We start from the raw sequence: 144179 nt of genomic DNA on the forward strand, positions 1-144179 counted from the left end.
AACCCAATATAAACGTTTATGCATGGTTACTCATATCTAAATATATGTATTTTTCATTTGTGTGTAACAAGCTAAGACCATCTAACGGTGGAGATTAATTGCTTAATTTCTAAGCAGACTTAGCTTGAATTTTAAATCAGGAGTTCATCTAACGGTGAATATTGAATGCTTTGTTACTAAGCTATCTTAACTTTGATCGTAAGCAACCCTGATTTGAAAGGCTATACAAGGGAGAACTCTAGCAACTGGAAAACTCCCGAAACTTCCATGTGTCCTAGTTGCAAACTAGAGTTGATTCTCCTTTAACCTAGGTTTTCCAAAACCATTATTAGGTTAACGACTTGAAGACTTATTTGGGATTCGTGAAGCCAGATCCAACTATTTTATCTGTAGTTGCGTATTCTGATCTTACTTGTTCTATCATATTGAGTTTTATCTTCTCTAAGATTTACTCGAGATTTATCTTAGATAGGTAAGATATAAAAAGTAATCACAACAGTTCTTCGTCTCAGAATCTTGTGATTCTGAAATAACTTCTTCTGTTAATCAGTTAGATTATTGGGAGGTGACTAATATTTTTAGGCTTCTCTTCGAGAGTATAAGACCGGATTATTAGTTGGTTCCTGTTCACCTTGATCTTTGTATCAAAAGACGCAACAAACAGAATAAAGGATAGACATATCTGTGGGAGACAAATTTGTTTATAAGTCTTCGACTTTGGGTCGTAGCAACTCTTAGTTGTGGGTGAGATCAACTAAGGGAATCAAGTGTGCAAAATCCGGTGTGGTTCTAGAGGCGTAATGAACGCGATTGTACCTTAATTGGTGTGAGACTTGGTTAGGGATCAACTACATTCCAGTTCGAAGTTAACTTGTAGTAGGCTAAAGTCTGTAGCGGCTTAATACAATGTGGTGTTCAAATTCGGACTAGGTCCCGGGGGTTTTATGCATTTGCGGTTTCCTCGTTAACAAAATTTTCGGTGTCTGTGTTATTTCTTTTCCTCGTTATATTTGTTTATATAAGGTTGTGCGTAGTTCAATCAGTTGATAAATCCAACCTTGATTGTTGGATAGAACTTGATTGACACTTGGGCATTGGTCTTTGGTACCGTCTAAGTTCTTCTCGTATCAATCAGTCTCACGGACTTCTATCTAGTTGATTTACTGATTGTATTGAGAAAGAGATAAAGCTCTTTGATATATTTCTTGATTGAGTCTCACTTTTAAGTTGGTGTTCTCGGAGTTATATTGGAGTTTAGTCCATACGTATTGTCGAACGAAATATTGGGTGTGGTTGTTATACCCACGCTTTTTCAGTTGCTGTTATTGAACAGTGAAGGAGAATGTGGTCAGATGATTCTGGCTCAGTTTTGCCGCGGGGACAGAGGTTGGAATTGGTGAGGTTGATGCGGTGAAGGATATAGAAGGTAGGTAGACCCTCATTGATAGCTTTCCACAAAAAAAACTGAATTTTCGGTAGGCACGCAAGATCTATAAGGACTTGGTGGTTGGAAGGGGGTTGAGGTGAGAGTGGTTATCTGGTTGTAAAGGCATTTGTATCCGGTGGCGGTGGTGTGTTTTCTAGACTTTGAATGTTGCCATATGATTTTTTCTGGGGTGTTGATGTTTATGATGTGTTGGACTGCAGCATGAGGGAGGTTACTTAGCTGGTCGTGTCTCCAGTTGTGAGAGATAAGGTCAATGATATCAGTGACTAAGGATTTTAAATTGTGAATCGAAGATTCATGGTTGATTATTAAATCGTAACATGTATGTCTAAAGTAATATTGAATCAAACAAGGTGGTCTTAATATCTTTTTTATCTTTGATGTAAGACTAGTATAAATATAAAATATGTTGAAAGTTAACAGCAACAACTGAGCTGGTACAGCTGTAGAGGGTTCACCCAACGACTTGCACCACCCAGGTTCAAGTCTCACAGCCTTTAAATTTTTTGAAAACATCAAATTAATTTTTCTAGTATTTTTCAAAATATTTAATTAACAATTTTAGTTTGACTTGGTTAGACTCGTGGTCAAAATTTCAAAGATCTATTGTTAGTTTGACTTGGTCAAAAAAGTCAAACTCGCAGTCAAATAATCGATTTTGGAGAGAACCGATCCACAGGAACGATTTAAAGCGAATTCAAAATTTTCGAACCGAATCGTACGAGTCAACTCGTGACTCGTACGATTTTAAAAACCATGTTAGTGATTATGTGGATAAGGTCGTAAAGAGAAGAATCAAGATTGTCAAATCGTGGTATCCAGTTAGCTTGGATAGGAGTTGTCAAACCGTTTACAATTTGACGAAAAACAAGTTGTTAGAAGGAGGGTATAAGGGAAGCCAGTTGTTTCCATTACGGACTAGAGGTGGATAGGATGGGAGTGGTTCCGTAGAGGATCCGTTGATGGTGGAGATATTTCTCATTATAAAGGCTTGAACATATGGATTAAGGTTGATCATGTAGATTCCAAATTCTTTTCATGAATAAGGCTTTATTGTGATTACTGTTTTTCTTTATTACAAGCCCCCCTCTACGATCTGCTTGGTTAGTTTGTCCCATCTTATAGGATGAAGTTTTTTAACAGATGAATGGTGGCCCCATAAAAAATTCCTTGCGATTCTATCTGTTTGTTTGTGCACATGGATGATGAGAACTTATGTTTGCATAAAACAAACGTAGAAACAAGACAAGTTTTAATAAGTACTAACCTCCATGCTGGAATAAGACATTTAGCCATCTATCCTTTTACTTTACGTTCCAGTCGGAGCAAAGGTGCGAAGATATGGTCAGATGATTTCCTTTTATCTTTAATTTTAGCAAAATTTGCCCATTCCTGGTCAATATTTTTCTTCAAAAGCTTCGAAAGTTACTATCATCGAGGTTTTCATTATTTTTTTCTCTTTCTTCCTCCTTTTCTCCTCCCTTCTCAAAAAAAAACTTAAGAATTGTTTCATCTTTCTTGCTCAGATTTGGTCTTTTTAGACCAGATTTGAGCAAAGATTTCTTTTTCTTTTATAGTTTTAGGTAATAGTTATCGAATAAGATGTATCTACATCTTTTTTTGTGTCTTTCGACATGTTTCTTCGCCGTTTTGGGGCGATTTTTCTTCGTCGTTGTGGGGCGAGTTCTTCAATCTTTGATGGCTGGTTCGTGGCTCAAAAACATCAACGGTTCAACACTCCTTCCTTTCAGGAGCATCTCTTATCATAGAAGAATACAATCAAATCAAATGGTCGGAATTATTTCCGGATTATACCATCATCTTTCCCTTCTACATAATCAAAAATTGGCTATCTCTTCAGTTTATCGTTTTTTCTCTTCGTGATCTCCTTGTAGTTGATATCCTTATTTGTATTAGGGTTTTGATTATCTTGATGTTTTTTTTTTTTGATATTTTTGTTAATCTTGTAAGCAAACATGTAATCACTATTTTGATTTGAATGAATTAAAATTTGTTGACCAAAAAAAAAAACAAAGTCATGGAGGTTTTCAAAAGTTAGCATTATTGTCGAGGTTTAGCAAAGCTTTGTTGGGGCATCCCCCCGCTCATCTTCTTTATTTGAAAAATCCTGCGACTATCTAGCAAAACCCTAATTTAAATCCTTCGTTCCTTGGCGTCAAAACCCTTTGTTACAAATAGTTCTGAGGATTGTATCGTGTCGTACAATACAATGATTCGTAGATCATCGACCAAGAAAACTGGGACAACAAATCCTTCAGCTTCTGCTGATCTCTCCCGAACGGGTAATCAGTCGCCCTATTTTCTTAGACTAGTTTTATTCACATCAATTCTGTAGCGAAAATTCCAGTTTGGCGGCTCTTTGATACATTGTACTTGTTAGTAAGTTTCTCTCTGATGTATATCCGCTTTTGGGCTGTGACTGATCGTGACAGTGAATCATTTAGGATTTTAGGTTTTCGTTACATGCCGCTTTTAGTATGGTCAGGGTTAGGTTGATATGACACTGTCTCATCCCAATTCTTTCAAATTTGGAGATGTTTAATCATGTGCTTAGAGTTGGTTTATTGGTCGTTTTTGTAGAACAGAAAGATCTCCATAAAATTTTAAACGTACAGGTAGTTTTTAGAGTTGCAAATGCTAAGGACGCCAATGGCACAATTAGCCATGTGCCAGTATATGTGTATTTTTACCCTCTACAATGACACTTCGAGTAAGCAGTATAATATAAGCCATCTCAGTCGTTTCTGTAGACACCTTTCAAAATTTATAATCCCGGCTCACTATGTTGATAAATACTATTTGTTATACTCTGTACAATTTCATGATATGACATGTACATGCAAACAATTGAACAACTGATGTATTTGGAGAGTGATCTCTTCGTTATGATCAATATCAAATCTTCTATCATCACATGGTATATAAACCAAGCACATTAATTTCATGCACGGGGCACTGGCACAGTCTCTTGTATATTACGTGCATTATAAGTTGGAAGTCGGTAATACTTTAAGCGGCTTCATGTTGATTACAGTGATTCAATTGTGTATGTTTTCAGCTCCAGGCAAAGCGGTTACCAAGGAGTTGGAACGAATTGGCCAATTATTTAACTCATATGCAAATAGGGCCACAAACATGATCGAGTAAGTGGTTTCTGCCTTTAATCTGATGTTATTAATGGCTTCATGATTGAATTTTTTGAGGTTTGATACTTATTGATCTTCACTAGATCTCTCTTATTCATGAATTCAGGAAATATATTTTAGTTCCTCTCTTACCCTGACAATAAAAGCTACTTTGCTAAGTTACAATATTTGTGTTGGTATGTTGGATATGCATGGATTTTTTTTTATTTTTTTTTGACGAAAACGATTATTATATAAAGTGGAACTATAAAAGCTTCCCAATTGAAAAGAAGGATATGCATGGGAGTTGCTGTATAAGGATGCGTTAAATGAGTGTCATGCAATCAAGTTGGTTTCGTGCTTCTTTTATCAGTCAAGATTGTATGTACTACTAAGGTTTTCTTAGAGCAAAAAATAGGGAATTGCTGTGTGAGGAAAATGAATTACTAAGCGTTTTACCTTATTTGATGACTAAATATCTGTGTAGTAAGATAGTAGAATCCGGAATTCAAAATCAGGACCTCAGTACCGCCTCTCTATCTTTTGGTGTAGCCAGTTGGTTATCCTACCACGAGAATAATAGATTTTGGCCTAGTATCACGCACTGTATCTGAAGCACATAATTGCCCGTCACCCGCAGAGGAAGTTACATTGGATATGACCTTTAGAGGACGGATACTTGTAGTGCGGGTGGGTAATTGTCATTTGTCATGCATGATGGGTTAAACTTTAGAGTACCTCCTCTGAGGATGACCCCATTCGGGATCTGTAGTCAGATATAGAGGATGCAGATTCTAAAAGCCTACTCAAGTGTAACCAAATAGGATTGGGTTCTATGATGCTGACTCTTGTATCATTCGGGACCTCCGGGTCACTACCAGGTGTTCTCGGAGGCCTTGGTGTAAAGTAACCATCGTTTGTAGAAGTTGCAGTGTATCCCCTTCTAATCACCCAATTGGAGTGTTGACTGTCAATACCCCTCTATATGAAGTAGAAAATTCCTAAATATTTTTTGCTAACTATGTGAAGTGACTCCAATATTTGATAGGGATAACGAGGCTTTGCTCCCTTTGTCAATATTAACTAGGGTCACATGTCAAATTACATTTTATTGACATTATGCAATTAGTTAAGTGTTCCTAAGTCTGCTAAAAGGCATTTCAATATATTTTGCAATTTTTAGGAACACAAATTGCTTACCTATAGAGGCTCACATTGTAATTGCACTGATGGAATACTTATCATAACCTTTACCCCGACACATACATCTTTCCGAAACCCTTTTACTTCAGGTAGTTCATCTCATGAAGTTTTATTCTATTGATTCTTAAATCCAGGTTATGATCTGAATGACACCTTGTGACGAAGGTTTTTCTTCTTATAGTGGATGAGATGTAGAAACCAAAGAGCTCTAAGCAACAGTAATTTAATTGAAAGCACTTGAAAGAAGTTTTGCCATCAAAGACACAAACCTGTCAGCCAATGGAGTTGAACCACTATGAATGTCGTTATAGTTGTCAAAACTGCTACATTTCTCACTATACGCTTCGCGGTGGATTAGGGAGTGTCGCAAGAAGCAATTCACAAAAATGACATTCTTTTTTTTTTCTTTTTCATTTTCTCTTCCATGGCACATCAGTTATAGAACTAGTGGATGATTTTTGGTTAACAAAACAGTAAGAAGAAGTTCGGGGTATGTAGAGGAAATGGTTTCGCAAACTGTAGAAAATAAAATTCCATTAACTTTCTTCATGATTATGATAGGTGAACTAGGGGTAAGTGAACATCCTCTAACAATACGACACTAATCAAATACCGATAACTATAGGCTAGGGTATAAATAAATTGTTATATGTTTTTGACGTTATGAATCCATAAAATTTCTCTTGGTTTTATTTGATGTTACAGATCTTAACAAGTTTTATTTTCTTATTGTGGAAGTAATATGTTTAGAGTCCATGGATCTGTTGTTTGCATGTGTCCTGTACTTGGTTTCCTTCAATTTCGATGCCCTTCAACTTGGTGCTTTATCTTGATTTACGTTAATAAATTAGATATTTAGGGGTCTTCCGTTATGAAGCCATGATAAAAACATCCATAAATTTCCTGTTCGTGGAAATGAAATTTCACACTGATTTCTTTTGGTTGACCAGGCCAGAAGGAATTGAGGCGCTTTGTTCAGATTTGGGAGTGGATCATACTGATGTTAGGATACTGATGCTTGCGTGGTAAACTGTAGAAACATTATCTAAAATAAAGTTCAGTCATTTATAATTCTTAAACTCGGAGTTCGATCTGATAGGCTGTTTTTGCCAGGAAGATGAAATCTGAAAAGCAGGGATATTTCACTCTGGTATGAACATCTCAATACTATCATGTCTAAACTTAATTTTATAATTACGTGTGTAGAATTAATTGTTTTACTTCAGGAAGTAAGTTTAGTCTTACATATTTTCTAAAAATTTGTTTCTTGCCCGTAGATGTACGAACATATACGCTAGCAGGAAATGTAGTTTGCTTAAAGGTGTTTTTTGGTTTTTATGTCATTTTGCATACTGGGTTATGGTTCAAGTAATATTTCTTTCGCTAATATCTAGTTGTTTAGGCATTCGGTTGAGTTGGTGTTTACTGGCATGTGAGAACTGCAATCGACTGTACTCTTAAAGTGAGGGGCTTTCAGTTTCCATTCATGCATGAACTTTTACTAATCCTATTTTTTACAGGATGAATGGCGGGTTGGCCTCAAATCATTACATGCGGATACGATAGCCAAACTAAAAAAAGCACTCGCGGGTCTGGTGAACGAGGTTACCTTTTAATTTCAACTTTAATATGACATGGTGTAAAAGACTGGATTCCTCGTGGCAACGTTATCTGGTGCTGACTCTTTTCTTTTTCTTTAAAGGTCAGGAAACCATCCAATTTTTTGGATTTCTATTCGTATGCCTTTCGATACTGCTTAACAGGTATGTATGGTTCCAGATGTCCCTTAACACTCTTTAGTCTCGACCTCTCCCATACTTATGCCATTGCTGTCGCCCTTTTCAATTTTTCTATTAATGGTTGCAGAGGAGAAGCAAAAGAGTATCGATACAGAAAGCATCTGTGAATTGTTGGATCTCGTCTTAGGTTCTCAATTTTCTCCCCAAGTTAGTTCACTTGTTGAGTACCTTAAGGTAATTAGCATTTTTTTTAATTAGAAATCTGAGATTTCAAACTGACATCTCTTTTTGTTTCTTACCCATATAAACCTGGGTCTTCTTTAGTCAGAGCAATTACATTTTGAGTTTTTATGCACAATACTATTTTGACTCCGCTTTCCATGAGTTTTGGCAGTGTCAAAATGATTATAAGGTTATAAACATGGACCAGTGGATGGGCTTTTTTCGATTTTGCAACGAGGTATGGCTGTTTTTGCTTTTTCTGATGTATTTCTTGCTTTGCCTAGAAGAAACAACAGAGTGAAAGAAAAATGCCTTTTCCTCGTATAAATTGTGGTACAATGCTGTAAAAGAAGCAACTTTTACATACAAACTGGTTTCACTATCAAGTCATTGCATGCTTTCAATGCACGAGTCCCCCAAGAATTATATGGGACCAAGTCACCAAAACTCTTTAATGTAGCAGATAACCAGTTTTTAATTTCGCTAGAAAGGCCTACCTGCTTTTAACAGATAAAGAGTACTCATCGAAGAGCTTTTATTTAGAAATGTGTTACACATGCAGACCTCAGTTGGGGACTCCCACCTAGATATTCTCTCGGGTACAAGGGATCCCTGTAGAAGATAACACAGGGATCTATAACACAGCCCCTTCCTACCTCTATGCTGTATGATTGAACCCACGGCCCAAAGAAATTTAATTTTGTTAGTGTGGTGAAAACCACAAATTGGCCTGCGCAATGATCACGCACATAGTTGGCACATAGCCATATAACATTTATAAGATGCATGTCAATAAAGTAAATGGAAGCACGGCTGCAGCCTGCATGCCTGCTGGTTCAGTAGCGGTTACGTCTCCACAAATTATGTTTTGTTATTTTTTCTTTATTTTTTTTTCCTCATCTGGGTTATAGCTGTAGAATATGTTGCATATTTTTAACTTTTGTATTATTTAACAGATAAGCTTTCCAGACCTGAAGAACTATGACCCAGACCTTGCTTGGCCCTTGATCCTGGATAATTTTGTTGACTGGATGAAAGTGCGGAAAAGGTAGCTGGTTTTCAACTTCTTTGGTGTGGCTATGCGTTGCCAAATATGATTGGTTTGGTAATTCGAAAGGTATTTTTCTGATGTCATTATTATATAGACTTGGTAGCGGTACTCTCTCTCTCAAAATGAAAATCTCCCTTACTTCCATTTTGTTTTCATGTTTGATCTATGTGCAGCTGGGCTAGTGGAACTTCATTCCTGCATTTCATACAAGGCACTGTTAGTGTCACAACTGTTCTTATACAGCAAAACCTGCACTTCAGTTATTTTGTCTTTGATTTATATGCTTGCAGCTTGCGGTTCCTAGGAACTGTCTTCACAGGCATTTAGCAGTTTTCTGTAAGGCCGGGCACTGTGTTACTATTTTGTACTAGAATATTGATAATAGTTAAAACTGTTAACCTTTTAAGATCACGTTCCATAAAATAGTCATGCTTCCGGAAAATCGCTTTCCAACCCTCTACAATCACCGAGCAAACAGGGAAGCCAGTAATCAAAAAATAATATTGGAAGTTTGGTAACCAGTTGGATGCAAAAGTCGAGCTTTGAAATTTGGAATCTGACAGTCTGCAGAATTTGCATGTAGTTTCAAGCTTTGGATATTGGTTGCACAATTTGCATGTAGTCAGCTCCACATAATGTTGACTAATGGAATCTGAAAGTCGAACTGCCTTTCTGCTATTTTTAGCAATTCAGGCAAGATATAAGAAAGTTCATGGAATACTGTCCCAATCATGTGGGGCAGATAATAGAGCACCACCAATGATGGGAAAGTTAAAGTTTGATCCAAAATAGAAAATCCGGGGAAATTAAACAAAATGATCGATCCTCCATTGGAACATGACAAAGATTAGACGAAGATGGGTTACAAGAAACGAAAGGAAGTTGATTTAAAAGCTGAACACATGGACAGCAAAGCGGAGCATGTAAGAAACCCTGAAAGAGAGAGAAGCAAAGGTAATTAGTTCAAAATAGCAGTCAGTGTCCAGGCTCCAACAGTTGCCATATTATTATACAAGGAGATGTCATAGTAATACATAAAAAATGAAACGAGGAAAACTACTAACCTCTCCTCAAAACCTTTTGCGCTTAGGTGCCGATTTCAATTGCTTCAATATATACGCAATTACCTCCTTTAACGTGGCTTTCCTCCCTTCTTTAAAATTCCAAAGCTCTGGTACAATGTACCGCCCACTGGGGTTGTATTCCATAAGTTCCTTCAAGGCTGTTGTGACGGCCTCATAAACCTCGTTACCATATTCTCTCCGAAGATCTTTCAACCTTTCATCGTTTTCATCTATTACTTCCTACATCATGTATACCTTTGTATTTATAAACGTCTCCTAGAGTGATTTATAGGGAGAAACTACTGCTATTTTCTCTAAATGAAATACTATTAGAGGATCGCATGAATGAATTTAGATACCTCGAGTAATATTTCATTTCGTAATGTGTGGGTGTACCTTTGAAGCCTTATATCCATGAAGCCCCACAGGGGTGATAAATAAGTAGGCATAACCATAAGATCGACGAAGAAAACAAAGATAACTTACTCGGGACTCTCCATCTTCAACAATGACTTTAAATGGATGCCAATCTGGTTTCTTAACATACTCTTGCCATATGATGCTTAATTGAGCAGCTCTGAGAGATGCTTCTACATTTGAAAATCTTTCCTTGCACGCATTTAAAAATGGCTTGTCAGTAATTTCTCCCATTCTCTTGATACCAATCGTGGTACGACTACTCAACATGTCCGTTAAACCCTGGTGAGAAAACATAAATCTCTGATCACTTAATCTGAATTCTTGAAGTTTGAACCTAATTGCACGATACTAGTGTAAACTAAATGATGAGTACTAAGTGTTGAAGTTAAATATCATTAGGATGAGAAAGTACTTACACATATTAATTCTTTGCGAGCTTCTTGTAGCTCATCATTACTCTGACGCTCTTTGACAATAAGGGTTTGGTTTAATGATTGCACATCGTTCATTTCATCCATTTTGTCATCCAATTCTCTCGCCATCTCTAGTATCTTCTGCTTAACAGCTACATCATCTTCTCCGCCCATGTGCTTTAACACCTGTATCTTCCCTTTCAGCTCCTCGATTTCCATCTCTACCTTCTGCTTTGCATCCAGTTGCTTCTCTAGTTGAAGAATTTTATTCAAGGCTTCCTCCTTTTCTCTCTGTTTATTCACTCACAGTTCCAATCAAAATCATAAATTAGAAAAAAAAACTTTAGTTCATGAAAGCAATGTTAATTTTGCTAAGGCACGTACGCTAGGAGCAACTATGCCAACAAATACAGAGAAAAAGTAGCAGACCTTTTGATCTTCAATCAGCCGCAACACATTTTCATCAGCTTTCTGCTGCTCCAGAGATGCCATATGAAGAGAATTATTTTTCACGTCATTCTGAGAGTCACAAAAAAAAAAAATTAATATGCAGAACTGGAAATAATGATATATCCATTACTGCTGTACAAATCAAGGCTCTCCTCAAAACATTAGAAGTGGCTACACCTACACGGTCATGATTTCCATGACCTTGCTTAACAGTTTCTGCTGATTGAAACGCAGGAGACCAAACACTAGGGTTGAGGCATGAATAGCAGGGTTCTAACTTGCATTCATATAGATTGTTCAAGGATTTCTGAGGTTAGGATGGCAAGGGAAACAGTACTAAGCATATTTCTTTGCAAAAAATTATTGCCTATACTATACTCATCCAAATCAAGCCGCATGGAACTCAAGCTACTGAATCATAAAGAAATTGAACCCCCCTTTTTTAATGAAATTGAGACATTCGGAGTTTTCGGCTTTTTTAATCATCAGAGATATCAAAATCCTTCTCCAATGAAATTGAAACATATTCAGAGAGCTCTGTTTTTCAGTTAAGTGAACTGAAGTCTGACTCATAAAAAACTGATTCCAAATGAATATTGCTCAGCCAAACAACTGAGTCTAAGATGATTGTTCAGCTCGAAGGATCTTCTAGATGAGTCAGATTCAGAAGCCTCAAACAAGAACAAACATTTCAGTTGATAAAGTGTATTACCTTACTCATCTCCTCATCAAGCTTTCTTCTCTCAAGCTCAGTTAAAGCTTCTTGTTTGTTCAGTTCTTTTGAACGTAGCTCAAGCTGTTTTCTCTGGGAGTCCAGATCATCTTTCAGCTTGTCATTCTCCCAGAGAACCCTTCTAGTATGTTCTCTTGCTGTCCGCTGAAGTTTTCTCATTTCTGGTGAAGAAACAAGGTCCACGTGTCACAAATCAAATCATGCATATAGATAATAATATAAGGGTGAAAATCGTTCACTATCACTGGTAGAGATCAACTTCAACGACAGTCAGCTTGTTTCACTGTTCAAACATGAAAATTCTAGCCCAAAGAGATTCTAGCTAAAACTAAACAGTGCCTGAAGCGGCCTGGAAATGTAACCCCCATCAGTGGTAGACATTTTAGATTCAGACTGTGGGTAAGGATGTTCCCCATAATTTAGGAAGGAACATATATGGAAATGGTTTTATGGCCTACCAGTAATTTTGTGCACCTGGTCTTGTAAGACATCTATGAAAATGTCGTCTGACTTGTGGTCAAGAGCATCCCCATAATAACAGCCAGTCTAATACATCTAACCTGACTGGATACTAGGTATTACAACCTAGTAGAAGATCATGAAACTACAGAAGGGCTGAATTATACACGAAGATATATGTAGAAAAGGACAAGATTGCAAACCTTCAATGTAAGCGTGCTGGAGTCTGTCCTTATCTTCCATCATCCTAGTGAGTGATCTACTTGACTCATTGTATTTAGCTTCCATGTTGTTCAGATCTTCATTTTTGACATCAATTTGGTCGGTTAGGTCCGCTACAATGTTATCTTTTTCTTGTCTAGCTTCTTCCACAATATCAGAGATAGTTTTCAAGGCTCCTTTCCTACGCAGATGATCCCCAATTGGTCCTTTGGACTCATAATCATCTGCACGAGCACACCAACCATAAACACTTGTAACAGAATGTGTCCCACATTCCTTCCAGCCTCTTTTACCATGCCGACTAGCTTCAAAAGCTTTCTCAAATGCCATGGCATCCTTGAAGCCTGTCCAGTCTTTTTTGAAATCTATTATGGCATATCCATTATTGTCTCCTTGATTCCGCATAGTGTGAACTTTTAGAGGCTTATACTTGGAGAAGTCCTTAAATAGTGATGCATTTTCATCTTCTTGTTTGGCAGAAAGATTAACAAGTATGCCAGTCCAGGGCCAAACAAACAGATCATCTTGCTCAGGAGGGTTACAAACAGTTTCTGGCTGCACCGCAGGTTTCGTAGGTTCTGAGGACGCATCAGCCAGATCTGATTCCAAATATTTTGCCAAGGCTAGGTGGTTTACCTTTTGCATTGCGCTTCTATTGGCTGAACCTTTACCAACTCCGGAGGCATGTTGTAGTAAGTCCTTGTAGCGGTAATCCTGTTTCTTTTTACCCTTACAAAAAGGGCATCTGAACATGTCATTAGGGTAACATACTCTGTGTTTTCCTGCTTTTATTTCTTGATATGGTTTCTCTACGTAGTCATTGATCTCAGAATCACTTATATCTGATTCTTCCTCAGAACTATGATCCATTTGTGACCTGGACAAATAAACAAATAAGCCCTTAAACTCTTTGTTCTTCCAAGAAAATACTAAATAAATGAAAAGTTAAAAACTAAGAGCACAAGGGTATAACCTAATTCAGAAGAGTAATATTGCATTTACTGCTAAAACGAGAGTGGTATAGAATAAAATTAAGATTATACTAATAAATCAATCTGTAACTAAACAAGAAAAAAATTATATTTATTTTTGAATTATTTTCAATTGGTAATTACTGTTTAAATAGGCATCCTAAAACCCTAAAGTTCCACCATTTCATTCCTGAATTTTACATGCACCAACGGATCAAGCCACAAAAAAATAATTAGAAGAAAAAAAAAAGAGGCAATCATCAGTTCAAAAGCTCCCAAACAACAATAGAAGATCCAAGCATATATATATATATTTAAAATCAAAAGGGTTAGCCCAAATTTACAGATACTAATCCATCAAAAGAGAAAGGATCAGAGAGCAACCTTAATAATGAGGCTTCTTCTTCTTCAGCAGTGATTAGATGAGAGAAGAAGAGAGAGAGAGAGAGAGAGAGAGAGAGAGAGAGAGAGGGCTCACTTATGGGGTTTCTTCAAAGATTTTTAAAACCAAAGCCGTACGTTGGCCGACATAAGGGAGTAGTCTGGTAGTACATGAATTAATTGTCACAGTAAAATCCCCTTTCCCTTTAGTGAATTTAAATTGCTTTGTTATAGGGTACATCAATAATTAATGTCACGAAATCTTTACTTATTTTATTTTATTTTATTTTTGAAGGAAACATATCATTAATTATATTAATCCTTAGAAAAGTTGAGGTGTTGCATAATACAATCAAGTGGCTCTTCATGATACCACCATCTATTTAAAGAGTTTGAATTTGCGTATTGAACTAAGTCATGCGTAATTGAGTTTGCGTCTCTAGGAACAGAAACAAAACTAATGTCACTAAATTCCTTGACGCGGTCAAAAATTGATAAAACCGTAGAACGAAGGCTCCACGGTATTGTATTCGTATTCCCTGTAATTGCTTTTGGAATTTCATCAGCATCACCTTCCACAATTACTCTAGAAAGTTGTAGCCTTTTTGCTAGTTGCATTCCAAAGCCATAAGCCTTTGCTTCCGCCACTGCTGCTGAAAAAGTGTCAAAACATATGGCACCACTACCCATATGAGATCCATTTGAGTCTATTGCCACTGCTGCCACCGCACCCTTTCCATTATTGAAATCAACATCTACATTTATCTTCACAAACGATATAGGAGGTGCTTCCTAGACTGTAACCGTACTATTAGTCACTCCCATACTCGAGCAGTAATTCAACGCGTGATGAAGATCAAAGCTCTTGAAATCTTCCAGAGATTTTTGAATGCAGACATCAACCATAGCCTGAGTGTTGTTGAATATTAGATTGTTTCTTGTTTTCCAGATGTTCCACACAAAACAGGATCCCAAGTTTAACATAATTCCTTTGTCTTGATAAGAAATCCAGTGCTGAATAGTTTGCATGACATTTTCTCCCTGAATCTCAATAAGAATTGGACTCGCCTGAAAAACTGTTAAAGCAAACTGACATTTAAACAAAAGTTGAAAACCAGTTTCTTCCACCATATTACAAAGAGGACAAATTTTCTGATTCTGATGATTAGAACTCTTTATATTTGTGTAGACCGCAAGACCTTCATGTAGTGCCTTCCAAATAAAGTTCTGGATTTTAGGTTGAACCTTTAATTTCTTCCAAAAACTTTTCCATGGAAATTCTGCCACCATAGAATTCATAGGGATATTGTCAGACAATAACTTGTAACTAGACTTGGTACTAAATTTTCCAGAAGGAGTTTTTAACCAAATTAAAGTGTCTTGGACTTCCACATCTTGAGGTATATACATACTTGAAATTATATCCACCTGATCTTGAGGAAATATTTCCGTTAATAATTCCATATCCCAAGTTTTTTCACCCTGTAAAAAGAGATTTGAAATCCAAGTTACCTGAAGGTTGCAACTCTGCCGTTTTGTTGGCCTAAATCCAGGGATATTAAGAACCCAAAGATCTTTCCAAATATTAATGGAGTCACCAGATCCTATAAACCAACAATAATTATTTCGGATATTATCTCTGACTTCTAGCATGTCCTTCCAAGTATTTGTGTCTCCCGGCATCGGCTGACAATCCCAGAAAGAAGTATGATGTAAGTATTTTGAATGAAAGAGTTCCACCTAAGTTGAATCTTGTTCAGTTAGGAATCTCCATACAAGTTTTATAACAAGTGATTGATTCAACAGTTCCATATTCCGAATACCCAAACCTCCATCCTCCTTTGATTTCATAGCTTTTTCCCATTTGAAGAAATGATGTTTTCTTGTGTGTAAATCATGACCCCAGTAAAAATCCCTCTGTGTCTGTGTTAATTTTTTTGTAACACCTTTTGGTAGAATACAAGTTCCCATTAAGAAATTTGGAATAGTAGATAAAACAGTTTTGGACAAAACTGTTCTCCCCACCTGATTAACAAACAAAGATCTCCATCCCGATAATTTTGCATCATACTTTGAATTCAGAGGTTCAAAAGTATCGATATTACGATCAGATTTTAACAGATATGTTCCCAGATATTTTTCTTCAATTTGCATCTCATTAACACCTAGTTTTTGAATCGTCATGTATCTGTATGGCACCGTACATCCCTTACTGAAATGAACTGAAGACTTTGAGAAGTTAATAACTTGACCAGAGAAAGAAGAATAAGTATCAATGATAAGTTTTAGTTGATCCACATTCTCCTCTGAATTTTCCCCAAAAAAGAATAAGTCATCAGCAAACATTAAATGACTTATAATTGGTGACTGGAAATTAATCCTATAACAATTATAGAGACTTGTACTTTCGAACTTCTCCATAACAAGTGATAATCCCTGAGAACTGATGATAAACAAAGAGGGTGATAGAGGACAACCCTGACGTAATCCTCTACCACTCGCGAAATTTCCATAAGGAGCACCATGTAACAGTATGGAGAAAGATGAAGAAGTAACACAGTTCATTATCAAATTATGAGTTTGATCATGAATTCCTATTTGATGCAACATATAATCCAAAAAAGACCATGGAATCCTATCATACGCCTTTGACATATCCACCTTTAAAGCAAAGAATCCTTGTTTTGCTTTTGATTTATTCATTGAATGAAAAATCTCTTTAGCAATTACAATATTATCAGTAATTTGCATGTTCTTCACAAAAGCATTCTGAGACCAAGAGATAAATAAACCTAGATACGGGATGATCCTAGTAGCTAGAATTTTAGCCACAATCTTATATAGCACGTTACATAATGCTATTGGTCTATATTCTATAGCCAAAACTGGATTTTTGACTTTTGGAATAAGACATAAATGGGTATGATTTATCTTACTTGGTATATTGCCAGAGATGAAAATTTGTTGAATACATTTTGTAGTATCTTCACCAATGATAGGCCAACAATTTTTGTAAAACACCACTGGATAACCATCCGGTCCTGGAGAGCCGTAAGAGTTCATCTTTCGTACCACATTCCATATTTCCTCACCCGATGGAGTATCAGAAATCGAAGAATTTACTTCCGGATCCATAATATATGAAGAATGTTTCATATTTGAAGGAATATTGGTGTTAGTATATTCTTGAAACAGGGTTTTGAAGAAGGTAATCAATTCCTCTGATATATCTGTTGGAGTTGTTAGCCATTGTTGAGAAGAATTTTGTATACAAGAAGTGTTGTTCTTTTTTCTTCTCTGTTGTACCGATAGGTGAAATTGTTTTGTGTTTATATCACCATTCTTTAACCACATTTGCTTCATTCTTTGCTCCCAATATGTTGCTTCCATCAAAATAAATTCATTAAGTTGTTCAAAAATTATCTTTTCTTTTTGAATGGAGGCTGGAGAAGGAATTAAACTTTGTAGTTGCAGCAATGTTTTCTTCAATCTTCTTATTTTGTTCTTTATACAACCAATTTTTTCTTTGCTCCAATTTTTGAGAAATCTATCTAGACATCCCAGTTTAGTCACCAAATCATCTGAGAGATTTATATTCCAATTTTCCAATACAACTTTAAGAAAATCAGGATGGGCACACCAGTAAGCTTCCAATCTATAAGAAGGAGGGTTCCTTTGAATATTTCTTCTTGTATTTAAGATTATCGGAGAGTGATCACTTGAAAGTCTTGGCAAATGCAAGACATCAGCGTTTTCAAATAACAAACACCAATCTGGAGAAGCAAGAACTCTGTCGAGTCTTTGTCTAATGAGATTTTGAAATTGCCTACCATTACTCCATGTATATGCCGGTCTAGAGTATCCCAAGTCTAGTAAATGATTTTCATGAATAAAACCATTAAAATTAGATATGGTACTGTTTAATGATTGATCCCCTCCATGTTTTTCTCTTAAGGATGAAACAACATTAAAATCTCCTATGTAACATTTTGGACCAGCTACATATTGTGAATAAATGGATAAACTCTGCCAGAATTGAGCTCTATCTGGTCTTTGTGGTGGACCATAGACTGAAAACGGGTTCCATGAAGGATATGGACCAGATTGCTTAACTTGAAGATGAATGAGATTATTAGAAAAAGATATAACTTCCGCATCAATATCTTCTTTCCAGAGCAACCATAATCCACCACTACGCCCAACCACAGGAACAATACAATGATTTGAGTAGCCTAAACGACGAATGAGAGGAAGAGAAGTTGTTTCAGACAATTTTGTTTCTGACAAGAAAACTATATCCGGGTTTGAGCTCCTCAGGAAAGATTTTAATGTTTGAACTGTTGGGTCATTCCCTAACCCCCAACAATTCCAGGCAAAAACTAACATGGATCATGCAGCCTATTAGGACTAGCCGCCACCTCCCATTGATCATCTGAATCCTCCTCGATTCTTGCAGCCATCTCTGATTGTAATCCTCCAGAATTGATGCATGATTCATCCTGCATTCGTTTAGCGCCACTAGTATTTCTGAAGGAAGCTGATTTCGAAACAGAGGCAAAGCGAAAATCCCTATCCAACGATTTCCGTTCACTCCCCCTGGCAGTCTTGGTTGGTTGTTGGGGATTCCATAAAATCCGTCCACTGTGACTATCCTGTGAATTTCGGTTTGCCCTGGATATAAGTTGATGAAGATTCTCATTGACTGACTTATTAGATACCTCTGTTGTAGAAGATTTTAGCTTCTTTGCAACAAATTGAAATGAATCTGAAACTTGAAGAGTCTGAGATCTATTGAAGTTGTAGTGAGTAGACAACTGTTGCTGTTCAAAAAGAATAGATTTTCCGCTAACAAGTTCTGAATTCAGTTGTTGAAGAGATGGTATTGAATCAGTTATTGTAGAAGAGTTTTCTAAGAATGTAGCAGTTGGATAAGTATTCTGAACGGTTGTATTGGTAACCTCCATATTCTTATTTCCCAAACACGTCTTAACTGATGATAACTGCACATCCAAGTTAACTGATTTTTCTTTAGTAAACCTGAAGATGATGTGGTTGCATTGTTGTCATAATCAAATGACATGGCATGATGATTCATCATCCCTGAAAACTGTGTGGAACTTGTTCTTCTGGGATTTTGGATGTCACCATGATTTTCTTCATGAAAATCCGATGTCTGAAATTCTTCCAAGCCATTAATGTAACCTTTCGTGTTAGCATCTAACGACCGATGGTATTTGGAATGATAAGTTCATACGCCTTTTCATGTAGTTCTGGTGGGAACTCATTATGGATCTTGTCCTTGAATTGACAAACTTTAGGACACATCTTCATTAAATGACCAATGATGCCACAAAAAACACAGAATCGTGGTAATCTTTCATATCTTATTTCAGCCTTTATTTCATGTATAACAGATATAGGAAAAGAGATTGAATCTCTTAAAGGTTGTTTTACGTTTATAGGTAAACGCACTCTTGCAAACTTTCCCCAGTTCCTCGATTCTTTGGATGTAATGGTTCTATGACTTCCTGCCAATCTAATTAATTGTTGAATGAAGTTTTTGTCAATATAATTGACAGGTAACCCATGAAGTTGTGCCCAGAATTCAACTTTATCAAATAGATATTGGCGTGGCAATTTGTTTAGTTCACATCTTTCAAGCGCAAGAAGATCATCACGAACTACCCATGGAGAACATTCCATAATAAACTCCGAATCAGAATGAGATTCAAACCTAATAAGATAGGTTTTTGCAGTAAATTCTGAAACAAAGAATTTTTGGCTACAACATTTCCATGTTTTGTGGAGTACTTCTCTGACATTAGATATAAAGAAAGATCTGGGGGAAATTATGAGTAAGACTAGGCAGTTTTGGTATTCATTCGAGAGGTTTGGAAGGGGAGATTCAATACGAATTGTTTTTGAATGATTATCATTATTGAGTAAATCTGCAAATTGACTGATCATGTCCATTGCAGAACAGGGGAGATTAGGAAGTGCCATTTATGTATAACTTTGTTGAAGAAGAAATTGCCAAAGGCTTAAACTTTGAAAGTCACGAAATCTTTATTGTTGTATACATCTCTAAATAGTATTGTTCAGTTACAACACCAACAACAGTCTATTGTTCTGCTTTTGAGATCCACAAGACTTCTTTTAGAGCAAGGGCTATGGAATGCGTGTGAAAAACACTCATTCAATGCCATAATGAATGAGGGACTGGGTGAATGAGGAGTTTTCTAACCATGGGAAACTAAAAAAACAAACTAAGCGTCTGATTTTCAGCCGCTTGGAGAGAAAAAATCTCTCCAATCGGCTCAAGATGTGCCTCCCGGGTATATATTCAATTTTTTTTATTAATAAAATCTCTGCGGGACCCAATAAAAGAGTTTAAACTAAATTAAAAATACTAAAAAAATATGTTTGAGAGGCTAAACATCTGCCGCTTGGAGAATTTTTTTCCCAAGAGGCTAAACATCAGCCGCTTAGTCTCCCCTTTCGCCACTCACTCGTTCCAATGAGTGTATGAGTGATTACTGGTGAATGAAAGAGTATTCTCACTTCATAGTAGCACCTAATTTGAGCAAATCCAGTGATACTCAGTCGTATTGAATGAGAATACTCACTTCATAGCCCTTGCTCTTACAAAACAACTTTTGATGTTTTACTTTGTTTCTATTCTATGTGGAGTTGTATCATACCAACCTCTCTGCATACCTATATTTAACTTTTTTCCTCGAGGTAAGTGTTGTAGTTCACGAGCTGAGTACAAGGTCAGATTTTTTACGTCCAAGACAAAGACATTTGACTTGTAATGAGTGATAAAAATTATTATCAAAAATGAGCGAGGCCCTTTCCTCACTCTTTCTTACACTTTTTGGTCCCGAGTCGGAGGCTTAAAAGATTTCGAGCTTTTTTTTTTTTAACAACTAGAAAGGAGGCACAGACCATTACATAGAGGCATTGTTTTTTTTTGCCCATTTAGAAAGCTCATGAGCCACATAATTACAAACACGCGGTTGAAAACTAAAAATACAGACTACTAGTTTAGAAGAAAAAAACCGAATGTCTTTAAAGTAGGGCTGTCAATGGGTACCCATTACCCGGAAAAACTTGGGTCCGGTTCCGGCTCCTAAAGTTGGACCCATTAGCAACTTAGGACCCGACGGATAATTACCCGATTTGACCCGAATCTAAACGGGTCCAAACAGGTAATACCCGTTGGGTACCCGTTTATTCATATTTTTATTCATGTTTTTGCTAGTTTTAGCTTTGATATTTTACTCGTTTTAATTTTTTCTCTTACATTTAATCTTTATTTAGTACATTAATAAGAAATAATAATAAATTTTTATAAAAGTTATTTAAATCCAAGCCAAAAAGAGAAAAAAATTAAGTTTTTGAGGTTTTTTTAATAATTTTCTTAAGACCCAATGGGTACCCGGAACCCAAGGGTACCCGGGTATTTAAATGGGTCTGGTTCTGGGTCCACAAGTTTAGGAACCGGACGCGGAACCGTTAGGACCCGGACCCGATCTTTATAAGTAGGGTCCGGGTCCGGGTCTAGTGATACCCGGGAGGATCCGGACCCGTTGACACCCCTACTTTAAAGATGGCATCCGTACGAGAGTCTCCATCAAATGAGCCATCTGAAAATTGATCAATAAGAGTCTTTGCGTCACTTTCAACGATGATACGAGTTAACTTCTGATCCAAGGCTTTCTTGAGGACTGCCCAAATAGCTCTGGCTTCAGCTTCTTCAGCAGACTTTACTTCAAAAACCAGGGAGGCACAAAAAGAAGATTTGCTTGAGAAATTCTTCATCACATATCCTGCACCATTAGCTCCGGTAATATCATCATAAGCACCATCAGTGTTACAATTTATCCATCCAAAGGAGAGGGCATCCAATTATCGCATTGATTAACAGGACTGGAGGGAGAAACAGTAAAGCAGGGTTTCCTAGTGAAAAACATAGCTCTAGATCTTTCTAAGAGTGCTACATGAGTTTCTTTCAGGTATTGGAAAATGAAGTTATTCCTACTAGTCCAGAGAGACCACATGATAGTAACAAAAAGACACTGCACCTCATCAAGAAGTCTAGACACAGGGCAGTTAACCAAAACATTAACCAGTCGATGAAAGACTTATTTTGAAAAAACTGAGTGTTGATACAAAAATCAGAGAGAAACCAGACACCACTAACAAAGGGACAAAGGACCAAAGCACTCATTATGGATTCTTAAGGATCATTACACCTAGCACAATCAACACTATGCATAGGCATTCTAGTATGTAAAACAGTTCTAGCAGGAAGAGCATTTCTAGCAGCTCTCCATGTAAAGACTTGGATTCTGTAGGGAACCCTAATTTCCCAAATACGCATCCAAAGATTTTTACAGGGGGAGGGCCTAAGTCCCATGTAAGGAGATTTTAAAGAAAACTTGTCATTCTTTGAAAGATCCCAAGCCCTCCTGTCAGGAGTGTATAACTGACTTAAGGGAATAGTGATAATCTTCTTAACAGAAGCATTATCAAAATGTGTGTTTAATCTAGACAAATCCCAAGTTCTGGTATAAGGATCAATGAAATAAGAGACTTTAATATTATGGTCAGGTGGGACTAAAGGGTTGGGTGTGGCAGTACCCAAAGTAGGGATCCATTTGTCACACCTGGGGTCAATGAAATGACCATCCCCAACAATCCAGGAAATGAAAGGCTTAATGAGTTTTTTGATAGCATGCAAACACTTCCATGTCCAAGAGCATTACTAGTGCACTTGGCACTCAAGAAGAAATCAGTTCTAGAAAAGTATTTGGCTTTAAGAACAGTGGCTAGCACACAATTTGGATCTTCTAGAATTCTCCAAGCATTTCTAGCCAGCATAGTTAGGTTATTTAACTCATCCTTTCTAAATCTCAAACCACCTTCAGCCTTCGGGGAGCATAGAATGTCTCACCCTAGCAGATGCAGTTTCCTATCTTTAGGGTCTAAAGTCTCTCCCCACCAGAATTTACAAAGATGAGAATCTATTTGTTTATAGAGATGTTTTGGGATGAGGAAAGCTCTCATTTGAAAAAGGGGATGGCTTGACCAATGTGTTTGATAAAAGTAGTTCTAGCAGCTTGGGACAAGAGCTTATGTAGCCAGATAGAGATTCTGGCATCTACGGCTTGGAGAATACCCATATGGGTTTGAATTTTTGAAGCTTGAAACACAGTAGGAGTGCCAAGATATTTTTCTCCTAAATCCCTGTTCTTAATCTCTAGAATATTAGCCAGTTGAGCTTTCCTGTGTTCAGGAACTCTTCTACTAAATAAACTACCAGACTTATCAAAATTGATTTCTTGGCCAGAGGCCAAACAATATTTTTGGAGATAGTCTTTGATTATTTGAAAGTTTTGAACAGTAGCTTTAGAAAACAAAAGGGAATCATCAGCAAATAACAAATGTGTCATCTCTGGAGCATCTTTACACACTTTGATACCTTTCAAAATTCCTTTCTTTAGAAGGCTGTTGATAAGCACGTATGTGCTACAATTTTACACCCATATTTACACTAGCTAGGTCTCGTTTATTGGCTAATAATACTGTTTTAAGTCATTTATAGGAATTACAAGTATAATTTGTTCACCCGGAGAATAATGGCTAAATGAGGAGCTAAATGACGTTTGCGACAACATAGCTCCAAGGCACCACCTAAATCATCTGAAGGCCAGAGAGGTCAATGTACCGGAACAAAGAAATTATTTTCTTTAACGTGTGTGTGTGCTGCACAAGGGAATACAGATGAGATGTGGCCTACTCTATTACCACAAACACATTCTTCTTTCTACCAAACCAAAAGACATTTTCTTCTCAAAGCTATGGCTGCCAACGAACGGAGACACCAGATCTGGAAGCAGAGTTCTTTAGGGGGTTTTGTTTATCAACTGAAATTGAGAGATTTGTCTCGACAAATCAAGCAGTGGTAGAAGAGATGAGGTTAACAGCTGCGGTTCTCTATTGTATCTTGATTAGTTGAGGCAGTGGTGGTCAATTCTACAACAGCAACATCAATTGAAATTAGGTCATCATATGGATCAGTTTCGGGGGCAATTTGTGGCTGGTATTAGGGTCTTCAATCAACCCAGACACAACAATTCTTTTATTTGCAGTTCAATTGCTCTTAATGAGTGCAGGCACTCTTGGTTTTTGTACAACAGCAATTGATTATTAACGGTGGAAATCAATGAAGGCAACAAATGGATTTTAGGGGTTCGTACTCGGACTGAAATTGGGTATCTTTTGCGAGCTCGATTTGTGGTGTTTTAATTCAAGCCAATCATTTCATTTGTTTCCCAACAGCAGCGATTGAATCTGGGGCTTCTCATGTGGGTATGCAACAGGAATTGGAGTTACAGCAGCAACGAACACAGATTTTTGGGGGTTTCCGTTGTAATCTGAATGGGTGATTGAGCGACAGAATTTGGGGGTTAAGTGATTCAAGTTTGGGTCTTTATGGATGTTCAAACGGAGGATGAGATTGTAGTCTGTTGTGATGTTTATGGTAGTCGTGTATGTATGGAAGAAGCATGGAATTTCAGATGCCATGTGGGTGCTATAAAGAAGTGGAGTTTGATGTACGGAGTGAGCAGAAATGGAATTTGTGTTTAGTTGTTGATATTACTCGGAGAAGAAATGGAAGCTGAAGTTAGATTGAGAAGATAATTTGGGTGTTTGGTTGGGCTAATTACAGTTTGTGGTATCTCTACTACTCGCAATGGGTTCTGTTTGTTGGATTTGGGAAGTAGTGGCCAGATTTGATGAAGGCCCGAGTTTGGTCAGAATCAGAATTGGTGCCCGGTCAGTTGAGGAAGAGATAAAACTATTCCCCCAATCCAGGAAGGGTTTGAATCAGTCATTAGAGATGGGTGTGCTGTGTACCCGATGGAGAGATGAATAAGGCAGGAAAACAGGGTTGAATCCGGAAGTCAGAGAATAAGTCACAATTGTTGTGTATAAAGGAGGACAACAATCAACCGATAAGGGTACGATTGAATACTGCAATCTGAATTTTCTTTTGCTTTCTATTTAATTCAGTTCTTTTTAGTTCTCTTGTGTGTTAGAGTTTTTGGTTGAATACTTTTAATGGCTATCTACACAACAGTGAGAAGCTAAACCCCTCTCTGCCTAGACAAGAGGGGAAGCTTAATGGGTTCTAGTATTCTTTACAGTGATCATAAATGAATTTCATGTTTTAGTCCATTTCTTGGTCTCTGTTTGATTGCATTTTTGTGTTGATGATGTCTACAAACTTCTTAGATTCATTGTGATTTCCGGATACATTGAATGCTAGGGAATCCCTGTGACATTTCTCAATTGAGCTTTATTTTAGAAACATAATCAATCAGTCATGATATGGTATTTGTTTTAGTTACTTTAAAATCCCAATTTGCTATATCTTCCGGGTAGAACGAATCATTATTCAGTTCTGTTCGAGTTATAATTTGATCACATAATACTTGAATACATTAGGTGGAACCTCAAAGTCGTGGTAGATACAACAATCACTTATTCCTTTCTTTTACAAATATTGTTCTCTGCTTTCTCAATTACCAATCAAAATCATATTATTGCTTTGCTAAACAATTCTTCTAAGCACCAACAATCTTTGTGTTTCGAAAACGACTATATTACACATCTTTATCTTTGACACTCTGAAAAGTGTGATAAACTGTCAATGTAAGAAGAAAAAGCTTCAGAACAGATGATATAAAGATAGGGGCATAGTGGATCCCCATGTCTCAAACCTCTTTCAGGTTGAAAAAACCCAGTAGGGCTACCATTGAGGAGGACACAATAGGAAACTGTAGAAACACACTAGTTTATAAGTTTAATCCAGTGGTTAGAGAGACCCATTCTAGTCAAGACACTTTCAAGAAAAGACCATTCTAACTTATCATAGGCTTTGGACATATCAAGTTTAATGGCAGCAATGCCTTCAACTTTGTCATTATGATTGACATCAAATATAGCCTCATTAGCTAGCTGAATATTATCAGAAAGACTCCTCTTAGGAATGAAGGCACTTTGATTTTGGGAAATTATGTTATTCATGAAAGGTTTGAGTCTATTAGCAAGAGTTTTTGAAAGAATTTTGTAAATGAAATTGCAGAGCCCTATAGGTCTGTATTGGGACACAATTTCAACAAGAGGAACTTTAGGTATAAGAGCAATATTGGTATGATTAAAGACTTTCACAATATGCCTTGTTCAAAAGTAGGTTTGAGTCATGTCAATGATAGCCTCTCCTACAATATCCCAGTGTTTCTGGTAGAACCGGCATGTAAAACCATCAGGGCCAGGAGCCTCCCCCACCCCCATTTGAAAAACTACATTCTTGATTTCCTCAGAAATAAGAGGAAAATTTAAAAGGGAATTATCCTCATCAGAAAATTTAATAGGGAGATCAATAAGAATCTCATCCTTAAATTGCTGAGGGTGACAGGAGTACAGGTTTTTGAAATAATTAATAAAGGAAGTTCCAATACTATCTCTATCAGTTAGAATAGTGTTTGAGGAATCCTTAATCCAACTAATGACATTTCTTTTCCTCCTAAAGAGGGTTACTCTATAGAAATAGGGTGAATTCCTGTCACCTTCGATGAGCCAAACCTCTCTAGATTTATCCTTCCAATAAAGTTCCTCTAAGTTATAAAGATATTCCAATCTAGCTTTGAGTCTAGAAGTAGTGCTAGAATCTGTTGGGTTAGAAATTTGCACCTCAACCAAATTTTTCCTAATGATAGATATATTAGTTTGAATATTACCAAAAGAAGATTTATTCCAATCCCTAAGACCTCTCTTGGTACTTAAAAGCTTAGCTTTTAGTTTATAGGCAAGAGATCCTACAACATTAACAGCCCAAGAGTTGGCAATGATATCTCTACAGGTAGGATCTTCAATCCACATAACCATGAAGTGGAAAGGTCTAGGCATACAAACATCCTCATAATTGAAACCTATATGCATAGGGCAGTGGTCAGAAGAGTCTCCAGGTAGATTGTTTACACAAAGATTAGGGCATAAATCCTCAGCAGACTGGTTTATAAGGCATCTATCTAATCTTTCAAGAATAAGGTCAGGACCCTGTTGCATATTATACCAAGTAAACCTGGGACCAGAAAAACCAAAATCATGTAAATTAAAAACGGAACAAAAGTTTCTAAGATTTGAGAAATCAGAATCATCAACCTCTAGATCACCATTCTTATCCTCAGTTCCTAAAAGAGCATTAAAATCACCTAGAAAGAAAACTGGTTCATCTAAAGGAGCATTAGACAATTGACATTGTTGTTCCCAAAAGGCATGCCTCAAACTACTATTAGGTTCACCATACATAAAATGGATGTGATAAGTTTTGTAATGAATAATGTTTGTAGATGTGACATAGATGCCCCTCATGCTTGAGGATATAATGTTAAGTTGAATTTCCTTCTTTCAGGCCAAGACTAGACCTCCACTTCTTCCAATATTAGAAACATTAAAGTTACAAGGGAAACCCATGTTTTTTAGTTTCCTAACCGCCATATCTTTGTTCATTTTGGTTTCCGATAGGAAAATGATATCAGGATTCACATTTATACATAGCAAACTAAGCTCCTTATTAGTTGTTTTCTTACCCAAACCTTTAATGTTCAAAGCTAGCATATTGACGTTATTGACAGGAAAATGATTTATAGGGATATCAGAGTTAATGGAAGCATTTAAAGGGGGTAAAGGGGTTGAGTTTACCTGAGTGGTGGAATCAGACCCACTACCAAGAGGGGCACTGGTAGAATCACCACTTTGAGAAGTATCTTGGGAAGAATTGAGATTAAAAGTAGCAAAATTGTGATGAGAATTATTGTGGACACCATTGTTGTTTGGGAAGTATCAGCAGGTACATTATAGCTTCAATAGGAATCAATCAAAGGCTTGGTGTTGAGAGAGGAATTGGAGAGATTGATGGCAGGTAAATCCCCCAATTTGGTGATTGGGGGGGGGGGGGGGGGGGGCAAAGTTGAGCATATCCAGGTTCAGTATTATCCCGCTCTTCAGGGATAACAACAATGCTAGATACAGTAGAATAGTTTTGCTTTATATGTTTTCTCAGATCAGCTCTGGGGTTAATCTTCCTTTTGAGATTTGATAGAGCATCAAGCTCAGCAGAGATTAGAGTTCTTCTTGTGATAATTGGTGATTGGTTTGGGACAACAGCAGTTTTGAATCTTCTTGAAGAGTTAGAAGTTCGAATTGGACCATTTAAAATCGATTCAGAGCCAGGAATAGAAGCTTCAACAGTAACATTCTAAGTGGTGACTTGTTTGAAAATAATAGGTAACCCATTGTTTTGCTGAGTCGAGTTTTGCTGAATCGGACCAACATCGAAAATCTTCAATGTTGTGGATCTGTTGACAAAAGGACCCATCTGAAGCATATTTGATAAACCCTTTTGAGCAGTTTTTTCAATATTCTGGACATTATCTTTAGCTTTTCCTTTGTTGCATATAGGTGAAATGGTAGAATCGACTTGAGTATCTGGTACAATCTCAGTTTGTTACATAATAGCATCAGTAACTGCATTAGAAGTAGGAACATGTTGTTTGTTTACTGGTGATGGTGTCATCATGAGCCTTGAGACCTCAGGAAGAGTATATTTGCTGTTAGAAGAAGAAGCTTCCTAGCTTTCTGTTTCAATTTCCAGGCAGGAAAGTTACCATCTTTATGATCAAGAACACGACATGAAGAGCAGAAGTATTTTGAAACTTTTATGTATCTTCATTCTATAAGAAAAAGTTGAGTTCTTCCACTAGTAAACAGCGGGATGCCTATTGGTAAAGCTTTCTGAACAGGAATTCTGACACAAATTTTAACATTCTTCTTTAAAGTATGATTTCCATAAGGGTCTTGAGCTTCAATGAGTTCTCCCATCTTGAATGTAAGTTTCTGAAGATCCTTAAATTAAGTACATTCCTTTGGAATATTGCATAGGATAAACCACATGAGTTCTTCAGTGAATGAGAGTTGATAATTATTTGCTGGCCAACCTTCCGGTGGAACAACCTTTAGTACCATTAGATACCCATAGACAAACCAATGCCTCTGTTAGTTAATTCTGTTAAAATCATCTTCAGCTAAGAACCGAATGAGAACTTTGTTGCATAATCAACTAAAAGTTGTAACAGTAGGTGATTGAGCGAGAGGCCATTGATTACAGATGTAGTAGCGAATTGAAGAAGTAGGAACAAGGGTTTCGCAGCATAAATAACCCATCATACACCATTTCCAGTTGTTATCAGACTCAGATAGAATGACAGTTTTATCAATGAAAACTGGTTCATAAAGTATAGATGGTAGAGTTAGTTTCTCAGCCATTTGAGCAGAAAGGTTTTAATTTCTTGACTTATAGTTTGAGAGTTATCTGGAAATATAGACTGGATGTGTATGAAGAGAGATTGATTGGGGTGGGAAGACAAATAAAGAATATAATATGAATCTATTCTTGGTACTGTCCTGATAGAGTTCACAGACTATAAGGATGAAGAGATGACAATAGGTTTTTATTTTTTTATGGTTTTGAACCTTAAAAAGGGAATGAGAAATCTGTTGAATAAGGTTTGACAATTTTTCAGGTGGAAAATGGTGTAAGGTAGTTGTTGTTGTGCTACTGTTTCTTTTTTGGAGGTAGAGCTTATCATACGAGTTGTCCCTATCTTTCCCATTTTTTATGTGTAACGACAGAGATGGTGGATTTGAGTTCACGTGAGTTGGATGACAAGAAAACAAAGCGAAAGCAAAGCCAATGATCCATTGTGACCTTTTCTGGGATACATGTATATGGTACGTAAGCATGATGAGGTTAAGAGTTGGTGAATCATAAATGGTTTTTGTGTTTTTTTAGATAGACATAGGAATGATGGTATAAACTGCCAAGAGTAATAATGGTATTAACATGACAAAATGGGTGGTGAGGGTTGAAGTAGTAGAAATGGTGGGAAATGATATGTGGTGGTTTATGGTTCTGACTGATGGTATACATCTTGGCAATGAGGCTAGGCTTGATGGTTAAATTGGTTTTGGAGATAACCCATCTGGCAGACATACCCCAAACCTCAATGGTATTTCACTTCACGACCTGATTCAATTTGGTTGAGAGAAGATTTCGCTGAAGATTTTTGGTATTTTGTTATCTCCATCTTCTTCTTTTTGATTTTCTTTATATTTGTTTTTTTTTAATGTTTCGATTTTGATCAAGAACGTCTAGTTTTTTAGATTCAACAACATTGTTTTTCAATTCAGTAAGTTAACATTCTAGTGGAGTTCTGATTTGATGAAAAACAAGTATTTTTTAGATTCAAGAGTATTGTGTTTCAATTCAGTAAGTTAAGATATACTAGAGAATCAATTGTCGATATAGTTAGCTATTGAGTTCAGAAATATCTCATTTGTTGAGAACAATCATAATCATAATCGATTAATCTTTAATCAGGTCTTGAAGAAATTTCTGGCATTAGATTTAAATCATGTACTAGTTATAATTTCAATTTCTTTTGTGATACTAGTTTCATCACATGTATTTATTTCGTGCAGATACTATGCACTCATTTAAAAAATCTCCAGAGCTAACTTTTTTTTTGTGTTTGCCAGAGAAGAATGCGAGTGTTAATGTTACAACAATTGTTCACTTTCGTAATTAAGAAGTTTTGCATATTGTCACATCATCATCTACAATTAATGAGCTAAAGTTGATTGGTAGTTCTCGATGGATTTATCTTTGTAATTCAGACTTATACAACGAGGAAATTTAAGTGTGTTTGCACATTGATTTTTAGCTTCAGTCAATGATTTGTTACTATATTTAATAACATCAACACTTTTGACTTGTCGATTGAATTTTTCGGGGAGACTTCTTCTTTAGTACTATCAACAGAATATGATGGTGATATAGTAGACGACTTGGCTGAAGATAACATCACTTCTTTTATTCATGATGGAGCGCAAGTTTCTCGCTCACCGTGGTTAAAGGAGTGAGAGAATGTTCTTGGTGATGTTGGCCAACAGTTTGTAGAAGGAGTAGATGTAGTTCTTGCAGTAGTAGATAAGGATTCCATATTCCCCGGCTATCCATATGCAATCATAAAGAGTGCTCCTTACCATTACATTATTAAGGTAATTCTGGCATGCAGGTAGTATGCACGCGTTTTCCCGTGCAGGCAATATGTATAATTTTTTTTGTTCCTACACATTTTAAGGCTTTTTTTAATGTTATTTCATTTATTTTATTTTTTTAAGTGTGCTTCGTTCTCCACAACAACATGTAAGTGGAGATTTCATGATTCAATGGTCGATGGTAATCTAAATCTTTTTTAATATAAACTATTTTCACAAGGAGCACACATGTGGAGTTGTATTGCTGATTCTCGCAAATTTAAATGCAAGCGTAAGTTTGTATAAGGTGTCATTATGGACGATGAAGAAAAAGGCTTATGATATTAAATATATTTTTGAATTAGATTATGGAATATAGTTAACTTACCATCAAGCTTATTCGGGTCTTGAGTATGGAAAGCAAGTTTTGTGGGGAGACTTTCTATGGTATGTAGATGCCGTAATAGTGGTAATGAAGTTTTTCTTGGAGTTGATGACGTTTCCAAGAAGTTTGAGAGTTTTTTTTATAGGTGCTCTACTGGTATCTCTTATAAATATGTTTTTTGTTCATTTTTTCGTTATATATACCCGTGAAGTTATTATGTACAATGTTTTTATGAAAGTCATTGGTTATTATGTACATTGTTATAATATTCATATAGTTTTCTTTTTGTAATTTTTTGTACTTTTTCTATTGTACTTATTTGCATGAATTTTTCATATAGCTTTTGGTATAATTTCACGATCGGATAAACCAAATTGGATATGTTTTTTAGAGAAATTTAATAAAATTCTCGATGTTGATAGAACTATAATTTTTATAAGAGATTGAGGTAAACATTTAATACATGTTGTCCCAGAAGTTTTTCCAAGCAACCATCATTCCTAATGTTATTTTCATATAAAGAAAAACATTCATGTATACAAAAATTATAAGAAACATAAGGCTACAATGAGTATGTTCAAGTATACCTACTATGCTCTCATTCCTCAAGGTTTCGTTAGTGCTGTGAAATCCGTGAAGCTATACAACTTGAATAAGATGATTATTTGGCTCAATGGAATACCTCGTGAGAATTGGGCGATATATGCATTTCTTGGAATGCGTTATGGTCAAAAGAGTTCTAGTGTTGCTGAATCTTTTATTAGTTGGATAAAAAATGACAAAGGTCTGCAATCTTATTTAGTGGACCAAATTCGGGTTCGCCTTATGGAATTAATGTATAAAAGGAAGAAAGAATATCAAAGTTGGGAATCACGGATTACACCAAGAGTGGAACACCATCTTAAGACCATTAAGGATGTTGGGAGAAGCTATAGGGCTAAACAAGCATGGGATGGTTCGTTTGAGGTGTATATGCTAGTTCCTCCCAAGAAGCACAGTGGAGTTGTATGTTTTCAATTGTACTTGTCGAAGATGGAATGTAAACTGATTTCCATGTTCTCATGCTGATGCATTCTAAGAGTTTTTCTAATACATTTTTGGGTTTTTTTCTTCAGATTTATGTTAAATTTTCTTATATGCGGACAAATTTTTTTTTACAAGCTGGTGGGAATGCTGATATATATATATATTTGTCTTCTCTTTTTTTGAATGTTACTTACTGATGAGTTCTTTTTGTTTTTGTTGGTATGGTATGCATATTGTATACGATTACATTGATCCTGCTTTTACAGCTTAATGTTATCATAATGCTTACTCACATCCAATCGTCCTTATTCCTGATGTCGAGAAACTGGATAAAGTTGATGAAAACACTAAGGTTGCCCCTCCATTATTGTTAAACTACTTGGAAGTCCCAATAAAAAGAGGTATACACCTCATTCTGAGAAGCTAAGGAAGAAACATATGTGTAATAACTGTAGAAAGCCAACTTTTCAGAATTATAGTGAAATGACGAGGGTCACAAGTACACCACAATATTTTCGATATCAACATATGCAAGATACACCTTGTGTAATCTAATACAGACAAGAACTGTCAAGGAGATTACTTAAACAATACACTTGGTGTATAGAATAGGTTTGAAACCGAACCAAACTATGGGATCAAAAGTATCTGATTAACATACTGTGTTATTACTTTAATTATAACTATAGCGATGATTATAACGCAGAAAATAAAGTAAAGACACACAACAAGATTTTTTTAACAAGGAAAACATGCAAGGAAGAAAAACTCCTGGACCTACTCCAATTTTAAATACGCTAATAATTAAGCCGTTATACAACGACTACTAAAACTTTGTATAGTTGAGACCGAGTAAACTAACTCCAAATTACTCAATTTCTTCTGTATATATGCGCCTACAACCAATATAGTCCATGCACGTGAATCCTAAGATAAACTCCACTATCTTATGTAGCTTCACCTTCTGTGAAAACTTCAAGTACCCAACTCCTTTAGATCGTATTTTAGAACAACAAAGGACTAATATGTTTCAGTGACCGCTCTATCAAGCTCAAGAAATAAGTCAGAGATATAGTTGAGTACAAAGGTTCTTCCTTTTAATCAAAATAAACTCCTTTGTATCAGTTAGATCAACTAAGATCAAGATTACCGAAATATCAATCTTAGGTCATAAACTATCAAAGTAGATTTCAAAGAGGAATACACAAAGATAAATCGTCGATCTACACTACAAGATTGAAAAGTTTATACGAAATAATCAAGCTTGTCAGATCCCGTTCAATCAAGCGTGTACGAAGTTATCACAAAGACAGAATAAGAAAAAGAAATCCTCTAGTCTTCAATCTTCAGTCTTCAAAGTACCTGCACAAACAACTTGATTCCACTAATGATCGATCACACACATAACGAAGTCTGTTAACAATGGATGATCAAAAGTCTTATCTTCAGATGTAGATGCAGTAAAGCAGATTTGAAATTGTTGGTCCTTGAACTAGTTTGATTGGTCTTATATCATAATAAGGGTCATAAAATAAACAAACTAGATCTAAAAAGGTACTACACACCGTTAGTCAATAAAATCAATAACCGAAAACTAAATAACAATAGGATCTAGTTTCCCAACAACGGTACTACTAGAAGCTTCTTGATCTCAAAGAAGTCTTTAAACGAAGTGCACGTAATATATTTCTCCTAATTAGGATACCCCCCCTCTCCGATGAGTATTACGAGAATACTACTAGTGGGATTCCACATAAATAGTTAGTTCAATATGTTCCGGGATAAGTTTGTAAGAGTTAGAAGTGGAAGAAGAACAAGAGGTTCCAATCGTAGAAGAACCACTAGTTGAAGAATAAGAAGCAATGGGTGATGCAAATCGTACACTCAAGCACTTAGCTTCTCACAAGTTGGATACACAACAATGGTGTATTCAAACAAACTCTACTTTCGAGATCAAGTCGGGGTTGCTTAGAGAATAACCAAAGTTCCATGGCATGGTGAATGAAGACCCAAACAAGCATCTTATGGACTTCCACACCATTGTCACGGCCATGCTTCCAGCGGATACTGATGCGAAAGGTGCAATGTTGAAAGTTTTCCGATTCTTTTTGGCGGATAGTGCTAAGGATTGGTTGTATTATTTGCCTTCCGGAAGTGTCACAACATGGAATGGGTTGAAGAAACTATTTTTAGAGAGATATTTTCCAGCATCAAAGGCTACAAAAATTCGCAAGGAGATTTGCGGGATGAAGCAAAATGTGGGAGAATCATTATATGAATGTTGGGAACGATACAAGAGATTGGTGGCAAGCTGTCCTCACCACCAATTTAGTGATGCAATGATAATCCAACACTTCTATGAAGGACTCCAAACAAGTGATAGGAATCTTCTTGACGCTGCGGGTGGTGGTGCACTAGTGAACAAAATGGTGGCACAAGCTAGAGAGTTGATTGAGAACATGGCAGCGAACTCGCAACAATTCTTGAGTCGTGGTTCGGATGTGCTTCTTAGGAGAGTAAATGAAGTGAGAGAGGTCGAAGAACTTCGTCAACAAATGGGTAACATGACAGCAATGATGCAACAAGTTGCAGCCGCGGTGATACCAAAGTCTCTTCAAGGGTATGAAGACCCCAATGAACAAGCTAATGCTGTCTTTCCAAATCAACAGAGACGGTAGGATCCCTACTCCAACACTTACAATCCGGGATGGAGAGATCACCCCAGTTTTAGCTATGCCAACAAGCAAGGAGTGGTTCGGCAACCTAGTTTCAACCGTCCAAGTGGATTTCAACCACAACAACAACAATTTTAGCAACAACAATTTCCACAACAACAATAACAACCTCAAAATCAGGGGTCAAATATGGAAGAGTTGCTGAAATCTTTTATGCAAAGAACGGAGAGTACAGTTAAGGAGTTGCAAACTCAAGTTGGTTCTATGGCTATTGAGTTGAATCAGTTGAAGGCACAAAATGGTGGGAAACTCCCTTCTCAACGTATCAACCCAAAAGAGGGTGTCAATGCAATTACGTTGAGAAGTGGTACACAACTTGTGCAACCCGAAGTTACTGATTCAGGCAAGGTGTATGGTAAGTATTTTCTCAGAATATGTTGAAAACATAATCGAAGTCTTCATGGATGACTTTAGTGTCTTTGGGGATTCATTTGACCTTTGCTTGCACAATTTATCATTAATCCTTGAACGATGTGTTGAAACAAACCTTGTGCTGAATTGGGAGAAGTGCCATTTCATGGTAACTCATGGCATAATTTTAGGACGTATAATATCTTCTAAAGGCTTGGAATTCAATAAATCTAAGATTGACCTTATTCGTGCTCTAAACCCTCCCACTACGGTGAAGGAGATACGCTCTTTTCTTGGTCATGGAGGTTTTTATCGTAGATTCATCAAGGAATTTTCCAAGATAGCATCACCACTTTGCAATTTATTGCAAAAAGATGTGGTTTTTAACTTTGATGATAAGTGTGTGGTGGCATTCAATCGTTTGAAAGAACTTTTGATTTCAGCCCCTATCATTAAACCACCGGATTGGAGCAAGCCTTTTGAGCTCATGTGTGATGAAAGTGATTATGCGGTTGGTGCGGTGCTTGGGCAGCGTGTGGGGAAGATACCTCATGCCATTTATTATGCTTTTAGGACACTCAATGAAGCCCAACAAAACTACACAACCACTGAAAAATAGTTGTTAGCCATTGTTTTTGCTTTAGAAAAGTTTCGCTCTTATCTAATTGGTACAAAAGTTGTTGTCTTTTCTGATCATGCAGCACTTAGGTACTTGCTAATGAAGAAAGAGGCGAAACCGAGGCTCATACGATGGATTTTTCTCTTGCAAGAATTTGATATAGAGATTAAAGACAAGAAAGGAATTGAGAACACCGTTGCGGATCACTTGAGCCGTCTTGCTGTGGACAAGGAAGTTATACCATTGCGTGAAAGTTTTCCGATGAGCTACTATTCTGAATTGCCTTTGGAGAACCATGGTACGCTGATATTGTTAATTACTTAGTGTCTAAACAAATCCCAAAGAACTTTTCTCATGCTGAGAGGGACAAACTTAAGAAGTTAGGAAACTAATACATATGGGATGATCCATATTTATGGAAACATTGTAGTGACCAAGTAATAAAAAGGTGCGTTCCCGAATCAGAATTTAATTATATCTTGTCTTTTTGCCATTCATATGCTTGTGGAGGACACTTTGGGAGCAAGAGAACCGCTCTCAAGGTACTAGAATGTGGTTTCTTTTGGACAACTTTGTTTAAGGATGCACATGCATTTGGTATCACATGTGATAGGTGCCAAAGAACAGGCAATCTAGGTTCTCGAAATCAAATGCCACAAACTATTATTCAATTTGTTGAGGTTTTTGATGTATGGGGAATTGATTTTATGGGCCCTTTTGTCAATTCTAGTGGGAATTATTATATCTTGCTTGCTGTGGATTATGTCTCGAAATGGGTGGAAGCTAAGGCCACCCCAACTAATGATTCTAAAGTTGTTTCAGATTTTGTGCAAACAAATATATTCGCAAGATTTGGTATTCCAAGGGCTATAATTAGCGATGGAGGTTCGCACTTCAAAAACAGGTTCTTGCAAAACTTGTTAAGGAAGTACAATGTGTCGTATAGGATTGCAACACCCTACCATCCACAAACAAATGTACAAGCCGAGGTTTCTAACCGGGAGGTGAAATCCATTCTTGAGAAGACGGTGAATCCAACAAGGAAAGATTGGAGTATGCGACTTAATGATGCTTTGTGGGCGTATAGAACCACATACAAGACACCTATTAGGATGTCTACCTTTAGGCTTGTGTATGGTAAACCTTGTCACTTACCCGTGGAAATTGAGCATAAGGCTTTTTTTGCTATTAAGCAATGCAATATGGAGTTGGATGGTGCTGGAAAGCAAAGGAAGTTGCAACTCCAAGAGTTAGAGGAGATTCGCAATGATGCATTTGAAAGTTCACGGATTTACAAGGAAAATACTAAAGCATTTCATGATAGTATGATTACAAAGAAACAATTTTGCATTGGGCAGAAAGTGCTTTTGTTTAATTCTCGTTTGCAACTATTTCCGGGTAAATTAAGGTCACGTTGGATTGGACCTTTTATTGTGACTAATGTGTTTTCTCATGGTGCAGTGGAAATTCGTAGTTTAGCTACATGAAATGAGCTTAAAGTGAATGGGGACCGGGTCAAACCATATTATGAGAACTTCTCTTCGGAAGTCGTGGAAGGAGTTAACCTTGTGGAAGTACTCCCTCTGGAGGAGCCTTAGCAAGCAAGGAGATAGTCGGGCTGACGACTTTAAACCAAGCGCTAAGTGGGAGGGAACCCACCGGTTTTGTATCTTTATCTTTTTATTTTTAAGCATTTTATCTTTGTTTTTGCATATTACTTGCGGAATTTCCCACCTTGAACTTTACTTTGAATTCTACATTGAGGACAATGTAAAGCTTAAGTGTGGGAGAGCATCTATATGTTTGTATAGTTAGTTGATTTGATGCCTTTAGTGAAGAAATTAAAAAAAAAAAAAAAGATGATAAACTCCAAAGTCTAGCAACTTGTGCCTTACACTAATGGAAACATCGTAGTTGTAGGAGTTGAGGAACCCATTAGTAGAGTCTATTCATATGAAAATGAACAAAATATAAGAATAAATAACATGTTAGTTGTCACCATATATCGGAGTCGTCACCATATCACGTTCTATTTTTTTCCATATTTATCTATTATTTCTTTAAGTGAATTGGTGGGGCACGAACATCGCATTGTTATCACTGCTAGGATGAAATAGAGTGATTGAGTTACTACAAAAAAAAAAAGAGACCGACCAATTGACAAAAAGGAATAAATATGACACTTGGATAAAGAAATATGTGTGTGTTCTCCCTGTCTTCGTTGCCTAAGCAAGCGTGGAGTGCAGGATCCAAGAGAACTATCATGTAATCTGCTGACAAGAAACATGCGCTTGGATCCACAGGATCCAATCATGATGTCATTAAAAAAAATTGAAAAAAGGAAAAGAAAAGAAAAAAATATTATTATTGTGTTGAATAAAATCAATCACTGGTTCCGTTGTATACGCCAGTGAATTGATTTAGAACTAAGTTTTTCGACCGCTGGTTCCCTTGTATATGCCAGCTGTGTTGATATTAGTATTCGGACCAGTAGCTCAATCCAATAGGATTTTTAGGTTTGTTTTGGCAGTGACCTTCAGACAGATATGGGAAGCACCGTTCACCTTAGTCAACAGTCCGCCACCATCTACTTTCTATATCCATCTTCTTAATCTTTTCATGTGATTGTGGTTGATTCGATTCCGAGTATTGTGATTGTGTTAACTTTCTGATAAAGCTTTACTACCAATTTATGAATTGAATTTGAAAGTGGGTACTTCCTCCTGTAATCATTGATAATATGCCAAGTACAAAATGTTTAATGTCATTCATAGACTTTTCACAGGTAGTTGGAATTTGGAAGAAAAGGTTTTGTAGGTACACCTCTTGTAAACCTTCACGAGACTTTAACTCGTCCACTAGGGACACCTAGGGGTTTAAAGGCTTGTTATTTATGCTAAGAGTAATCGTTGCCTCGACGAGACAGAGTTGTTTATATGTTTTATAATTATTTTGTTTGATTTGCTCGAGGACTAGCAAAGTCTAAGTGTGGGGGAATTTGATAGGTGTCTAAAACACCTTAATATTTATCTATTGTTTATGCTTTCTTTGCTAAGTTTTCTTGTAAATTATGTATCTTATGTTTGTTTTTGAGTATTTAGGTACTTTGGAGTCATTTGGAACAAAAGAAGGGGAGACGTCGCTTAAAAGGCAAAAAGCTGCAAATGTTGTTGGAGGCGGATTATTTCTCATTATTTGCTTTTATTTCTTCATCACTGTCTGAAAAGTATGTCGGCTTTAGTGATGCAATTTCTTTCTGAAAAACATGACGACTTTAGTGATGAATAGACACTGAAGAGGAGAAGTGAATATGAGAAGTAAAAGACGACTATTGTTGGTGAAAGAATTCGAAGAAGAGCAAAAGAGACATTTCTCACATGCAGATACTATTGGAAGCACAATGGAGCAAAATGAGTTGTCATTCTTTGGTGGCACGTATCAACACTTAGGGTGCCTAGAGTCATCTGGGTACCCCCTTAGCCAATTCACCTGAGTGGTTGTATCATGTCAGCTTCTCTTACCCTAAAAATCAGAGAAGAGTTTATCTTCTCGTTATTTCCCACTCTACCTGAAACCGAGAAAAAATGGTTGCTCCGTATTTCAGAGAGATCGAGAAATTTGAGCTGTGGAAGATGAGATCGAGATGCTGTTTGATGTTGGCTAAAGAATCAATTGAGAGGAAACTGATTTCAGTTTGAAGAAAATATAGGGTTAATTAACACAGAGAAAGTGGTTTGATTTGTATCTGAGAAGGAGAAATTAAGACTAAGATGATGGTATGTGATGTTCAGTGGAGTCGACGGGTTTTAGAAGATGCAGGCATGAATTAAAGCTGGTGATGTCAACAATTAAGTGGTGATACATGTCGAGATTGATATGGATTGAATGCGTAGAAGAATTGGGATTGGTAGTGTTGCTGATTATGGTGAGACAGACGAGAGACTGGCTTGAGATTGACCAAGGGCAAAAGGGAAATGATGCACGATCATTGTGCAACACTGAGAATGGCATGTGCAAGATTGCAACAGCCTTGGCCTAGACTCTACCAGTTAGCTCATTCAGCCAAGTTAGATGTTGACTCGGTGTTTGACCCGAGTTAACTCAGTTGACCTGAGGTTTGACCGGTGACCTGGTGGACTTTGCCGGTCACCTGAACTTCTCTTCCAGCCAACTTCCGGCGGCGGGCCCAGTTTTTCGGCGATATATTTTTGGGATAATTTCTACATGGGTTTTTCTCACATATGGGCTTGGTGGATTTTTATCTAATGGACTTTGAAGACTAGACCTAATTTTGGAACAAGAGAAGCTATAAAAGAGAAGACTTCTACAACTTTTGGGGGGGACGTATTCTACTTGGAGCTATGGAGAGAGTCGCTTTTGTTTACGCTACTAGGATTTGCTTTGCTTTCATTTTTTTCTTTATTTGATTATTGATTATGATGAACTCCGTAGCCATGAGTAGCTAAATCTTATATTATTGGTTAAGGATGTAGTCCTATATCTACAACTTGTGCTTGATTAATGCATTAGTTTTCTCTCTTGATTATCGTTCAAATCTCTATTGTTTAATAATCACATGATTGATGTATTGTGATAGGACTTAGATGTTTGGTTAGTTAAGTGGCCAATTAATTGAACTTGCATCCTTGTCCATAACTATTTTAGGGTTTTTCATCAAACGATAACCCCGGATACAAGAGCATGATATGATTACGGTTTGTAGTGATACACTCTTGTAATCATATGTATAGTTTGACCTTTGTCCGAATTGTCATGCGCAATGTATGACAATTGCATTGATTAGCCTATTTCCAAAACTTAATGTTCCCGGGAATTGAACTTAATTAGCGCAAGGCGTTAGGTTTTCTTTAGGTAGAATTCACATACGCCGCTCTAAATTGTATGTTGATGAACTTAGGAAATTAATAGATTATCTTGATCTCTTGATTCTCTAGGCTTTTGATAATAAAAGAGATTAAATTGCAATTCTAATCATGAATGCAAGCACTTGTTTAAGATAGAAGATGAATTCCTTGACCAATATCTTTCTCTCATTGATTACATTCTACTATTACTTTGCTTTTAATTTAATTCATATTGCTTTATAAAATCATAAATCCCCCCAATTGGTTACTTAGGAAATTGAATACTTAATAGCTACAATCGCCTCTATGTGAAAACGAACTCTTTCTTATCATATACTTTAGGAAAGTGAATTTATTTTTGATCCATACGACAACGATCATTGCGCAACTTGCATAAGTATGAAATGAAATAAAATAAAATGTTTGAGAATTTTATAAAACATATTTGATACTTCGAATAACTTGTCTTGATATCAAATATGATCTTTTGAGTAGTGAACTAGCCGATGTTGTCTTCACGAAAAATTGTCTGAATTTTTATCCTTTATATTGTGTAAAACGTTTTGGATTTAGATCCTTTGTTCATTAATTTTTTCAAATAAAAAAATGGATATATTATTTTGAAATTCTTGATTGAGTTAAAGAATAGTGGGGGTTCCACATCATATGTTTTACCAAATTTGATTTAAATTAGAGGAACTAGAAAAATGAAGCTGACAAGTAATGCACTAAAAATGAACCTAGAAAAATCACATATAGTGAGACTAAAATTTAGTCATGAATGTTGCATTGCTTATAACTTGGAAGATAACTTTTTATAGAGAGCAACTTTGTGCTTCAAATTTTTTAATCATTGAAAAAAAAAATTGTGTGAGCCTATCATGTCGCTAAATTAACTTACATTCTTGTTTTATTGTTGTTGTTTCTACTATGTATGATTTAATTATTATATTCATAATTAGAAATATATACTTCATTATGTAAGTTAAATATAAGAATGTAGACCGAGCATGGAAACTTTGTAGTTTTTACAAGAAAGGAATGCATATAAGTTACATACATCATCATATATTTTCTGAAGTAACTTTGAAGCAATTAAAAATAATAATTTGTTTGCTTGATTAGTTTAAATGATTTCAGAAATGATAAAAGTGAAATGCAGAATACTCTTTGTTTTGTATGCATAAGTGATTTGTTGAATTTATATTCTAATTTACATGATGTAAATGAAATTGGGAACATGTTTAGTTTACTATTTGACAAGAAATACTTGAGTGATGACAATGTACATTTTTGAAATGAATTTGTTATTTATTTTGATCGATTTCACTACAATGAAAATAAATTTTAATAATAGAAATATATATAGTGTAACTGTAAACTAGTTTTTCACTCATTTGATTTAGTGCCAATGTTTTTGAGATTATGTGTGATTGCATTAGAGATGAATATGATAGCTTGGTATGTTTCTTTGCTACGTGATTAACTATATATATATTGTTTTGTTTTTATAGTGAGGATGTAATATATGGCTTCCGTAGTGGGGGTTTTATATTCAAATTTACAGATCATAGTATAGAAAATCGGTAAAATATTGAGAAGGTTATGAGGTGTCTCAAACACATCTTACACCTAAAAATACACTATCTAAATGACTACCGCAATACTTTAAGGATATTGCGAAGCTGATTGGACATCTTTTCAGATGAATCTTCTAAGGGATGGAGCGATTCGATCCTCTCCTAGATAGAGGAACATACATATTAATCCAATGCGATAGTACCGCGGCTATTGCAAGAGTTGATAATTGTTTACTACAACTATAAGAGTTGATGTTATAGAATAGATTATATATAGTCTGGAAATTTTTTTTGTTAATCTTTTGACGAAAGGATTGATAAGAAGGTGCAGATACATCTTATGGGATGAGATTGATGCTCATTGAGATTGAGTCATCTGTAATAGATACCCAACCTAGAAATAGGTTCAAAGGGAATAGACTAAGTCATGGATGATATGCATCATTGAGATTGAGGTATTTATGATGTGGTTACCAACCCCAAGATCTCAAAAGTAGGTTCAAAAGGGTAACCTTATAAAACCGCTCGAAGAGGGCCTATCCCATTTACCTATGGAGTAAGGTCCCAAAATATAAGTTCAAATAGGACACCAAGTCATAGAAAATATGGAGATGCGAGAATCATGCTTTTGAAGAATTCATCCCACGATATGATATCCTGAAGCGAGTAAATTAAGGTTGAGTTTAATTTTTAATTTTGAAACTCTTAATAATGTTTATATCTCTATTTAGAGTGGATACTTAGCTATAGGAGTACTCTTGATAAACTCACTTATATGAATGTTAAAGTGTGGACGATTGCTTTGAGAATAATGGGAAGTTCTCTTGATCATTGATCGCTGTCGTAGGCGTCAAAAATAAATTACTTTCTCACTACTCAAAATATATAATATAGCAAGGGCAAGAAAGTATCGTTCCCACAGAGAGGTCTTGGGTTGTCAAGATGTTTCGGTTTCCTATATAAAACAATGGGGGTTTTCTGATTTTTATATAAACTAAAATAAAATAAAAGCAAAACAATGAAAAGTAAACACGCAAATCAAGGATGTGAAATATTGGGTAAAGGTTTCATCTTCAATTGTAAACAAGTATTTAATGTATGATTAGAATTCGTATTTAATCTCGCTATCATCAAAAGCCGTAGGATACCTTATTGCAAGAATACTCCTTAAATTTCCTAAGTTCATCAAAAAACACATTAGAGCTGCGAATGTGAATTCTACCTAAAGAATAACCTAACGCCTTGCGCTAATTAAGTTCAATTCCTAGGAGCATTATGTTTCAGAAATAGGCTAATCAACGCAATTGTCATACATTGCGCATAACAATTCGGACAAAGGTCAATTTCTACATATGACTACAAGAAAGTATCACTACAATCCGTAATCACATCATGCTACTTGCATTCAAGGTTACGCTTGATGAAAACCCTAAACTAGCTATAGATATGGATGTGAGTTCAATCAATTATAGACTTAACTAAACTAACATTCAATCATATTGCAATACATCAATCATGCAATTATTATAAACGGTAAAAAGTGAACGATGACTATGAGAGAAAACTAATTCATCAAATTAAATAACATGCTTGCAAAATCCGACTACATCTTTAACCAATAAAAAATATTATCTACTTAGGTTAATGGAGTTCATCACAAAAAGCAAAGAAGAAAGCATCATGTTCTAAACCCTAGAAACAAAGTAGAAGTAGAGATATATCAGACTTGAGTAGAGTTTTTCTTCTTATAGCTTTTCTCCCAAAAGGATACTCTTTCCGATATTAGGTCGCGTCTTTGCAAAGTCCATCTCCAAGTGGTCCACCAAGCCCATGAGTTAAAACATCTCTTCTGGGTCCAAAAGTGGTATGTCGGATTGCTGACGTCATCACCGGATCCCGATCCCCGTTGACGTAATTTGGTCACCGGAAAATTGATTCTGGCAAGCTGAGATATCTGAAACTGTCACCGGGCAAATTTATACTTCCAACACCTCATCTCTCCATCTCTATAGTTCATACATTCACAAAAACCATATAACCCAACTTCTTAGTTGTTGCAAAAACGTACCTAAAAGCGTGACTCCAAACTCATACATGCCGCATCCGACTCTTGCATCCGACTCGTACCCCCTTCATGATTCACTGAAACTTTACAATCCCCACTTTCGGTTCCAAAATCTGGCAACCAGAACTAGTACTACCGGCTCACCATTCTCGCTCACTTTTTGCGCTGTTTCTGCAACTGGTTGCGACATCCTATTTTCACAGCTCAGGCCATAAATTCTCATTCATTCCGGCCTCCACAATGGCAGCAACAAACCACACTCTCCTTGTTCTTTCCTGCAATTCCACATTATAATCCCTGCACACATACACACTTTCTCTTCTGTTGAAATCCTTTATAATCATCCATGGCTTCACTGTTAACAAAATGGCATCAATTCCAACTGCAGCTCCTTCTTGATCACCAACAACTATCACCTGCTTCAGCTCCATTTCCTTCCGGAAATGCATCAAATCCTTGTCCTAACATTCATCTAAGCAGCATTTCATTCATTCCTTGCTCTTCACAGCCTCGCTTCACTTCCCTTTGCAGCGCACTCATCACAGCTCCATATCCTGCAAACCATTCACCACTTCAGCTGCAACACTTCTTTACCGCTTCCCTGTAGCGCATTCTGCTCTTGCATTAACTTTCTTTAGCTCATTAACCAACACCAGCTGCCACCTCCTGCAATCTTGAACTCAAGAAGCAACAAAATTTCACCAACAACTTACACATTCCCTGGTAGCAACAATCTTCATGCTAGCACACATCACTTCTCTAGACCCACATCAGTCAGCACCATGTTCCAAAATCATGTCTCGGCAACATCAATTCCATTCCTTCACTGTTTTCTCTATCTCAACTCACCTTCAATTCCATAAAGCTTTATTCGCAGATCAACATTCACCAGATTTACATCATCAATTCAGTCTCATTATCAGAATCGATGTTATCAGCTCTTTTCTTCATTTCTTCATTTCTTCCTTGACTTGGCACAACAGCAGCACTTCTCCTCTTTCAATTCTCACCGACTCGAGCAGCAACAGTTCACCTAAATCATTCACCTAAACCCATCTCTACAACTCCAACTTCAACTCGGACGGAACCCACTCTCCATTTCCATGTCTCAGCATCACTAGCCATCCCAGTTTCCAAATTCCCGTCCTAATCTCTTTCCTCCATTCAAACCCTAACATCTCAATTATAAAAGCCTCAGACCCCCTTTTAGATTTGAACATCATCAGCTTAGTCTTCACCACCAACTGAAACAATTTGATCTCATGAACCCATCTATTTCTTCCGTTGCTAATTCAACACCTTATCTCCTATCCAAATTTCCCATCAAAATCACCTCCATGAACGTCTCCAGCGGCTGTAGAATGAGCACTTGAAAATGTGTTCTTCTTCAGCACGACCCAAGTTGAGACAAGGTATAACTTGGGAAAAGTTGTTGCCACCCACGCTTCAGTTAAGGGCTACCAAGGGACAGCCCCTTAGCTCTTGATGGATTCCCAATATCGCCTGTGCTGGAAATGACAATTATACCTTTATTGATCAATTTCTTCCTCTTTTGCTCCAATGACTCTGAACACCTATAAAACTTAAAACAAATGTAAAGTACATAATTCACAAGAAAAAATAGCAAAGAAAGCATAATAATTTGATATTAAATCAAGGTGTTTATGACACCTATCAATCATTGATTAAACTGGGATACAAGTGCAGGGCTGTTATGTGTTGGCTTTAAACTTTACACTAGTATAGTCGTGTGTGTTAAACAATCTTTTTATCTCCTAGAGTTCAAGACTTAAGTTCACTCTATGGTCAGATTTTAAGAGAGCCTATCAACACTACGTAAAGGTTTAAGTCGCGAGACACCTTTGCTTATGCACAACTCTATACGTTCTTGCTCAATGCTTTAAAAATATAAGTGGGGGATTGTTGGGATATATTTTTTAAACATAAATTAATTTCCTATTAATATTGTTTTAATACTCATAAAGTTCTTCATACAAAACTAAATTGATTTTGTCATTAATGTTTTGACCGTTTCATTTTTAATGAGTATTCATTGTGTGAGTACATAATTAATTTTTATTTAACTTTATTGAAATCTTGACTATAAATCAGTTTTTTGGTTGGAAAATAAAGATAGTTTTTCTTTTATGCTTTTGAGTTAGGAAGAGTAAAAAAGAATTTTAGAAAAAGAAAACAAGTATGTGATCATGCTTTATTTTCTACAAGAGTGATTCTGAGCAAGAACAAAAGTGTAGAAGTTTCACATCCTCTCATCGTGCAAGAGTGATTGTGTAAAAGATTGATCTCAGCTGTTTTATTCCGGGGACGACGTGACATGAAAGAACTGCTTACAAAATCTTGGATAGAGCCGCGAAACGTCTTAAAGAGAGCGACCTAGTCCGCGACTCAGCCATAACATTTGTTTCGCATTTTATTTTATGTTTTTGTGCATGCATAATTCAACAATTGTTCCAACAATTTTAAGACGTTTTATTCTTCCATAGATATCAAAAGAAAACGATTGCTGAAACTCGATAAGTATCATTGTTTTATTCCGTTTTACAGAATTATAATCGATATATTTTTTCTTTAACGATTGAACATGTGTGTTTTAGATTTTAGGTAATTTAATTAATACCTAGAGTTAATTTTATGTCTAATATTAATGGACTAGGACATGGTTGATATCTTTTTCAAGAATCTTTAAAATAGAAAAATATTATTGACGATACACGAATGTTTTTAACAGGTTATAGAGTTTTATATGCATCTCTATAATGAAAATGAATTGGGTCTTGAAATTTTAACCGGTGTATTAGACATCATGGGGATCATCCATGTCAAATTTCAGAATTTTTTCCAGTCCGGAAAGTATTTTAGAAAACTGCATAACGTGAAGGGCAGAAATTTAATCTTGATTGAATTTGTTTTTCCTAATATTTGTGTAGATAATTCGAATTCGCGTAACTTGAAACTTGTAGATCAGGAACTTATCTTCAAAATCATTTTGAAATTTTTACTTGTGTTTTTGGTTTGAGAGATGTGATGATTTCAAAAACCATTGGGTACGTTTGTCCAAAATAGGAGACGTGATACTTGAGATTAGAGATGTAAGAAATTAAATTAAAAATTATATTTTAATTGTAGTACTTCATATTCTTGCTTTAATAATAAAAAATAAGATTATTGTTAGCAATCAAACTAGCGCACCACATATGTTTGATAATATGGTTAGTAGAAAGTTATAGATATATGATGTTATAACCATAGAACTTTGAATACTTAAGAGCAACTTGGAGTACTAATTTTTAATTTATTTTTAAGTAGTTATGTAAGTACGTACCTTGCATATTTTTAGTTACAAATTCTCACATCTAATTGATTGTGACAGGTGACAATTTCACTTACTTGAGCAAGTTTTTATTTTCCAATGAAAGTAAACAATTGCGAGAAAATACCGGAGACTAATCAATGTGTGGAGCAATGGTTTTGCTGATTTCTTTGTTGGTGTGGAAAGAATGGACAATGGTTTATGACCAACTAAGATTTCAAAGTAAAAGAGGTATGTTTGATAAACTATTTGTAGTTAGTTATTGTGGTGATCAAATAATTGCATTCTAGATTACAAATTCATGTTCAATCTTAGAATGAATTATTAAGGAGACAAGATATTGAGAATTATTGTGTATGACAATAAAGGTGTGACTCTTAAGTTTGTAACTTATGAGATATGATTTGATACGAAACCAAAACAGAAAGAACTAGAAACCTAGTCAAAACAAATGTGAAGATCAACTCTCACCTAGAACTGAACATAATCTTGATTATGAAGTTATTTGCTATGCTTGCAAGACATTGCAAGGATATCAAATATTATGAAGAATGTTTTTTTAGCTAAGTTAATGTGAACCATGGATACGGTGAGAGGTTGGTATATATTGGTGTTTTATGCTATGTTTGTTTTGATAGGTTATGGTTCAAAAGTTGAACCGGATCGTTTGAAAGAAAGTGGTGTTGAGATATACTCACATCTCTAGGATTCTCAGTATTGGCATGGTATTAAAGTTAACTTTGGATAGAACAATCTCTTTAAAGATGTTCATACTTTCGAAATGAGAAAGAATCTAGTTTCAGGCTATCTTGTTATTATCAAGATTGAGATTAGAAGTTTGTTGAATTTGGTCATTGTAATACCCCGATTTCGGCAGTGGTTTGTCGATGGAATGAAATATAAGTAATGGTTTGCCCTTTCCTAACACTGAGGCCTTTTCAGCACAATTGGTTCCAAAGTTGGCAGAAAACTCTGCATTTAAGCATGCTCGGGCGGGAGCAATCCTAGGATAGGTGACCTCCCGGGAAGTTGCTGTTGGATTACCGCAGCGATGCCCGTTAAAAACGCCACACTACCGGATAACCACAGTGGCTAAGTGGGGACAGTATCAGTGGAGGGACGGGTCATTAAAGTCATTGCATTACTACAAATGATATGTTATGGATAAAATGCTTGAATATAATATTGCAATCAAGAGTATAAAGCATAGTTTGTCTGTGTAAGTGGTGGTCCAGATTTCATCCCACAAGACATAAATCTACGGCTGAAGTGCACTCTAGGTGCAAGAATTACTGCGATTATGCGTGGAGAATAAATGTTCATAAAGATTTGCCACTGGTTTTTTTATTAGATTTTCTATATTCTTCTATGTCGTTCTCTCTAACCAATTCCGGACTCACTTTGTAGTTTTGGGTTCCATAATTCCATTTAAGTCTTTTTCGGTGGTTTTTCTCTACAGTGAGGTAAGCCCTTTTCTTCTATTCTTTTTTATTTGTAATTTCTTTTTTTTGATCGATTTAGAAAAAAAAAATCCCCCATTGAAATCGTCTGTGTTTGATCTTTTATTGATTTTATTGGGGAGGGTATTAGATATTTATAGTCTTTTACTTATAATCATCATAGAAAATCAGGTTTTTGGTGTTCGGATGAATCGGGTTAGGATGATACAGAATCTGGATATTACCATGAGTAAAAGCACGTATCTTAGGACAATCTGATGAAGTGATTTCAGTGATTGAGGTTAGTTTAGTTCACCAATACATCTTTTCTAATCAGTTAGGTTTACGATCTTGAATGACTGAACATATAATGAATCATTTCAGACATTTTCTCCAACGAAATATACATTCGTTTTTGGATTCAGAGCATTTGCTCACTGACACACAATCTACGGAACCCTTATTTTTGGCATTTCCATTCTAATTTCAATGTTTCAACCATAAAAAAAATAAAAAATAAATACCAAGTAAAGTTTGACGAAAAATTGATGTAATTGGAAAATTATTGGATTAGGCACATAAATGAAACTCTTATTATATTTTGAAAGAAATCACCACAATACAAAGTCAAAGTTTACTGGGAATTAAGTATCCATAGAGAAATGTAAGCTAATATGTGAAAGTATAATATGCCTGCCTTTCTTCACGCCCACGATATTGCCTGTGTAGTTTTGCATTTGTCTCTCTACCAATTGATAAGTATATTCTATTGTTATCTTTTTACAGGGTGACTAAAATGGTGAAGGATGTCATACTAGAGGCTGATGGGTGATGGTGATGCTAGGTATTATTTCATCCATTATTACGGGTGTTGAGACTTTAGAGAAAGGACATTAGACGAGATTACTTACTCATAATATGTACAAAGATGCCTAGAGGCTTTAGATGGCTGATTATTGTGTTTTTGATGTTGTAAAAATTAGGAGCCTTTAAGAAGTCATGTGCAGGTATAACCTTGGACATATGAAGAGGAGTAGTTGTTTTTTACTGCGGACGATAAGTTACAATTTTGTCACAGTATGATGAGATTAGTGGGAGCGCTTCGTGCCAAATCACTGGCTTGATTTGGTATAATATTACTTTAGTTTACATACAACTTTTAATGTTCAGTAGCATTGGTTACCGGTGTCACTTGATATGATCTATGTTTGTTTCTTAAATTTATTTGAGACTGCTTAGGCGTGCTCTTTTCCCTTTGTCGCTGATTTCTTGCTTTTCTAATCTAAGAAGTGCTGCTCTGAAGTGTATATAGATATAGAGTATAAAAAAAGATTGGACCTTTACACGAAGGTTGGCATTCTGGATTAAAAATTATTTTCATCTTAAATTTAAGGTATACCTGTTTCTTCGAATGCTATAACGGCACGCAAATGGACACTTGCGGTGATGTTTGTGTCAAGGTTGGCATTCTGGATTCACAAATTTGGGGTTTCTAAAATCAAAGCTTCCGTCAAAACCTCAATTAGATAATCTGGATCATTTGTGTTAAGTTATACCTAAAATTTGTTTCTTGATGTATGTTTGATGTTGGTTTCTAGCCTTTTTATGAATAATTTCTGTTTCTAGCCTTCTTATTAATAGTGGATTTCAAATTTGAGGAACCAGTGTTGAGAATTCTCAGTCAGTTCTATATTTTTTTAGCGCTTATTCTGTGATTTTCATTCTTTGGAATTCTAATATGAGTAAGCCATGCACTTGAACTGTTCGCATAGAGTTGTAAACCAATATTACAATGTTGTTTCTTCAATTTAAAGGACACTATTTTTGTATAGTGAAGAGCAACTACTTTTGTTCACAGCTATGTGGTTCTGATCCTGATGGACGGAATACAAAATGTTCGTCATTTATATGTCCAATGATCATGTTTTGAATTTTAATAAGATTCAACCATTTGAATACCATTAAGTTCTTAGTTGTTCACTACTTTTCCTTGATTACAGTTTTGACATTGATGTTGTTTGTCTTGATTTTTTTTGTTCTTTTAGGTGTCTTCCAGAAATGAACTCAGAGCAGAATCCCAAAATGCTGCCACATTTGAGATGACGCTATGACCGCATACATGGAGATTAAAAATTCGAAAATAGATATAGCCTTTCAAAAGACAAAAAAAGTTCTTAGTGTAATTCCTCTTATCCCTTGAAGCTCCATGTCCATAGTAATCAATTGCTTATCTTTTAAGTAATGTAAGACATCTGGGTCACTGGCTGCGTGATTGGAATGATAAGATCAATTTCATCACACAAGCAGACTTTCATTTTCTTAGGAAACATCGAATAAAATAGTGAGCATTCATGTTGGGTGGTGGATTTCCCAAGATCCAATTCAACAGTTCCTTATATTAGGAAAGTTTGGAGTACCTAGACAAAGCAGTCTAATGGGCATAATGTCCAATCCAACCCAATCCACTCAGTTATAACGAGTGGCATGTGAGCTAGGGGCAGGAAATGGAAAGTGTCTTGTCCTTGATGACGTCAATTATTATGGGACTCTTCTATTGCTTGGTACGGTCGAACCTCGATAAACGAATGTTCGATAAATGAATAGCCAAATAAATAATTTTTTCCGGTCCCGGCTTGGGCCATGGTGATAAATAAATACCCTCGCTTAATGCATTAATGAATAAAAAAAATTGGATCCTTAAAGGCCTCATAGAAATATAAATGAATAATCACTGAATTATATATAAAAATAAACCAAAATACACAATCATAAAATTTTACATAAAAATATATGTAGGAACGAACTCAGAAAAATTCATCTACGGTTGATTGACTTTTTCTTCCACCCAAACCAAAATGCATTGTATCCTTAATTTTATGCAATGCTTGCACAATTTCTGGAATATTTTGCTCGTGTTGTAGCAATTAATTTTTTTAAGTGACCATCGCTTGAAAAGCATCTTTAGATGACACATTTGGTACGACACTACTATCATCTGGTTCGGGATCATTCTCATTATTCATCACTGACTCAATAATTTCTTCGTCTGTTGGAGACTCCATAACTGCATCATTCTCGTTAGGATTGTTTAAAAGATGTTCGACGTCCATCACATTTCTATAACGTAAATTAGAAATGACACCAGTTAATTCAAAAAAAAAATGAAGGTAATTTAATTATTGATAAGAATTTTGACCAATATTTTCTAGGTATACTTGTACATTTTTTCCTATACAATTTAACTTCTTAATTAAGAAAATATTGTCTAAATGAATAAAATATTCATTTATCGATAAATAAATAACCCCGTTAAACGAATATTTTTTCTTGGTTCCGAGAGCATTCATTTGTCGAGGTTCGACTGTGGTTGTGTTGTTAGTAGATTCACTACTCTACTGGCTTTCGCTGTTAACTAAACTTTCAGTTTACATAATACTTTTTTTTAATTAACTGATCCTTCCTCTATTTATAATTGATATAATATATAGTAATTTAAGTAAGCTTTGAGTGTTTGTTGTTCCAATTTCTGATTTTCACACCCATGTTTACATGTTTTGGTGTTGCTGCTTTTGCTTGATAATGATGTTGGTTGCCCTTTCGTTTTTTTAACAATGACTGGAAACATTCTCAAATTCTCAGATTCCATATTTCTGAAATTCATCGCAAGGACTGGTGGTCAAGCAACAAAACTCTAAATAAAAGATCCTACAGTGTTTAAAATTAGTACATAAAAGAGGTAGTAGTTCGTGATATGCGAGTGGACATTGAATGACTATTATGTTTCTCATGACATTTGAATCCAGTAGAGAACATTGATTTACTGAAATAGAAATTTGAAGTAAAAACATTATTTTAAATGCTAATGAGGTGGACCAGCTAGAAGGGAACTTTACTCGAGGTGTATTGTATGGAAAAATGGTGATGACTGCTAGATCAAGTTGTAGACATGGCAGTGATGGCGTCTTAAAATATTGGTTGGGCGTAAGTAGTTTCCTCCTAAGCCTCCTTATAGCATAAGCATGTTCAGTTTATCATAAGTTTTGTCTTCAGGAGTGACACTTCACCGTAACGGGTAGAAAATACAAGTCTTATGCAGATGCATTGTGATTTTGCTTCAAGTACTGTTTGTAAATTCTTCATTTTGTTTTTGGGATTAAGCTGGGTACTATTTAGAGATGTATGAACTCAGTTCTAATGTTGTAGCTACATTAAGTTGCAAGGAAGCTATATAATTGTGTTGGTCCGAAGGTTTCATATGCAGTAATAAAGGAGCTATGAAAGAAGGAATGATATATATTGGTAGGCGAAACAAGAACATAAATGAAGACTCATTTAGGGATACTTCGTTTCAATTTATTTTTAGTTGGGAGGAGACTGCGTAATGATGTAATTTTTTCTGTGTTTTCTTGACAAGCGTTGTTGATCGTCCTCTGTAAATTTTTTTGTTCTTTAACATATAACTTTTTCTTCTCAATATTTTTTTTAAAGCTGTTGAACTCATTTAAATTTCTTTCATCTCAAAAGGTAAGGTGAGTTCTGAGATGAATAAACTCAAGGCATGAATCTATTTTTTGGGTGTTTAAATTCCAAGAACGCTGATTTAAAAATGGATTTGCTTGATAATGGAATATGTTATACTATGATAATTATATCTGAAAATGATACACTAATCTGGAAATGAAAAGTAACGCGTTCCCGTGCCGTTACGGCACGGGTTAAGCCCTAGTTTTATCATAACATAAATTAAATTTTGAATATTTGAAATATGAGATTTTGTCATGCTTCTAAGAAATCAATGAGTTAGTGATGAGTATGAGCATGTTATTTTTTCCTCTAAATTTGGTGAATTTTTTGAATAACATGTATGTAATCTTACGCAACTTGCATAATGAAATAAAATGTTTGAGAATTTTATAAAACATATTTGATGCTTCAAATAGCTTGTCTTGATATCAAATATGATCTTTTGAGTAGTGAACTAGGTGATGTTATCTTCATGAAAAATTGTCTGATTTTCATTCTTTATATTGTATAAAACGTTTTGGATTTAGATCATTTGTTCATTAATTTTTTCAAATAAAAAAATAGACATATTATTTTGAAATTCTTGATTAAGTTAAAGAATAGCGGGGTTCCACATCTTATGTTTTACCAACTTTGATTTAATTAGAGGAACTAGAAAAATGAAGCTGACAAGTAATGCACTAAAAATGAACCTAGAAAAATCACATATAGTGAGACTAAAATTTAATCATGAATGTTACATTGCTTGTAACTTGGAAGATAACTTTTCATAGAGAGTATCTTTGTGCTTCAAAATTTTTAATCATTGAAAAAAAAAATGTGTGAGCCTATCATGTCGCTAAATTAACTTACATTCTTGTTTTATTGTTGTTGTTTCTACTGTGCATGATTTAATTATTATATTCATAGTTAGAAATATAAACTTGATTATGTAAGTTAAAGATAAGAATGTTGACCGAGCATGGAAAACTTTGTAGTTTTTACAAGAAAGGAATGCGTATAAGTTATATACGTCATCATATATTCTGAAGTAACTTTAAAGCAATTAAAAAAATTTTGTTACTTGATTAGTTTGAATGATTTCAGAATTGATAAAAGTGAAATGCACAATACTCTTTGTTTTGTACGGATAAGTGATTTGTTGAGTTTATATTCTAACCTACATGATGTAAATGAAATTGAGAATGCTTAGTTTACTATTTGACAAGAAAGACTTGAGTGATGATATTGTATAGTTTTGAAATGAATTTGTTATTTCGTTTGATCGATTTCATTACAATGAAAACAAATTTTGAGAAGAAATAGAAATATATATAGTCTGACTGTAAACTAGTTTTCACTTATTTGATTTGGTGCTAATGTTTTTGAGATTATGTGTGATTGCACTAGACAAGAGTATGATAGCTTGGTATATTTCTTTGCTACGTGATTGACTATATATATTATTTTTTTAGTGGGGATGTAATGTATTGCTTCCGTAGTGGGGGTTTTATATTCAGATTTACCGATCCTAGTATGGAAAATTGGCAAGATATTGAGAAGGTTATGAGGTGTCTCAAACACATCTTACACCTAAATATACACTATCTAAATGATTATCGCAATCCTTTAAGGATATTGGACATCTTTTCAGATGAATCTTCTAAGGGATGGAGCGATTTGATCCTCTACTAGATATAGGAACATACATATTAATCCAAACGATAGTACCGCGGCTATTGCAAGAGTTTAGAGTTGTTAACTACAACTATAAGAGTTGATGTTATGAGAATAGATTAAATATAGTCTGAAAAGAGTTTTCGTTAATCCTTTGACGAAAGGATTGATAAGAAGGTGTGAATACATCTTGTGGGATAAGATTGATGCCCATTGAGAAGAGTCATTTGTAATGGATAACCAACTTAGAAATAGGTTCAAAGGGACTAGACGAAGTCATGGATGATATTGATCATTGAGATTGAGCTATTTATGATGTGGTTACCAACCTATAACTCTAGATCTCAAAAGTAGGTTCAAAAGAGTAACCCTTACCAATGGAGTGAGATCCCAAAATATGAGTTCAAATGCGATACCAAGTCATAGATTATATGGAGATGAGAGAATCATGTTTTAGAAGAATTCATCCCATGACATGATATCCTGAAGCGAGTAAATTAAGGTTGAGTTTAATTTTTAATTTTTAAACTATTAATGATGTTTATATCTCTATTTAGAGTGGGTATTTAGTTATAGGAGTACTCTTGGTAAACTCACCTATATGAATGTGAAAGTGTGGACGATTTCTATGAGAATAATGGGAAGTTCTCTTGATCATTCATTAAACTGGGATACAAGCGCATGGCCGTAATGTGCTGACTTTAGAATTTATACTAGTATAGTGTGTGTGTTAAACAATCTTTTTATCTCCTAGAGTTCAAGACTTAAGTTCACTTTATGGTCAGATTTTAAGAGAGCCTATCAACACTACGTAAAGGTTCAAGTCGCGAGACAACTTTGCTTATGCGCAACTCTATAAGTTCCTGCTCAATGTTTTAAAAATATAAGTGGAGGATTGTTAGGATATATGTTTTCAAACATAAATTGATTTCGTATAAATATTATTTTAATACTCATAAAGTCTTTCATAAAAAACTAAATTGATTTTGTCATTAATGTTTTGACCGTTTCATTTTTAATGAGTATTAATTGTGTGAGTTATAACATAATTAATTTTTATTGAACTTTATTGAAATCTTGACTATAAATCAGTTTTTTGGTTGGAAAAATAAAGATAGTTTTTCTTTTATGATTTTGAGTTTGAAAGAGTAAAAAGAATTTTAAAAAGAAAACAAGTATGTGATCATGCTTTATTTTCTACAAGAGTGATTCTGAGCAAGAACGAAAGCATAGAAGTTTCACATCTTCTCATCGTGCAAGAGTGATTGTGTAAAAGATTGATCTCGGCTATTTTATCCTGGGGATGACGCGACATGGAAGAACTTCTTGCAAAATCTTGGATAGATCCGCGAAACGTCTTAAAGAGAGCGACCTAGTCTGCGACTCAGCCATAACATTTGTTTCGTGTTTGATTTTATTTTTTGTGCATGCATAATTCAGCAATTGTTCCAACAATTTTACGACGTTTTATTTTTCCATAGATATCAAAAGAAAACGATTGCTTAAACACGATAAGTATCATTATTTTATTTCGTTTTACAGAATTATAACCGATATGTTTTTTCTTTAAAGATTGAACATGATGCTTGAGATTTTAGGTAACCTAATTAATACCTAGAGTTAATTGGGCCGACCGAGCGAAGCGAGGGAGGACCTTTATATGACCACTTTTATGTAAATTGTAAGTGACCAATTGATACTAAAAGATTGGATTTGGTGCAACCAAACTTTTGGTGGTCGTTTTTTCACTAGACAAAATTGTCCCTCCCTTTTAGTCCAATTACTATAACTTCTTATGTATCCGATCTTTTAGGGATATAATTTAAAAGTAAATTTTAATATAACATATCTAAAAATCGGTGCCTTGGAATTTTACAAATTTTATCTCGTTGGAAAGGTTATAAAAAAATCTACGCAACGAGTACAAACAACAATCTCAAATTTAGAGTTTTTACGAAAAATTCGGAGGTATTTATCATTTTAGGCACAATTTTAGAAAATTAAATGTATATCCATTATGAAAACCACCAGGATACATAATATTATATGTAGCCATATTTTGGGTTATGCATTAACTAATTTTTCATTGCAACTAATAAAATTATGTACTCCCTCCGTCTCAAGAAAAGTGATTCTTATACTTTAGGCACAATTCTGGAAAATTGAATGCATAGCCATTCCTCAAACCACCACAAATGATGCATACCACATCATGCAACCATATTTTGGTTTATGGATCGACTAATTTTCCGTTTCTGGAAAAGTTATACTTTCACATTTCGTTTCAGGAAAAATGATACATTCAACTCTGTTTCAGGAAAAGTGATACTTTCGCCCAGTTTCAGAAAAAGTGATAATTTCGTATTACTTTTTCTGAAATGGGGCGAAAGTAATCGTAGATAAACCCCATCTTTAGATTCTTCTTCGGTCGGACCTCCCACCGTGGCAGCGGTTGTACTAGTTTTATGTCTAATATTAATGGACTAGGATTGTAACATGGTTGATATCTTTTTCATGAATTTTTAGCATAGAAAAACATTATTGAAGATACACGAATGTTTTTAACAGGTTTTAGAGTTTTATATGCATCTCTATAATGAAAATGAATTGGGTCTTGTTTTTTTTTTTTTTTTTTTTTTTTGTTTTTTTTTTAATAAGTCAAAAATTTGTATTAATAGATAACAAAATTTACAATAAATAATTTACAAGAAAAGAGGTCACAGTAACCCCAAAAACTTGTAAACTATTTAAAACGAAAATAAGCAACATTTGGATATTCAACTGAATTTAGAAAAGGTGGTCTTCCATTAAAATGCACTCCCACTTCATTAGCCAGTAAACAACCGCGCTTAGCCATTTTATCTGCTGAAAAATTCGCCTCCCTAAAAGTGTGAATGAACCTTATAGACGTATAATGTCTAAAAATCACCGTCCATCTATTCTTTGCAAACCAAGGAATTGAATTATTTTTGATAGCTTCCACCACTCCCATAGAATCTGAACGCACACAAATACGATCAAAATCCCATTGCATAGCCCACTCCAAACCAACAATAATGCCATACAATTCTGCTAAGTAATTCGTCGTAACACCAAGACCAATACTCATAGCACCAAGAACTGAACATTGCGCATCTCTAGCCACTACTCCAGCACCAGCAATTCCTGGATTACCTCTCGCAACACCATCACAACATAACTGAAGTTCATTAGCATCAGGCGGATGCCAAAAACACTCCACAGGTTGCTGCCACTTAACACTCCTGTGATGAACACGGAAGTAATTCAAAAGCACAATTCTTCATATGACCCTTGAGACGAATAGAATGATCTTGAATCAACTTCAAAACGCGTTTATGAAAAACACTCCAGTTAGGCTGTTTATGCTCAAAAACCGCCTTGTTCCTCAACTGCCATAGCTCAGACCTTAGCACCAGATTGGCGACAAGCCAAAGATCACGCACCATTGGGCTTCTGCCTTTGGATGCCTTAAAAGAAATAACAAGGTTAGCATTAGGATGTAAGTTAAAAAAATCAGCAAGCCAATTCCAGGCTCTTGCAGCAAAGCTGTAATCATACATCACATGAAAAAGCGTCTCTTCTTCAATACCACATATGCAACACTTATTAGCAAGAAATTTTTTGAACCTGCTCTTGATAAGATCATATGTAGCATAAGCACCACGTAAGAATTTCCAGTTCTGAGCCGTAAGGACTAGATGAACTTCTTTTCTCCAAAGTAGCTTCTCACCCTTCAGATTGGGATATTTATGTCGAACAAGGGAAGTAGCAGATTTTACACTGAACTCACCTGTCAACTCCGGCATCCAGACTCTAGTATCTGCTCCTCCAATTGGCATTGGCATCGTATGCATCTCCAGACCAGCAGCCACCATGCGTTGCAAATGAATATAAGGTATATCCCACTGGCCATCAGTCAATACATCACTAACACGCACTGTGTTATCTAGTGTGTAATCATTTAGAGCCTCTGAAATACTAATATTAGCATACCAAATGTCATAATAAAGAGAAGTATCCCTACCATCTCCAATCAAAACCTTAGTATTTTTCTCCACCAGATTATACACACTCCTCACGCCAGGCAAAATGGTAGATTTAACACCCGAATTCTTAATGCTCCCATTACGATAAAAAAACTTAGCCTTCAGATAAAAATCCCATTTCTTCTTAGAAATACGAATCTTCCACCAAAGCTTCATAAGAAGTGCCTTGTTCATAGTAGCCATACGATTTATTCCGAGACCCCCCTCCTCATAAGGGCAACAGATTTTATCATAAGCCACCACCACAGCTCGACTAACATTCGAATCACTAGACCAAATGAAATTCTGAATTGCCCTCTCACATTGAAGAATGAACTTGCGAGGCCAATTATAAATTGCCATATTATGAATGGAATAACTGGAAATAACAGTTTTAACAAGAACAATGCGATCATGAAAATATAATAATCTCCCTTTCCAACCAGCAAGCTTATTTTTAATCTTTTCAACGACATTGCAAATATGACGGTAACGAACAGTACCTGGCATAATTTGAACACCCAAGTAGCGATCTGGAAAAGTGGCTACGCTCATCCCCAAATAATTTGCAAGATATGTACACCAACTCGAAGAACCACCACCATAATAAATCTTACTCTTTTGATGACAAACAGTCTGACCTGAAGCGCGCTGGTATTTACCCAATAAATCCACAAGATTATGAAGACTTTTTGAATTACCTTTACAAAATATCATAATGTCATCAGCAAAGAAAAGATAGGTTGGAGAAACACCACCTCTTGTAACCATAGGAGTCATCTTTTTATCACGAATTTTTCGTAATATTTCTGCTAAGAACGTCTTCAATCAAGACGAAAATCAAGGGAGAAAGGGGATCTCCTTGGCGCAAACCTCTATTAATTTTGAAATAACCCTCCGGACTACCATTCAAAAGAATAAATATTCTAGCAGATTGTAAGATATTAAGAATCCAGGCACACCACTTCTCAGAAAAACCATACTTACGAAAAACTTCTAGCACAAAAGACCAACTTACCGTGTCAAAAGATTGAGATATATCTAGCTTAATACCAATGTTGCCATCCTTGCGCTTAAAATGAAGCTCGTTTACCATCTCCGACGCCAAACTAATATTTTCATGAATATTTCTCCCTTTCATAAAGGCAACCTGCTCTTCAGACACAAGATTATCTAAAACACTACCAAGTCTAGTAGCTAAGATCTTAGTAAATATTTTGAAGAAGAAATTACTAAGACCTATTGTTCTGAAATTGCGAAGAGTATTAGCACCCCTTACCTTAGCAAGAAAAATGATTAAAGAAGAATTAACACCATTTGGAATATGACCAGAATTCCAACAATGAAGAATGGCCTTGATTAAATCTTCTTGAATAATATCCCAGCAATGACGATAGAAACAACCAGAGAATCCATCCGGCCCTGGCGCACTATCCGATCCCAAATCAAAAACAGCTTGCTTAATTTCTTCCGGAGTAGGTATCTTGTCCATAGCGTTGCTCTCTTCAACAGATACGGAATCATGCTCAAAATCGAATAAATCACCTTCATTATCCAGCTCTTGCCCATTGAACTTGTCCTCGTAGTACTGAACAACATGATCACGCAGTTGTTCATAATATGTAATACAAGTCCCATTCGAGTCAACTAGTTCCGAAATTGTATTAGAGCTTTTCCTAATTCTAATACTATTATGAAAAAAACTGGAGTTACTTGAACCCTCCACCAACCAATTATTCCAAGATTTTTGTTTGAGCATTGTCATCTGTTGTAAGCGAGTCTCACTTAAGGTAGCCATAGCGTCCTTCATCGCATTCAGGTTGGCAATATTACTTGGATCTTCATCCGAAATAAGAGTTGCAGTCTCGAAACGAAGTTAGTCTTGCTTCAAACGAGAATGCACATTACCAAATATCCTGAGATTCCAATCCTTCATCACAATCTTCAGCCGTTTCAATTTGTAAAGGTATATAAAATCTGGAGAGCTATGAGCTGGAGCAGTCCAACTCTCACTAACCATACGAAAAAAATCACCATATAAGAACCACATCTTTTGAACCCTGAAAGGAGCTCGACGAGGCCTAGGAACTGAAAAAGGATACCCAAGAAGAGTAGAATGATCGGAAACTTCCCTAGGAAGAGCTTTACACCGCCAATTCTCAAACTTAGCAAGCCAAGCCGCATTAATAATTGCACGATCCAACTTGCTGATGATACGACGATTACCAGATTGTCTATTGGACCATGTGAATTTGCTACCCAATGAATCAGCTTCAAAAAGATTATTTTCATCCATCCAATCACTAAATTCATCAATGACTGAAGATCTAGTTTCCAGTCCACCTTTCTTTTCGTCCAAGCGCAAAATACAATTAAAACTCGTATGACCAACCAAGGAGTTATTGAATCTTGCATAACCAGTTGCTGTCAAAGCCTTCGTCTAGTAGTTTGAACATAACTAGCATGGACAAAAGAGATATGAACACCATCCACCGCAATTGTAATAGCTTGTTTACTTGAATTAACAACAGAAATATCCAACCCATTCATGTAACAAATCCAAAGATTCGCAATACTAGAATTGGAAGAATTATTAGTAACAACTGAGGAATAACCTTCCGTAATTAGTCTTCTACCAGAATTCACCGAGCAAGTAACTTTCGGTTCAACAAGACAAAAAACATCTGGATTAAAATCCCTTATTAACTCTTTTAGCTTAGACTGTGCTGCCTCATGCGCAACACCATTTATATTCCAAAAGAGAACCCGCATAATTAAACTCTGGGTTTGAGTTTATTATTTAGCTTAAATTGTTTAGCAGCATTTGAGGAGGGATTAATACCAGGTGAAGAGCCTTTGCGAGCACGAATACCCAATGCAAAATTATCGTCCGAATCTGACATGGAGTCTTGGTCCTTTAAGGCATATATCTTGTTCCGCATATCTATAAGTTGTTGCCGCTTAGCTTGCTTAGCAGCTTCATCAAGTTTACCAAACACCAAAATATCACTGCCAGGATTGTCACCTAGAAGGTTAAACTTATTGTGAGAGACATACTCCGAAGTTTCTTCCAGCACATTACACAAATGTGTGGACGAGGATGAAACACCAATCCTAGCAGGTGGAGGAAGTTTAGTTCTTGCCAATTCAACATTCCCACCTGACTTAGCGTTCAAGCCTGAGGTACTCAACGACCTTGCTTTACTAACTAATACTGAATGCGTAAGAATGGCCTGCTTGTGTCTTTCAAACTCAGTAGTCGTCATACGCAAAACATCTTCAGATTATGCTAAACCATCCTGCAACTGTTGTTCCAACCCAACAGTGTCACTGATGCACATAACCTTATTATCATCCATATAATTTGAAGTACCTTCTCCAGCATGATTTGTTACTTCATGAACAAAAGTAATAGCCGGTGCTTTCTTTCCCTTCTTCTTCCGTCTTGCCTCTTTCCACTCAGTACCCGCATTGTGTTCTGATTGATGCTGATTATTAACTGGAGGAACAATTGCTTGCTGCGGATCTGTAACTACAATAGGAATCTGTTGATGAGCAGTGCCAACATTACCTTTTGATTTCTTCCGACATTCAGCATCAGTATGACCAATAATACAGCATTTAGAACAGAATTTAGGTTTCTTAAGGATTTCAAAAGGTTGAAGAAACTCTAAACCACCTACAGCAACGTGATGTCGTCAGACTTGAGTTCATCGAAATCAATGTCTATGAGAACTAAGGCAAAGTGACCATATTCATGTGCCAAAGTTCTCTTATCAACGACAATGGGAGAACCCATGGTTTTTCCCATGGCTAGTGACGTTTTTCAATCCAAAACTCCATTGGTAATCCAGGAAATTTGACCCAAGCAGTAGCACGAGATGATCTCTGTTTGTCAGCATCAAAACTAGGAAACCATTCCATTAGGTTTAGTTTCTGTTGAGCAACAACCCATTGTTCAGCTTGTAGAATCTTCAATTTATCCTCCTGCGACAATAACTTGATGATGAAGAAACCCCTATTCAACGGAACAAACTGGACACAGCCTACTCCTAGATTCCATTGCAGTTCTAGGTTTTTCTTCACGTCAGAAAAATTGAGCTCTTTAAAATCTAACCTACCAATGAGGCTAAATTTCCATATCGCACACCCTTCCAAATACAGTTCATCCGGAATCGCAATAGAAGGTTTACCTTCTTTCAAAGTAGGGTTTGGCAAAGAAGACAGACCCACAACAGTTTTTTGTATCTCCTTCTTTCCTTTGAGTCTATTCGCATAAGTTAGTATCTTAGAAGCTTGAGGTGGATCAATATCCCCCATCTGGAATGACCAAAAGAGATGATTCAAGATGAAGCGGGCTTGAAAAATTTGAAAAGTGCAAAAAAACCTAAAAATCGCCAGAGCAAGTTTTTAGGAGAGAGAAAAACTGATTTAGACCTTTCAATTTTAAACAAGAAAAATGAATTGGGTCTTGAAATTTTAACCGGGTGTCTTAGACATCATGGGGATCATCCATGTCAAATTTCAGAATACTTTTCAGTCCAGAAAGTATTTTTGAAGTATTTTAGAAAACTGCATAACGTGACGGGCAGAAATTTAATCTTGATTGAATTCATTTTTCCTAATATTTGTGTAGATAATTCGAATTCGCGTAACTTGAAACTTGTAGATCAGGAACTTATCTTAAAAATCATTTTCAAATTTTTAAGGGATGGAGCGATTCGATCCTCTACTAGATAGAGGAACAAACATATTAATCCAATGCAATAGTACCGTGACTATTACAAGAGTTGATAATTGTTAACTACAACTATAAGAGTTGATGTTATGAGAATAGATTATATATAGTCTGAAAAGAGTTTTCGTTAATCCTTTGACGAAAGGAATGATAAGAAGGTATGAATACATCTTATGGGATGAGGTTGATGCCCATTGAGACGAGTCATCTGTGATGGATACCCAATTTAGAAATAGGTTCAAAGGGACTAGATGAAGTCATAGATGATATGCATCATTGAGATTGAGTTATTTTTGATGTGGTTACCAACCTATAACTCAAGATCTCAAAAGTAGGTTCAAAAGGGTAACCCTTACCTATGGAGTGAGATCCCAAAATATGAGTTCAAATGGGACACCAAGTCAGAGATAATATAGAGATGAGGGAATCAGGCTTTTGAAGAATTCATCCCACGACATGATATCCTGAAGCGAGTAAATTAACGTTGAGTTTAATTTTTAATTTTTAAACTCTTAATGATGTTTATATCTCTATTTAGAGTGTGGTGCTTAGCTATAGGATTACTTTTGATAAACTCACCTATATGAATGTGAAAGTGTAGCCTATTTTTATGAGAATAATGGAAAGTTCTCTTGATCATTCATTAAACAATCTTTCTATCTCCTAGAGTTCAAGACTTAAGTTCACTCTGTTGTCAGCTTTTGAGAGAGCCTATCAACACTACGTAAAGGTTCAAGTCGCGAGACACCTTTGCTTATGCACAACTCTATACGTTCTTGCTCAATATTTTAAAAATATAAGTGGGGGATTGTTGGAATATATGTTTTAAAACATAAATTGATTTCCTATTAATATTGTTTTAATGCTCATAAAGTTTTTCATAAAAAAACTAAATTGATTTTGTCATTAATGTTTTGACCGCTTCATTTTTAATGAGTATTAATTGTATGAGTTATAACATTATCAATTTTTATTTAACTTTATTGAAATCTTGACTATAAATCAGTTTTTTGGTTGGAAAAATAAAGATAGTTTTTCTTTTATGCTTTTGAGTTTGAAAGAGTAAAAGGAATTTTAAAAAGAAAACAAGTATGTGATCATGCTTTATTTTCTACAAGAGCGATTTTGAGTAAGAACGAAAGTGTAGAAGTTTCACATCCTCTCATCGTGCAAGAATGATTGTGTAAAAGATTGATCTCGGCTGTTTTATCCTGGAGACGACGCAACAAGGAAGAACTCTTGCACAATCTTGGATAGAGCCGTGAAACGCCTTAAAGAGAGCGACCTAGTCCGCGACTCATCCATAACATTTGTTTCGTGTTTGATTTTATTTTTTGTGCAAGCATAATTCAACAATTGTTCCAACAATTTTAAGTCGTTTTATTCTGCCGTAGATATCAAAAGAAAACGATTGTTGAAACACGATAAGTATCGTTGTTTTATTCCGTTTTACAGAATTATAACCGATATATTTTTTCTTTAACGATTGAACATGATGCTTGAGGTTTTAGGTAATTTAATTAATACCTAGAGTTAATTTTATGTCTAATGTTAATGGACTAGGATTATAACATGGTTGTTATCTTTTTCATGAATTTTTAGCATAGAAAAATATTATTGAAGAGACACGAATGTTTTTAACATGTTATAGAGTTTTATATGCATATCTATAATGAAAATGAATTGGGTCTTGAAATTTTAACCAGGTGTATTAGACATCATGGGTATCATCCATGTCAAATTTCATAATTCTAATCAAGACTTACTCCTTTTTGTCGTGTTCTTTCTTCACTCATTCCAAAAGAAGAGATATGGCCTGAAAATTCTATCGTGAGTAATGGCAGAAAACGTATTAATATCGGAAAATTTTCTAAGCAATACAATCAATCAGAAGAAGCTGGAGCATCAGAAGAGACTCTCGAAGAAATTAACAGGGTCATACGAACGGAACTTCAACGTCATTGAGATATTAATTATTTTGAGGATGTTGAAGATGAGAAACCTTTGGAAAGTCCTAGCAATAAGGGTAAAGTCATTCAAACTCCGGATCATAATAATGATCATTTGCCTATTCAAAATGAGGAGAATGGATATAACATAACCGTTGTTATAAATGGTGTAACATACTCAATCAATGATCTTAGGATTTGCACTAATGAACTAGACTTTCTGGAGAGGATTTCGATTCCGCTGACGAGGTTGTTTAAGAGATGTTAATTGAGAATGAAACCAAATTGATTTATTTCGTGGATGACCCAATTGAGCTTGCCAAGAATTATAATGATGTTGAAATTTTAGTCAAAGCAGAAACTGATGAAGAATTGCTAAAGAGTTTCATAGAGGACCATGATATAAATGAGGCAAATAATTCATTGGAATTCTTTAATAATGATGAGGATCCCGTAATACACGAGATATTGGAAGGTTTGTCTAATCCTTTTCATATTTCTAAATCTTTTGGTCCTCCTCCCCTAATCGAAATAGTCCCCCAAAAAGTTGTTAATTCAATGAAGGAACTACCTCACTTAGGGTTGAGTATTTGTGCTTATAAAAGACTTACGAATTATTTTACTTCTAATTATCCACCGCTAGATGTGTTTAATTCTAGCATTGTGCAGGTTCACCGAGAGAAACCCATAAAAGTTTCCTTGTATTTTGTTCCATGTACTTCCAAGTGTAGAAAAGACTAAGTCAAACTGACGAGAAAATCATTGCTGCTAACTGACTTCTTTTCCCGCCAAAGAAATTTTTCAAAATGAAGAGGATGAAGTACCCCTATCCAACTCTAGGGTAGGGTGCCTTTATCATCTGGGTGTAAATAGTGTTTTCGGGTGCCCTTAGTAATTTCGTGGGTTCTTTTAGTGATTCTTCTTGGGTGCCAATAACACTACCCCGGGTACCTTTAACGCATTTCTGGGGTGCCTTTATAACTTTCTCTATGTGCCTTTAATAATTCCTCCTGGGGGTGCAAATACCACTTTTCGAGCCAAATTCTCCGCACATGTTTATTTCTCCAAAAATACCTATAAAGACATAAAACACCAAAATTAATACAAAAATGGTTACTATTAATATAGAAAATTGATCAAAACAGATAACATAAATTCGTCTATCAAATACCCCCAAACTTATTATTTTCTAGTCCCGAGCAAATCTAATCTAGAAAATAAACTCCTAACTCACTGTCGTAGGCATCGCGATTGCACTTAGCGTGTGCAACAAGCCTTTAAACCCCTAGGTGGCCGAGTTATATTCTCGGGAGGGTTTAAAAGATGGTTAACATCTAGAAAAAATACCAAAATACATATGAACCTATTATTTCTAGTGACTCATTCAAAAGCTTTTCACCACCCTTCACCATATTTAGTCATCCTCATCGTCACTCATAAATACGAACGAGGAATTATTCTTAGATATTACTAATGCCTTCCAAAATTCAATACTTTCCTCGAATCTATAACACCAAGACTTGGAAATTTCGTTACAATCGAATAATGGAGGTAATGGGCTTCCTTCACTCAATTGGAGGCCCGTGTAATGGCTTCCATGCACGTTACCAATCACCACTCTTCTTGTTTTATCCGATTCCTCATCAAATGGTATTCTTGTTGGTGTAAATGTCACACTTAATGAATTTGAGATTAAATGAATGATGAAATTGATGCGTTGGCGAGTAGTTGGTCGCATATTGGCATGGACATCCAATACTCGCTTTTCAAACATTTATTACTGTGTAACCATCGTTCCCATGTGACAAACCTTTCGTTTAACACAGTTTCAGACTCTTCTCTTTCAAATCTCATCATTGGTTTGTAATAATCTCGGTGACTGCGTAGTTCCAATAAACATTTTTGCCTTTGTTAGAGCACTGCTCGGTCGAACTCGCAAGCGTTTCTATATCAAGATTTTTTGTCAAGTTTAGTTGATCAAAATTATATACTTGATTTATAATCTACTTAGAGATATGTCTCGGATTATGATAGAAGTGTGTAGATGAGCTTAAGACTTCACGGCGTTCACCAATTGAAGAGGAAGATCTACTGAAGAGCTTGGAGGAACTTCATCAACAAAAGGTATGTGGAGACTAAAACTTATCTATCACTCAGAAGTCTATTCTATTCTATCTTCTAAAGAGACTAAGTCGTTTAGTTATAGACTTTTATATTATACGCATTTGATATTTGAAGCCGAGTTTATCTCGTTTATCTATTTCTCGAAATATGTGTTGGAAGGTTTTAGCTTTAGCTAAGTTCATTGTATACTTGACGAGTTTAGTTGGAGACAATTTATTTGTTGGAAACTAAATATTAAATCAAAGATGATCATGTGAAAATTACCTTGAACATCTTACATAATTTGTGTGAGACAGTCATCTGATGTTAACTTGGGAAGTTTCATATTGATCGATTAATCACTTGAAAATTACTTGAAGCTAATGGTATGTGTAAGATTGCCGTTGTCATCTTCTAAGGATGTTTTAACAATTAAATGAGAGTTTAGAACGACTACCAATGCCTGGATATATCACAGTATATATACTTTGTATGTGCACTGTGAAGTTCTAGTTCAGGTCCGGAACTCTTGTTTGCGAACGGGTTTACCCGTGCTAAGGTCGGGAGATGTTGTTCGCATACTCTATTTGCGAATGGCTAGACAAGGAAAAGTTCAAAACTGTTGTTCGTGTACCCTGCTTGCAAACGACTGGACAAATCCAAAGCCCGGAACTATTGTTCGCGTACTCAGTTTGCGAACACAATGGTCGAGTTCTAAAATCGGTAAGTATGGATTTTCATACTCATGAACTCAGGTTCATTTTCGAACTAAATTCCCTGAAACTTTAATGGAATAAGGTATGTGAACTAGTTTTACAAACCATGGCATTATGTTTATGAATTCGTTCTTGTATAAGTACTTTGTACAATTACAAACCAAACTGATTTTATTTCAAATGGTTCATATATATATTTCTATGAGATGATGAACATTTGAACAACTCTCTTGAAACATATTTAGATTCATTTTATTATATGTCATGATTGATAGATTATCATATTTGATCTAGAAGTGTTAGATGAATGTGGCTAAGTTATAAGTGTTAATATGGCTAACTTTGGTTAACTATTATTGATCCAACAAGGTATACACGTTCGGGTAAGGTTCATTCATATATAAATATAGGTATATTTCATTTGTGTGTATCAAGCTAATACCATCTAACGGTGGAGATTGATTGCTTAGTTACTAAGCAGACTTATCTTGAATCTTAAATCATGAATTCATATAACGGTGAATATCAATTGCTTTGTTATAAAGCCTTCTTAGCTTTGATTGTAAGCAACCCTTATTTGAAAAACTATATAAGGGAGAACTCTAGCAGCTGGGAAACCTAATACCGATATGCTTGTGTGTCCTAGTTGCAAACTAGAGTCGATTCTCTTTTAACCTAAGTTTTTCCAAAACCATTATTAGGTTAACGACTTGAAGACTTCATCTGGGATTCGTGAAGCCAGATCCAACTATTTTCTATGTATTTGCGTATTCTCATCTTACTTGTTCTATCGTATTGAGTTTTATCTTCTCTAAGATTTACTCGAGAATCATCTCTGATTGATAAGATATAAAAAGTAATCACAATAGTTCTTCGTCTCAGACTCTTGTGATTCCGCTATAACTTTTTCTGTTAATCAGTTGGTTTATTTTGGGGCGACTGATATTTTTAGAATGTTATTCAGGAGTATGGATTAATAGTTGAGTTTCATGTTCACCTTGATTTATCTAAAGACGGAAACAAAACCAAAATAAACATATCTGTGGGAGACAAATTTGTTTATAAGTCTTCGACTTTGGGTCATAGCAACTCTTAGTTGTGGGTGAGATCAGCTAAGGGAATCACTTGCGCAAAGTCCTGTTGGGATTCAAGAGGCGTAAGGAACGCGACTGTACCTTACTCGGTGTGAGATTTGGTTAGGGATCAACTACATTCCATTCTGAAGTTAACTTGTAGTAGGCTAGAGTCTATAGTGGCTTAATACAGTGTGGTGTTCAAATCTGGAATCGGTCCCGGGGTTTTTCTGCGTTTGCGGTTTCCTCGTTAACAAAATTTCTGGTGTATTTGTTATTTCTTTTCCATATTATATTTGTTTATATAATTGAAATATCACAGGTTGTGTGTAGTTCAATCAGTTGATAAATACGACCTTGTTTGTTGGATAAAACTTGATTGACACTCGGCCGTTGGTCTTTGGAACCATCCGAGTTATTCTCATATCAATCAGTCTCACGAATTTCTATCTAGTTGATTTACTGATTGTAGTGAAAAAGAGATAAAGCTCTTTGATATCTTTCTTGATTGAGTCTCACTTTTAAGTTGGTGCTCTCGCTTGGAGTTTAGTCCATACAGATTGCCGAACAAAATATTAGGTGTGGTTGTTATACCCCTGCATTTTCAATTGGTGTCAGAGCAGGCAAACACGCTAAGACCTCATAAGTATGTATTTGTAGCAATCTAATTATTATGGACGAGTATATCTTTAATAACGTACCAGTTCAGAAATTACCAGATGATTTTCAAAGCTTGGATTCACCTGAGAGAACTATCACATCTAAGTCAATATCTAAACATTCTCTTGATGTAGAAACTGTTGATAATTGGGAAACACGCCTAGAAGAACAGTTAGATGAATTTTCTGACGAAGGTAACTCAAATATTGATAGAGATGTTGATAAGGAAGTCTCAGAGTATGTCAAGATTTTGGGTTTGTTGGAAAAGAAAAAGATGACAACTTCTCATGTCACACCTTTTCTGACTAATCTATGTCGTAAAAACAAGAAATTGAGAAGAACTTATCAAGGTCTTTATATATGGAATTCCAGTAATGATTCAATCCCCAAAGATCATCAGAATGACCTAACTAAAAGATCACTTGAATGTGATAATCTTCGTAGAGATTTATTTAAGTTGGAAGAAAAACTTGTAGAAACTGAAGCAAGGATTCTCCTAGCAAACAAGTTTTGATGACAGAGAAAGCGCTTATCTCGTTCGAGAAAAACGCCTTAAGGCTGATTTAACTGTTGCTCTTGGTAAAATCAAGATGTTGGAATATTACTTGAAAAAGTTCAATACTAGTTCAAGCAAATTAACCACGATGCTAGGAGCAAGTAAAAATCATCTTGATACACGAGGATTGGGGATATAAGGGAATAAATGCTCCAAGTATTAGCAAAGAGGTAAAATTTGTCAAGGATAGTGATTCTTCTGAACAGAAGGTTTCTACTGATGGCAAAAGTAAAATACCTTCACTGTCAGTTAAGGTTCGAAAGAGCAAAGTATATCAACCTCCAAAACCAGCACACATGAATCAGGGTAAAAACGTTCCTTATATTTGTCATTATTGCAAAAACAAAGGTCACCTGTAAAGGAGATGTCGTTTTCGTATAAGGAATGAAAAACTTCATGATATTATTGTTTGGGTGTCAAAAGAAGTGATTAAACCTAGATCATATGTTAAGGCTAATACCCTTGACATTACGGGTGTGAACGCCTAACCTTTAGGCAAAGGAATCAGTGTTGTGATAAACCTATATTTGCCTATAAACGTCATACGAAGTCTTTATAAAATTGTGATGATTATCAAAAGGATAACTTTGTAAATACGAATACAAGATCCGATGCTCCCAATTGGAGAAACACTAACTTGCAAAAGAATAGTCAATCCAATTCTCTTCCGAGAAATCTACAAGAGAGTAATTTGAAGAAGGTTCTGATTGTTCCTAAACGCACTCAGAAGTTGGTACCAAAGAAAGTCAATAATTCTTTGAGTGTGAAAAGGAATGATCTCCAAGAAAATTCCATGACTATGGAGAAGGCAGTATCCATGATGTTGGAAGTTAAAAAGTTCTTTGGAAACATGAATTTGGATATGAAAGGTTCTAAAAGTGATCTCTTTCATGATAATCCAAAAGCGAAACAAAAGAATTAGTGGGAGAAGAAACAGAATAAGCCAAAAACTATAAATGGTGAAAAATCCATAGTTGCCGAAAAGTCTATTTCAATCACTTGTGGTGAGAAAGACATTGTTCACCTCAACACAACTTGAGTGTGTTGTAAGTGACTCATCACCAAGGAATGCCATATTATGTATAAGGTGAAGGAAACACAAGAATTGGGGCGCACATATTGTAAATCTGTAGGATTCACGATTAGATTCTTGTAAAAGGTATGTATATAAACTTGAGCAAGTTTTATGATTTCATTTATTTCAAAAACATCTTTGTTTTTGTCATTCGTACTTTTATTTTTAATTAAGTGTTTTGGTGGAAACCAGAGTATCGTCTTGTTGGTTGATAAATATATACCTTGAAGTTCAATACCCAATGTTTTAAAAGACAAGTTTTTTTTTTATCTCTACCTTGTTCAGCCCACGCTCCAAAGAGATGATATAATGTCAAGAAAGAGGTAAAAAGAGTTCGTGAATTTTTGTCCTCATGTTTCACATACCGGGCATGTTTGCAAAATCCTCCGGTTCACGAAATTTCCAGTTACGCCGGTTTGCGAACTGGCCTGTAGACGTCGATATTTGGTAAACTTGTTTTGACCGTAACTTCTTCGTCCGAACTTGGAATGACCTCATTCTTTTTGCATTCTATTTGTCTTTCAATTATCTTCAAGATGGTGATGATAAATTCTTAATTTAATGAGTCAAGTTTTGTCTTTGGACAATCTCTTGATTTTGAGCACTTTTATGTTTTGTCACACTTCTTTCACTCCACTTGTGAGTCCAAGTTGTAATTATTTGAGGACCTGGGTAAAACTCTCAAGACGTGATAATCATCATTCACCATTAGCTAAGAGATAATAGATTTTAGGTGAATTACTTATGATAGACATACCAATGCGGATAATAATCCATGTACCTTGTGTGTCGTTCATGTGTACCTAGCTTGATTTGTGTTTAAGATTCTTAAATGACCAGGTTTGAAGAAACAATGACGTTGTCTAGGAAACTTCTTATGAGAATTTATTCTTGCTTTTAAGAAGGATAACTAGGGTTTGGTATCGCAAATATTGTGATTACACATAGCTATTTCCAACAATTTTCATCTTGCAATGTTTTTAGATTTATTTATTTAAATTCTAAGTTATTTGGAAGATGATCTTGTAGTATTTAAACTTATTAGTTTTATGTACTGCAAATGTCTTATGAGATATATATGTGTTTACGTTCGTGAACTGTGCTTATCTCATATATGCTCAAAAGTTAAGTCTATTACGTCTTTATGCAAATATTGATAAAAGATAGAATGAACTTGTTGAGAAAATTCCGCAGTAATGATATTTCCCTGATCCACTTTTATGTGAAAATACTGTATTTACTCCTTAAATTTTCTTATATTGGGTGACTTCCGGCTAAATTAATTAATAAGATCTTCTTGTGCTTAATTTACTCGAGTTTACTGGATACAAATCCATGTGATATGTTAACGTCCAAAGAAATCCTTCTTTTCTCGTAAAATTAAGGTCGCTCATGTTGTTCTCTTTGGAATCACATCAAATGGAGGAGAGTTCTTAAATGAACTTGTGCTTAATTACCATATTTTTGTGGGGAGAGCGGTTGTGGAATTTGAAGGAGTTAACTTGTATCTTAATAAACTCCTTGATGAATACACTAAGTTTCGACTATGTTAAATCATCGAAACAAAGTTGATATGTTCTCTTTTAGTCATGAATTATCTTTTGAGAATTCATTATGATCCCATAGTTTTCGTACCTTTGCCAATTTATATTGACAAAAAGGGGGAGAATTATTTGGTAGTTCACACTACATACATATGGTTTACGGATCATTATGTAAGAGGGAGTGGTTTTCATTATAAGGGGGGTGATACATATCACTGTAGTATTATTTCTAAGTGGTGGTGCAATTGGACTTTGTATTTATATAATAATACTATGACACTGGATAACAATGATTGAGAACTTTTGTTTTCGTATTTTTATTGCTACGGATCTTCAACAACAATGTTGCTGAGCTGAACACATTCAGAATCGATGGATAACTTGAAGTAATGAAGAATTCAAGGAAGTGAAGAGTCGAGGAAACCAAGCATGATGGATCAGAAGCTACGAAGTTTATTTATTTTGTAATCCATATGTATTGCTTGCTAGTTTTGTCACTAAAATTGACAAAGGGGGAAATTGTTAGAGCAATGGTCGGTCGAACTCGCAAGCGTTGATATCTCAAGATTGTTTATCAAGTTTAGTTGATCAAAACTATATACTTGATTTCTAGTCTACTTATAACTATGTCTCGAATTAGGATAGAAGCGTGTAGTTGAGCTTTATACTTCACGGCGTTGACCAATTGAAGAAGAAGATCTACTGAAGATCTTGGAGGAACTTCATCAACAAAAGGTATGTGGAGACTAAAACTTATCTATCACCCAGAAGTTTATTATATTATATATTCTAAATAGACTAAGTCGTATTGCTATATAGACTTTTACATTATACACATTTGATATTTTCAAGCCGAGTTTATCTCGTTTATCTATTTCTCGAAATATATGTTGGAAGCTTTTAGCTTTAGCTAAGTTCATCGTATACTTGACGAGTTTAATTGGAGACAATTTATTTGTTGGAAACTAAATATTAAATCAAAGATGATCATGTGAAAATTACCTTGAACATCTTACATGATTTGTGTGAGACAGTCATGTGATGTTAACGTAGGAAGTTTCGTATTGATCGATTAATCACTTGAAAATTAATTGAAGCTAGTGGTATGTGTAAGATTACCATTGTCGTATTCTGGGGATGTTTCAATGATTAAATGAGAGTTTATAATGACTACCAATGCCTGGATATATCACAGTATGTATATTTTGCATGTGCACGTCTGGAACTCTTGTTTGCAAACGGGTTTACCTGTGAAAAGGTATGGGGATGTTGTTCGCGTACTCTGTTTGCGAACGGCTAGACAAGGTCGATTCCGGAACTGTTGTTTGCTTACCCTATTTGCGAACGGCTGGACAAAGCCAAAGTCCGGAACTATTGTTCGCGTACTCAGTTTGCGAACACAGTGGTCAAGTTCTAAAATCAGTAAGTATGGATTTTCATACTCATGAACTCAGGTTCGTTTGCGAACTAAATCCCTTTGAACTTCAATGGAATAAGGTATGTGAACTAGTTTTATAAACCGTGGCATTATGTTCATGAATTGGTTCTTGTATAAGTAATTTGTACTATTACAAACCAAAGTGACTTTGTTTCAAATGGTTCATATATATATTTCTATGACATGATGAACATTTGAACAACTCTCTTGAAACACATTTACATTCATTTGATTATCTATCATGATTGATTGATCATCATATTTGATCTATAAGTGTTAGATGAATGCGGCTAAGTTATAAGTGTTAATATGGATAACTTTGGTTAGCTTTATTGAGCCAACAAGGTATACACGTTTGGGTCCGTCTCATCCATATATAAATATAGGTATATTTCATTTGTGTGTATCAATCTAATACCATCTAACGGTGGAGATTGATTTCTTAGTTTCTAAGCAGACTTAGCTTGAATCTTAAATCAAGAGTTCATCTAACGGTGCATATGAATTGCTTTGTTACTAAGCTTTCTTAGTTTGATTGTAAACAACCCTGATTTGAAAGACTATACAAGGGAGAACTCTAGCAGCTGGGAAACCTAATCCCGACACGCTCATGTGTCCTAGTTGCAAACTAGAGTCGATTCTCCTTTAACCTGTTTTTCCAAAACCATTATTAGGTTAACGACTTGAAGACTTCATTTGGGATTCGTGAAGCCAGATCCAACTATTTTCTCTATAGTTGCGTATTCTGATCTTACTTGTTCTATCGTATTGAGTTTTATCTTCTCTAAGATTTACTCGAGAATTATCTCCGATAGGTAAGATACAAAAAGTAATCACTCTCAGACTCTTGTGATTCCGCAATATCTTTTTCTGTTAATCAATTGGGTTATTGTGAGGTGACTGATATTTCTAGGCTGCTCTTCAGGAGTATAAGACCGGATTATTCGTTGAGTTTCATGTTCACCTTCAGGAGTATATTTGTGGGAGACAAATTTGTTTATAAGTCTTCGACTTTGGGTCGTATCAACTCTTAATTGTGGGTGAGATCAACTAAGGGAATCACGTGCGCATAATCCTGCTGGGATTCAAGAGTGTTAGAGCATAGCTCGGTTGAACCCACCAAGCGTAGGTATGTCAAGTTTGGTTGTCATAGTTTAGTGAATCAAAACTCATTTTAAGAGTCGCTTGATTATGTACTAGAGTCAACTTCGTATAGACTAGATTGAAAGTATTAGGATATGAGACATTACAAGTATTGAGAAGACTTGAAGAAGTGAAGAAGTAAGAATCTACAACGACAACATCATCCTTCCACTCGAGGTTAGTGATATTTGACTTGAACTATTTCATTCCCTAACATATCTTTCAAGGCGTGCATATTGAAAACAAAATTGCGAAGCATGAACACTCTAGATAGACATCGTATTAAGGAATACAATACGAGGTTTATTGCTTAACCATTAAACTTTGTAGATAAGACATCGACATAATCGTTTAAATTCTATTGTGATTATGTATGGGTATGAGGTGAGGATTTCATCCTAGGAAATAATGTTTTACATGTGTTTTAAGGAGTAAGTTCATAAACTTGTTTATGAATCGAAAAGGAAATCTCCAGGCGTTATTGGTATAGTTATTCATTGCATATATTGTGAAGAACCAATATGTGTGATTTAGTATAACCTCTCATGACTTGTTTATGTTCTTGGTAAAACTATTCACAAAGGCCTGACTTATGTATTGGTATGACTTTTATTAGTGAAACCGATCTTAAGTAATCACCTGAGATGGTATGATCGAATTTGTGATTTTTGTATGACCGAATCTGGGTAAAGTGGAACTGATCCTAGTAAGAGGTGCAACACATCACAAAGGGGAATCGATCCTTGTATGAGGTGCAACAATTTTTTAGCAGAAAGGGGAATCGATCCTATGGACATGTGCAACACGTTTTTAGGCAAAGGGGAACCGATCCTATGGACATGTGCAACACATATAAGTTAGATACCATATATATGTGGGGAACCGATCCTAGTACCTAGGCAACCGAATTTTGGAAATCTAGTGTGACTATGCAAAGTACTCACATGGAAGTAGAACCGAAACTTGTTTTGGTAGAACCGTTAAACCCATGATTTGTGATTGAGTGTTCTTGATCAATCACATAGTTCTTGAAAGTCAGATGAACCAATTCTAAACTTGTTTGGAAGTGTGGCAAATCGGTTTCAAGGTTGTAAGTATGAAAGAGGACTTACAAAGTAAGGATGTGGACATACTTTAAACATGTGCTGTAATGTTTATCTTTTATTGTTCAAAGTTTTTCCTTAATAGCTAAAGGAAGAAAATCCCAGGATCGAAAGATAAATAAGTTAAAAATCTTTTATTTAAGGTTGTTAATTTTATTTTAGGAAAATGAAAATTAGTAATGTGCATTTACTAGTTAAAGATTTTCCAAAGAGGTTTTCGGTCATTATTTTGGACAGAGCATTTCCAGGAATTATGGAAACCGAATTTGTAACATATTGCATATCTTGAGAATATTTTCGGTTTTGGAAATTTCTTGCTGTTCAAACTTCCTTGTCTATAAATACTTGAAGTTTGCATTTCTAGCAAACTAATCCTTCATGACAACAAACTTCCTCGGTTGTGTTGTTACTGGTGTAGCCGCCTATTCGGAGAGGAGAGTAACCTAATTAGGAGAAATCTCTTACGACCGCTCAGTTTAAAGTCTTCTTTGGGATTGAGAAGCTCTATTAGTACCGTTGGTGGGAAACTACATAATTTTGGTTTATCTTGTGTTTTCGATTGTTTTGATTGACTAACGGTGGTTGAAGTTTCGACAGAGAATCTTTTCTTCTGGTTGCACCTGGTTTGTTTATGCTTGAGAATCTTCTCTTCTGATATAAGATTCACTCAAACTAGATCGAAGTTTCGACAGAGATCTTTAGACTGTTTTTAGTTCTAAATACGATCTTGTGATAATCCATTGTTAACAGACTCCGTTCTGCGCGTGATTGATTACAAGAGATTCAAGTTGTTGTGTGTAGGTGTTTATTGAAGATCTAAGAAGATTTGAAGACAAAGAAAATATTGAAGATTTCTGATTTGGGGTTCATAATATTTGGTGTGCACAATACTTAAAGGATCCAACTATAATCGGTTTATCCGTATGGTAGATTAGATTGATTAGTTGTGTATATCGGCATCAATAAAATTCTTTATGATTAAAAGTATTGATTGCAACATCTTAACAATTACCTTTGCTAGTTGAATATAAGATGGATCTAAGAACCCGACGAAGGAGTTTATTGAGATAAACAGAAGAGCCTTTGTCGAACTCACATCACTTGGTTGAAGAGAGTTGCTACCAAATAGATTTGTTGTTCCTTTACTGTTTGGAATACGAACCAAAGAAATTGCTCCAAGTACGTGACTTATTCATAAGTTGGAGGCGTGGGAATACAGACGGAACTAGGTGAACTATAAGTTTAGTTGCTTGGTCTCAACTATACGAAGTTGGTTTAATTTTGTGTAGCGGCTTAATCCTGAGAGTACTCAATTCTGGACAAGGTCCCGAGGTTTTTCTGCATTTGCGGTTTCCTCGTTAACAAAACTTGTTGTGTCAATTACTTTTATTTTTCCGCATTATAATTGTTTTATTATAATTAATGTAAATTACACAAACGTTAATTCTTATTTACTTAATAAGCAATCCTATTGTGTTTGGTTAAGTCCGAACCTTTTTATCAAGTAAACATACTTCTTTGTTGTATTATCTCGATCTCGTATCCATAGACGATCACACGAAGTGTGATCCGATTAGTTGCACTGTCTCGACTCAGTCCATAGACAATCACTTTTGGAGAAAGGACTTATAGGTACGACAAGTTTTAGCTTGAGGTATATTTGGGTACCCTCGCCTTTTCAATTGGTATCAGAGCAGGAAAACACGAAAAGATCTAACAATCTGTGTTTGGTGCGATCCAACCTATAAGAATGAACTCGAGTTCTCGTGAATCGACTTCAATTAACGTACCGCCAAGATTTGACGGAAAAAACTATCTATGGTGGAAATCTGCTATGAGATATTTTCTTCAATCACGAGACTTTAATACTTGGCTATTAGTCGTCGATGGTTATATTCGTCCAAAGATAGAAAATTCAGAAACTGAGTTTAAACGCTTAGTAGATTTTTCAAACGAAGAAAAGGCGCTTACAAAGCAGAATTCAGATGGTTTGAATGCTATAATACATGCTGTAAGTCGTGATCTACAACATCATGTATCAACATGTCAAACTTCGAAAGACTTAGGATAATCTTCAGATCGTATTCGAAGGAAACACTTCAGAGAAAGAAGCTAGACTTCAAACTCTTACGTACGATTGGGAAAACCTTCGAATGGATGACAACGACACTTCAGAGAGTTTCATCTTAAACTCTCTGAGATAATTAATGCCTCTTTCTCTCTTGGAAAGACTATCTCTGAAAAGGATATAATGTGCAAAATTCTCAGATCGTTGCCATCAAGATATGATTCTAAGAAGCATGCAATCTTAGAACAAAATGATTTCTCAACTCTCTCACGAAGCACACTCGTTGGAAAGTTAAAGATCTTTGATCATGAATCACAGTCTATTCAAAATAAAGGAATTGCTTTTAAAGCTGCAAAAATTCTGAAAGCTCCAATGGAGAGGAACAGACAGATGGATGATTCAGATGAACAGATTGCAGAAAATTCTGATGATGAAATTGAACAATCATTATCATTGATTACCAGACAGTTTAGAGATCTCTTGAAGAAAAGAAATAAGAGATTCATAAAGGATACTCATCGATCTCATCGTCCACATGATTGAGTTCCTGTCAAAAAGGGTCATGAAGAAGATGATGAATATCAGCCGCAATGCTTTAAGTGTAAAGGGTTTGGTCCTATTGCTAAAGACTGTCCCAATCTTAAGAAATACACTGGAAGCAAGGCGTTGGCTGTAAACCTAGATGAGACCTCTGATTCATACGATTCTGAAGAAGAGGAAACAACTAATATACATTAGTTGTCAATCTTATTTCTTCCTCCTCCATTACTGATTTACCCAATTTAAAAATGGACACGTCTTCCGATGTCATTAAATCATCTAATGGTAAAGGGAAAAAATAATACAAGATGCAAAAACTGTCTAAAAAACAGAATTGCTAAACGTTGCATAGGCAACCCAAGTCAATCTCAAGATACTTCACTAGTTCGAGGTAACAAGAAGAGAATTTCTCATACGATACTAGATCAAGGACAATCTTTTTGTTCAAATTTCCATAATGAGATAAAATCTCATACTAATACCACTTGATTAGAATTAGAATTCTTTCCTCACCATGTATGCCGATTTTTGAGTGAGGAAGAAGAAAAATCAAGGCACTTGTGTGTAGATTATGGAAATAAAATCTAGTATTTGAAAATATTTGATATATTCGTATTTTTAGGAATATTATATTTTCGAAAGTATGAAAATTATAAAAAGATCATTCTCCTTCTTTGGTCATTCCTTGTCCGAACCATGAGTCTGGATCCAACATATTCTTTTGGCAAGATGCTAGATCAGAAAGATCAACTTAAGATTAAGTTTGGATCTTATCTTGATATTAAGAGTAAAGTTAAAAGGAGATTGGCTTAGCAAGAAGGAAAGAGAGAATACTCTGAAGAAAGATCAGTGTATTGAAGCATTGACACACTTTTGTGTTCAATCAAATACAGAATTACATGCTCTTGCAGAATCCTTCACGAAATTTCTCACCTACAAGAAATTATGGTCAAGCAACAAGGTTTTCTGCTTGAAGAAATTCACAAGCTGAAGTCTGAAAGTAATAATCCACCTTCATTTAGCACTGATGAAGGACTGATTTGCAAAGGAAAATAGACATCAATTTTTGATTTCTTTCAATGATTGTATTAAGTCTATTATGAATGACTGATTTGCAAAGGAAAATAGACATCAATTTTTGATTTCTTTCAATGATTGTATTAAGTCTATTATGAATAAAATTATTTGATTTATAATTTTTCTTGTGATGGTTTTTGATTTGCATAGCCTGTGCTTGAATGCTTTATTTTTGCTATGGATGTGTATGAGATGTTTGATTTCGGTTTCATTACCTTGATATTCGATCTCATAATGTTGTGAACCCTTATGGTTTGGGTGACTTTTTGATTTAGCATGATTAAGTTCTAGCCCATGTTGGTAGGCTTTATCAAAGGATCATGAGGGGTTCTGATAGAAACAATATGTGAAAAAGTCACAATATGTTGAATCGGTTTTGGTTTAGCATAAAAGCATATGTGTTTCGGTGGTTTTCAACCTTTCTCTGGTAAAGGTTGGTTGTTGTTATTCTTTTGTTTTGCATAAGGATGACAACATAATGATATTTCGATATCAATTCTCTCTGGAAGAAGATGCAAACATATTGGAGAAGTGGATGCAAAATTTGAGGTAACAATCTTGTTAGTTAATTGTTTTCCTGTTTAAGAAAAGCCTGATTTTTATTTCATATATTTATTGCTTTTTCTCAACAAAATTTCGGTACAATTGATCTTTTATTCCATGATGTGTGTATGGATGTGTGTATGTGTGATTTAATTGGTTCCGGTTAAGAAAAACTATTGTTATCTTGCTTTATTGTGTGGTATCAATTGTTTAGGCTTACAAAATTTCGGTGCAATTGAGGTGCTATAATGTCTATATTGTTTCAATTGCTTCTGGTTGAGGTGAATAATTATGCAAGTTTATTTATTTGGTTTGCATGAATTGTTCATGGCTTAACGAAAGAAAAAGTTTACGGGATGGATTGTTTAGTCCAATTCGATTCCGGATAAGAGAAACTAAGTTTATCTTAGTTAGACTTATCAAAGTGGAGGTTTCGGTTATTCAAGTCTAATCGAACGCCTTAACAAGAAATACTAGTTAACTAACCTAGTACTTGTCTTGTTTAAAAGTGAAAGGTCTAAGTTATATGGATAATTAGTGCCCGATGAGAAAAATAGAGTTATCTTTATTTTGGTCTTATCGAACGAAGCGGTTGTATTTGTACAATCGGTTTACCAAAGGAACTAAGGTGCTTAGTTGAATTTTGGTTTGCTAAACTATTAGGGAAAAATTGCTTCGGGCAATTGTTTCCTTGATAACATATCAAAACAAATTACTTTGTAGTTTCAGTTTTGATATTGGTTATCAGAAATGGTGTGTGGAACCCTCGTGCTTAACTCTATAGGTTGCAAGTCTATTTTGAGATTTGTAAGATTCTTTTCGGTTTGTCCTTTATTTTTTCGTTTCTTTGTCATTTTGTGACAAAAAGGGGGAGAAATATATGGAGTAAACAAGTAATACTGGCATTGATTTTATATTGATTGGTATCATTAAGGAAAAGAAAATTGGTGCTTAAACGTTTATCTAACGAAAGAGTGAAAGCATAGACTAAGGGGGAGTAACATATCATTACCAAGAGAATAACAAAGACGTGCGGATTGATAAAATCTACCTATCTTACCTTTAGGGGGAGTATTAGCTTTGTTATTATAATGTCAACAACGACATTTAAGGATTGAATGTATACAGGTCATTGTGTTGTTGAATTCAGGAATCAAACGTATGTGTAATGAATTCTTGTAATTTGTTTATCCATACGATTGTAAGAGTTTTGTCACTAAAATTGACAAATGGGGAGATTGTTAGAGCATAGCTCGGTTGAACCCACCAAGCGTTGGTATGTCAAGTTTGGTTGTCATATTTTAGTGAATCAAAACTCATTTTAAGAGTCGCTTGATTATGTACTAGAGTCAACTTCGTATAGGTTAGCTTTAAAGTATTAGGATATGAGATATTACAAGTATTGCGAAGACTTGAAGAAGTGAAGAAGTAAGAAGCTACAACGACAACATCATCCTTCCACTTGAGGTTATTGATATTTGACTTGAACTGTTTCATTCCCTAACGTATCTTTCAAGTCGTGCATATTGAAAACAAAACTGTGAAGCATGAACACTCTAGATAAACATAGTATTAAGGAATACAATACGGGGTTTATTGCTTAAACATTAAACTTTGTAGATAAGACATCGACATAATCGTTTAAATGCTATTGTGACTATGTATGGGTATGAGTTGAGGATTTCATCCTAGGAAACAATGTTTTACATGTGTTTTAAGGAAGTAAGTTCATAAACTTATTTATGAATCGAAAAGGAAATCGTCAGGCGTTATTGGCATTGTTATTCATTGCATATCTTGTGAACAACCAATATGTGAAATTTAGTATAACCGCTCATGACTTGTTTATGTTCTTGGTAAAACTATTCACAAAGGCCTGACTTATGTATTGGTATGACTTTTATTAGTGAAACCGATCTTAAGTAATCACCTGAGATGGTATGATCGAATTTGTGATTTTTGTATGACCGAATCTGGGTAAAGTGGAACTGATCCTAGTAAGAGGTGCAACACATCACAAAGGGGAATCGATCCTTGTATGAGGTGCAACAAGTTTTTAGCAGAAAGGGGAATCGATCCTATGGACATGTGCAACACGTTTTTAGGCAAAGGGGAACCGATCCTATGGACATGTGCAACACATATAAGTTAGATACCATATATATGTGGGGAACCGATCCTAGTACCTAGGCAACCGAATTTTGGAAATCTAGTGTGACTATGCAAAGTACTCACATGGAAGTAGAACCGAAACTTGTTTTGGTAGAACCGTTAAACCCATGATTTGTGATTGAGTGTTCTTGATCAATCACATAGTTCTTGAAAGTCAGATGAACCAATTCTAAACTTGTTTGGAAGTGTGGCAAATCGGTTTCAAGGTTGTAAGTATGAAAGAGGACTTACAAAGTAAGGATGTGGACATACTTTAAACATGTGCTGTAATGTTTATCTTTTATTGTTCAAAGTTTTTCCTTAATAGCTAAAGGAAGAAAATCCCAGGATCGAAAGATAAATAAGTTAAGAATCTTTTAGTTAAGGTTGTTAATTTTATTTTAGGAAAATGAAAATTAGTAATGTGCATTTACTAGTTAAAGATTTTCCAAAGAGGTTTTCGGTCAATATTTTGGACAGAGCATTTCCAGGAATTATGGAAACCGAATTTCTAATATATTGCATATCTTGAGAATATTTTCGGTTTTGGAAATTCCTTGTTGTCCAAACTTCCTTGTCTATAAATACTTGAAGTTTGCGTTTCTAGCAAACTAATCCTTCGTGACAACAAACTTCCTCGGTTGTGTTGTTAATGGTGTAGCCGCCTATTCAGAGAGAAGAGTAACCTAATTAGGCGAAATCTCTTACGACCGCTCAGTTTAAAGTATTCTTTGGAATTGAGAAGATTTATTAGTACCGTTGGTGGGAAACTAGATAATTGCGGTTTATTTTGTGTTTTCGATTGATTTGATTGACTAACGGTGGTTGAACTTTGATTGCACCTAGTTTGTTTATGCTTGAGAATCTTCTCTTCTGATATAAGATTCACTCAAACTAGATCGAATTTTCGACAGGGATATTTAGACTGTTTTTAGTTCTAAAGATGATCTTGTGATAATCCTTTGTTAACAGACTCCGTTCTGTGCGTGATTGATCACAAGAGATTTAAGTTGTTGTGTGCAGGTGTTTATTGAAGATCTAAGAAGATTTGAAGACAAATAAGATATTGAAGATTTCTGATTTGGGGTTCATAACCTTTGGTGTGCATAATACTTGTTTCGGAGTAGGGGATCCAACGATAATCAGTTTATCCTTGTGGTAGATTAGATTGATTAGTTGTGTAGATCGACATCAATAAAATTCTTTGTAATTAAAAGTATTGATTGCAAAATCTTAACAATCACCTTTGGTAGTTGAACATAAGATAGATCTAAGAACCTGACGAAGGATATTGAGATAAACAGAAGAGCCTTTGTCGAACTCACATCACTTGGTTGAAGAGAGTTGTTACCAAACAGATTTGTTGTTCCTTTACTGTTTGGAATACGAACCAAAGGAATTCTTCCAAGTACGTGACTTACTCATAAGTTGGAGGCGTGGGAATACAGATGGAACTAGGTGAACTATAGGTTTAGTTGCTTGGTCTCAACTATACGAAGTTGGTTTAATTTTGTGTAGCAGCTTAATCCTGAGAGTATTCAATTCTGGACAAGGTCCCGGGGTTTTTCTGCATTTGCGGTTTCCTCGTTAACAAAATCTTGCAGTGTCATTTACTTTTATTTTCCGCATTATAATTTGAAAAAGGGGGGTACAACAACCACACCCATTATTTCGCTTAGAAATCTGTATGGACAAACTCCAATATACTTTTAAGAGAATCAATAAGACTCAATCTTAATAAAGTATATCAAAGAGTTATATCTCTCTTTCTCGATTCAATTCTTACTCAAGCAAATAGAAATCTGCGAGTCTAATTGAATACAAGAGAAATCACTTGAACGGTACCAAAGACCAATGTTCAAGGATCAATCAATTTCAATCAACAACCAAAGGTCGGATTTCCAATTGATTGATTCAAACGCACAACCTGTGATATTTAAATTATATAACAAAATATAATGCGGAATAGAAATAACACAGACACCAGAATTTTGTTAACGAGGAAACCGCAAATGAAGAAAAATCCCGGGACCTAGTCCAGATTGAATACCACACTGTATTAAGCCGCTACCGACACTAGCCAACTAAAAACTAACTTCGGTCTGGACTGTAGTTGGACCCCAATCAATCTCACATTGATTCAAGGTACAGTTGCGCTCCTTACGTCTATGATCCCAGCAGGATACTACGTACTTGATTCCCTTAGTTGATCTCACCCACAACTAATAGTTGCTACGACCCGAAGTCGAAGACTTTAATAAACAAATCTTTATCACACAAAAAAGTCTACATAATAGATAAATCTGTCTCCCACCGATAAACTTACAAGTTTTGGTTCCGTCTTTTTATAAATCAAGGTGAACATGAACTAATTGATAAACCGGATTTATATTCCCGAAGAACAACCTAGTATTATCAATCACCTCACAATAATCTTAATCGACATGGCGAAAGAAGATATTGTGGAATCACAAACGATGAGACGAAGATGTTTGTGACTACTTTTCTATCTTGCCTATCGGAGATAAAGATCTCAAGCCAATCGTTACGATTGTACTCAACACGATAGAATCAGCAAGATCAGATCACACAACTACGAGAAAGTAGTATCGGTCTGGCTTCACAATCCCAATGAAGTCTTTAAGTCGTTAACCTGGTTTAAGAAGAAAACCTAAGGTTAAAGGAGAATCGATTCTAGCTAACACAACTAGTATCACACGGAAGGTGTGGAGATTAGGTTTCCCAGTTGTTAGAGTTCTCCCTTATATAGTCTTTCAAATCAGGGTTTGCAATCAATGTTAGCTTGGTAACAAAGCATTCAATATTCACCGTTCGATGAATACCTGATGAGATTCAAGCTAATATCTTTCAACCGTTAGATCGAAAACTTAGCTTGTTACACACAAGTGAAATGTACTATTTTTGGTTTATGTAACCGTACCCAAACATGAACATTTGTCGGTTCAACAATAGTTAACCAATGGTTAGCCATATGAGCACTTTCATATCAACCATGTTCTTCTTCACCATAACTAGTTCAAATGACTCAAATGAACTAGTTAGAGAGTTGTTCAATTGCAAGGAAATCTTATGTAACTACACAAGACACAATCGAAGCAAAAACGATTTGATTCACTCGAATCGGTTCATGAACTATATAACCACGGTTTGCATTTAGCATTCCTTAGTTAATATGAATAAGTTCATAAACAATCGTTTTTAGATATAACCAACTCAAGTTCGCAAACTTAGTTCGCGGACTTAAGTTCCCGGAAGGAGTTCACAAACTCCAACAGATATTCTCGGGTCGAGAACTTCCGCCAGTTCCCGGACTTAGCTCACGCCACTATTCCGTTCTCTTGATCAACAAAGTTCGCAAACACCGGTTCAAGGAAAAAGGACTTATACATATATGTGTTACCACACAATGCTTATATCCATCATTGGTTATACAATCTAAACTCTCATTTCAATCATTGAAACATTCTCAGAGGACGTTATATAGTTGTTATTCACAAACCATTTCTCGTCAGAGCAATTTTCAAAGTGATTGAAACATAACATGACTTTCATCACTAGGTAAAGATGAACTTGGCCAAAGCAAAAGCTTACCAACACATATTTCGAGAAATAGATAGGCGAGATAAACTCGGCTCGAAATAGAAAATGTGTATAATCAAAGTCTATATAGCAAAACGACTTTTGTCTCAAAATAGGAGATAAAGTAGATAGACTTTTGAGTGATATATAAGTTCAAGTATCCACATACCTTTTAGTCGATGAAGATCCACCAGTTCCTTGAGTATTCTTTCGTCTTGTATGATGATTTCCATGAAGTTCTTGAGCTCAACTACACTTTCTATCCTAGTCCGAGACTTAGCTATAGTAGACTAGAAATCAAGACTTATAGTTTCGATCACTAACATTGACAATCATGCTTGAGATAGCAACGCATGCGAGTTCGACCGAGCAATGCTCTAACAATCTCCCCCTTTGTCCATTTTAGTGACAAAACTATCAATACATATGGAATACAAAAATAAATGAAATAACTTTTGTACCTCCTATTCCACATGCCTAATCTTCAACATTACTTGAAATCTTCGTCACTTCCAAGTACCCCAGTGATCCCTAAGGTTGTAAGTTCAGTATCATCGTTGTTGAAAATCCGTAGCTATAAGAACGAGAAAACAAGAGTTCTCAATCGTTGTTATACAGTGTCATAGTATCATTATATAGTATCAAAGCTCAATTGTATCACAACTTCGACAACAATACCATGGTGATATGTATCACTCCCCCTTAGTCAATACTCCATCTCACATGGAAACCACTCCCCCTTACATAATGATCCGAAAACCATATGTATTTGTTGTGTGAACTACATATTAATTCTCCCCATTTTTGTCAATAAAATTGGCAAAGGTACGAAAACGGGATCCTAATGAAATTTTCGAAAGAGACATTTCATGACCAAAAGAAAGCACATATCATCTTGTTTAGATGCAATCATAAAGCCGAAGCTAAATGCATTCATCAAGGAGTTTATAAAGATACAAGATAACCCCTATAATATTCCACAGCCGCACTCCCCACAAAGATTTGGCAATTAAGCACAAGTTCAATTAAGAACTCTCCCCCATAATATGTCATTCCCGAAGGAACAACAAGAGCGACCTTAATTTCAAAAGAAAAGAAGGATTTCTTTGGACATAACAAATTACATAAAAGTATGAATATGAATCCAAAATACTCAATTAAATTAACCATAAGAAAACCAATGATTAATTTAATCGGAAATGCTCAACATAAGTGAACTTATGGAGACTCAAAAATACTCAATTAGATTAATCACAAGAGAACCCATAATTCATCTAATCGGAATACACAACCAAATTAATCACAAAAACTAATCAATTAAATTGGTCATGCTTGACATAAGAAAACTTACGGAGCAACAACTAAATAACCAAACGAGGATGATTAATTTAGTTGATCATGCTCGACATAAAGTACCTCACGGAGCAACAACTAAGATAAGAATAACTCAGTCGATTGTGCTCAACATAAGACACCTTATGGAACAACACAATATATGCACAAAAATTGTAGACCGGAGGTCGACCAAATTCTGTGATTTTTTTTGATAAGTCAAAAATTGTATTAAAAGATAACAAATTTACAAAGAATAGTTTACAAGAAAAGAGGTCACAACGACCCCAAAAACTTGAAAACTATTTGAAACGATAATAAACAACGTTTGGATATTCAACTGAAATCATAAAATGAGTCTCCCTTCATAGTGTAATCCAACACCACTCGCAAGATAACAACCCTTCTTAGCCATAGAATCTGCACCAAAATTTGCTTCCCTGTAGGTATGAACAAAACTGATGGAATCATAATTCCTATTAACATCTAACCACCTTTGTCTTGAAAACCAAGGTAATTTAGATTTTTTGAAATCTTCAATAACACTAGAAGAATTAGAATGAATGCAAACTCTTCTAACTCCCTAACTAATTGCCCATTCAAGCCCAACAATAATGCCGTAGAATTCTGCCAAATAGTTTGTAGTCACTCCTAAGCCAATAGACATGGCTCCGAGGACATTACAAGAGGCATCTCTCGCCACAACTCCCGCACCTGCTACACCTGGGTTACCCCTTGCCGCACCATCTCAACATAACTAAATTTCATCTTCGTTTGCAGGAACCCAATAACACTCCACCGGTTGATGCTGCTTTATCCGTCTGTGCATAACATTGAAATAGTCCATAATTCTCACTTCCTCCACACAGAACTTCATATTTCTCCTAAGCCTCACAGAGTAGTCTTGAATCAGTTTCAACACTCTCTTGTAGAACATGCTCCAATTTGGTTTCTTTTGCTCAAAGACAGCCTTGTTTCTCAATGCCCAAAGCTCAGATTTTAGTACGCAATTCTCTAACAGCCACAGGTCTTGAATCATAGGACTTCTCCCAATAGCTGCCTTAATAGAAATCAAAAGATTGATGTTAGAATTCAAACCAAAAATGTCACCCAGCCAATGCCAATCACGAGCTGCAAAAGTGCACTGGAACAAAACATGATCAAGAGATTCCTCAGTTATTCCGCAAAGGCTACAACGATTAGTTATTTGGATTTTGAATCTACTTTTGATGAGGTCAAAAGTTGCACAAACTCCGCGCAAAAACTTCCAGTTCTGAGAAGCCACCACCGGATGAAGCTCTTTCCTCCAAATAAGAGACGCAACTTCCATCTTGGGGTATTTTTGGCGAACCAGTTCAGTGGCAGAACTGACACTGAATTCACCTGAATTCTCCGGCATCCAAACCCTCTGATCCTCCCCACCATTTGGCTGCGGTAAATTGGCTATCTCCAGACCAGCACTAAGCATACTCTGTAAGTGTGCATCAGGAATAAACCATTGCCCATCTACTAAAACGTCACTAACACGAACTGTGTTATCAAGAGTGTGATCGTTAAGAGCCTCAACAATATTAAAATCTGCATACCAAATGTCATAGTAAAGAGAAGTATTTCTACCATCTCCCAGCAAAACCTTTGTATTCTTCTCAACAATATTATACACACTACGCACACCAGGAAGAATGGAAGATTTAATACCCGCAAGCTTAATACGACCATTACGACCAAAGAATTTAGCTCTCAGAAAATTAGCCCACTTCTTATTGGAGTTACGAATCTTCCACCACAATTTCATAAGAAGTGCAGTATTCATTGTGGACATACGAACTAAACCAAGACCCCCCTCCTCAAAAGGGCAACCGATTTTGTCATAAGCCACCACCACAGCTCGACTAAGATTCGAGTCCCCTGACCAAATGAAATTCTGAATCGCCCTCTCACATTGCAAAATGAATTTCCGCGGCCATTTATAAATAGCCATATTATGAAGAGAAAAACTGGCAATGACGGATTTCACAAGAACAATACGATCATGAAAAGATAAGAGTCTCCCCTTCCAGCCAACAAGCTGGTTCCGAATCTTCTCAATGACATTGCAAATATGGCGATAACGAACTGTACCCGGCATAATTTGGACCCCCAAGTAACGGTCTGGAAAAGTAGCAACACTCATCCCCAAAAAATTTGCAAGATAAGTACACCTACTAGGAGAAACACCACCATAATAAATCTTACTTTTTTGACGACAAACAGTCTGACCCGAAGCACTCTGGTATTTTCCCAATAAATCCACAAGATTTTGTCCGACCAAATTCTGTTGAATAATCAAGGATTCATTCTATTCCATCACCATTTTCACAATGACATACGATATATATAATCCTTGTAAACAAAATATTTTAACCTATCTTCCATCAACAATTGACATAATAGGCTTAACTTTTGTATTTGTCAAAAGTTCATTCCTTCTTTTATCAACACATGCATATCGACATATAAAGGACTTAACTTTTGACAAAGTATGGGAAAATCACAGTTCACGGACGCAAACACACATATCCCATAACAAATTGCAATATATAAAACCAATAAAGATTAATAATGCAAAAACAATCTTTGCCCTTTGAAGGTAGAATCAATTTTTTTCGCACGGATTTACACCAAGTGTGGTTACCAAAGGCATATAAAAAGATTTTCTTAACAAAGAAGAACATACAAAGTCATTAAAGACCATGCATCATAGTTCACATAAGATGATTGTGAACATTCAAGAATCTCATAGCAATGCGTACTACTGCCTATTCTTGAACTTCCTTCTTTGTGATTAACCAACATCATTCTTGTAAAAGCTACAAATGAGATTATAATAGAATTACTCCAAGAATCCAAGTGCCCAAGTCCAACAGAAGTAGAACAAGTGCGACGAAAAGGAGCAAATTACTCAAAAACAAGATACGGGACAAATACCAACCTCAACTCATTAAAATTTATAATTTCTCATCACCATTTTGAAGAGAATTCAAATAGGAAGAGAATGCAAAAAGAATGAGGTCATTCCGAATTCGAACGAAGAAGTTACGGCCAAATTTTTTTTACCGAATATCGACGTCAAGTATGCATACGGGTTTGCAAACAGATTTTCGTATCCTGGAGCAGTATGCAAACGGGTATGCGTACTTCAACACCTGGATTTTGATTTTAAATGGTGTTATGCATACCTGGTAAGTGTACCATGTAGTCCAAACATCCCGAACTATTATTTTCAAATCGGAACATTTAAGAACCTTAAACACAAATCAAGTTAGATAGACATGAACGATACACAAGGTACATAAATCATCATAAAACTTGCTCAATCTTAGAGACATACCTTTTTAGAAGAACCCTATCGAATTCTACAATGTTATTAAACATTCAAAATCATACCCAACATAATATGTGCGCCCCAGTTCTTATGCTTCCCTCACCCTATTCATAACATGACATTTCTTGGTGAGAATGCACTTCCAACACAATCAAGTTGTGTTGAGGTGAAAAATGTCTTGCTCACCATGGCACCAAGAGAGAGTTTCTTTCCAGTAACTCTTACATCTTTTAGTGTTGAGAAACACCCAAGGAACTGTTTTTATAAGTCTATCAAAGAACTTCAAGAGAATCCAAAAAGATTTGCGTTTCTGATTTCTTGTTTTCCAACTTATAAAAAACAGTTTCTGCAGATAGTTTTTAGTACTGCGAAGGGAAACTCTTTTGATAAAAAGAGACGTCCTAGCTTCTTCATAAAAGAAGACAATACTACTATTTTGATGGGAATTATCAGGAATTGAGCAGTGAATCAATTCATGCTTTGAGGTGATGCAGTCTAAAGACTGAGATTTAAACTCCTCTTATAATTCGTACAGTATGTTACAAACGATTGGATTAGACAGAGGAGGAGGATGGCTCTGACTGATTATTAAATAAATATCAACCTCAACATGAACATTATTCATCATAACTGGATTCAGCCTATCAAGAGATTCTTGTTCTTTTTGGAGGTATACCTCAACATCAAGAGATAAGATTTCTAGTTTCTTTTCAAGCCCTGAGAACACTTCAAGGGATTTTAAACCTGGAGGAGGTTTGGATAGAATTTCTTCTACAAATTTTATTAAAAATCAGTCATGGAAGAGAATTCAAAAATCCCTGAGTCTGGTGGTGCATTTATTGAGATAGCACTACTGTCCATAGAGTCAGATCGCTACAAACACATACTTGTAAGGTCTTTAAATGTGTTTTCCTTCTCTAATACTGTTAGGGCATAGCTCGGTCAAACTCGCATGCGTTGCTATCTCAAGCATGTTTGTCAACGTTAATGATCAAAACTATAAGTCTTGATTTCTATCCTATATAGCTAAGTCTCGGACTAGGATAGAAAAGTGTAGTTGAGATCAAAGACTTCATGGCGATTCATCATACAACGACGAAGATCTATACAAGGAACCGTGGAACTTCATCAACAAAAAGGTATGTGGAGACTTGAACTTATCTATCACTCAAAAGTATATCTCTTCTATCTCCTACTTCTTATGAGACAAAAGTCGTATGCTATATAGACTAGATCATACACATTTGACATTTCGAGCTGAGCATTCATTGCTTATCTTTTATCTCGAAATCATGTGTTGGTAAAGCGTTTCGATTTGATCAATTTTATCTTCACCTAGTGACTAAAGTCATGAAAAGTTTCAATCACTTTGAGAAGTGCTCTGATGTGAATCGGTCTGTGAATAACGGCTACATAACGTCCTCTTAGAATGTCTCAATGATTGAAATGAGAGTCTAGATTACATAACCATGTATTCCTTGAACCGAAGTTTTCGAACTATGTTGATCAAGAGAAATCCGGATTGGCTTGCCAAGTCCGAGAACCTAGTTCACAGACTCAGTCCGCGAACTGTCGGAAGTTTTCGACCGAGAATTTCTGCTGAGTTTGGAAAACTCAACCGATTAACTTAAGTCCGCGAACTTTTTTGTGAACTTAAGAGGTTATGATCTAAAGATGTGCTCTGAACATGAAACATTAAATTACTAAGGAATGCTTTATGCAAACCGTGACTATAATGTTCATGAGCCGATTCAATCGAATCGAATCATCTTTGCTTCAATTGCGTCTTGTGTAGTTACATAAGATCTCATAGCAATTGAAAAACTCTTTAACTAGTTCATTTGAGTCAATTGAACTAGTTATGGTGAAGAAGAACAAGGTTAATATGAAATGCTCATATGGTTAACCTTTTGGGTTACTATGTTGAACCGACATACACGTACACGTTTGGGCATGGTTTTCACGAACCCAGTAAACGTCTACCCAAGTGTGTGTGACAAGCTAAGTTTTCGATCTAACGGTTGAGAAATATTAGCTTGAATCTAAATCAGGTTTCATCTAACGGTGAATAAAAATTGCTTTGTAACTAAGGCAAAACCCTGATTTGAAGGATATATAAAGAAGACATCTAGCATTGTGCAAAACTAATCCCCACACGTCTGTGTGCTAATAGTGCGCCCGCTAGAGTCGATCTCCGTTAACCTTTGATTTTATTCTCTAAAATCAGGTTAACGACTTAAAGACTTCATTGGGATTGTGAAGCCAGACCGATACTACTTTATCGTAGTTGTGTGATCTGATCTTGCATCTTCTATCGTACGAGTACAATCGATTGATTGGCTTGAGATCGTGAGAGTTCTCCGATAGGCAAGATAAAGAAGTCACAAACATCTTCGTCTCACTGTTTGTGATTCCTCGACAATCCGCTTGTGTAGTCAGGAAGGATTGTAGAGAGGTGATTGATTAATCTACGCTGTTCTTTGGGAATATAAGACCGGATTATCAATTGGTTCTTGTTACCTTGATTTTATATCTAAAGACGAAACAAAACCTAGGGTTTATCTGTGGGAGACAGATTTATCCTTTTATAGACTTTTTTGTGTGAGACAGATCTGTTTATTTTCAAGTCTGTGATTTTGGGTTACAACAACTCTTGGTTGTGGTGAGATCAGCTAAGGGAATCAAGTGCGCAGTATCCTGCTGGGATCATAGGCGTAGGAGTACAACTGTACCTTGTATCAGTGGGAGATTGATAGGGGTTCAACTATAGTCCAGTCCGAATTTAGTTTGCAGTAGGCTAGTATCTGTAGCGGCTTAATACAGTGTGTATTCAATCTGGACTAGGTCCCGGGGTTTTTCTGCATTTGCGGTTTCCTCGTTAACAAAACTTCTGGTGTCTGTGTTATTTCTTTTCCGCATTATATTTTATATGATTGAAATAATACAGGTTGTGCGTTCGTGATCATCAACTTCTCTAATCCAACCTTTGGTTGTTGATTGTAGTTGATTGATCCTTGGATATTGGTCTTTGGTACCGTCCAAGTTATCTCTCTTATAAAGGCTCGCAGATTTCTATTTGCTTGAGTAAAGATCAAATCGAGAGATTGAGATAATAAATCCTTGAGATACTTTCTTTCTAGATTGAGTCTGACTGTCTAGTTGATTCTCTAGTAAAGTGTTTTGGAGTTAGTCCATACAGATTTCTAATCGAAATATTGGGTGGTGTTGTTAGACCCCCGCCTTTTCAATTGGTATCAGAGCAGGCAAACACGTTTAAGACCTCATCAGTTTGTGTTTGTAGCGATCTAACTCTATGGATTATAAAGTCTCAATTAACGCTTCACCAGGTTTGAAAAACAACCGCAAGAAAAGGTCTGAAAAACTGATATCTCTTCAAAAAGAGTTGGATGAACAAATCCGGATCAACTATGGTCTTGTTGCTGAAATTGCGATTCTTAAGGATTTGATATCCGGAAATACTTCCCTTGAAAGGTTGAAAAATCTCAGTTGTTCCTCTCTCATGAAAAGTCATAAGTCAGATAGTAATCAACGACAGGATGTTGAGAAAACTGATATGACAAGGAACCAGTCAGACAATCTTCAAAGCATAGGCTCATGTTGTGGTCCATCCGATCATATACAACAAGTTTGTATGTCCTTTCAAAAAAGTCTTAATGTTGTAAGTAGTATTTGTAAGAAAGCTAAACAACTGTATGACTCTCTAAAAGTTCATACAACTCTACCAGGAAACTCTAAATCGAGAAGTACTAGTAGTATGGGTGCCTTTGCTTTAAGATCTACATCTTCTTTTCAATGGTTTCTTGATAGTGTATGTAGTCGGCACATGACATGAGATCTCACTTGGTTTGTATCATCGGTTGACTACGAAGGAGGTCCTGTAACGTTCGGAGATGGAAGTTGTTGCTACATTAGCAAAAAGGGAACGATCAAGCTACCCGGTGTTCCAGAAATCGATGATGTGGTATACGTTAAAGGTATGACTGCTAATCTTCTTTCTATTAGTCAAATTTGCGACAAGGTCCATCGAGTTATCTTCAATGCGAATGGATGTGACATTGTTGACAAATCTGGGAAGGTAATCTTTCAAGGAACTCGTGATAAAAACAACTGTTATCTTCTTGATACTCAGTTTAGCAACCACTGCAATTTGACTAAGGTGGAATCTACACATCTTTGGCATGAGCGTTTTGGTCACATCAATTATCGCCTTCTAACTAAGATCATTAACAAAGAACTTGTTAGAGGAATTCCCAAAATCAATGCAAAGATTGAAGGTGTATGTGGTGCCTGTCAAAAGGGTAAGCAAACGAAAGTTCACCACAAATTATCACGATATATTCTCACTAAAGCTCCACTTGATTTAAATCATATGGATCTCTTCGGACCAATTCAACAACCCACTGTTGCCGATAAGAAGTATGCTTTAGTTATGGTAGATGATTACACCAGATTCACTTGGGTTGCATTCATATCTCATAAGAATGAAACTCTGAGTGAATTCAAGATTATTGTTAAAAGGATCCAGAACGAACAAGGTCGCAAACTAAAGAAAATTAGGAGAAATCGTGGCACTGAATTTAAAGACACCAAGGTATTCGAATTCTGTGACGAACTGGGGATCATTCAACAATACTCACCACCAATTACTCCTCAAGCTAATGGAGTTTCTGAAAGAAAGAATAGGAACATTCAGGAAATGGCCAGGGTAATGATCCACGACAAAAACTTACCTTTAAGATATTGGGGAGAAGTTGTCTTTATAGCATGATACTTGATCAACCGTGTGTATTTGCGGTCTAAAACTCTTAACACTCCTTATGAGTTATGGTATGGAAGAAAACCCAATCTACACTATCTCAGGGTTTTTGGAAGTAAGTGCTATATTCTGAAAGATCGAGAACAGAAAGGAAAATTCGACACCAAAAGTGACGAAGGAATATTTCTTGGCTACGCTTCTGATAGTCGTGGTTTTCGAGTTTTTAATCTCATAACTCAAGTCATGATGGAATCTGCTAATGTTATCATCGATGACATTAGTAACTTTCGTCAAGATAATCCTACCGCTGAATTGCCTCCAACAGAGACAATTGAGATAGTCAAAGAAATTCCAGAATCAGTTGAAGTTATCCAACTGTTACTGATCCTGACATTTCTAGTGACGAGGAGAAGAGCACTGATCAAGCCATTCCTGATGAACAAGTACGTGTTCCTCCACGACATCTTTGGGTTCAAAAGAATCATGACTCCACCAACATTATTGGGGGAAGGGATTCTACAACCAAAACAAGAGGTCAACTTCAAAATATATGCAATTTTGTTTGTTATCTTTCGCAGGTAGAACCAAGGAATATTGATGAAGCTCTGAAAGATCCCTTTTGGATGAATACAATGCATGAAGAGTTAAATCAATTTGAAAGACAAGATGTCTGGGAACGTGTACCCTGTCCTCCAAATGTCAATATTTTTGGTACCAAATGGATATTCAAGAACAAGTCTGATGAGTATGGTACAATTGTCAGAAATAAAGCTAGACTTGTCGCTCAAGGATATTCACAGATTGAAGGAATCGATTTTGACGAAACCTTTGCTCCTGTGGCACGTCTTGAGTCCATTCGACTTTTATTGGCCCATGCCTGCTTTCTCAAGATTAAGTTGCTTCAAATGGACATAAAATCAGCGTTTCTGAATGTAATTTTAAAAGAGGAAGTCTATGTTGCTCAACCTAAAGGGTTCGAAAACCCTGATTTCCCTGATCATGTGATGAAGCTCAAAAAGGCGTTATATGGATTGAAACAAGCACCAAGAGCCTGGTTTGAGAAACTCACTACCTCTCTTATTAGAAAAGGATTTTCAAGAGGAGGAGCTGATAAAACATTGTTTACCAAATGGAGTGAGAAAGATGTTGTCATTGCTCAAATCTATGTAGATGATATCATCTATGGATCAACCTCTGAAAAATTTGCAAAAGACTTTCAAGTCTCCTTTGCTAAAGAATTCGAAATGAGCAATGTTGGTGCGTTCAAATTTTTCTTAGGACCACATATTCAACAACATAAGAAGGGTATTTACTTATCCCAAGAAAAGTACGCACGTAATCTTGTGTCAAGATTTGGTCTGGATAAGTCATCTCCTAAACTGACTCTTATGCCTACTACTGGTAAATTGCACAGGGATGAGAAAGGAGCAAAAGTGGATCAAAAATTATATCGATCCATTATAGGTAGCCTTTTGTATCTTATTGCTACTAGACCTAATATTGCTTTTAGTGTTGGTTGTTGTGCCAGGTTTCAGGCGGATCCAAAAGAATCTCATCTTGCAGCGCAAAGAGAATCATACGATATATAAATCACACTGCTGGGTATGGTCTCTCGTATACTTTTGATACTAATGCTGATCTTTCTGCTTATTCTGATGCTGATTGGGCAGGTTGTGTAGAAGACATAAAAAGTACATCAGGGGGCTTCTACTATGTAGGTCTCAATCTTGTAGCATGGCATAGCAAGAAGCAAAATTCTCAATCCCTGTCAACATGTGAAGCAGAATATATTGTTGTCGGATCATGTTGTACTCAACTCCTATGGATGAAACAGATGCTTGCTGATTATGGAATTGATACTGGGATAATGAAAATCTTTTGTGATAACTCCAGTGCGATTCGAATTACTGAGAATCCTGTTGAGCACTCAAGAACAAGGCACATCGACATAAGGTACCATTTTATTCGTGATCTTTATGAAAATGGTATCATCAGTATGGAATTTGTGCCTTCCGAACAACAATTGGATGATATTCTCACCAAACCCTTAGATACTGTAACCTTTCAACACTTGCGGCAGTCTATTGGTGTTGTTTTGGTTCATTAAAACGTTTCATTGACTCTTGCCCCTATGCTTATCCTTATCTTTTGGGCAATTGAGTCTGAAACCCCAGTAGATACTTTCCAGTTCAGTTTCTGTAGGATTGTTGTTGTTATCCTTTTAGTATCTCTTTACTGTTTCAAAAATCCTTCTTTTCTTTCGAAATTAAGATCGCTCTTGTTATTCTCTCGGGAATGACATCAAATGGGGGAGAGTTCTTTTGAACTTTTGCTTAATGGTAATATCTTGCGGGGAGTGCGGCTGTGGAATTTTATAGGGGTTATCTTGTATATTAAAACTTCTTGATGAATGTTGTTAGCTTCGGCTATTAGATTGCATCTAAATTAAGTTGGTATGTATTTTTCTTTTGGTCATGAAATGTCTCTTGTGGAAATTTCATTATGATCCCATTCTTGTACCTTTGCCAATTTTATTGACAAAAAGGGGGAGAAATATTGTAGTTCACACTACAAATACATATGGTTTTCAGATCATTGTGTAAGGGGGAGTGGTTTCCATGATCGAGATGGAGTATTGACTAAGGGGGAGTGATACATATCACTGTAGTATTATTGTTAAAGTCGTGATACAATTGGACTTTGTTGTTATATAATAATACTATGACACTGTATAATAATGATCGAGAATCTCGATTTCTCTCATTGTTATAGCTACGGATCTTCAACAACGATGGTTCTAAACTTACAACCTTTGGGATCATTGGAGTACTTGGAAGGACGAAGATTTCAAGGAACGTTGAAGATTAGACTATGGAATAGGAGCCACTAAAGTTTATCTTTTTTGTATTCCATATGTATTAATAGTTTTGTCACTAAAATTGAAAAAGGGGGAGATTGTTAGAGTATAGCTCGGTCAACCTCGCATGCGTTGCTATCTCAAGCATGTTTGTCAATGTTAGTGATCAAAACTATAAGTCTTGATTTCTATCCTACATAGCTAAGTCTCGGACTAGGATAGAAAAGTGTAGTTGAGCTCAAGAACTTCATGGAGATTCTTCATACAACGACGAATATCTATACAAGGAACCGTGGAACTTCATCAACAAAAAGGTATGTGGAGACTTGAACTTATCTATCACTCAAAAGTCTATCTCTTCTATCTCCTACTTCTTATGAGACAAAAGTCGTATGCTATATAGACTAGATCATACACATTTGACATTTCGAGCTGAGCATTCATTGCTTATATTTTATCTCGAAATCATGTGTTGGTAAAGCGTTTCGCTCTGATCAAGTTTATCTTCACCTAGTGACGAAAGTCATGAAAAGTTTCAATCACTTTGAGAATTTCTCTGACGTGAATCGTTCTGTGAATAACAGCTACATAGCGTCCTCTGAGAATGTATTAATGATTGAAATGATAGTCTAGATTACATAACCATGTATTCCTTGAACCGAAGTTTTCGAACTTTGTTGATCAAGAGAAATCGGGATTGGCTTACCAAGTCCGCGAACCTAGTTCGAGACTCAGTCCGCGAACTGTCGGAAGTTCTCGACCGAGAATTTCTGCTGGGATTTTGTTCTTAGTCCGCGAACTGGCGGAAGTTCTCTTTTCGAGAATTTCTGCTGAGTTTGGAAAACTCAAACGATTAACTTAAGTCCGCGAACTTTTTTATGAACTTAAGAGGTTATGATCTAAAGATGTGCTCTGAACATGAAATATTAAATTATTAAGGAATGCTTTATGCAAACCGTGACTATAATGTTCATGAGCCGATTCAATCGCTTCAATTTCGTCTTGTGTAGTTACATAAGATCTCATAGCAATTGAACAACTCTTTAAATAGTTCATTTGAGTCAATTGAACTAGTTATGGTGAAGAAGAACAAGGTTAATATGAAATGCTCATATGGTTAACCTTTTGGGTTACTATGTTGAACCGACATACACGTACACGTTTGGGCATGGTTTTCACGAACCCAGTAAATGTCTACCCAAGTGTGTGTGACAAGCTAAGTTTTCGATCAAACGGTTGAGAAATATTAGCTTGAATCTAAATCAGGTTTTCATCTAAAGGTGAATAAGAATTGTTTTGTAACTAAGGCAAAACCCTGATTTGAAGGCTATATAAAGGAGACATCTAGCATTGTGCAAAACTAATCCCCACACGTCTGTGTGCCACTAGTGCGCCCGCTAGAGTCGATCTCCATTAACCTTTGATTTTCTTCTCTAAAATCAGGTTAACGACTTAAAGACTTCATTGGGAGTGTGAAGCCATACTGATACTACTTTATCGTAGTTTTGTGATCTGATCTTGCTTGTTCTATCGTACGAGTACAATTGATTGATTGTCTTGAGATCGTGAGAGTTCTTCGATAGGCAAGATAAAAAAGTCACAAACATCTTCGTCTCACTGTTTGTGATTCATCGACAATCCGCTTGTGTAGTCAGGAAGGATTGTAGAGAGGTGATTGATTAATCTAGGCTGTTATTCGGGAATATAAGACCGGATTATCAATTGGTTCATGTTACCTTGATTTTATATCTATAGACGGAGCAAAACCTAGGGTTTATCTGTGGGAGACAGATTTATCCTTTTATATACTTTTCTGTGTGAGACAGATCTGTTTATTATCAAGTCTGTGATTTTGGGTTACAACAACTCTTGGTTGTGGGTGAGATCAGCTAAGGGAATCAAGTGCGCGGTATCCTGTTGTCCATGATTTCCAGCCCGTGTCTAAAGCTAAAACTAATAAGGATTTGGAGGATATGTCCGTGTCTGGGTATAAACATAATTCAAAGAATGATTCTGCTGATGGTCAGTCCGTCAGAAAGTATAATACTTTGGTTGACAAAGACGTTAGTGCTTCAGATGTTGGCACTTCTACAGATGGATGGACAACAATGAAGGGTAAGAATTCTCCTAATAAAGGCATTCCTTTTATTTTTACTCCTTTTACTCCTTTTGTGGAGGAGTTATTAAGCACATAAGTAGTGGTTAAAAACAATTTTGATGCTCTATCATCTGAGTTAGGCCTTGCTAATGATATTAGTGAGGATTTGGGGGTAGAAGAAGAACAATTTTTAGATGATTCTACTGACTCAGATGGTAGTATTGGCTCGAAAGAGTAGGGTGAAGTGGATGCTGATATTTTAGCTAGAAAAAAAGATACAAAAGTGGCCAAGCAAGCTGCAAAAATCATGGCTGCGAATTCATTGCATTCAGATGCTACTTTGGAATCTTCTTTCAGTAAGGATTCCAAATCCAATGAGGAAACTCCAAGCCAACTAGGATTGGAGGATAATGTTTTTGATATGAATAATTTTGTCTAAGGAGGAACTTGAAGAGGCAAGCAACATTCAGAATGATGATGTGCGTGCTAATTTTATTCGAAATCGAAGCTTTAGACAAGAATATTTCAAGGAAAAAAAGGAGCAAATGGATAGAATGCCAACGAAGAAAAAAGCTCAATCTCCTATTAAGCTTGTGCCTGGTGGTAATTATGCTTCAGAAGAAGATGAATATGAATATGAGGATATTTATGAAGATGAATACAAGGATCCTTATGGAGACCCTGATTTGACACAAATAATTGTTGGTCTTCTTCCCAAGAAGAGGAATTTTAGAGTTGGAAATAAGGGGCGCAAACGATATTAATATTCCTAGATCTCCTCTTTTTGTTATTTATTTGTGTTTAGGAGCTTATTTTATGAGCTTTTACCGTTATTTTGTTGCTATTTTCTGCCCCTTTTATGGGGGTGGGGAGGCCACGAGCCTCCCATTTTATAATTCTTTTAATTACGTTTTTTGCTTTAATAAACCATTTTGACCTAGCAAAAAAAAAGGTGGGATCAGAGGCGTAAGAGTACAACTGTACCTTGTATCAGTGGGAGATTGATAGGGGTTCAACTATAGTCCAGTCCGAAGTTAGTTTGCAGTAGGCTAGTGTCTGTAGCGGCTTAATACAGTGTGTATTCAATCTGGACTAGGTCCCGAGGTTTTTCTACATTTGCGGTTTCCTCGTTAACAAAACTTCTGGTGTCTGTGTTATTTCTTTTCCGCATTATATTTTATATAATTGAAATAATACAGGTTATGCGTTCGTGATCATCAACTGCTCTAATTCAACCTTTGGTTGTTGATTGTAGTTGATTGATCCTTGGACATTGGTCTTTGGTCCCGTCCAAGTTATCTCTCTTTGATAAAGACTCGCAGATTTCTATTTGCTTGAGTAAAGATCAAATCGAGAGATTGAGATAATAACTCCTTGAGATACTTTCTATCTAGATTGAGTCTGACTGTCTAGTTGATTCTTTAGCAAAGTATTTCAGAGTTAGTCCATACATATTGCTAATCGAAATATTGGGTGGTGTTGTTAGACCCCCGCTTTTTCAGATACCAACTGAAAAAGTGGGGCCACAACAACCACACCCAATATTTCGCTTAGCAATCTGTATGGAAAAACTCCAATATACTTTCAAGAGAATCAATAAGACTCAATCTTAATAAAGTGTATCAAAGAGTTATATCTATCTTTCTCGATTCAATTCTTACTCAAGCAAATAGAAATCTGCGAGTTTAATTGAATACAAGAGAAATCACTTGACGGTACCAAAGACCAATGTTCAAGGATTAATCAATTTCAATCAACAACCAAAGGTCGGATTTCCAATTGATTGATTCAAACGCACAACCTGTGATATTTCAATTATATAACAAAATATAATGCGAAATATAAATAACACAGACACCAGAATTTTGTTAACGAGGAACCGCAAATGCAGAAAAACCCGGGGACCTAGTCCAGATTGAACACCACACAGTATTAAGCCGCTACAGACACTATCCTACTACAAACTAACTTCGGTATGGACTGTAGTTGAACCCCAATCAATCTCACACTGATTCAAGGTACAGTTATGCTCCTTACGTCTCTGATCCCAGCAGGATACTACGCACTTGATTCCCTTAGCTGATCTCACCCACAACTAAGAGTTGCTACGATCCAAAGTCGAAGACTTTACTAAAAAAATCTGTCTCCCACAGATAAACCTACAAGTTTTTGTTCCGTCTTTTGATAAATCAAGGTGAACATGATCTAATTGATAACCCGGATTTATATTCTCGAAGAATAGCCTAAATTATCAATCACCTCACAATAATCTTAATCGACGCGGCGAAAGAAGATATTGTGGAATCACAAACGATGAGACGAAGATGTTTGTGACTACTTCTCTATCTTGCCTATCGGAGATAAAGATCTCAAGCCAATCGTCATGATTGTACTCAACACGATAGAATCAGCAAGATCAGATCACACAACTACGAGAAAGTAGTATCAGTCTGGCTTCACAATCCCAATGAAGTCTTTAAGTCGTTAACCTGGTTTAAGAAGAAAACCTAAGGTTAAAGGAGAATCGACTCTAGCTAATACAACTAGTATCACACGGAAGGTGTGGAGATTAGGTTTCCCAGTTTCTAGAGTTCTCCCTTATATAGTCTTTCAAATCAGGGTTTGCAATCAATGTTAGCTTGGTAACAAAGCATTCAATATTCACCGTTAGATGAAACCTGATGAGATTCAAGATAATATCTTTCAACCGTTAGATCGAAAACTTAGCTTGTTACACACAAATGAAATGTACTATTTTGGGTTTATGTAAGCGTACCCAAACATGAACATTTGTTGGTTCAACAATAGTGAAAAGGCGAGGGTACCCAAATATACCTCAAGCTAAAACTTCTCCTACCTATAAGTCCTTTGTCCGAAAGTAATTGTCTATGGACTGAGTCGAGACAATACAACTAATCGGTTCACACTTCGTGTGATTGTCTATGGATACGAGATCGATATAATACAACAACGAAGTATGTTTACTTGGTACAAAGGTTCAGACTTAACCAAACACAATAGGATTGCTTATCAAGTAAGTAGGAATTAACGTTTGTGTAATTTACTTTAATTATAATAAAACAATTATAATGCGGAAAATAAAAGTAAATGACACAACAAGATTTTGTTAACGAGGAAACCGCAAATGCAGAAAAACCCCGGGACCTAGTCCAGAATTGAATACTCTCAGGATTAAGCCGCTACACAAAATTACACCTAACTTCGTATAGTTGAGACCAAGTAACTAACCCTATAGTTCACTTAGTTTCGTCTGTATTCCCACACCTCCGACCTATGAATAAGTCACGTACTTGGAACAATCCCTTTGGTTCGTATTCCAAACAGTAAAGGAACAAGAAATCTTTTTGGTATCAACTGTATTCAACCAAGTGATCTGAGTCGGACAAAGGCTCTTCCGTTTATCTTAACATAAACTCCTTCATCGGGTCTAGATCTATCTTATGTTCAATCACCCTAAGGTAATCGTTTAAGATTAAGCCAACCAACACCTTTAATCCGAAGAACCGTGTTGATGCCGATCTACTCAATTAATCAATCCAATCTACCACAAGGATAAACCGATTATTAATTGGATCCTCTTTTACCGAAATAAGTATTGTGCACACCAAAGATTATAAAACCCAAGTCAGATCTTCAATATATTCTTTGTCTTCAAATATTCTTAAATCTTCAATAAAAACCTGCACACAATCACTTGAATCTCTTGTGATCAATCACGCACAGAACGGAGTATGTTAACAATGGATTATCACAAGATCGTCTGTAGAATTAACAACAGTCTAAAGATCCATGTCGAAACTCTGAACTAGTTTGACTGAATCTTATCTCAGAAGAGAAGATTATCAAGAATAAACAAACTAGGTGCAATCATATTTCAACCACCGTTAGTCAATCAAATCAATCGAAAACAAAGATAAACCGCAATTATCTAGTTTCCCACCAACGTGACGCGCTAGAGCTTCTCAATACTAAAGAAGACTTTAAAACGAGCGGCCGTAAGAGATTTCACCTAACTAGATTACTCTCCTCTCCGATAGGCGGCCACACCAGTAACAAAGACAAAATAGGAAGTCTGTTGTTACGAAGGATTAGTTTGTTAGAAAGGCAAACTTTGTGTATTTATAGACAAGGAAGTTTGGACACCAAGGAATTTCCAAAACCGAAAAAATTCTCAAGATATTCATAAATGCACAGATTCGGTTTTCATAATTCCTGGAAATGCTCTGTCCAAATATAACAATCGAAATCTCTTGGAAAATATAATTAGTAAATGCACATTACTAATTCTGTAATTTCCATACAAATGAAATTAATAACCTTAATTAAAAGATTCTTAACTTATTTTTGTTTCGATCCTGGGATTCTCTTCCCTTAGCCGTTAAGGAATATCTTTGAACAATTATAGAAATAAACATTCTCAGCACGTGTTCAAAGTTTGTCGACATCTTAACTTTGTAAGTTCTCTTTCACACTTACAATCTTGAAACCGATTTGCCACACTTCCAAACAAGTTTAGAATTGGTTCATATGACTTTCAAGAACTATGTGATTGATCAAACCAACATTCAATCACAATCATGGGTTTACGGTTCTACCAAAACAAGTTTCGGTTCTACCTCCATGTGAGTACTACGCATAGTCACACTAGCTTCCCAAAAGATTCGGATGACTAGGTACTAGGATCGGTTCCCCCACATATATATGGTATCTAACTTATATGTGTTGCACATGTTCACAAGATCGGTTCCCCTTTCTGCTGTAAACCTTGCTGCACCCCATACAGGGATCGGTTCCCCTTGATGTACTGCACCCCTTACAAGGATCGGTTCCCTTTCCCCAAGGAAGACATAATCCGATCATACCAAGGTGATTACTTAAGATTGGTTTTACTAATAAAAGTTATACCAATACAAAAGTCAGGCCTTTGTGAATAGTTCTACCAAAAACACAACAAGTTGTGAGCGGTTCTACTTCATCACACATATTGGTCGTTCATAAGATATGCGATGAATAACAAAACTAATAACACCTGGAAATTTCCTTTTCGGTTCAAAAAACAAGTTTATGAACTTACTTCCTTAGAACACATGTAAACATTGTTCCCTAGGATGAAATCCTCACCTCATACCCATACATAATCACAATAGCATTCAAATGATTATGACGATGTCTTATCTACAAAGTTTAATGGTTAAGCAATAAACCTCGTATTGTATTCCTTAATACTATGTCTATCTAGAGTTCAAATATGCTTCGCAGTTATGTTTTCAATATGCACGACTTGAAAGATACATTAGGGAATGAAACAGTTCAAGTCAAATATCACTAACCTCAAGTGGAAGGATGATTTTGAGGATAAAAAGCCTAATTGGAGTATCTTTCATAAGCGCGTTCTGAAGTTGATACAAGATTATTCAATTCGGCTCAAGGGTCATATGAACAATATTGCTGATGATGCTGTTCTTCTAAACTATTTTAGAGTTCAGCACCGTAGTGTGAAGTGGCATCAATCTGTGGCTTGTTTTTGGTTACCGCCTGAGGCTAATGAATTACAAATTTGTTGTGATGGAGAGGAGAGAGGTAACCCAGGCGTTGCGGGTGCAGGTGTAGTAGCTAGGGATGAGCATTGTTCAGTTCTTGGTGCTATGAGTATTGGGCTAGGAGTCACGACGAATTATTTAGCGGAATTGTATGGCATTATTGTTGGTTTGGAGTGGGCTATGCAATGCTCGTATTTGTATCCGGTCTGATTCTATGGGAGTTGTTGAAGCTTTCAAGAATAATTTCGTTCCATGCTTTGCAAGGAATAGGTGGATTATGATCTGTAGACACAACACGTCTATACGTTTCATTCACACTTTTAGGGAGGTGAATTTTTCAGCGGATGCAATGGCCAAGCAGGGTTGTTTATTGAATAATGAAGTGGGAGTACACTACAATGGGAAACCACCGTTCTTAATTTCTGTTGAACGTCCTAATGTTGATTATTTTCGGTTCAAATAGTTTCAAGTTTTTTGGGTTGCTGTAACCTCTTTTCTTGTAAACTATTTCTTGTAAATTTTGTTATCTATTAATACAAATTTTTGACTTATCAAAAAAAAATCAAGTGGAAGGATGATTGTTGTCGTTATAGCTCCTTGCTTCTTCACATCTTCAAGTCTTCGAAATACTTGTAATGTCTCACATTCTAATACTTTCAATCTAACCTATACGAAGTTTAACTCTAGTACATAATCAAGCGACTCTTAACATGAGTTTTGATTCACTAAAATATGACAACCAAACTTGACATACCAACGCTTGGTGGGTTCAACCGAGCCATGCTTTAACAATCTCCCCCTTTGTCAATTTTAGTGACAAAACTCTTACATCATATGGATAAAAAAATTACAATAATTCATTACAATCCGCTTGATTCCCGATCCAACAGCACAGTGAAACTGCTTACATTCAATCCTTGAAAATGTCGTTGTTGACATTATAATAACAAAGAAAATACTCCCCCTAAGGAAGATAGGTAGATATTCAATCCGCACGTCTTTGTTATACCAATCTATATGACATGTTACTCCCCCTTAGTCTGTGCTTTCACTCTTTAGTTAGATAAAACATTCAAGTACCAATGTTCTTTTCCTTAGTGATACCAATTAATATAAAATCAATGCCAGTATCACTTGTTTACACCATATATTTCTCCCCCTTTTTGTCACAAAAATGACAAAGAAACGGAAAAATAAAGGACAACATGAAAATAATATTACAAATCTCAGAATAGACTTGCAAACCTGTAGAGTTAGGCACGAGGGTTCCACACATCACGTTCTGATAACCAATATCAAAACCGAAACTACAAGTAGTCTTATTTTAATATGTTACCAAGGAAACAATTGACCGAAACAATTTTTCCCATTTAGTTTAGCAAACCAAAAACGACTAATCACATTAGTTCCTTTGCTAAACCGATTGTTCAAAAACAACCGCTTAATTCGATAAGACCAAAATAAAGAATAAACTCCATTTTTATCATCAGGTTCTAATTATCCATAAACTTAGACCTTTCAATTTTAAACAAACCAAATACTAGGTTAGTTAACCAGTATTTCTTTGTTTAGGCATTCGATTAGACTTGAATAACCGAAACCTCACTTTGATATGACAAACTAAAATCAGAATTAACTTAGTTTCTTATCCGGAATCGAATTGGACTAAACAACTCATCCCGTACACATATTATTTCTTTAAGCCATAAATAATTCATACAAACCAAAATAAATCAACTTGCATAATTATTCACCTCAACCGGAAGCAATTGAAACAATAATAGACATTATAAGCACCGCAATTGCACCGTAATTTTGTAAGCCTACACGATTGATACCATACAAAAGCAAGATAACAATAGTTTTTCTTAACCGGAACAAATTGAATCACACACACATCAATTGTACCGAAATTTTGTAAGCCTAAACGATTGATATCACACGATAAAGCAAGATAACAATAGTTTTTCTTAATAGGAACCAATTGAAACACACATCCACACACACATCATGGAATAAATATCAATTTAACCTAAATTTCGTTAAGAAAAAGCAACAATATATATAATATAAACTCAGGCTTTTCTTAAACAGGAAAACAATTAACTAACAAGATTGTTACCTCAAATTTCGCATCCACTTCTCCAATATGATTGCATCTTCGTCCAGGGAGAATTGATATCGAAGTTGAAAAAGCGGGGGTCTAGCAACACCACCCAATATTTCGTTTGGAAATCTGAATAGAAAAACTCCAATATACTTTCAAGAGAATCAACTAGACAATTAGACTCAATCCATAAAAAAGTATATCAAAGAGTTTTATATCTATATCTCTTGATTCAATCCGCAATCAGCAAATAGGGATTTGCGAGACCGATTGAATATAAAAGGATTAACTTGAACGGTACCAAAGACCAATGTTCAAGTGTCAATCAATTCACTCAACAACCCTAAGGTCGGATACAAGAACTGATTGATCTTAACGTACAACCTGTGATATTTCTATTATATAAATAAAATATAATGCGGAAAAGAAATAACATAGACACCAGATTTTGTTAACGAGGAAACCGCAAATGCAGAAAAACCCCGGGACCTAGTCCAGAATAAACACACACTGATTATAAGTTGTTACACCAAATTCCTACTACCTATTCGGACTAGATGTAATACCTTGTTCAGCACTTGTAGAACTCCTAGCAGCATACCGATTCTCTTTAGAAATTTTTCACACAAATCTTCTAGCAAAACCCGAGGCTCTCTTTAGAAGATACACCACCACAATTGATACGATTCGATATTTTGTTTGCACAAAACACCGATTTGATTTCCCTTTAGATGTAAATCAAGGTTTTGGAAATCTTGTGTTTATTTTGATAAAAACAATTACTAGGTAAAAGTAATATCAAAACAAACCTGTAGATTAGGGATTATTATACTCTTCAATAAAAGAAAGAGAAACCTAATAACTCTACAACAAGAACAACTAGAATAAATCTTGAGATATCTTGTTTAAAACTTCTCAAGGATTTTTACGAGATGCCTCAAAAGAAGTTTTTCTTTCTAGCCTCCGATTTCGACTAACAAGTGTTGGTATACGATCGGAAACTGAAATCTATCAAAACCTAGGGTTTATGATCAACAACTCTTGAATGGTTTTATATCAGAAGAGAAAACCTTAGAATAGACAAGAGGTGAAAAACCTAGATTACAAGTTGTATGATCAATCACGAAGATTAAATCCAACTTGGCTTTGTGATCCCTAATACAAATACTTTTATCTCACTCTTGTTCATGAAGAACATAAGACGTGGAAAACAACCTGCAGAGCTTACGCTAATTTTCCAAAGGGATGAAAAACGTGTAAACTCGCGAACTCCTTATTTATAATGAACTGGAAAGACTCTCCTTTTAGTATCCCTAATAAAAATACTTATATCGTATGATTCTCTTTGCAGCTGCAAGATGAGATTCTTTTGGATCCGCCTGAAACCTGGCACAACAACCAACAACCAATTGTATCACGACTTTAACAATAATACTACGGTGATATGTATCACTCCCCCTTAGTCAATACTCCATATCGATCATGGAAACCACTCCCCCTTACACAATGATTCGAAAACCATATGTATTTGTAGTGTGAACTACAATATTTCTCCCCCTTTTTGTCAATAAAATTGGCAAAGGTACAAGAACGAGATCATAATGAAATTTCCACAAGAGACATTTCATGACTAAAAGAAAAGACAGACATCATCTTAATTTAGATGCAATCATATAGCCGAAGCTATTAGCATTCATCAAGGAGTTTAAAGATACATGATAACCCCTCTAAAATTCCATAGCCGCACACCCCGCAAGATATTACCATTAAGCACAAGTTCAAAAGAACTCTCACCCATTTGATGTCATTCCCGAAAGAACAACAAGAGCGACCTTACTCCAGAGAGAAGGACTTATAATGGATCTTAGAAATTCTACCAGGAGATATGATTTAAGAACCAATCATTGAAAGTCTCTCATGATCATGTTACTAAAATGTTTAGAACTATCTCATGGTAACAATACACAATATGTAATCATGAATATCAAGTATTGTGATCATCTTTTATAACATACAAACTTGTATAAACAAGACTTGATATGCTTAGAAGGAAGAATAAACTTTTCCACAAGGATTTACACCAAGAATGGTTACCACAAGAGTATGAAAAAGTTTCTTTGACAATAAAAACCAACATCCATGGCTTTGATAATTGCTTCTAACTTGTTGAATTTAAGAATTCCATCACAAATCAAGTTAGGTAATTAAGACTCATACATGTGGTATCTAGCCATATGATCACTTCCATATTAACCATATTCTTCCTTACCATAACTAGTTCAATTGACTTAAATGAACTAGTTAGAGAGTTGTTCAATTGCTATGAGATCTTATGTAACTACACAAGACACAATTGAAAAAATATGATACGATTCACTTGAATCGGCTCATGAACTTATAGCCACGGTTTGCATACTGCATTCCTTAGTCTTTTAAGTTTATGTTCAGAGCACATCTTTAGATCATAACTCACTCAAGTTCGCAAACAAGTTCACGGACTTAAGATAACCGGCAGAGTTTTCCAAACTCAGCAAAAAATCTCGGCAAAGAGACTTCCGCCAGTTCGGGGACTAGGTTCGCGGACTAAACACGCAAACGAGTTTTTGGAAATCCCAGCATAAATTCTCGATAAGAGAACTTCCGTCAGTTCGCGGACTTGGCAAATCCAATTCCTCCGGTTTCTCTCAATCAACAAAGTTCGAAAACTTCGGATTAAGGAATAAGACTTATGCACATATGTGTTACCACATAATGCTTATATCCATCATTGGTTATATAGACCTAAACTCTCATTCCAACCATTGAAACATTCTCAGAGGACGTTATCCAGTCATTATTCACAGACCTTTCTCGTCAGAGCAATTTCCAAAGTGATTGAAACATTATGAATTTCGTCACTAGGTAAAGATAAACTTGATCGAAGCGAAAGCTTACCAATACATATTTCGAGGAATATATAAGCGAGTTAAACTCAGCTCGAAACAATAAATTGTTCCACATATTTAGAATTTTCCCAACTTAATACGTGCGCCCCAATTCTTTTGCAATCCTCACCGTATTTAGTAGAGCTCCTTGGTGAGAATGCACTTTCAACACAATCAGGTTGTGTTGAGGTGAGAAAACTCTTGCTCCCAACAGGTATTCGAGACAAAATCATGCATAGAGTCTAGGAATTTAACAACTTCCTTGAAACTTTCAATAAATGTTTCATACCTTTTTAAGATGTTATCCCTTGTCAAACTCTTGTCTGGAAGATCCTTCTTAATAGTACTCGTCGCTTTATTGATCTTCTTTGGTACCCATTTCTGAGTAACTTTTGGAGCAACGTATTTCCTTTTCTCCCCAATATAATTAAAAAACTTCTTGGGGGAAATACTGAAGGAACTGATATTATGAGACTCAGTTTTTCTCCAGTTTGCAATATCAGATCTTGTCTTCTTAACAGAATCGTATATGGTTTTATCTCGTTTAAGAAATCTGCAATTCCTTTGCAAGTGACCTGGTTTTCCACAATAAAAACAATGTTTAGTATAATGGAAATAGTTATGTTTAGTATTACCTGAATGTGTATGTGCTTGCTTTGGATCTTGACAGAATTTCCTCTTTTCTTCAACGACAGTTTGTAGAGATACTTTCCTTTTGTCAACCGTGGAAGGTTTTGGTTGAGAAGAATTTTTATCTATGACAAATTTTACCTCTTTGCAAATACTAGGAGTGTCTATTCCTTTATATCCCAATCCTCGTGTATCACGATGAATTCTACATGCTCCCAATATCGAGGTTAATTTGTCTGAGCTACTATTTCTAGACAAACTCTCTTTTAAGCTCGAGTTTTCTTCTTCCAACCTTTTGACCTTCTCAAGCGCAAAAACTAGATCATTCTTGGATGATTCACATTGAACTTTGAGATCTTCTCGTTTCGAATCCAATAACACGTTCATCTCCAAGTTCTCCAAGTTATCTACCTTTGCTTGAAGAATAATTTCCTGATCTCGACCTCCGACAATTTCTTCTTTAAGCTTTCGTATTTCGTTGAGATAATCTCTTGCACCACTAGAATCAAGTTGCTCTTGCAAGTTTTTATTCCGACTAGGAAGTCTGTCATATTTAACTTTCTCACTGAAAATGGTGCTATCAACTTCCGAAAGTTTCTGATGACATTCTTTAAGAAGATTATTAACAACTGGATCAACATGGAACACTTCTTCGTCAGAATCAGTATCCGAAAGAATTTTTCCAGAAGCTAATGCAACCTCGCCTGTGAGCTCTTGAGGATTATAAAATTCTGGACCATCATCAAGAGTAGGAAAATCTGCTGCATATGCCGATTGTCTACGACTCTGATCGATGTCGTATGCGTCAAAAATAATTTCAATTTCTCACTCAACTAGATATAAATATAGTACGTGATAAGAAAGAGTTCGTTCCACAGAGAGGCTTTTGTTGTTATAAAATTTCAGATTCTTAAGTAACCAAAGGGGGGGATTTTTGTTTTATCTAAATAAACAAAGAAATAAAAGTAACCGAAAGCAATTAAATAATTTGAATAATCAATAAGGAGAAGATATTGGTCACAGGATAGTATCATTCACAAACATATATTTTCATCAATGACTAGAATTGATAATTTTAATCTCTCATTTACTAAAAGTCCTAGGATATCTTGATCGCAAGAGTATCCCGTTTATTTCCCGATTTTATCACAAACAACATTAAAAGATGCCATTGTGAAATCTACTTAGAAAGCAACCTAAAGTGTAAAAGTACAATTAAGTTTAACTCCCTAATAGCAATAAGTTCTATGAAATAAGACTAATCAATGCAAACAAACGTGTAAAAGCGCTAATTCGTTTTAACAAAGGTTATGATTCATATGCAATTATAAAGATGTATCACTACACGTAATAATGGCACTATGCTACTAAGAATCAGGAATTATCAACTATTTCGTATTGAATACCCTAATCTATCAATAGAGATGAAGACTAATATAATTGATTCCGGACTCAAACAAACTAGCATTCAAATCATATGACAATATTAATAATGAAACATAAACAATAAAGTATTGAGACAAAACTAATTCATTGAATCAAATAACATGTTGGAAATCAATCCCATAACCAATAATTGAGTTTAGTTACTCATAATAATGGAGTTCATCATAATCATAATCATAAAATAATTGAAGAAGATGAAAAATAAAACGAAAGCAAACCCTAGTTGTAGCTATCTCCAAAGCTCCAAGAATAATACGTGATATCTCAAAGTTGTAGAAAACTTTTCTTTTTGTAGCTTTTCTCCCTTCCAAAACTAGGTCAAGTCTTCAAAAGCCCATCACCAAGAAGTCCACCAGGCCCATGTAGAAAATATGTCCAAAAATTGTCGCCGTAAAGTGGTCGGAAATCGGATGGAACTGTCGCCGGAAAAAATTCAAGTGACCGGCAAAGTCCGCCCGGTCACCGGTCAAACGAGTCAGTCAACACGGTCAAACTCAGTGAGTCACACTGAGTCAAGATCGATCTAAATCAGCTGGTCCCATAAGTCAGAATCGAGTTAGCCAACAAATGAGCTAATTGGGATGACTTGTCTGAGTTAGTTTTGGCCAAGACCATTGCATAGGCCTGAACTATGATGCACAATGATTGTGCAGCATTGCTTCTTCTACTCAGCCATCTTGTGGTGCACCATCATTGTGCTTCACTGCTTCTTGGCAAGCCATCATGTGGTGCACCATGATGATGCTTCACCAAACTCTGCTACTCAGGCCATACTCCACAACACACAAGCATCATTCTTGCACTCTTCTCAGCATCAACATTGCACCTGCAACATGCTCAAATAACATACCATTTAACCACCACTACCACACAGTTCATCTCACCCCCTGCAATTTAGGCTGCATCCTCCAAATACAATCCACAACTCCATCTGCACAAACACAGCATCAGCTGAGCACAATGCCACAATCTCCACTGCAATTCATTACAACCTGCAATCGCAGTTCATCACAAGACCCTGCCACTAAACTGCAGCTCATTCATCCTGCAAAGCTAACAAAGCTACAACTCCACTTCTTCCCTTACTGTCATCACTTGTGCCACAACTCATTTCACTTCAGCTGCGCCAACTCTGATATTCTTGAGCACAAGTTCTCTTCTCACCAACCAACCTCAGATTCACATACTGCTCCACTAACAACTCCACCAGATAACCACCAACAACATCTCATTTGAATCTCTACCTGAATCACTACAAACCCAATTTCAATATTTTCCCATCTTGGCAGTATAATAAATTCAAACGAAACCCATATTTAATCTTCTTTCTAACAACAAGCCATACTACAACTGCATATCATCTCTACATCATTTCTGCAGCTTCAACTTCAGATACAACCCTGCAATGCACTGAAACCAACCTGCAGTTCCTAGATCAGATTGAGCTCTAATCTCAGCCACAGCAAAAAGCTTCATTACCACCAACCAATTCAGTTCCACATCTCAATCAAACCCATTTCGATTCTTGCCTTCTTCAGTATCTGAGCTTGAAACATTCGATTCCTTCTCAGTCACTCTCTTCCACCATTAATGTAACATCAAACCCTAACTTGAGGTTCATATGTAGAGCTTCAAACTCATAGCATATTGAAACCCTAACCTGTAAATCAATCTTCTCCAGATTTGAGCAATTTCAGTTCAGTCTCAATCCCAGATTCAAACACCAGTTACAAAATCCCATCAATTCTTTATAAGTCTTCCAACACAACCAGCAGAACCCTAATATTTTTCTCTTCAATTTCCCGATCTAATTCAGACCCTAAATCTTCACGAATTCTCCTAACAACACAGCAGTCCTTCTCTTTCTCTCTGATTTTCTCAATTTCAGCATCAGTATCTCAGCTCGATCTCCCTTGATTTTGTTATCACCACCAACAACAGCCATTTCTTTTCCTCATTCATCTCCTAATTTCAGGTGAGTTGTAATGAAAGAGAATCGATATAGGGTTGTGTAGTAAACTGGGATGGCTATTTGCACCCACTGTAGAACCACCCAGCTGGCATCCCCTTAGCCTCAGCTGGCCTGAGTTTAATACACCTCCAGGAGTTTCCCCTTAACCTTGGCTGGGATCCGGATAGCGTGCAGTTAAATGACGCTTTTGACCCTTCTTTGCCGCATAACCTTAGCTTGGTCCAGTTGCCACTCGCATGTGAATTGACGGTTCTGCCCTTATGCTCCAAAAGAGTGTTTTCTTCCTTCTTTTTATCCAAATGAGTTCATTGCACCTAATAACTCATAAGCAAACTTAAAATACGCATTTCACAAGAAAAATAGCAAAGAAAGCATAAACATTGATATAAAATTAGGTGTTTTACAACACCTATTAAATTCCCCCACACTTAGACTTTGCTAGTCCTCGAGCAAATCAAACAAAAGTAATTCTAAAAGATACATACAACTCCCGTGAGGGTTTACTGGAGACATACCCACAAAACCTTCTTTTTCCAACTTACTAGTTCTCTGTAATGATAGCATCCAACGCGCTAAGAAGACATAGAGATTCTGCACACTAGTCATAAGAAGTTATACACATAAATGAACACAATCTCATCCTTAAAAGTTGAGAGAGAAATAACCATCCCTTCTCGAAAGAAATTCGGGTTCGGAGTGATCAAAAACCTCGACTCTGCCTCACAAGAAAGGGTTTTATGAAGTTTCTCTCAATAATAAATAACTCTTTATGGGTCACACATGTGTCGAGGTAGGAATGAAGAGAGAATCCTGCGACACGTTGAATGGTAGGAAGGACAAACCCTCCGATTTGTTTTGAAAACCCACATCTTTTATTCATTTTGAAAACCCATTTTCTGACGATCTCTAAGAAAGGAAATCAACCACTTAACGAAGGTGGGAATATGCTTACTTACCTCGTTATCCGTTCGATGTGCAGCTAGCACCACTCTCACAGCATCCATAGAAACGTCTTCGGTCTTCAACTCTTGATGATGAAATCTTGAACTTCGTAGAATCTTGAAAATGTGATTCTTTGCTCTCATTCCTTGTTGCTTGAAACCTCATTATGGATATTTCTTCCTCCATTTCCTTTATTGAATGAATACAAAACCAAAAACGAACTAAACAAACCAAAACATGATGCAATGAATTTTTTTCTTTTTCTTTTTTTTACACTTTTTTTTTTATATATGTAAGATAATTAAAGTAAATACAAAATAAAAGTAAAAATAAACAAAATATGAAAACTAATGATCAACCTAATAAGCATTTTCTCTTGTCTTTTTTTTTTCCAGGCAAGGGACCTAGCATAATGATGACCATGTCCCAAGTTGTTGTTTTTTTCGGAAGAAAATACAAAGGCCACGGTGTAAGTACTACTTTACCGCTCAATTCTTCACAACTTGTATGTTTCGATATCACAAACTTCTTGAATTCCCATCTTGATAATATTTGCTCTTGTACAATAATCTTCAACTTGTAAAATTTTTGCTCCTTGTCTTGTTGCTATACTTAAATATGAAATCTGCTCATTTCTGTACTGTTGCTTGTAAACCTTAAACGTCTTCAACTTTCCTTCGAATTTGTGATGCTCCTCTTGTTGATGATGACGGTGTTTCTATGGACCTGTTGGTGTAGAGAGAGATAAAGTGGATGGTGCTAACTGCGAACAAGATTATAAGTGGTATGTAAGTTAGCAATTCGATGTCACCATTCATGATTGATAAAATAGCACTCAAGAGATCAAAATAGTGCTTCTATTGGTGGGAGGTTGGGTAGCTCACCATTCTACCCGGAGTTTACTTACGGTGACACACACTCTAAAACCACATATTATAAATGAAGGTCGGTGCCTCACATGATGTAACATGGGTAGTCTCCACTATAGGGGATCACAAATCTAATACCGAATTCAGTCTGCACCTCATTTGCCACTGGGATGGTTAAATCCAACTTTAACTCTCATACAAGTAAGAAACCCGATCATGTTCTCCTTGATCTCTAAGTTCAGTCACTCTTATGAGAATCTCGATGTAATCTTAGCGACATGTATACCATGTGACTCTAAACTAACCAAAAATTGGAGTTTCCTTATTCACTATTTCACAAAAAAGTCGAAAAAAAAATGACAATTTTACAATGCAAATGCTTAACCACTCCCCCACACTTAAACTTTACATTGTCCTCAATGTAAATTGAATAGTCCAAAGAAAGTCAAGGTGGGAAATTCTAACATGATAATGACAAGAAATCAGAAAAAATAAATGCAAAACAAGACAAGAAAAACTAAAAACAAAACAAGAAATAAATACAAGATAAGAAATACTCATCCTATGGGTTGCCTCCCATTTAGCGCTTGGTTTAAAGTCGTCAGCCCGACTATCTCCTTGCTTTCTATGCCTCCTCCAAAGGGAGTGCATCCACAAAATTATCTCCTTCCACCACTTCGGAAGTGAAATTCTCATAAAATGGTTTCAACCGGTGCCCATTAACTTTAAGTTCCTTACCTGTAGCTATGCTACGAATCTCCACCGCACCATGAGAAAACACATTAGTTACAATAAAAGGTCAAATCCAACGTGACCTTAATTTACCCGGAAATAAATGCAAGCGAGAATTAAACAAAAGTACTTTCTGCCCAATGCAAAATTGTTTCCTAGAAATCATGTTATCATGAAATGCTTTCGTCTTTACCTTATAAATGCACGAGCTGTCAAATGCATCATTGCAGAGCTCCTCTAGCTCTTGGAGTTGTAACTTCCTTTGCTTTCCAGCCCCATCCATCTCCATATTGCATTGCTTAATATCCCAAAACGCCTTATGCTCAATTTCAACGGGTAAATGACAAGGTTTACCATACACAAGCCTAAAGGGACACATCCTGGTAGGTGTCTTGTATGCGGTTCTATAAGCCCACAAAGCATCATTAAGTCGCATGCTCCAATCTTTCCTTGTTGGATTCACCGTCTTCTCTAGAATGGATTTCACCTCCCGGTTGGAAACCTCGGCTTGTCCATTTGTTTGGAGATGATAAGGTGTTGCAATCTTGTGCGACACATTGTACTTCTTCAACAAGGTTTATAAGATCCTGTTTTTGAAGTGACAACCCCTATCGCTAATTACGGCTCTTGGAATTCCAAACCTTGCAAAGATATTAGCTTGCGTAAAATCTGAAACCACTTTAGAATCATTAGTCGGGGTGGCCTTAGCTTCCAACCATTTGGAGAAATAATCAACAGCAAGTAAGATATAAAAATTCCCATGAGAGTTGACAAAAGGACCCATAAAATCAATACCCCATACATCGAAAACTTCAATAAATTTAATAAAAGTTTGTGGCATTTGATTTCGGGAACCTAGATTGCCTGTTCTTTGGCACCTATCACAAGTTGTACAAAATATATATGCATCTTTAAACAAGGTTGGCCATAGAAACCGCTTTCAACTACCTTGTGAGCGGTTCTCTTACTCCCAAAATGTCCTCCACAAGCATAGGAGTGACAAAAAGACAAGATAAAATTAAACTCGGATTCGGGAACGCACCTTCGTAATACTTGGTCACTACCTTGTTTCCATAAGTATGGATCATCCCATATGTATTGGTTCCCTAACCTCTTAAGTTTGTCCCTCTCAGCACGAGACAAGTTATTTGGGATTTGTTTAGACACCAAGTAGTTCACAATGTCAGCATACCATGGCTCTCCAAAGGCAATTGAGAATAGTTGCTCATCCGGGAAACTTTCACGCAATGGGATATCTTCCTTGTCCAATGCAATATGGATCAAATGATCTGTAACGGTGTTCTGAATTCCTTTCTTGTCCTTGATTTCAATATCAAACTCTTGCAAGAGTAAGATCCATCGTATAAGCCTTGGTTTCGCTTCTTTCTTCATTAGCAAGTACCTAAGTGCTGCATGATCATAAAAGATAACAACTTTTGTACCAATTAGATAAGAGCGAAACTTTTTCAAAGCAAATACAATAGCGAATAACTTTTTTCAGTGGTTGTGTAGTTTTGTTGGGCCTCATTTAACGTTCTAGAAGCATAATAAATAGCATGAGGTATCTTCCCCACACGTTTCCCAAGCACCACACCAACCGCATAGTCACTTGCATCACACATGAGCTCAAAAGGCTTGCTCCAATCCGATGGTTTAATGATAGGGGCTGAAATCAAAAGTTCTTTCAAACGATTGAATGTCTCCATACACTTTTCATCAAAGTTAAAAACCACATCTTTTTGCAATAAGTTGCAAAATGGTGATGCTATCTTGGAAAAATCCTTGATAAATCTACGATAAAAACCTGCATGACCAAGAAAAGAGCGTATCTCCCTCACCGTAGTGGGAGGGGTTAAAGCACGAATAAGGTCTATTTTAGATTTATCGACTTCCAAGCCTTTATAAGACATTATATGGCCTAAAACTATGCCATGAGTTACCATGAAATGGTACTTCTCCCAATTTAGCACAAGATTTGTTTCAACACATCGTTCAAGGATTAATGACAAGTTGTGCAAGCCAAGGTCAAATGAATCACCAAAGACACTAAAGTCATCCATAAGCACTTAGATTATGTTTTCAACATATTCTGAGAAGATACTTACCATACACCTTTGAAAGGTAGCCGGAGCATTGCACAAGCCAAAAGGCATCCTTCTATAAGCAAAAGTACCGAAAGGACTTTTTTTTTTTGCTAGGTCAAAATGGATTATTAAAGCAAAAAAACGTAATTACAAGAATTACAAAATTGGAGTCTCTAGGCCTCCCCACCCCCATAAACCAAAGGGGCAAAAAAACTCTAAAAACTCATAAAATAAGCTCCTAAACACGAAAAAACATGCAAAAAAGAAGAAAACTAGAAACGTTTTCGTCCCTTATTTCCAACTCTAAATTTCTTCTTCTTGGGAATGAGACCAGCAATAACTTGAGTTAAATCATAGTCTCCATAAGACTCCTTGTAAACATCTTCAGAATCATCATAGGTTTCATCATAGTCATAATCCTCTCCATTTTCATCTGAAGCATAATTACCACCCGGAACAAGCTTAATAGGAGATTGTGCTTTCTTCTTAGTTGACATTCTATCCATTTGCTCCTTTTTTTTCCTTGAAATACTCTTTTCTAAAGGCTGACTCTCTAATGAAATTAGCACGCACTTCATCATTCTGAATGGTGCTTGCCTCCTCTAGTTCCTCATTTGTCAAAATATTATTCATATCAAAAACACATTCGTCCAACCCGATTAGGCTAGGATTTTCTTAATTGGACCTAGAATTCGTAGCCATGATTTTCGCAGCTTGCTTGGCCACTTTTCTAGCTTGTTTCCTTGCTAGAATATCTGCATCAACTTTACCCCAATCTTTTGAACCCATACTAATATCCGAGTCACTAGAATCATCTTGTTCCTCCTCCACCAAAGCCTTACTAGAATCATTAACAAGGCCTAACTCAGATGCCAGGGCACCATATTTGTTATTCACCACTAATTTTGTTTGAAAAACGCATCCACAAAAGGAGTTTCAAAATATTTAAATTTAAACGGAGTACCTTTGTTTTGGGAACTCTTACCCTTTACTTTTGTCCAATCCTCTTTCGATGACCCTGATTTAGTAATCAAGCCTTGAGAATTATTCACGACCTGATTATCAGCTTGCTTGGCCTGAATATTCTTATTCACAGACTCTTGTTTTGAAGAAGATTGTAACCTAAAGGACAAGTGAAAGTGGTTTTCTCTTGATCCTCCGGCGCTATCATAATCTGATTGTAACCTGAATAACCATCAAGGAAGCAATAATAAGAATGTCCAGCTAAACGTTCAAGCATTTGATCAATACAAGGCAATGGAAAATGATCCTTCCTAGTGGTGGCATTCAATTTCCTGTAATCAACACAAACCCTCCAACCGGTTTGCGCACGTGTTGGGACAAGTTCGATCTTATCATTCTCCACCACCGTCACACCTGATTTCTTTGGTACTACTTGTACCGGTCTCACCCACTTGCTATCGAATATGGGGTAGATAACACCCCACGTCCAAAAGCTTTAATATCTCCTTTTTCATAACTTCCATCATGGGGGGGTTCAAACAACGTTGTGCATCCCTTGTAGGCTTTGCATCATCCTCCAAACGGATTTTGTGCATACATACGGCAGGGCTTATACCCTTGATATCAGCAATTTTCCATCATATGAGCGTCTTGTACTTCCTTAGCACCCTTAGAAGTTTTTGCTCCTGTAATTCACTAAGCTTGTTAGAAACAATCACAGGTAAATTTTCCTTGTCACCCAAGTACAAGTACTTTAGGTGATCGGGAAGATGTTTCAATTCTAACTTTGGAGATTTAACAATGGAAGGTACAAGCTTTTCATCACCGCATGGTAAAGAAATAAAAGAGATATTATGAGTTTCCGGGCATCCTTGTAGTGAATTAAGATCACCAAGGGATTCCTTGACTTCATTGCCACACTCTACACCATTATCCATGGATGTAGTTAAAACGGTTTCCAAAGCATCAACACCATTCAATTCAAATACTTGTTGTGCCAATGTATCAATAACATCAATAGAGAAACAAGAGTGGACATCACTAGGATATCTCATCGTCTCAAAAATGTTGAAACGTATTGTTTCTCCATCAAACTCCATAGTTAGCGTTCTTTTATCCACATCAATGATGGTTTTCGCCGTTTTCATGAAGGGACGCCCAAGTAGTAATGGAAGAGACGAGTCCGGTGAGCCTTCATTCATCTCTAACACACAAAAGTTAGCTGGAAATACTAATTGATTAACCCGCACAAGAACATCCTCAACAATACCCATTGGGTATACATTAGAACGATCGACTAATTGCAATAAAATTCCATCCTTTTTAAGAGGACCTAACTCAAGTGAATTGTACATAGATGCAAGCATAACATTAACGGATGCACCTAAATCCAACATAGCTTTGTTAAATGTGGTGTTACCTACCGGGATCCTTACATTTCAGTGGGAGTTTGTGTTGTAAGATTGCCGAAGCATTCTCCCTTACACTTAGGACTTCATTACCTTTGAGCCTTTACTTATTGGTACACAAGTCCTTCAACACTTTCGCATACTTTGGAACTTGCTTGATCGCATCAATGAGTGGTATGTTCACACGAATCTTCTTTAAAACGTCTAAAATCTCCTTTTCTAGTTCCGCCTTCTTGGAACTTGCAAATCTGCGAGGAAATGGTAAATGAGGAACATACGTAGAAACCAGAGTTTTAGAGTTAGGAATAGGTACCTCAGAAGTTTGGGGAGAATCATCACTCTTCTCCTCCAAAACAAGTTCCTTTGGTGTTTCCACCTTGCCCGAATCAGTAACTTCGGGTTGCACAAGTTGTGTACCATTTCTCAACGTAATAGCATTAACACCCTCTTTTGGGTTAATAGGTTGAGAAGGGAGTTTCCCACTATTTTGTGCCTTCAATTTGTTTATATCAACCGCCATGGAGCCTATTTGTGTCTGCAACTCCTTGATAATACTCTTAGTTTCTTGTTGACTTTCCTTAACCATGGTAGAAATGCCTTGCATAAAAGTTTGAAGATTTGCATCGATATCGGAACCTTGATTTTGCATCGATTGTTGTGGTTGCTGAAATTGTTGTTGTTGCGGCTGGAATTGTTATTGTTGTGGTTGAAATCCACCCGAACGGTTGAATGTAGGTTGTTGAACCGCGCCTTGCTTGTTTGCGTAGCTAAAGTTGGGGTGATCTCTCCATCTCGGATTGTAAGTGTTGGAGTAGGGATCATACCGTCTTTGTTGATTTGGAAAGACCGCACTAGCTTGCTCCAACTCTTCACCATATGAAGGTAAAATAACCGCAGCCATCTTTTGCATCATTTGCTCCATGTTATCCATCTTTTGATCACGGTGTGATGATGAATCCGTAACTTCATGCACTCGCCTAACTATTGGTTCACCTCTTGTGTAGAATTGTTGCGAGTTTGCAACCATGCTTTCAATCAACTAGGTAGCTTGGGCCACCGTCTTATTCACTAGAGCTCCACCACCCGCTGCATCAAGAAGATATCTATCACTTGATTGGAGACCTTCGTAGAAGTGTTTTATTATCATCACGTCCCTAAATTGGTGGTGTGGACAGCTTGCCACCAATATCTTGTATCGCTCCCAACATTCATACAACGATTCTCCTACGTGTTGCTGTATCCCACAAATGTCTTTGCGAATTTGAGTAGCCTTTGACGCAGGAAAATACCTCTCTAGAAAGAGTTTCTTCAACCCGTTCCATGTAATGACACGTCTGGATGGTAAATAATACAACCACTCCTTAGCATTGTACGCCAAAGAAAACGGAAAAACTTTCAACATTGCACCATCGGCATTAGTCTCCGGTGGTAGAATGGCCGTGACTATGGTATGGAAATCCATGAGATGCTTGTTTGGATCTTCATTCGCCATGCCATGAAACTTCGGTAATTCTCTAATCAACCCCGACTTGATCTCGAAGGTTGAGTTTGTCTCAATACACCACCGTTGTGCATCAAGCCTATGAGAAGCCAAGTCCTTGAGTGTACGATTTGCATCACCCATTGCTTCTTCTTCTTCAACTAGTGGTTCTTCTACAAATGGAACCTCTTGTTCTTCTTCTAGTTGTAATTCTTCTTCCACTTCTAACTCTTGTTCTTCCGTCGTGTCTTGACTTGGTTGGAGTATTGTGCCTCTTCGAGTAGCTATCCCGCACCTTGGATGGTTCCAATCTTTAGAAGCCAGGGATTAGGTACCTGAAAAAAAATTCTCGCAAACAAGTGAGAAACAAGACAAGAAAACAAAAAAGAAAATATGAAATCATAAATGATGATAAGAAACTAACAACTTAATAACAAGTTGTATGCCTCCCTGGCAGCGGCGCCGAAATTTGATCGATGTCCTATGCGGCAAAAATAATTTCACTTTCTCACTAAACTAGATATAAATATAGTACGTGATAAGAAAAAGTTCGTTCCCACAGAGAGGCTTTTGTTGTTATAAAATTTTCAGATTCTTAAGTAATCAAAGGGGGATTTTTGTTTTATCTAAATAAACAAAGCAATAAAAGTAATTGAAAGCAATAAAATAATTTGAATAATCAATAAGGAGAAGATATTGGTCACGGGATAGTATCATTCACAAACATGTATTTTCATCAATGACTAGAATTGATAATTTTAATCTCTCATTTACTAAAAGTCCTAGGATATCTTGATCGCAAGAGTATCCCGTTTATTTCCCGATTTTATCACAAACAACATTAAAAGATGCTATTGTGAAATCTACCTAGAAAGCAACCTAAAGTGCAAAAGTACAATTAAGTTTAACTCCCTAAGAGCAATAAGTTCTATGAAATAAGACTAATCAATGCAAACAAACGTGTAAAAGCACTAATTCGTTTTAACAAAGGTTATGATTCATATGCAATTATAAAGATGTATCACTACAAGTAATAATGGCACTATGCTACTTAGAATCAGGAATTATCAACTATTTCGTATTGAAAACCCTAATCTAGCAATAAAGATGAAGACTAATCTAATTGATTCCGAAGTCAAACAAACTAGCATTCAAATCATATGGCAATATTGATAATGAAACATAAACAATAAAGTATTGAGACAAAACTAATTCATTGAATCAAATAACATGTTGGAAATCAACTTTTATCCCATAACCAATAATTGAGTTTAGTTACTCATAATAATGGAGTTCAACATAATCATAATCATAAAATAATTGAAGAAGATGAAAAATAAAACGAAAGCAAACCCTAGTTGTAGCTATCTCCAAAGCTCCAAGAATAATACGCGATATCTCAAAGTTGTAGAAAACTTTTCTTTTTGTAGATTTTCTCCCTTCCATAACTAGGTAAAGTCTTCAAAAGCCCATCACCAAGAAGTCCACCAGGCCCATGTAGAAAATATGTCCAAAAATTGTCGCCGGAAAATTTCGGAAACCGGACGGAAATTGGCCTGAGCTGTCGCCGGAAAACATCTCAGGTGACCGGCAAAGTCCGCTCGGAATGGTCAAACGAGTCAGTCAACACGGTCAAACTCATTGAGTCACACTGAGTCAATACCGATCCAAATCTGCTGGTCTCATGAGTCAGAATCGAGTCAGCCAACAAATGAGCTAACTGGGCTGACTTGTCTGAGTTAGTTTTGGCCAAGACCATTGCATATGCCTGAACTGTGCTGCACGATGATTGTGCAGCATTGCTTCTTCTGCTCATCCATCTTGTGGTGCACCATCATTGTGCTTCACTGCTTCTTGGCAAGCCATCATGTGGTGCACCATGATGGTGCTTCACCAAACTCTGCTACTCAGTCCATACTCCACAGCACACAAGCATCACTCTTGCATTCTTCTCAGAATCAACATTGCACCTGCAACATGCTCAAATCAAATACCATTTAACCACCACTACCACACAGTTCAGCTCATCCCCTGCAATTTGAGCTGCATCCTCCACATACAAGCCACAACTCCATCTGCACAAACACAGCATCAGCTGAGCACAATGCCACAATCTCCACTGAAATTCATTACAACCTGCAAGCTCAGTTCATCACAAGACCCTGCCATTAAACTGCAGCTCATTCATCCTGCAAAGCTAACAAAGCTACAACTCCACTTCTTCCCTTACTGCCATCACCTGTGCCACAACTCATTTCACTTTAGCTGCGCCAGTTCTGATATTCTTGAGCCGAAGTTCTCTTCTCACCAACCAACCTCAGATTCACATACTGCTCCACTAACAACTCCACCAGATAACCACCACCAACATCTCATTTGAATCTCTACCTGAATTACTACAAACCCAATTTCAATTTGTTCCCATCTTGGGTGTATAATAAATTCAAACGAAACCCGTCTTTAATATTCTTTATAACATCAAGCCATACTGCAACTACATATCATCTCTACATCATTTCTGCAGCTTCAACTTCAGATACAACCCTGCAATGCACTGAAACCAACCTGGAATACCACCTGCAGTTCCTAGTTCAGATTGAGCTCCAATCTCAGCCACAACAAAAAGCTTCATTACCACCATCCAATTCAGTTCCACATCTCAATCAAACCCATTTCGATTCTTTCCATAATTCTTCAGTATCTGAGCTTGAAACATTCGATTCCTTCTCAGTCACTCTATTCCACCATTACTGTAACATCAAACCGTAACTTGAGGTTCATCTATTGAGCTTCAAACTCATAGAAGATTGAAACCCTAACCTGTAAATCAATCTTCTCCAGATTTGAGCAATTTCAGTTCAGTCTCAACCCCAGATTCAAACACCAGTTACAGAATCCCATCAATTCTTCCAACACAACCAGCAGAACCCTAATCTTTTTCTCTTCAATTTCCCGATCTAATTCAAACCCTAAATCTTCACGAATTCTCCTAATAACACAACAGTCCCTCTCTTTCTCTCTGATTTTCTCAATTTCAGCATCTGTGGCTCAGCTCGATCTCCCCTGATTTTGTTATCACCACCAACAGCAACCATTTCTTTTCCTCACTCATCTACTAATTTCAGGTGAGTTGTAATGGAAGAGAATCGATATAGGGTTGTGTAGTAAACTGGGATGGCTATTTGCACCCACTGTAGAACCACCCAGCTGGCATCCCCTTAGCCTCAGCTGGTCTGAGTTTAATACACCTCCATGAGTTGCCCTTTAACCTTGGCTGGGATCCGGATAGCGTGCAGTGAAATGACGCCTTTGACCCTTCTTTGCCTCATAACCTTAGCTTGGTCCAGCTGCCACTCGCATGTGAATTGACGGTTCTGCCCTTATGCTCCAAAAGAGTGTTTTCTTCATTCTTTTGCTCCAAATGAGTTCATTGCACCTAATAACTCATAAGCAAACATAAGATACGTATTTCACAAGAAAAATAACAAAGAAAGCATAAAAATTGATATAAAATTAGGTGTTTTAACACACCTATTAAATTCCCCCACACTTAGACTTTGCTAGTCCTCGAGCAAATCAAACAAAAGTAATTCTAAAAGATACATACAACTCCCGTGAGGATTTACTGGAGATATACCCACAAAACCTGCTTTTTCCAACTTACTAGTTCTCCGTAATGATAGCATCCAATGCGCTAAGAAGACATAGAGATTCTGCACACTAGTCATAAGAAGTTATACACATAAATGAACACAATCTCATCCTTAAAAGTTGAGAGAGAAATAACCATCCCTTCTCGAAAGAAATTCGGGTTCGGAGTGATCAAAAGCCTCGACTCTGCCTCACAAGAAAGGGTTTTATGAAGTTGCTCTCAATAATAAATAACTCTTTATGGGTCACACATGTGTCGAGGTAAGAATGAAGAGAGAATCCTGCGACACGTTGAATGGTAGGAAGGCCAAACCCTCCGATTTTTTTGAAAACCCACATCTTTTATTCATTTTGAAAAACCATTTTCTGACGATCTCTAAGAAAGGAAATCAACCACTTAACGAAGGTGGGAATATTCTTACTTACCTCGTTATCCGTTCGATGTGCAGCTAGCACCACTCTCACAGCATCCATAGAAACGTTTTCGGTGTTCAACTCTTGATGATGAAATCTTGAACTTCGTATAATCTTGACAATGTGATTCTTTACTCTCATTCCTTGTTGCTTGAAACCTCATTATGGATATTTCTTATTCCATTTCCTTTATTGAATGAATACAAAACCAAAAACGAACTAAACAAACCAAAATATGATGCAATAAATTTTTTTCTTTTTTTTTTTTTCATTTTTTTATATGTAAGATATAAAGTAAATACAAAATAAAAATAAACAAAATATGAAAACTAATGATGAACCTAATAAGAATTTTCTCTTGTCTTGTCTCTTTTTTTTCTGGCAAGGGACCTAGCATAATGATGACCATGTCCCAAGTTTTTTTTTTTTTTTTTGGAATGAAATACAAAGCCACGGTGTAAGTACTTTACCGCTCAATTCTTCACAACTTGTATGTTTCGATATCACAAACTTCTTGAATTCCCATCTTGATAATATTTGCTCTTGTACAATAGTCTTCAACTTGTAAATATTCTGCTCCTTGTCTTGTTGCTATACTTAAATCTGAAATATGCTCATTTCTGTATTGTTGCTTGTAAACCTTAAACTTCTTCAACTTTCCTTCGAATTTGTGATGCTCCTCTTGTTGATGATGATGGTGTTTCTATGGACCTGTTGGTGTAGAGAGAGATAAAGTGGATGGTGCTAACTGCGAACAAGATTACAAGTGGTATGTAAGTTAGCAATTCAATGTCACCATTCATGATTGATAAAATAGCACTCAAGAGATCAAAATAGTGCTTCTATTGGTGGGAGGTTGGGTAGCTCACCATTCTACCCGGAGTTTACGTACGGTGACACACACTCTAAAACCACATATTATAAATGAAGGTCGGTGCCTCACATGATGTAACATGGGTAGTCTCCACTATAGGGGATCACAAATCTAATACCGAATTCAGTCTGCACCTCATTTGCCACTGGGATGGTTAAATCCAACTTTAACTCTCATACAAGTAAGAAACCCGATCATGTTCTCTGTCATCTCTAAGTTCAGTCAGTCTTATGAGAATCTCGATGTAATCTTAGCGACATGTATACTATGTGACTCTAAACTAACCACAAGTTGGAGTTTTCTTATTCACTATTTCACAAAAAAGTCGAAAAAAAATATGAAAATTTTACAATGCAAATGCTTAACCACTCCCCCACACTTAAACTTTACATTGTCCTCAATGTAAATTGAATCGTCCAAAGAAAGTCAAGGTGGGAAATTCTAACATGATAATGACAAGAAATCAGAAAAATAAATGCAAAACAAGACAAGAAAAACTAAAAACAAAACAAGAAATAAATACAAGACAAGAAATACTCATCCTATGGGTTGCCTCCCATTTAGCGCTTGGTTTAAAGTCGTCAGACCGACTATCTCCTTGCTTTCTATGCCTCCTCCAAAGGGAGTGCATCCATAAAATTACCTCCTTCCACCACTTCGGAAGTGAAATTCTCATAATATGGTTTCAACTGTTGTCCATTAACTTTAAGTTCCTTGCCTGTAGCTATGCTACGAATCTCCACTGCACTATGAGAAAACACATTAGTAACAATAAAAGGTCCAATCCAGCGTGACCTTAATTTACCCGGAAATAAATGCAAGCGAGAATTAAACAAAAACACTTTCTACCCAATGCAAAATTGTTTCCTAGAAATCATGTTATCATGAAATGCTTTCGTCTTTTCCTTATAAATGCGCGAGCTTTCAAATGCATCATTGCGGAGCTCCTCTAGCTCTTGGAGTTGTAACTTCCTTTGCTTTCCAGCCCCATCCATCTCCATATTTCATTGCTTAATAGCCCTAAACGCCTTATGCTCAATTTCAACGGGTAAATGACAAAGTTTACCATACACAAGCCTAAAGGGAGACATCCCGATAGGTGTCTTGTATGCGGTTCTATAAGCCCACAAAGCATCATTAAGTCGCATGCTCCAATCTTTCCTTGTCGGATTCACCGTCTTCTGTAGAATGGATTCCACCTCCCGGTTGGAAACCTCGGCTTGTCCATTTGTTTGGGGATGATAAGGTTTTGCAATCTTGTGCGACACATTGTACTTCTTCAACAAGGTTTATAAGATCCTGTTTTTGAAGAGACAACCCCCATCGCTAATTACGGCTCTTGGAATTCCAAACCTTGCAAAGATATTAGCTTGCGTAAAATCTGAAACCACTTTATAATCATTAGTCGGGGTGGCCTTAGCTTCCACCCATTTGGAGACATAATCAACAACAAGTAAGATATAAAAATTCCCATGAGAGTTGATAAAAGGACCCATAAAATCAATACCCCATACATCGAAAACTTCAATAAATTGAATAAAAGTTTGTCGTATTTGATTTCGGGCACCTAGATTTCCTGTTCTTTGGCACCTATCACAAGTTGTACAAAATATATATGCATCTTTAAACAAGGTTGTCCAATAGAAACCGCTTTCAAGTACCTTGTGAGCGGTTCTCTTACTCCCAGAATGTCCTCCACAAGCATAGGAGTGACAAAAAGACAAGATAAAATTAAACTCGGATTCGGTAACGCACCTTCGTAATACTTGGTCACTACCTTGTTTCCATAAGTATGGATCATCCCATATGTATTGGTTCCCTAACCTCTTAAGTTTGTCCCTCTCAGCACGAGACAACTTCTTTGGGATTTGTTTAGACACCAAGTAGTTCACAATGTCAGCATACCATGGCTCTCCAAAGGCAATTGAGAATAGTTTCTCATCCGGGAAACTTTCACGCAATGGGATAGCTTCCTTGTCCAAAGCAATACGGATCAAATGATCCGTAACGGTGTTCTCAATTCCTTTCTTGTCCTTGATTTCAATATCAAACTCTTGCAAGAGTAAGATCCATCGTATAAGCCTTGGTTTCGCTTCTTTCTTCATTAGCAAGTACCTAAGTGCTGCATGATCAGAAAAGATAACAACTTTTGTACCAATTAGATAAGAGCGAAACTTTTCCAAAGCAAATACAATAGCTAATAAATTTTTTCAGTGGTTGTGTAGTTTTGTTGGGCCTCATTTAACGTTCTAGAAGCATAATAAATAGCATGAGGTATCTTCCCCACACGTTGCTCAAGCACCGCACCAACCTCATAGTCACATGCATCACACATGAGCTCAAAAGGCTTGCTCCAATCCGGTGGTTTAATGATAGGGGCTGAAATCAAAAGTTCTTTCAAACGATTGAATGCCGCCATACACTTTTCATCAAAGTTAAAAACCACATCTTTTTGCAATAAGTTGCAAAGTGGTGATTCTATCTTGGAAAAATCCTTGATAAATCTACGATAAAAACCTGCATGACCAAGAAAAGAGCCTATCTCCCTCACCGTAGTGGGAGGGGTTAAAGCACGAATAAGGTCTATTTTAGATTTATCGACTTCCAAGCCTTTATAAGACATTATATGGCCTAAAACTATGCCATGAGTTACCATGAAATGGCACTTCTCCTAATTTAGCACAAGATTTGTTTCAACACATCGTTCAAGGATTAATGACAAGTTGTGCAAGCAAAGGTCAAATGAATCACCAAAGACACTAAAGTCATCCATAAACACTTCGATTATGTTTTCAACATATTCTGAGAAGATACTTACCATACACCTTTGAAAGGTAGCTGGAGCATTGGACAATCCAAAAGGCATCCTTCTATAAGCAAAATTACTGAAAGGACAAGTGAAAGTGGTTTTCTCTTGATCCTCCGGCGCTATCATAATCTGATTGTAACCTGAATAACCATCAAGGAAGCAATAATAAGAATGTCCAGCTAAACGTTCAAGCATTTGATCAATAAAAGGAAATGGAAAATGATCCTTCCTAGTGGTGGCATTCAATTTCCTGTAATAAATACAAACCCACCAACCGGTTTGCGCACGAGTTGGGACAAGTTCGTTCTTATCATTCTCCACCGCCGTCACACCTGATTTCTTTGGTACTACTTGTACCGGGCTCACCCACTTGCTATCAGATATGGGGTAGATAACACCCACGTCCAAAAGCTTTAGTATCTCCTTTTTCACAACTTCCATCATGGGAGGGTTCAAACAACGTTGCGCATCCCTTGTTGGCTTTGCATCGTCCTCCAAACGGATTTTGTGCATACATACGGCAGGGCTTATACCCTTGATATCAGCAATTGTCCATCCTATGGCCGTCTTGTACTTCCTTAGCACCCTTAGAAGTTTTTGCTCCTGTAATTCACTAACCTTGTTAGAAACAATCACAGGTAAATCTTCCTTGTCACCAAAGTACAAGTACTTTAGGTGATCGGGAAGAGGTTTCAATTCTAATTTTGGAGATTTAACAACGGAAGGTACAATCTTTTCATCACTGCATGGTAAAGAAATAAAAGAGATATTATGAGTTTCCGGGCATCCTTGTAGTGAATTAAGATCACCAAGGGCTTCCTTGACTTCATTACCACACTCTACACCATTATCCATGGATGTAGTTAAAACGGTTTCCAAAGCATCATCACCATTCAATTCAAACACTTGTTGTGCCAATGTATCCATAACATCAATGGAGAAACAAGAGTGGACATCACTAGGATATCTCATCGTCTCGAAAATGTTGAAACGTATTGTTTCTCCATCAAACTCCATAGTTAGCGTTCCTTGTCCACATCAATAATGGTTTTCGCCGTTTTCATGAAGGGACGCCCAAGTAGCAATGGAAGAGACGAGTCCGGTGACCCTTCATTCATCTCTAACACGCAAAAGTCAGCTGGAAATACTAAGTTGATTAACCTGCACAAGAACATCCTCAACAATACCCATTGGGTAACATTAGAGCGATCGGCTAATTGCAATACAATTCCAGCCTTTTTAAGAGGACCTAACTCAAGTGAATTGTACATAGATGCAGGCATAACATTAACGGATGCACCTAAATCCAACATAGCTTTGTTAAATGTGGTGTTACCAATTGTGACTGGAATGTCAAAGCTACCGGGATCCTTACATTTCAGTGGGAGTTTGTGTTGTAAGATTGCCGAAGCATTCTCCCCCACACTTAGCACTTCATTACCTTTGAGCCTTTGCTTATTGGTACACAAGTCCTTCAACACTTTCGCATACTTGGGAACTTGCTTGATCGCATCAATGAGTGGTATGTTCACATGAATCTTCTTTAAAACGTCTAAAATCTCCTTTTCTAGTTCCGCCTTCTTGGAACTTGCAAATCTGCGAGGGAAAGGTAAGGAGGAACATAAGTAGAAACCGGAGTTTTAGAGTTAGGAATAGGTACCTCAGAAGTTTGGGGAGAATCATCACTCTTCTCCTCCAAAACAGGTTCCTTTGGTGTTTCCACCTTGCCCGAATCAGTAACTTCGGGTTGCACAAGTTGTGTACCACTTCTCAACGTAATAGCATTGACACCCTTTTTTGGGTTAATAAGTTGAGAAGAGAGTTTCCCACTATTTTGTTCCTTCAATTTGTTTATATCAACCGCCATGGAGCCCATTTGTGTCTGCAACTCCTTGATAGCACTCTTAGTTTCTTGTTGACTTTCCTTAAACATGGTTGAAATGCCTTGCATAAAAGTTTGAATCTTTGCATCAATATCAGAACCTTGATTTTGCATCGATTGTTGTGGTTGCTGAAATTGTTGTTGTTGAGGATGGAATTGTTGTTGTTGTGGTTGAAATCCACCCGAACAGTTGAATGTAGGTTGTTGAACGGCGCCTTGCTTGTTTGCATAGCTAAAGTTTGGGTGATCTATCCATCCCGGATTGTAAGTGTTGGAGTAGGGATCATACCGTCTTTGTTGATTTGGAAAGACCGCACGAGCTTGCTCCAACTCTTCACCATATGAAGGTAAAATAACCGCAGCCATCTTTTGCATTATTTGCTCCATGTTATCCATCCTTTGATCACGGTGTGATGATGAATCCGTAACTTCATGCACTCGCCTAACCATTGGTTCACCTCTTGTGTAGAATTGTTGCGAGTTTGCAACCATGCTTTCAATCAACTCGGTAGCTTGGGCCACCGTCTTGTTCACTAGAGCTCCACCACTCGTTGCATCTAGAAGATATTTATCACTTGATTGGAGACCTTCGTAGAAGTATTGTATTATCATCACGTCACTAAATTGGTGGTGTGGACAATTTGCCACCAATCTCTTGTATCACTCCCAACATTCATACAACGATTCTCCTACGTGTTGCTTTATCCCACAAATGTCTTTGCAAATTTGAGTAGCCTTTGACGCAGGAAAATACCTCTCTAGAAAGAGTTTCTTCAACCTGTTCCATGTAGTGACACTTCCGGATGGTAAATAATACAACACTCCTTAGTATTGTCCGCCAAAGAAAACGGAAAATCTTTCAACATTGCACCATCGGCATTAGTCTCCGGTGGTAGCATGGCCGTGACTATGGTACGGAAATCCATGAGATGCTTGTTTGGATCTTCATTCTCCATGCCATGAAACTTCGGTAATTCTCTAATCAACCCCGGCTTGATCTTGAAGGTTGAGTTTGTCTCAGTACACCACCGTTGTGCATCAAGCCTATGAGAAGCCAAGTCCTTGAGTGTACGATTTGCATCACCCATTGCTTCTTCTTCTTCTTCTTCTTCAACTAGTGGTTCTTCTACAAATGGAACCTCTTGTTCTTCTTCTAGTTGTAATTCTTCTTCCACTTCTAACTCTTGTTCTTCCGTCGTGTCTTGAATTGGTTGGAGTATTGTGCCTCTTCGAGTAGCTATCCCGCACCTTGGATAGTTCCAATCTTTAGAAGCCAGGGATTAGGTACCTGAAAAAAATTCTCGCAAACAAGTGAGAAACAAGACAAGAAAACAAAAAGCAAATATGAAAGCTGAAATGATGATAAGAAACGAAAAACTTAATAATAAGTCGTATCCTCCCGGCAGCCGCGCCAAAATTTGATCGATGTCCTATGCGTCAAAAATAATTTCACTTTTTCACTCAACTAGATATAAATATAGTACGTGATAAGAAAGAGTTCGTTCCCACAGAGAGGCTTTTGTTGTTATAAAATTTTCAGATTCTTAAGTAACCAAAGGGGGGGATTTTTGTTTTATCTGAATATACAGAGCAATAAAAGTAATTGAAAGCAATAAAATAATTTGAATAATCAATAAGGAGAAGATATTGGTCACGGGATAGTATCATTCACAAACATGTATTTTCATCAATGACTAGAATTGATAATTTTAATCTCTCATTTACTAAAAGTCCTAGGATATCTTGATCGCAAGAGTATCCCGTTTATTTCTCGATTTTATCACAAACAACACTAAAAGATGCTATTGTGAAATCTACCTAGAAAGCAACCTAAAGTATAGAGCAATAAGTTCTATGAAATAAGACTAATCAATACAAACAAACGTGTAAAAGCAATAATTCGTTTTAACAAAGGTTATGATTCATATGCAATTATAAAGATGTATCACTACAAGTAATAATGGCACTATGCTACTTATAATCAGGAATTATCAACGATTTCGTATTGAAAATCCTAATCTAGCAATAGAGATGAAGACTAATCTAATTGATTCCGGACTCAAACAAACTAGCATTCAAATCATATAATAATATTAATAATGAAACATAAACAATAAAGTATTGAGACAAAACTAATTCATTGAATCAAATAACATGTTGGAAATCAACTTTTATCCCATAACCAATAATTGAGTTTAGTTACTCATAATAATGGAGTTCAACATAATCATAATCATAAAATAATTTAAGAAGATGAAAAATAAAATGAAAGCAAACCCTAGTTGTAGCCATCTCCAAATCTCCAAGAATAATACGTGATATCTCAAAGTTGTAGAAAACTTTTCTTTTTGTAGCTTTTCTCCCTTCCAAAACTAGGTCAAGTCTTCAAAAGCCCATCACCAAGAAGTCCACCAGGCCCATGTAAAAAATATGTCCAAAAATTGTCACCGGAAAATGGTCGGAAACCGGACGGAAATTATCCTGAAATGTCGCCGGAAAACATCTCAGGTGACCGGCAAAGTCCGCCCGGTCACCGGTCAAACGAGTCAGTCAATACGGTCAAACTCAGTGAGTCACACTGGGTCAAGACCGATCCAAATCAGCTGGTCCCATGAGTCAGAATCGAGTCATTCAACAAATGAGCTAGCGGGGATGACTTGTCTGAGTTAGTTTTGGCCAAGACCATTGCATAGGCCTGAACTGTGCTGCACAATGATTGTGCAGCATTGCTTCTTCTGGTCAGCCATCTTGTGGTGCATCATCATTGTGCTTCACTTCTTCTTGGAAATCCATCATGTGGTGCACCATGATGGTGCTTCACCAAACTCTGCTACCCATGCCATACTCCATAGCACACAAACATCACTCTTGCACTCTTCTCAGCATCAACATTGCACCTGCAACATGCTCAAATCACATACCATTTAACACCACTACCACACAGTTCATCTCACCCCCTGCAATTTGAGCTGCATCCTCCACATAAAAGCCACAACTCCATCTGCACAAACACAGCATCAGCTGAGCACAATGCCACAATCTCCACTGCAATTCATTACAACCTGCAATCTCAGTTCATCACAAGACCCTGTCATTAAACTACAGCTCATCCATCCTGCAAAGTTAACAAAGCTACAACTCCACTTCTTCCCTTACTGCCATCACATGTGCCACAACTCATTTCACTTCAGCTGCGCCAGTTCTGATATTCTTGAGCACGAGTTCTCTTCTCACCAACCAACCTCAGATTCACATACTGCTCCACTAACAACTCCACCAGATAACCACCAACAACATCTCATTTGAATCTTCACCTGAATCACTACAAACCCAATTTCAATCTGTTCACGTCTTGGATGTATAATAAATTCAAACGAAACCCATCTTTAATCTTCTTTCTAACAGCAAGCCATACTACAACTGCATATCATCTCTACATCATTTCTGCAGCTTCAACTTCAGATACAACCCTGCAATGCACTGAAACCAACCTTCCATACCACATGCAGTTCCTAGTTCAGATTGAGCTCCAATCTCATCCACAGCAAAAAGCTTCATTACCACCAACCAATTCAGTTCCACATCTCAATCAAACCCATTTCGATTCTTGCCCTAATTCTTCAGTATCTGAGCTTGAAACATTCGATTCCTTCTCAGTCACTCTCTTCCACCATTACTGTAACATCAAACCCTAACTTGAGGTTCATCTGTTGAGCTTCAAACTCATAACAGATTTAAACCCTAACCTGTAAATCAATCTTCTCCAGATTTGAGCAATTTCAGTTCAGTCTCAACCCCATATTCAAACACCAGTTACATAATCCCATCAATTTTTTATAATTCTTCCAACACAACCAGCATAACCCTAATCTTTTTCTCTTCAATTTCCTGATCTAATTCAGACCCTAAATCTTCACGAATTCTCCTAACAACACAGTAGTCCCTCTCTTTCTCTCTGGTTTTCTCAATTTCAGCATCAGTGGCTCAGCTTGATCTCCCCTGATTTTGTTATCACCACCAACAACAGCCATTTCTTTTCCTCACTCATCTCCTAATTTCAGGTGAGTTGTAATGGAAGAGAATCGATATAGGGTTGTGTAGTAAACTGGGATGGCTATTTGCACCCACTGTAGAACCACCCAGCTGGCATCCCCTTAGCCTCAGCTGGTCTGAGTTTAATACACCTCCAGGAGTTGCCCCTTAACCTTGGATGGGATCTGGATAGCGTGCAGTGAAATGACGCTTTTGACCCTTCTTTGACGCATAAACTTAGCTTGGTCCAGCTGCCACTCGCATGTGAATTGACGGTTCTGCCCTTATGCTCCAAAAGAGTGTTTTTTTCCTTCTTTTGCTCCAAATGAGTTCATTGCACCTAATAACTCATAAGCAAACATAAGATACGTATTTCACAAGAAAAATAGCAAAGAAAGCATAAACATTGATATAAAATTAGGTGTTTTACAACACCTATCCCAGTTAGGACATACTGAAGAAAGATGCCCGAAACCACGACAGTTATAATATTGTACATCATCAATGGAAGATTTTGTAACTTTAGAAAAACTCTTTTTCCTGTCTCTCAAGAGCTTTCTAAATTGTCGTGGAGTAACATCCTTAGTATCTGGCGAACCAGATTTATCCTTAGGGGATTTAAAATTGTTTGCAGCTTTAAGAGAAATCACCTCTTTTCTTGCGTGCTCATTATCAAAGATCTTTAACTTTCCAACAAGAGTATTTTTGGAGAGTGTAGAAAGATCGTTTGCTTCTTCAATGGCATGTTTCTTAGACACGTATCTTGGTGGTAGAGACCTGAGAATTTTGCACATAATATCTTCCTCTGGAATAGTTCTTCCTAATGGAAACGAGGCGTTAACTATTTGAGAAAGTCTTTGGTCAAACACATCAAAGGTTTCATCATCAGACATGTGAAGGTTTTCCCAGTCAGATGCTAGGTATTGAAGCCTCGCTTCTTTTTCTGCCGCATTCCCTTCAAATACGGTTTCTAAGATATCCCAAGCATTTTTAGACTTATTGCACTTAGTCACGTGGTGTTGAAGATATGGGATAATGGCATGGATAATAGCATTCAAACCGTCGGAATTTTGCTTTGCAGCAAGTATCTCAGCAGAAATACATTCACCAATAGTTTTGGGAACGTTTACATCTCCTACTGCCACAACGGGAGCATCATAGCCATTAACGACATATACCCATGATTAAAAATCGCGTGCTTGAAGAAAAGCTCGCATAGCAATTTTCCACCATAAGTAGTTCGTGCCATTGAAGACTGGCGGTACGTTTATAGAAATAGCACCTCTGTCCATAGAATCAGATTGCTACAAACACAGACTTATGAGGTCTTAGCGTGTTTGCCTGTTCTGATACCAATTGAAAAATCGGGGGTCAAACAACACCACCCAATATTTCATTTGGTAATCTGAATAGACAAACTCCAATATACTTTCAAGAGAATCAACTAGACAGTTAGACTCAATCTATAAAAAGTATATCAAAGAGTTTTATATCTCTATCTCTTGATTCAATCCGCAATCAGCAAATAGGGATTTGCGAGCCTGATTGAATATATGAGGATTCACTTGAACAGTACCAAAGACCAATGTTCAAGTGTCAATCAGTTCACTCAACGACCCTAAGGTCGGATACAAGAACTGATTGATTTTAACGTACAACCTCTGATATTTCTATTATATAAATAAAATATAATGCGGAAAAGAAATAACACAGACACCAAACTTTGTTAACGAGGAAACCGCAAATGCAGAAAAACCCCGGGATCTAGTCCAGAATAAACACACACTGATTATAAGTTGTTACACCAAATTCCTACTACCTATTCAGACTAGATGTAATACCTTCTTCAGCACTTGTAGAACTCCTAGCAGAATACCGATTCTCTTTAAAAATTCTTCACACAAATATTCTAGCAGAACCCGAGGCTCTCTTTAGAAGATACACCACCACAATTGATACGATTCGATATTTTGTTTGCACAAAACACCGGTTTGATTTCCCTTTAGATGTAAATCAAGGTTTTGGAAATCTTGCGTTTATTTTGATAAAAACAATTACTAGGTAAAAGTAATATCAAAACAAACCTGTAGATTAGGGATTATTATACTCTTCAATAAAAGGAAGAGAAACCTAATAACTCTACAACAAGAACAACTAGAATAAATCTAGAGATATCTTGGTGAAAATTTCTCAAAGATTTTTACGAGATGCCTCAAAAGAAGTTTTTCTTTCTAGCCTCCGATTTCGACTAACAAGTGTTGGTATACGATCGGAAACTGAAATCTATCAAAACCTAGGTTTTTTTTTTGCTAGGTCAAAATGGTTTATTAAAGCAAAAAAACGTAATTACAAGAATTACAAAATTGGAGGCTCTAGGCCTCCCCACCCCCATAAACCAAAGGGGCAAAAAACTCTAAAAACTCATAAAATAAGCTTCTAAACACGAAAAAACATGCAAAAAGAAGAAAACTAGAAAATTAAAAACGTTTTCGTCCCTTATTTCCAACTCTAAATTTCTTCTTCTTGGGAATGAGACCAGCAATAATTTGAGTCAAATCATAGTCTCCATAAGACTCCTTGTAAACATATTCATAATCATCATAGGTTTCATTATAGTCATAATCCTCTCCATTTTCATTTGAAGCATAATTACCACCCAGAACAAGCTTAATAAGAGATTGTGCTTTCTTCTTAGTTGACATTCTATCCATTTGCTCCTTTTTTTCCTTGAAATACTCTTTTCTAAAGGCTGAATCTCTAATGAAATTAGCACGCACTTCATCAATCTGAATGGCGCTTGCCTCCTCTAGTTCCTCATTTGTCAAAATATTATTCATATTAAAAACACATTCGTCCAACTCGATTAGGCTAGGATTTTCTTCATTGGACCTAGAATTCGTAGCCATGATTTTCGCAGCTTGCTTGGCCACTTTTCTAGCTTGTTTCCTTGCTAGAATATCTGCATCAACTTCACCGCAATATTTTGAACCCATACTATTATCCGAGTCACTAAAATCATCTTGTTCCTCCTCCACCAAAGCCTTACTAGAATCATTAGCAAGGCCTAACTCAGATGCCAGGGAACCATATTTGTTATTCACCACTAATTCTGTTTGAAAAAGTGCATCCACAAAAGGAGTTTCAAAAGATTTAAATTTAAACGGAGTACCTTTGTTTGGGGAGCTCTTACCCTTTACTTTTGTCCAATCCTCTTTCGATGACCCTGATTTAGTAACCAAGCCTTGAGAATTATTCACGACCTGATTATCAGCTTGCTTGGCCTGAATATTCTTATTCACAGACTCTTGTTTTGAAGAAGATTCTAAAACCGAGTCTTCTAGGGACCTTGGCTTTGTATTCAGACCATGAGAGATATTCACGGCCTGAGTATGACATTGCACGGACATAACCTCAGAGTTTTCATTGGACACGGGTTGTTGCTGAGTTTCCAAAACCAAGTTGGATACGGAACTTACCTGATTATGCTTGGATATGGTCTCAGTGTTCTTTTTGGGCACGGAAGTTGGCTGAATCTCCAAGCCATATTCCACGTTATTTCCTGACTCTTGCCTTATCCCGTTTTGAACTTGCGTAACAGCTACATTAACTTCTGTAGAAGATTTAGTTCGTGCAGCAATATCTTTTCTCGCAGCAATAGCATTCTTACACTTGATCAGTTTGAGCTGTGCTTCCCTATATTCTACAGAAGAGTTATTAAGCTCTTCCTCCAACAGTTTATCCTCATCGCACTCTTGAACTGGAGTATCCTTAGAAACAAAGTTACTATTTGTTGCCACTTTTGTCACATTCCCCTTCCCGGACTGAACACCTTCCCTTGCTGCAATATTGTTAATGTTATCTGCATGGTTTTCATGGGAAACAATAACTTCAGAATGATATTTTTTTACTTGCCACTCTTTTTTGTTTTTTGGATTGGTAACTACAGTTCGTTTCCCATCCATAACTGAACTCCCTAATATCTTACGAGCTGCAAGACAACTCTCAAACTTGTGCCCCATAAATTTGCAATGAGTACAAAACTTTATATTCTCAATATCTTGTATTTCAACATACTGCCAGAATTCTCTACCATTAGCTTTTAAACGTATTCTTTTATGAATAACCTTTGCAAAATCAATATCAATCAATACCGCAGCATAATTACCAACATCATGATCCAAAGTTTTCTGGTCTATAGCAATAGGCTTACCCAGAACTCTTGCAATAGATAATAGAATTTTTTTTGTCCAAAGTTCAATGAATAAGCCAGGAAAACTCACCCAAACTGAAGCGTGAGAAGTATTCTGCCTTTCCGGATCAAAATTAGGGTAAAAATTCATAACCCTAAGCGTTTGTTGTTGAACCTTCCATGAATCCCCATGCCAGACACGCTCCTTATCCTCCGCAGAAATCAAGTTGATGATGAAAAACCCTTTAGTCATAGGAACAAGTTTGCATCTACCATTACTGAAACCCCATTGTTCTTCCAAACTTTTTTGTACATCATTAATTTTTAACCCTTTAAAGTTCATCCTTCCAATAAGACTAAACTGAAAAATATCACGACCCTCTTGAGTAAGTTCTATTGGTAAATCAAGCATTGGTTCATCAAGATAAAAAGAAGCTTCAGGGAGGGATAATAAATCTGAATCCGTTAACACATAGGGTTTTTTACCCTTAACTAAATCAGCAAAAGACATAGTTTTAACCCCATGAGGATTCATAGATGAATCAGAAGTTTCCCCCATCTTTAATCATCAAGAAAGATGATAAAAGATGAAGAAATCACGTGAAAAATATGAAAACCCTAGAGAAAAAGTCGCCAATTTTTGGAGAGAAAAAATCGCTAAAAGGAAAATATGATGGGATTCGCTATCAAAACCTAGGGTTTATGATCAACAACTCTTGAATGGTTTTATATCAGAAGAGAAAACCTTAGAATAGATAAGAGGTGAAAAACCTAGATTACAAGTTGTATGATCAATCATGAAGATTAAATCTAACTCGTCTTTGTGATCCCTAATACAAAGACTTTTATCTCACTCTTGTTCACGAAGAACAGAAGACGTGGAAAACAACCCACAGAGCTTATGCCAATTTTCCAAAGGGATGAACAACGTGTAAACTCGCGAACTCCTTATTTATAATGAACAATAGCTTGGAAGCTAAGCAAAGCTA

At 36.3% G+C, this 144179-nt stretch overlaps 4 protein-coding genes and 1 long non-coding RNA gene across 6 annotated transcripts; 2 read left to right on the top strand and 3 right to left on the bottom strand.

Moving 5' to 3' along the window:
- Window positions 1-3525: 3525 nt before the first annotated feature.
- Window positions 3526-9433, top strand: LOC113299082 (DCN1-like protein 5). Of its 2 annotated transcripts, none has more exons than XM_026548016.1 (10): window positions 3526-3750; window positions 4533-4611; window positions 6747-6821; window positions 6910-6946; window positions 7317-7400; window positions 7499-7559; window positions 7663-7769; window positions 7930-7995; window positions 8714-8874; window positions 8982-9433. In XM_026548016.1, exons 1-9 carry the CDS (start codon window positions 3678-3680, stop codon window positions 8807-8809), a joined length of 678 nt encoding a protein of 225 aa, XP_026403801.1. In that variant the 5' UTR covers window positions 3526-3677; the 3' UTR covers window positions 8810-8874; window positions 8982-9433. The 2 variants fall into 2 exon arrangements, with proteins under 2 accessions (XP_026403801.1, XP_026403800.1); XM_026548015.1 differs by having other exon boundaries at window positions 4527-4611; window positions 8982-9432.
- An 18-nt stretch (window positions 9434-9451) lies between these two features.
- Window positions 9452-14080, bottom strand: LOC113299081 (factor of DNA methylation 1-like). The gene is made up of 8 exons (XM_026548014.1): window positions 13925-14080; window positions 12551-13446; window positions 11868-12049; window positions 11135-11224; window positions 10709-10996; window positions 10359-10571; window positions 9873-10112; window positions 9452-9741 (listed from the first exon to the last, which is right to left on the bottom strand). The coding sequence occupies exons 2-7, from the start codon at window positions 13437-13439 to the stop codon at window positions 9879-9881; spliced, it is 1896 nt and encodes a 631-aa protein (XP_026403799.1). The 5' UTR covers window positions 13440-13446; window positions 13925-14080; the 3' UTR covers window positions 9452-9741; window positions 9873-9878.
- A 156-nt stretch (window positions 14081-14236) lies between these two features.
- LOC113295564 lies at window positions 14237-22807 on the bottom strand. The gene is made up of 7 exons (XM_026543895.1): window positions 22594-22807; window positions 21527-21753; window positions 18306-18921; window positions 15698-18153; window positions 15434-15607; window positions 14819-15349; window positions 14237-14713 (listed from the first exon to the last, which is right to left on the bottom strand). The coding sequence occupies exons 1-7, from the start codon at window positions 22805-22807 to the stop codon at window positions 14237-14239; spliced, it is 4695 nt and encodes a 1564-aa protein (XP_026399680.1).
- A 26563-nt stretch (window positions 22808-49370) lies between these two features.
- Window positions 49371-51884, top strand: LOC113293172. Its single transcript, XR_003332093.1, has 3 exons — window positions 49371-49513; window positions 50276-50333; window positions 51535-51884. It is a non-coding gene; the product is annotated as an uncharacterized LOC113293172 (long non-coding RNA).
- A 538-nt stretch (window positions 51885-52422) lies between these two features.
- Window positions 52423-61513, bottom strand: LOC113295565. The gene is made up of 4 exons (XM_026543897.1): window positions 60734-61513; window positions 59096-60537; window positions 58570-58932; window positions 52423-52606 (listed from the first exon to the last, which is right to left on the bottom strand). The coding sequence occupies exons 1-4, from the start codon at window positions 61511-61513 to the stop codon at window positions 52423-52425; spliced, it is 2769 nt and encodes a 922-aa protein (XP_026399682.1).
- Window positions 61514-144179: the final 82666 nt, after the last annotated feature.

This window comes from Papaver somniferum, chromosome 7 (genome assembly GCF_003573695.1).
Source record: "Papaver somniferum cultivar HN1 chromosome 7, ASM357369v1, whole genome shotgun sequence".
NCBI classification, from domain to species: domain Eukaryota; kingdom Viridiplantae; phylum Streptophyta; class Magnoliopsida; order Ranunculales; family Papaveraceae; genus Papaver; species Papaver somniferum.

Bases quoted from the DNA above. Each gene is read 5' to 3' on its own strand.
- LOC113295565 (XM_026543897.1), bottom strand. From the start codon at position 61,513: ATGGCTACCTTAAGTGAGACTCGCTTACAACAGATGACAATGCTCAAA. The intron at 60,538-60,733 runs GTAAGTTGGTCT...TCTTGATTGAAG, and splicing joins TATCTCAATCTTTTGACACG to ACGTTCTTAGCAGAAATATT. The intron at 58,933-59,095 runs GTCTGAGCTATG...TGTTCATCACAG, and splicing joins GTCGCCAATCTGGTGCTAAG to GAGTGTTAAGTGGCAGCAAC.
- LOC113299081 (XM_026548014.1), bottom strand. From the start codon at position 13,439: ATGGATCATAGTTCTGAGGAAGAATCAGATATAAGTGATTCTGAGATC. The intron at 12,050-12,550 runs GTTTGCAATCTT...TTTCTTCACCAG, and splicing joins CCAGCACGCTTACATTGAAG to AAATGAGAAAACTTCAGCGG. The intron at 10,572-10,708 runs GTAAGTACTTTC...TTTTCTCACCAG, and splicing joins CTCGCAAAGAATTAATATGT to GGTTTAACGGACATGTTGAG.
- LOC113299082 (XM_026548015.1), top strand. From the start codon at position 3,678: ATGATTCGTAGATCATCGACCAAGAAAACTGGGACAACAAATCCTTCA. The intron at 4,612-6,746 runs GTAAGTGGTTTC...TTGGTTGACCAG, and splicing joins AGGGCCACAAACATGATCGA to GCCAGAAGGAATTGAGGCGC. The intron at 7,401-7,498 runs GTTACCTTTTAA...TTTTCTTTAAAG, and splicing joins TCGCGGGTCTGGTGAACGAG to GTCAGGAAACCATCCAATTT.
- LOC113295564 (XM_026543895.1), bottom strand. From the start codon at position 22,807: ATGCTGGCTAGAAATGCTTGGAGAATTCTAGAAGATCCAAATTGTGTG. The intron at 21,754-22,593 runs GTGTGACAAATG...CTAATGGTGCAG, and splicing joins GGTCATTTCATTGACCCCAG to GATATGTGATGAAGAATTTC. The intron at 14,714-14,818 runs GTCTGCATTCAA...GTTACAGTCTAG, and splicing joins ACACTCAGGCTATGGTTGAT to GAAGCACCTCCTATATCGTT.